Source organism: Manihot esculenta, chromosome 6 (genome assembly GCF_001659605.2).
Source record: "Manihot esculenta cultivar AM560-2 chromosome 6, M.esculenta_v8, whole genome shotgun sequence".
NCBI lineage: Eukaryota > Viridiplantae > Streptophyta > Magnoliopsida > Malpighiales > Euphorbiaceae > Manihot > Manihot esculenta.
In genome coordinates, this window is record NC_035166.2 from 23918889 (window position 1) to 24058057 (window position 139169).

The following is a 139169-nucleotide window of genomic DNA, read 5'->3' on the forward strand; positions in this document are numbered from 1 at the left end:
ACCATTCCCGCACCACTCACGTATGGGCCGGCGCTTCACTTCACAATTCCCCTGCAGCCATTCACGCACATGACCGGCCCAAGACTAGTGCACTTCACCATGGACCGCGTGTACGGCAATTTTCCCAAATAGTGCGCTTCTCTGCACTTATAAATAAAGCCTTCAGCGGCCGAAGAAAAGGGGAAGACAATTCTTCAATTCAGCAATTTCCGCAAGCCAGCTCTTTCGGTTCTTTTTTTTTTTCCTTTTTTATTTTATTTTTTTTATTTTATTTTTCTGTTTTTAAATTCAGTCAATAAGTGGCTGATTTCTTTCATCTCTATGAATATTGGTTGAAGTTTTAATTGTTTAATGGGTTGTGAGACTTGATCAAATATTATTTAATTTTTGGGAATTCAATATTCATGCAATTTCATATTTAATTCTCATATTATTTTGTTATTGAGATCTGCGTTGATTTTTTATTGCAAAATAATTATTTGGTAGTTTGAATAATTTAAATCCGTAATTGCTTGGGTTATTCTTACATGAGAACACTTGAGATAAAACCCAAAGAAATTGTATGATCTAGCGTTATCTCCATACGTTTGGGTAGTTAGGATTGGATCTCTCTATTTCTTAATGTAATTGACAATTGTTTTGATGTCTAAGGCCTAAGGACGTTTCTTGGCAATTTGTTAATTAGTAATTAATTAGAGGACGTTCCCTAATTGGTTTAATCATAAGGAGAGATAATGGTGGTGAGAAGCGTCTTCCATCCCCATAACTAATCTATTGAATCAACCCAAAAGAATAAAGTGTCTGTGATCAATCCCAACGATTAAAGTAGATCCAATACTTCAACTAGAGCTTTCTTATTATTTATTTCTCTTTTATTTTATTATTCGCTTATTTTAATTGCTTTTAGTAGTTTATTAATCAAATCAATCTCAAACCCCTCATTTTACTTTTACTGCAATTTATTTTTATTCCGCTTTCAGTTTATCTCATTTTTTGTTTATCTCATTGTTTCAGTTTATTTTATTAGTCTTGTTGAGAAAAATAAATAGGTAATCAATTCTATGTGGATTCGATCCTTTACCACTATCTGCAGTTGTAAATTGTTGATAACCAAGAAGGTTATTTTTTACCGGCTTCGACAACCGCGAGTCACCAGGAGATCTTGGGGATCCTGATCTTGAATCCGGGAGATCCTGGAGATCCCGGTCTTCTACCTCCAGGAGGTCTCTATGTCTCAAGGAGGTCTTCTGATGCCAGGAGATCTTGGGAATCCTGGTCTTGAATCCGGGAGATCTTGGGGATCCCGGTCTTCTACCTCCAGGAGGTCTCTATGTCTCAAGGAGGTCTTCTGATGCCAGGAGATCTTGGGGATCCTGGTCTTGAATCCGGGAGATCTTGGGGATCCCGGTCTTCTACCTCCAGGAGGTCTTTATGTTTCAAGGAGGTCTTCTGATGCCAGGAGATCTTGGGGATCCTAGTCTTGAATCCGGGAGATCTTGGAGATCCTGGTCTTGTATCTCCCTAAGGTCTCTGGGCGAGATTCAGGATTTTTCTGCAAAATAAAAGCTTGCACAGAGCGTATATAACGAGAATGCTCGTTGTTAATTCAATAATATTCATCAATAAATAATATGTCGCACATGTCACTTAGTTTCATATTTCAGATGAACGTAAATATTAGCTCTAACTAACAATATTCACTCATGCAATTCAAAAGTTCAATAAATAACATTTGCACGTGTAAATTTCTCAAAATTTTACTTTACAAAAGTAATATGTTTAAATATATAATCCCTTTCATTAGAATATTCATGCTACTCTTAACTAGCAACGAAAACTTTCCTGCTAAGCCAGTATGTTATTGGGCATATACTTGTGTACTCATGGAAATTTTATTCTAAGAGTTAAACTTTATAATTAGACATGAGATTCTAAGATATTTGCATTTAAAACAATAATAATAATTAGAAGGATTAAAGAGTCAAAATTCTAGGAAGGTTGTACTAAGTTCCTCACCTGGTAGTAATAAGCTGGTTGAAATTTCCACTCAGTCAGAGACCTTTCACTAGTTCCCAAAGCTGGACTGGAATTGCTATGGATCGTTTTCGAACTAGTCTCCAGCAATTCAGCAAATACCAAAAAACTGTCTGCTCACCCATGTCCTTTAGCACAAAGGGGACATGAACTCATGTCTGGTGGATGAACCATGACCGTGGGATCAGAGCGTGATTGATGGCTGATTCGTTCTTCGGAATTGTTCATGGCTGTAGAGGATCGTTCTCGGTTGGGATTTCCTAGCTGGGGTGGTCCCACGGTTGTTTGACAGACTTTCAATTATTTTTCCACCATGTAATAACAAGGTTGACATTTTAAAGTGGAGTTGTTCAGCAACAGTTTTTATCTCAACCATTCGATCTTCACTGATATCATCGGAAGAAGAGTGCACCATAACCACAGCTAATTTAATGTTCTTCGGACGAAGCACGACTTTAAGGTTTTCAAGGTCAGAGCAGAGCTGAAGCCACTGTGTGGGATCCCCAGAAACATGATTGGAAACAAATAGAGCGGCGACGACAGCGAGAACCCTAGTGCGGTGCTTGTGAAGCCAATCCCTCTTAAGAATCCCGGCGGTAGGACCTGAGGATGGATCGAGAGTGGAAGAGAGTTCTTATCAGCGGAGGACAAGAGGAGAGAGATCTTAGCGATGACAGGCAAGGCGAGGGTGTTGCTTGGGGGGCTGCTGAGAGAAGAGATGGGTGGTGATGAGGGAGTGGTGCTCCGGACATCGAATTCGAAGGACTTGCGCCATGGAGCGCTGGTGACGCCGGTCATCTCAAGATCGATGGCTATGAAATCGACAACACCGACATCGTTCATTTCCGCACCGACCTACATGGTCAGATTTCTACATGGTCGCGCCGACCTCACCTGCTGGAGCTCGACCAGACCAGAGACTTCCTCCTCAGGTCGGCGCGTCTTTGGCACCATCACGTTTGCCTGTTTGGTCCATTTCAATGTCGCGCCGACCTCACTTGTTGGAGCTTGACCAGACCAGCGACTTCCTCATCTCATCAGGTCGGCCTGTCTTCGGCAGCTTGAGCTCTTTCCACTCTTGCTATTCCAACCCACCGACCTCTCGGTGCTCCGATCTACGAATTCTGCCAAAGTCCTCAATCAAAATTTGTGCTCGGCAGAGTTTGAGTTTCTTGCTCAAAGCCTTCCATACTCCTCCTCTCTAACTTGTTACCTGGGACTTCACAGCAGATCTGCCCATCTAATCTCTACAATATATGTACTGTTGATCTCACAGTTTCCACAAATATATACATCATTGATTATTTTTTCTTTTTATAGAAAAGATTAAAATTCTATACTCATATATAAGTATTTCGATCTGAAGTTTCACTTCGTCAGATCTCAAAGAAAAAGTTAGTAGTAATTAAATTCAATAAATATTAAAATAAACTATCTAAAAGACTATCAAAATATTTTTGAACCAGCTGGATCTTTCTTTTCAGCTAGGTTATTCAGCTGGGTTATTGTAAATCTCCAGCTTTCTTTTCGCATAAACTTTCATACCTTTATGTGGATCTCAATGGGTGGATTTAGGAACTCTGGTGACGAAAAGATCTTCTTCGTTTCCCACAGACGGCGCCATTTGATAAATCTTTTTTCCTCTGGGCTCCTTGATGGGTCTGGTTTTCCTCTTGGTCCATCATATGGGTCCATCAAATGGGTCTCTCAATGTTCTATTTAACGAAGAGACTTGCAAAATAGGGAAAAATGGTTAGGGGTCTACCGGGGATGCCCCCGGTGGAGACCCTCCGACGTTTCAGTCAGATCTTATGAATTAGAGTAGTATCTTTAAGCAAGAGTTGTAGAGAGAAGGTAAAAAAAATGGAGTCTAGGAAGGAGAGAGAGGAAAAAGTGTGAGGGGGAGCATCCCTTTCTCTCTACCCGTGATGTATACCTCTCTGCCACAGTGCTAGCTGTCCTCTGTCACCCAGCTCCATACGTACGAATGTTGTCAGGCACTTGCTCCATGCGTAACGACCATTTAATTCTTCTCAATACGCGTGTAAGCAAGTCTGCGGGATATGTGGGCCGGACACCTCTTCTCATTGAACCCGGGCTCATGATGGACCCGACCTCATATTGGACCCAGTCTATCCCGCGCCTCCGGATCGGGGCTTGAGAGGCTGGATCGGTCTTGTTTAAGGAGGGCTCGATGGGCTTTGGCTATTGTTCTCCTCTTGGGCCCGTCCTCGCTCAGAGCAAAGGAAGCCCGGCGGTCATCACAATCCATTAATTTAAACTTTAACATCGAATTGATTTTTTTTTTTGTTTAAAATGGATCTCCTGAATAAAATTTATGTACCCGCCTCTGGTTCATACCTTGTGTAATAATAATATTTGATATGTTATCCTTTACTATTAAAGTAAAATTACTATTTAATTTTTATAGTATAAGAATATTTGTTAATTAATTTTTTATTTTAAAAAATATATTAAAATATTTTTAATATTATAAACAGTTTATTTATTAATTTTTTTTGTTAATTTTATCATTAAATATTTTATTATTTAATTATTATAATTTTAAAAAAATTTATTAATAAATTTATCTGATTTGAAAAAAATTTACTAATTGATATCTTAAAACTTTTTATAATATTTAACAATTAAAACTGATGAGAAAAGAAAAATTAATATATTTTAAAATATTAGTGATATTTTAATATATTTTTTAAAATTAAAAAATTAAATAATAAATTTTTTTATAATTGGATTAGATAATTTTTTTTAACTGTTACTTACATGAAATAGTCAAAATCATAATTATATATATATTTTTTTCATTTTCTGATTGAGTGGAAAAAATTGACAAGGATGTCTAGATCTATATTGGGAAGAAGTCAGCAGTAACGGTAGTGGTGATAGGTAAAGAAAGTGGGTTGACAGCAACATTCTTTCAAGTGGTTTGACAAGTTCAACACAATTGGGTTGCACCCGCAAATGGTTTCTCTAAAATTCTATCATCAATAATCAACCTTTGCTAACACACAATCACGCGCTTGCGAAGACGGTAAGTGCATTAAATTAAACGAGGGAGATTTAAAGTTCAATCTCAATCTTTCTCCTCTTATAAATAAATAAATAAAAAAAAAAGAAAAATTAAGTTATCATCTGAATGAATATTAAATTAATTGGACCTAAAATCTATGATGAACTGAAACTTTTAAATACAAAATAATTAAGTTACTGATTATGACAAATTACCAAGATTAAATAATAATTTATTATTTTTTTCTTAATACTATTAATGTGAAGAAGGAATATTCTTTACAAACAGGACAAAATGCATCCTCTCGATTGCCAAGCAAGTATGCATATAAATTTATGTATTTATTTTGAGCAAACTCTAGCTGTTCAATATTTTTCAAATGATTTTTTTTTGTTAAAAAGGAAAAATTTATTAAATAAAATTATGTTGTCTAGAAGCAATGGTTGTTGTCATGATGCCATCTTTGAATCTCTAAGTACCTGCACCTTACTTTTAAATTACCAATAAGTTAAGTGGTAGAAGATTTTAGAACTATAAATTTATATTCAGTCTTGGCATGCCCAAGTCAAGGCTGAAATCCTTGTTATCAATTCTTAGAAGTTGCGTCTAGATGCTCACGAAACAGTCAAATTGGGCATAATAAAGGGGAAAAAAAGAAAATTCCGAAGCCTTCTATAAATTTAACTATCATGGGCAAATAGATAATTAGTTTTAATTTTGAGTTACCAGAGATTTTAATTCGGTTTCATTTTCATATTAGATTGTGGTTGGTGTAATTTAAACAGGGTTTAAGCTTTTAAATTACGTAATTTTTGTTAATACGATATAAAAAGACTTTTTTAGACTAAAAAAAAAAATTAGAGATTGAAACTGTGGGCATCTTATATATTATTTAAATAATTTATTACGTGGTAAGCGATTCATGAAACTTTACCTTCAAGGTTGGGTTAGGCTAGGCATGGCATCCCATAAATGCCATTAACGTAAAATAAAAATGCTATATGTAAAATGTTTGTGATGTTGGCATAACGATATCCTAAATAAGGAAACCAGAAACAAAATCCAGATCATTGATTCCATCTCCCTCTCCCTGGAGACCCAAGCAACGTAACCTGAAAAACTATGAAGCATGCATCAAAATTAAACAGAAAACCTAACCTTCTCTTACACAAAACCACCCCATAATTCTTCCCCAATAATGGTCTCCCCCTCTCCAATTCCCTCTCAAACTCTCACAATCCCATATCCAGAGAGAGAGAGAGAGAGATAGAGAGACGGAGAGACATATTGCAGCAGAGATTTCATATTCAAGGTGATGATTCCATGTGCCCTGTTCTCTTTCACCTTCGATATAAAACAGGGGAGAACAGAGCAATACAGAGAGAAATTAGTTATAATTAGAGCCAATCCCATTTGATTTCAATGCAATTTTCATTCAAAATCCTCCAGAATATTTCATGGATTTTGTTGATTTTCCTCATTTTCTTCCTTCTTTCTTCCTCTGCTGCCCGTAGCTCTGAAATCCACCTTATCTGCGGTGCCCCAAAGGACGACCTCAGTTCTGCCGTTTCCACGTCTTTCGTTCCAAATTTTGTTAAAGTTATGGAATCTATCCAACAACAAGTGTCTAGTAGAAATTGGGGACATTCTGCTGTTATCCAGCCATTGCCTGAGGTCTATGCCTTAGCCCAGTGCCACAGTGATCTCTCTAGCCTTGATTGCAAACTCTGTTTTAGCCAAGGTAGAGTTAAGCTCCCCCGTTGCCTCCCTAACACCGCTGCTCGTATCTTTCTTGATGGATGCTTTCTTCGTTACGATAATTACAACTTCCTCCATGAATCCATCGACCCCACTTATGATAACGTGAACTGTAGCCATCCAACAGGTGCTTTGACAGATAGCTCTTTGCATACGGCTTTTAAGAAAAAGGTTGCAGAAGTGATCACAAATGTCACTGACAGAGCCCTCGAAAATGGAACTTTTGCCACTGTGGAGGGAAAAGGAGGAGGTATTCCAGTTTATGCATTGGCCCAGTGTTGGAATTCGCTTACTTATTGGGGTTGCAGAGCTTGCTTGCTGAAGGCAGGCTCACAATTGAAGCAATGTGCTCCTGGGTCACAGGGCCAGGCTCTTTTTACCGGTTGTTATATGAGATATTCTACTGAGAGATTCTTCAACACCAGCTCAGGAAGAGCAAGTAGATGTCGTAAGATTGGCTTTGACTTCTTTTTCTCTGTATTTCCCTTCAATATTTGCCTTTGGCTTTGTCTTGAAGCTTGATTCAGTGACTTATCCTCTGATTATATAGTTTCTAGCTTTGTGCTTATGAGATTCTTAGAAATGAGAGCTACTATTCCTTTTCTGCTAGGTTTCCTTGCAATAATTTTAACATGTTTTGCGATTTGTACAGGCACCAAAGCTGTTATAGCAATTGCTATGGCAGCGGCCGCGTTCATTGTGCTGGCTTCCTTTGGTGCTTTTATTGGGTATCAGAGAGTATCAAAAAGGAGAGAAGGTAAAATTCCAAGCAGAAAAGAATATCCTTTGTAGTCTCTCGATTTGATTTTTGTAATCATCCTTGCCTATGTCCTAACATGATGACTCTTGCTTTTTGAATAGAACAAAACAATATCAGGGGCCTTGCAACAAGGTCTAATCTGAACTTCAAGTATGAAGTCCTTGAGAAGTCGACCAATTTTTTCAGCGATGACATGAAATTAGGCCAAGGAGGAGCTGGTTCTGTATTTAAAGGAAGCCTACCTGATGGAAGAACGGTTGCAGTTAAGAGATTAGTCTACAATACACGGCAATGGGTTGATCAGTTCTTCAATGAAGTGAATTTGATCAGTGATATTCAGCACAAAAATCTTGTAAGACTTTTGGGTTGCAGTATTGAAGGTCCTGAGAGCCTTATTGTTTATGAATATGTACCCAACAGGAGCCTTGATCAAATTCTTTTCGGTAAGTTGCCTGCTTGATCTATTTATTGTCTTTAGCAGCAGCAGTATAGAATTGTTAGATTCATACTTTTGATTTTCTCATATTCATTCGCTGCAGTGAAGAATATCCTAAGCTGGCAACAGCGGTACAATATCATCCTTGGAACAGCAGAAGGGCTTGCATATCTCCATGGAGGTTCAGGAGTGAAAATTATTCACAGAGACATAAAAACTAGCAATATTCTCCTTGATGAGAAGCTTACTCCAAAGATTGCTGATTTTGGACTTGCTCGTTGCTTTGCTACCGAAAATACCCATATTAGCACCGGCATTGCAGGAACACTGTAAGAAAATCAATCCCATTTCAAGTTACTCGCTACTCTTACTTTCAGAATACAACTTTCTGATCTTCTAAACGCTGGTTTTTCTATTTTGGTTCTTTTTACAGGGGATATATGGCTCCTGAGTATCTCATTCGAGGGCAGTTAACAGAAAAAGCAGATGTTTATGGTTTTGGTGTTCTCGTCCTGGAGATTGCTACTGGCAAAAAGAACAGCATTTACTCTCAGGGATCCAATTCAATTTTGCACTCTGTAAGATTCTCATTCTCTCTCTCTCCTTGAAGAGTTGCTATTATTCACCATCTTAGGCCATATTTAAGATGGGTAATGAAAATAAGTAAAACCCAAAAGCAAAATCAATTGATAGCTTTCTTTGTTATGCATGGCATCAGGTATGGAAGCATTACAAGGCAAAAACACTTGCTCAAGCCATAGATCCTCGTCTGAGTGATAGAAATCCTGGGAAAGATGCAGAAAATGTGCTTCAAATAGGACTTCTATGTACACAAGCTTCTGCTTCACTGAGACCGTCCATGACTGAAGTAGTTCAGATGCTAACCGATAGCGAATTTGAAATCCCTTCACCAAAGCAACCTCCTTTCTTGAATGCTAGTGTGCTTAGTGCAGATGACTCTACAGAAAACTCCATGACAATAGTTTCACTTACAAGGACTTCTTCCATACCCTTAAATCTGCAGGAAATAACTAGATTGCCCTCAAATGGTAGCCAAGATTCATTCGTTACAGCTAGTGCTGGATGGGATTGTGCTTCAGTGGAGAATTCTGAGCCAAGATAGCATCAACTTCGAATCATTCTAAGCTTTGGAGAAAGGGATCATTGTTTCTTGCATATTCAACAAATGCAAGTCCAGAAACAGGCCTCTCTTTGCAGTGCCGGTGGTGGGTCGGAAAAGAACAGATCGAGCAAGAAGATGTGCGAGGGGAGAATGAGGTGTTGAAGCCATCGAAGTCGAAGTTGAAGGTTTCTTGCACATAAAATGGAAAGACAAGTTTGGTTCATCATGTAGAGATGTGTAACTGCTTATGATACTTGAATTTTCCCTGGAGGGGGGAGATTCACATAGGTTTTTCCCTTTTTATTTTTTTTCCCCTTAAAAAAACCCTCATGTACTTTTGGGTTAATTTTCCCATTAAACACGTCCATTGACATGTATATATCTTTATAAAAAAAAAATTTGGTCCATTGACAATCGAACTTCAAGTGGGCTCAGATAATGGTATTGTTAAAATTTTTGGCCCATCCTAATAATGATTCTCCGAGACCGTGATTTACATGGTTTGGATTGGGTGGTTTGAATAGAAATTTTGGAGTCGAACCGATACGGTAAATTTATATCTAAATCAAAATCACAGTATACAATTTAATATTTAACCAAGCTTTGCTCTTAAAATTTAATTTCGAGTCGATCAATGTTTAAATCATTAAAAATTTGAAATTTTTTTTTTTATTTATAAAAGTTACACGGCACCTCAAATACTTAGTGGTCTCTTTCTTATCTGTAAATGCCTTATTTGTGGTAGTTGGCCACTAAAATACATTAATCATAGCTAATTTAACTTGTTTGTTAATGATTGTGAATTTAGAATTTTCAATATTAGCAATACATGTTATTAGAAAGTGATGAAAAAAGGTTAATGAAGGCAGAGAAAAGTGATAATATATAATGGGTCTATATAGATTCCAACGTATGACTAACTAATTGTTCACAGAATTAGAATAAGGAGAGCCACCCTACGATATACATTCCATGTCACAAACAGTCCATTGAGGTGAGATGTTTCACATTTATTTTAGATGTGCATACGAATCTTTGTCCACTAAAGATTAAAACTATAATTTTTTAACATTAAAATTCCTACAAAATAATATTGAGATAAATTAGTATAAATTAGTGAAAAAATAAAAATCGAGACAATTTATTGTAATTCTTTTACATGTATTTATTTTGGAGTGTCACATGTTAATATCTTTTTACGAGAGTGTGATTAGTTGACCACTAACGAGTGCGGAATTTAATTGACTACTGGAAGTCTATGGAGTTGTCTTCCTACCTATAAGGAATGTGAGAATTATTGTAATAATGATGTCGATAATAATATATAATTATTATTTTGTTCCTAAAATAAGATAAGTAGTTTGTTTATGAATTTCTATATATTATTATTACAGTGATAACTTTTGTGAGACTTACAAGTATATATTACTTATTAATTTTGTTGTTTGCTTTTATAACCTCGATTACCATGATTGCTTGTTATTACTGATTTGTTAGATAATTCTTGAGGTTTACTTAATTTGAAAAGAAATAGATCAAATCTAGTGTTAAAATTTGAAACCGTGATACAATGGTTATTTGTACGTTAATATATAAAATCATACTAAATTTTTATTTTTTTTAAATGAAAATTTTTTAAATTAAAAATTTTAAATTCTTTTATTTCAAATAAAAAATTGTTTAGAAAGAATATCAATTAAATTAAAATTTTACAATTTTTTTTTATTTCAAAATAGACATCACACAGGTTAGGGAGAATAACATCTTAATCTCAGTCTTTGAGACTCTGACAACAGCGTTTCAACGACAATGTGTCTGCACATGACATAAACTCTCGTAGAAAAGCAGGAGACTATAACCGACAAGATACCTTCAATTTTCAATCTGTTGCACATATATACTGGCTATGTACTTTAAACTCTCTAAATTCTCAACAGTTGTGATTATCATTACAATAGCAAAGTGACAGCATAAAAAAAAATGAATAGAATTGTACAAACACACAGCCTTTTGCAAAACCATAGGAAAAAGGACTCAGAGAAAACAGCATTTATATTCTCAAGCCAATGTATTTCCTATGGGTTAATTATGTGTCCATTTTGAAAGGGAAAATGCAAGTTTTAGAAATTTGGTCATCTAGCGAAGGAACCTTTGCCATGGAGTTCACTTTCCAGTATTCACCATTCTTTCTCTTCTCGTCTCCGCAAACCCATTTCTCTTCCTCCCTTGTTTGTTCAGTTCCACCACCATCCAAGCTCTGTATCGTCACCCTTCTCCAGTTTCGCCACATTCTTACCATGATGTAAAGCATCGTCAAGCAAATTACAGTGGAAGAAAAGACAATGGCCGCTATAATACCCGCAACACCAGCGTTGGAAAGGCTCTTTTTCTCTTGATCCCCTGATCCCAAGCACGATGTTAATGGTGGGCCGCATAGCTTATTGTTACCTATGAAGGAACTAAGTGGGAATCCCGAAAAGGTGGAAGGAAGTTGGCCCCGGAGATCATTATATGACAGGTTTAGCATGTGGAGGCTGGTCAGCTTTGCAAGTGAAAAAGGTACTTCTCCTTGGAGGTGGTTGAAAGATAGGTTCAATCTCTCTAACTTCACTAGATTTCCAAGAGAAGATGGAATCTCACCGGAGAGAGAGTTCTTACTGAGATCCAAGATTACTTGCAACTCGGTCAGCCTTCCTAGCTCAGGTGGTATAGAACCCGTCAAGCAGTTCTCAGCAAGTCTCAGTTCAAAGAGCTTTTCGCATTCTTGAAGTTTTGAAGGAATGAAGCCTGAGAGGTTATTTCTGTGCAGATTTAGGACATTGAGAGAAGTGAGATTTCCAATCTCTTGAGGTATCTTGCCGGAGTAGTTGTTACTATGAAGAGAAAGCTTGAGTAGTTTTGAGCAATTCCCTAGCTGAGCAGGTATTTCTCCATGAAAGTTATTGGATGAGAAATCTAGCTCTCCAAGTTCTTCAAACCTCCCCAACCAGGAAGGCATGGTGCCTGTAAGTTGGTTGTTATTAAGTAGCAAGTGTTCGAGTTTCCTACAGTTCGAAAGTTGGGCTGCCACATCCCCTGTAAGATTGTTGAATGATAAATCTAAGAATCTAAGCTCAGTCAGCTCCACAAACTCATTAGGAATGTCGCCAATGAGATGATTCTGGGCAAGGCGGAGACGACTGAGATTTCTTGACATGGTTAGTCTAGGAGGAATAGGACCAGAGAAACTATTGTTGGTTAAGTCTAAGGCAGTCAGAGAATTTGAACCCAAAAGAGGAGAAATGCTTCCGCTAAACCTGTTGTGAGAAAAATTGATAATTTGCAAGTTTTTCAGAAGGAAAAGTGATGAAGGAAGAGGACCTTCAAAGGAGTTGTTGTAAAGAGTAACTTTATACAGTTCTGAAAGGAATCTGAAAGTTGGTGGCAAAGTTCCAGAGAGCTTATTATCTGCTAAGGCCAATATTTGAAGTTTTCTGCAGTAGCCCAAGCTTGGTGGGATTGGACCTGATAAATCATTCTGCCTCAGTTGAAGGATGATCAGATTCTTAAGCTTCCCAATGGTTGGGGGAATGGATCCTGTCAAGTGGTTCCCAAAGAAATCAATTTCTGTTATGCTGGTGCAGTTTGTTAACTCTACTGGGATTCTTCCTGACATCTGGTTATCGTAGAGATAGAGAGCACTCAACCTCTTTAACTTGCCAATCTCTAGTGGAGGTTTCCCTGTGATCATATTGTCAAACAGGTAAACATTCACCAATTTACTCATATTCCCAATTTCAGGAGGCAGCTTTCCACTAAAACTGTTAGTATTGAGCTTAAGATCTGTGAGGTTTTCAAGTTTATCTATGCTGGATGGCAGCTCTCCTTCGAAATTGTTATCAGAGAGGTCTAGTTGTTGCAAAGAGGAGCAGTTCAATAGCTCTAAGGGAAACTTGCCTGACAGATTGTTTTGATGTAGGAAAAGTTGCTGCAGATTCGAATTCTGGAGGCAGAAATTGCTTGGAATGCTACCCGTCAGAAAATTATTAGACAAGACCAAAGTTTCAAGATTCTTCAATTGGGCACTGAAAAGGCTAATGGGACCTGAGAGAGAGTTTACTGATAAGTCTAGCTTTTCAAGTTGAACCAAGTGATTGAGCTCCAATGGAATTTGGCCACTCAATTTATTTCCAAGCAGATTCAAGTACTTCAAGTTGGAGAGATGGCTTAACTTGACAGGGATTGCTCCAGAAAGGCTGTTATTGGCCAAATTCAATACTTGCAGTGATTTAAGGCTTCCCATTGAAGCAGGGATTTCTCCTTCAAGCCTGTTGCCTGATGCTGCAAAGTTTTGTAGCCTTTTGCAGCCACGAAGCTCGTCTGGTATGAGGCCACTGAGACTGTTCTTCTGCAAGTCAAGTGACACCAGATGCTTCAGCTTACCAATCTCAACTGGAATGCTTCCATTGAATAGACAAGAAGCAAGACCCAAAACTGTCAACTCAGTCAAGTTGCCAATACTTGGTGTAATTTCACCTGATAACTGGTTATCTCCTATTCTAAGGACTAGTAATTTCTTCAAAGAGAATATTTCTTCAGGAATCTTACCAGAGATAAAATTTGAATAAAGAAGCAGTATCTTCAAATTCTGAAGCTTTCCAAGCTCCGAAGGAATCGAGCCAGTGAGGAAATTTGAGGATAAATCAAGAGTTTCAAGCGAAGTAAGATGCCATAGCTCAGGCGAAACGGAACCTGATAGTCCCGAATTGGATAGATTCAAGCCCACAACATGGCTTTGCTCATGTGAACACGTAAGTCCATTCCAGTTACACATATGAGCTCCTGGAGACCAGCTATCAAGAACTCCTAAAGGATCAAGCAGTTCAGATTTTATTCTCAGAAGCCAAAAGGAGTCAGTTGAATTGTCTCCACCAGGAGCAGGAGAAGCAGCTAGAACAGCAAAAACCATAGCTGAAAACAGCATCAACAGAGAAACTTGAATGCTACCCATTTCAAGTTTCATCACAATGATGGGAGTATCAGATGCTCGTTTTGAAATATCTAGTATTGCCCCTTGGCCAGCTCAGTTCCATATCGAAAGAGAAAAATAAGAAGCAACGAGCAAGAGAAGCCCAAGTTGAACACAACTAGCAAGACAAGAAAGAAGAGATGAAATGGGAATTAAAGGAGGGAATTTGAACGAGACATAATAAATAAAAAAAGATTCAAACTGCTGGGATCATGAAAGTTTTGAAGTTTGTAGAGTGGGGTTGAAGAAACGTATGCTGATCATCATTTGGTATGGAAAAGTTGACAATAATGCATTAACAGCGTAATTAAGCTTTTGACTCGTGGTAGTCTCTTTTCACCTTTTCTCTAAGTTCTGCAAAAATGATTTTTTTTTCTGTAATTTTTAAAAAATTTTCTCTGAGTCAATCATGGAAAGCGAGTACCATGAATTACCTGTGAGATGGGAAAACGAATGCAGATAAGATAAAGTGATGGGTATGTTGAATAGTGAAATACCCACTTAACCACACGTGCCCAAATAGAATAATACTACAAAGCCAGGGTCTTTCTAGACATTTTACAGTCATAATATTGTTTTTCAGGAATCCACAAGAATTGTCCAAAAGATTAAGTAGAATTTGACTTTGTAGGAGATACAGTCACTCAAAATTCAGCAATAGTCAAATTAAAATAGGTCTAAACCCATTATCTTACCCAATATTACAGGATGCTTCCTGGATTCACAAGGGTCAGATAAAGATGATCCACTTAGATTAACAATTTCTTGATGTTGAAAAGCAATCAGAATAATTTGATCAGGCTTGCCTTGGAATAAATGGCTAGAAATGATTTGTCTTCAATGGGTTTATGATGATATTCTTGAATGTATCAGTAAAATAGTTTATTTTCTTAACCTTTTCCTCTCTGAACTTATGTGGGTGGTTGAATGCATGCATTGAATCTGAACGATTCCAAAATTTTCTACTAAATTATATTCTGTGTTGAAATTTTCGTGAAGAGTCCAGATATCAAATCTCTTCTCTCTCTACCTAATACCCAATTGAATACAGGAAGAAAACAGAAGAGCAAAACAACCCCATCAATTTTTACAGCAGAAAACCAAAGTAGTTGATGATATTCAAAACCACAAAAGAGTCAAGGCCATGTGCTTTGGGCGTTACGCAATTAAGAACTCCTCCATGGGTCCAGTTACGTCTGTATTTAACTAGAGAGAGAATTTCTAGAATACTATTAGAAGGATTCTTCTAAAAAAGAACCAAAACATGCAAGGACAAGGGAGTTCACTTAACATTTTGGCAGGAAATTAGCTTAGCTTCTAGTGGTTGCTCTCTAGCTTTCAACTTTGCTTAACCTTTGGGGACCTTTAGTAGAGACAACCGATATGAATGAAACATCCAATAGCATTTATCCCATCAATGTTTTCTAGGCATGGAAGCCAAGTACTTACCACCACCTTTTGCTTTTGCAAAGAAGCAAATATTGCCAAATGCCATAGCCACCTTTTCATTGGACCTCTCTCTCTTTCTACGCATGCAATGCATTGACATTTGACAGTGTAAAAGACATTCTCTTTTGTGCATATCTGACGTGCAATTTTTTACTATTATCTAACAACAAAAGTTAAATTGAAAAAAAAAAAAGAATGGAGACATTAGATTCCAATCAAAACTCATACGTTAAACAAATAGATCATTCTAAGAGAATTTCCAAGCTCCTACCCAATCAAAGCCTTCTTTAGGCTGATCTCTTTGTAGAAAGAATAAGGTGGTTATCAATGAAAAGGTGGGGTAGTTATGTTTAAAAATTAAAAGACAAAGATCAACCAATTGAGAGAAGGAATGTAAGACAACAAGGAGATACAACCAAAGAAAAAGATAAATTATTGAAGGAATGACACAACAAGAAAGATGATGTTACTAAATTTAATCTGAAAAAAAAAAGCCTCAATCAAGTCTGGTTATATAGAAACATCCATTCAAAAAATAAATAAACAATCAACCTTGAAGCAAGAATAATGTTCAATGCTACCATTTTAAGCAGAGAAATAGGCAAATAGCTCTAACCAAGAACTTGAAGGCAGGGTAGGTGCACCGACTTTGGTGGGTCATCTGATCAGTAGAACCCATGAGTTCTACTTATCGGAGAGGGAACTACTGACCCCTATTGGTGCACCTCTTTCACTTTTTGTGAGCCACTCATAGCCGAAGTACTACAACTGAATTCCAAATGCTAATAATGCCAGATGGTCCTCTCTTCATTATGCTTGTAGCAACAATGCTTGATTATGTTAATCTACCCAGTTAAGAGTAAGCCTCCATGCTTTCAAATTTTTGGATCCTTGATCGCTAGGCTTGTCACACTTAAAATAAGACATGGCTGATCAATTAACAGTTGCTAAGGTGCACCCATGAAGGAGTGCACCAATTTAACCAAGTAACTAAACCGTTTAGACCTATTATTCTGCCTATCTAGTCTCACCCAGCCTGTCCAATACAACTAAAAATTATTGTATTGAACAAAGTTTTCAAGCCAGGTCTGAGCCCAATCATCGCACCCTTGTCTAAGACCAAAGGAGTTAGGAGAGGCCCTAGGCCCATGAAGGAACAAATCAATATAATGTTCTTTTTAACCATAGCCAGCAATTTTAAGTATTTAATAACTCATGAAAACATCTAAAGCAACACACGATAAAAAGTGGACGAGAGACATATCTCAAGGAAGTCCACAAATTTGCATTTTAAATAACTAAAGAGCAACTAATCAACCAAGTAATTAGCCAGAAACTAGAAAGTTAAAAGAAACCAAAAACAAGGGCAACAAACACAAACATGATGAGGATCATAACATACTAGGAAAACCCTGAAAAGTATTCTAAACCCAAAACCGAGCAGAAGGTGAGATTCTCAGTAAAAAGCAGAAAAGAAGTAAAAATACTTGAAGGCACTTTAAAGCCTCCATTGGTAAACAAAAGCAGTAAAAAATATTGTAGAATATTCACTTAATGAATAGGAGCACAAATGATAACAGTAGCAAACTGCATAACATCCTAAAACTTCTGAAAGAATTCAGAAATATGAAGAATCAATAAAAGAAAAATATAGACTACAGCTGCCTATGGCTGCTAACAGAAGCCAAATGCCATCTAGCATTCTCATCGAAGGAACAGAACACTTAACAAAAATTAGCAGAAATCATAGTATTCAACAAATATACTTTTATACTTGGCATCTTCATTCAAGTAATCCCGCTGCAAGTCACAACCTTCTACTACGCTTTGGAAAAGGTAGATGCTCTGATGTCCACTCAGTTTCAAAATCTCACCAACCAAAACCATATTTAAAAGGACTTAAAACCTCTACATGAAAAGATTACCTGAACAAATTAGCAACTAGACGTCTCTACAACGATGGGGGTGTCAATTTTACCAATTCTTAAACTAATATTGAATATCACTCGGCAGTCCCGCCAGTGGATGGGTAAAACTTCATAAGGAAGCTTGAGAGTGACCAAATGCAGATGACACCAAGGAATTGAAGGACATTCAAAAGTGTACCCAAGGAGCTGCTTATTTCCAAATTGTGTGAGGTCATTTCAGCTCCTTTAACTGTGAATGATAGGGCTGTCACCAGTTGAGCTGCTCTATTCAGTTGGTGCAATCTATAAACCTGTTAATCACAAAGAACATCCCACATTTAGACCATCTATTAAATAAGAGAAAGTTAAATGATAATTCTTTTTTATGAAACTGCTCAAATTTATTGAGATGAAGCATGTTCATCATACAGAGCATAAGTATCTAAAACCAAGAAAATCAAAGGGCATAAAGATTTCTTTTTCTTCCATTCTCCTAATGCAAAACAGAGGAACTCCCAGAAAAAATGGTCTGAAAGACATAAGAGCAGTTAGCTCCTTACTTGAAAGATTATTGGAATGACAGGCCATGAAGGTGACTTCCGATATCTTGCATATTGCTCAAATGCAAACTGAACAACAATACCAACAAGGTAAGGAGCAAGGGTTGCAGAAGCAGCTGGGCCAGTCCATGGCCATACCAAGCCCATTGTCACCATAGGAATTATAAGACTGAGTACCAAGGCAGCAACAGAAGAAATTCGTTGTCCCATGGAGGCCAGTGTTGTGCCACCATTTTCAGCAGATTCCAGTTCCACTGGCCTCCTTAAGTGGTCTATGAGCAAAAGAAAAATTGCAACACCACAGTAGAAAAGAGCTTCTGTGAAGAACAGTATTAGGAAATCTGCAGATAGGGAACAATGAACTGTTTATAGCAAGGAAAATAAAATATCTGGCAATAAGAGCATAATAGAAAAGAAAAATTCAATCGAAGCAGCAAAGTAATAGATAAATGTGATACACAAGGACTTTAACAATATTACAGCCAACTATTCCTGAACCTGCCAAGGGTTATACTACCTATAGCCACTATTTCACATCTGATCTACACTGAACCAAAATTTAAACCGGTTCTTAAAACTTCCAAATATGTCTCAATAGACATAACCATTGGCCACATATGACCTTAAGGAAAATTTATTTCCTAGACTGCACTGGCTTGTTTGTGGGTCTTGGTTAGGTCAGGCTGGTTGGCTCCATAAGCCCATGAAAGACTTGGTCTTCAACTTTCATCCATTTCTTGTTAAATACTGTGCGTTTCTTTCTAATATTCCCTGTCCAATCACCACAATATTATACAAATTCCAACTTCATTAAATCATCTTTCAAATCCAATATTCTATTATTCAACATTCAATAATATTCAGATTCAGGCAGGCCATCTCCCAGAATAGAATTTCTGGTATCTTCAGATAAAATCCTTTGCCTCTCATCTTCCCTATTTGTTAGCATCCACTATGACTTCTCTTTTGCACTTAGCATCAAAATTTTATAGTAGCCACTCGTACACAACATAAACGCAATGACCATACCAAATATCACATAAATCTCCTTCAATTTAGTAAAATATAATAAATGAAAATTGAAAAACCAACCTCTTGCAAAAAAAAATTTGTATGTTTATGTTCTTCTGTGCATCATTCATTCTATTTACTCACTTGTTTAAAGCTTGTCATCTCTAAAATTTACAACTCACCAAAAGAAGAGATTATCATTAAAAAGAGAGCGATAATGTGAAAGATGGGAATTCACCTGTAAGCAAAGAGTCCTCAAATACTGTGGAAAGTATTCTCCGCAAATATAGTGAGGGGAAAATAAAAGAGGCTACAAGGACAGCGGGACCCACAAACCATAATAGCCTGCTCTTGTCCTTTTGCACATCAGATTTAATGACTACGCCTTCTGTCTTATAAGGTCTATTATAAAATGAAAGTAAACCTGGTTTTCCATCAGTTCCTGAAGAGTGATCAAGTGACCTGCTTATGGGAGAGAAAATTTCAGCAGTAGAATTATCATCTTCATCTTCTGGCTCCAATTCATCTGACTTGACCTCATTGTATTGTGTGTGGTCTTGAGGAGTTGCATAAAGCACATTTTGTCTTGCGAAATTTCCTCTCAATTTTACTGTGCCACCTATGAATTGGCAAAGGTTGACTACTCACAGTACCAGAAGAATACAATTAGAGGACATAATAAGAGCAGTGACAATAAGTTCAGAACTTTACATAGAACTCACAAAATCAAAAGTAGAATATCTCAGGTATAGAGTGATGTAGAACTATCTTAATATCTTAACAGGAGAAATCAAACCTGTCAATAAATGTATGAAGGCTCCACAAGTTTACCTTTACCATTTCTAAGCTTCTGAGAATTATGATGCAGTTCAACTTTTAATCTTTTCACCAAGCTGAGCTGGACAATGAAGTATAGCAGTGATAAATGTCAGAAAATTTTCAAAGAACTTTTCATATAGGGCATTCTGAGGTAATTATCATGTAATATAGCACAAATAGTGAATAAAATTCATTGAAAAATATTAATTCAAGCATCAATCGCTTTTAAGTGAAAACTTTCAAACAGAATAAAGCACCAATTTAGAAGCCAGATAATAGAATAATTCATGACAGCAAGTTAATTTACAAGTAAAAGTCCAGCAACAAACTATATATGAAAAAACAAAAAGGTGTAAACAAATTCATGACATAGAATCATACGACAAAAGCTTGTGAGAACATATAAGCAATTACTTTAAGAATTAATTAAAGGAAGGCTGAGTAGGTTTCTTCCTAATTTAATGAAATATCAAGAAGGTAACCAGCCAAATCGTGTTGACTTATAATGTGCACTAACATTCTGTGTTATCGTACCATCCATTAAAAGCAGTGAAAGTAAATGCAAACATATGGAACTACCGTGCTTCTAAATTTCAGATGACAAGACAAGGTATCAATTCCAAGATTTACAGTACCAAGGATCTTGAGGACATCAAATTACTTTTTGCTGCAACTTGCCTTCTGATGATCTAAATAATCTTTAATGGTAATAAAGAATAAAATATGCTCAAAACAAAGCCAAATAGAGAAAAGAATAACTAGCTTTCGATTGTGGCTTCATCTTGATATAAGTTGATTAGAGGAGAAATAGTTCTTTTGTTTTCAACAACTAGAAACAATTGATATGAAACTTCAATACAGAAGAATGACATCCTTCATAGTAGGAAAAGATTCAACAAATGAGTCCTCTATATTCTCCTTATACACATGCACACACAATCACCAACTATGAATCCTAGCATGCTCAAGCAAGAAAGAAAAAAACAAATTTTATGCAACAGGCAGTAATTAATAGTTGGCAAGTTCAAAATAGATAATTATGGTTCCTACAATAACCCATTCAAAATAGGAATAGCTACCCAAAAGCCTATACTAACAAGAGTGTTATATCAATTGCGAATTCTTTAAAATAAAAATGAGAACAGGCATACAGCAATTCCTCTAACTAACTCCAAAAACTTTGGATGACCTTGAGAACCAAACAAGCATCCCAAGACTCTAAAAATAATATGAGCCTTTTACAATACTTGCACACCTGGTGTCCTACACTTCCAGTTGTAACTTCACACTGATGAGTCAGCCCTACAATCAATCGTCTTTCATAAATTAAATAACCTGATCTTAGTTTGGGGACCTCACTATTAAACTAAACTATTTTGATGCCACAATGTCAACAAAATAGAAATCCATAATACATTATTGACCATGATAACCTAGAAACTGAAACATGTATATTTACATATTATCTTTAACGATCATTAGATGTTGCGTCTAACATCCAAACACATGCAAGCTTCGCCTAAAGAGAGAACATAAGGTACACACCTCATTCTCTTGCAGGTGTATAGGGTAATATTTCCCTAGGAACCCTTAATAGCTTCCTCATTGTTATTTAGTGTCACTTCTGAAATCAGTTTTTTTTTTTTTAAATTTCTCTTCATTCTAATTTTTCCTTCATATGAAGCCTATCATACCAACGTCGCCAAGACAAATCAACCAGTAAAATTTTAGCACTTCTATAGAAAATTCAATAAAATGTACATTGTTCAATCAAGTAATACATCTCATTAAGCAACAATTATTCGATGGACTGCAGTTAACAAATTGTGATCAATTTACAGCGAATAATTCATTTCTCTTGCTGTGACTATATAATCTAAAGAACAGCATAATGCCTTCTTTTTTTACTATTGATGAAACCACTTGGAAAAGCAAAGGTAAATGTACCGCCTACTAGAAAATCATAGCATCTCCGCTCGAGCCATGGATAGGCCACAGTTAAAGTTCTAGCCAACCATTAATGATGTCGCTAGAACCAAAAGTAGCCAATACACAAACAATAAAAATCGAATTCCACAGCCTTTGTTAAATGTTGTTAGCCACCAACAACATTTAACTTGTATACACCAATAACACATTTCAGCAATGCTAAAAAAAATCAAGAGAAAGAGTTGTAATAGACGAACAAAAGAATACCTGGGAGCTTTTCTTTGGTGTAAAAGAATAAAATGAAGTGGGAACGCAGGAAAATGAAGAAGAACCGACGTTAGCAGCCATGTAAATATATCTATCTGGTTGCGCAGCAGTCTATATAGCGGGGTTGACTATTTTAACGCAAACTCAATTGAATTTGAAGAGAATTTATAGCTACCCATATGAGGATTTTCTCAGGGGAAGGAAAAGAATGATGGGAAATTTGAGGAATCTGAGGATGCTTTGGAGTTTCTGAAGTAGGAGCAGCGAGGGAGCGAGAGACAAGTGTGGCTTGGTTTATATCATCTGGGCTTAAATAGAGCAGTGGAATTTAGACAATCCGAAGTCTTCTGTGGGCCTATCAATGCATTCCATATTTTACTGATGTTTTTTCCTTTTATTATTTTTCATAATTTGTGACTAATTTTTGGAAGCAATACAAGAGTCAAGAGAATGTAATAAAAATTGATCCACTGCTCAAATTTGCTGATTGAAACTTGAATTGAATCATTGGATGGGCCTTTGCACACGCACTAGCTTAGTCAATAAAGATAGCGCCGAACTCTTTCTGCTTTTGTTGTATAGGTGAAACTCACAATTGAGGCCCAAACAAATTCGTGCTGGACAACACATTTCTTTCACCAAACATTCTACTTGAACATCTTGTTAACTCAACGTTAGTAAACATTCTCAGAAAACAAACACGTTTTCCCATTTCTAGTCTTCAATTGTTCAAATAATCCAATATACAAGCAAACCCAAAATGAAAGTCACTGTTCATAGATTCTTAATAAACCAGATGACAGGGAGAAAATATCAATGAAAGCCAAATATAATATAGCTCAACAATGTTGATGCAATTCCATGGGTTTAATGGAACCTCAAAGATCACAATACAAAAAGAAACAAGATGATTGGAATCTTCCGCAGGAATGCCCTACAAAATAAGAGAAGTTTGAAAATGTACTTTTGTTGTGATCCTCCACTTGCTGAACGCATGAGAAGAATCCCAGTCTAAAATGGGGTTTGCCAGCTCTATTTCAAAAATCTCGAACTCCTCCAACATTTTCTTGTATAAACTAACCTGAACACTTTACCCTCACCTAAAACTTAAAAATCACCAATTTAAATCAGATTAGCCCTCTTCAAAAATCTGAGAGTCCTACAATAATAAGGCCATATAGATTCCACAAAATCAAGGTACTTATCCATGAACCACTCTTTCATCTTTTCCCTTGATAGCTCTTTGTAGTCAAGGTTCTTAATACTCGCAACAGGCTGGAACACACGAGCTTGTACAGCTTGTTTAAGCTTCCCCTGAGAAATATACACCGCATAGTAAGTAGGTAAATTCTTGATTAGCTTAACCGTCTGCTTAAAGCTGAAGACATAGAGAGCCCACAAAACTCGGAACATCTTGATGTAGAATGCAACAATTAGTGGCCCCAAAATCCACAGAGGAGTCAACTCCTTTGACACATCAACCCCATAAATGACATTCACTGCAAGGTACAGGGGGATGCTGCAAATACAGCAAAGTAATTAGAAGCAGCGAAAAATTCGTACGACATGATAACATAAGGGTAAAGCTGCTATCATCTAGAAGTAAATCTTGCACGCAGCAGTGAAGGGCAGTGTTCTCAGTTGGTTATTACAATCCAATGCCAGTTCTGGAAGAAATAAAATATTAACAACTCCATAATTCAAAGTGGTGGAGTACAGCAATATAAAATCGTCCAGCTATTTTTTGAAGCTGTATTATCCTTCAGCAGTGCAAGTGATTACTAAAATTAATTTCTCCATGAAACAAATTGTTGCATCGAATTACCAAATACAAATATTTAATAAATCGATGGAATTGGACAATTATCAAGGCATTCTTTCACCAATTTTTACTTTCATCTTTCCGTTTAAAACATAGAAAGTGTCAATGGAAATGCAAGTCATCCTGCAAGAAATGCAGAGAGAGAAGCAGATGAAGAATGCCTAGAAGAAATCATTATACTTACAAAATCAGTAAGGGTATCTTTATTGTTGCATCTAGTCCCAAGAAGTGAAAACAAACTGCCCTTAGAATCTCGTGTCCCTTGGTTTGAGCAATACTCTGAGTTTGCAGTAATTCTTCACTTGAAGGTGGTCCTTCTCCCAAAATTTCTTCTGTTACTTGACCTGGTGACTCTGTGCGCAACATGTTCAACCATTTCTTGAATAATTTATGAATAGCAGGAGATCCTGCAATTCCCCCATTTCCATCAGAGGTATAGGAAGCTGGAAAACTGTGAACCTTCGGAGATTCCATTATGGTCTCCCCACTTTCTTTTGGTAAATAAGAAAGTTTAACAGAATTATTGGCAATCCTGGATCCATTTGCTTGGTTTCCACATTCTTCATTTCGTGCACCGCCTTTAAAGGCCGAAATTTTCAAAAGTTTCACTTTGGGTCCATGAACAGAAGCCCCTACACTGTAGAAATAAATTAACCAATTTCTGTTTTCAACAATTTTTTAGGAGACAAAAAGGAATGAGTTGAAGGGCATGATCGCATCATCAGCAGGGTTTCATTGAGAGACAAGCACTAAGGTGTGTGTTTATGTGTTTTTAAAGAAACAAAGCTCCTTAACATATTATACACAATTTATATACCAGAATTATCCCTCACAAATTGAGGTCTGAATGCATTATTCTTCAGTAATTTCAAGAAAGTGACTGCAAAACTCTAAAACTAACCATTTGGATAGCCAAGAAACAAAAAACCGATAATGAATAAAATGATTTAGGGGCATTACCTTGAACAAAGATTATACTTTATTGGGAAATGCCGATCTGTTCTTCCAAACAAGTGGCGTGTTGCTACATGTTGCTTCAACTTGAACCCTCTGCTCCATAATGAAGGCCTCACTGGAAATGGTACATGAGAACTCTGAATTGTACACAAAAGCAATATCTCCAAAATTAGATACTAGTAATCTGAATCTGAGAAGCTATGGAATTATCTTCTATAACTTGAGAAGCCAACATAATTACAAAATATCGGGTGCTAAAGACGGGATTTTGCAAAACAGTGTGTTAATAACCTCCTTGGCTTTAACTCGTGTGCTGTGTAATCACATAGAAATTGGCTCACGTGACCATGGTTCAATAGTACACCTAAAATTAGCTACTGATCATAAACAGACAGAATACAAGACTGACTAATATGTTCTCATGTGTATTCCTTACATTGCAATATTTAGAATAAAAACGAGCACATGTCAAAAGTTAGAAAGAAAAAAATAAAGAAAACAAAAACAACAATAATAATGACCCCCCCAAAAAAAGCATTTCCTGTATTCCTCCATTATATTCATCTCAAGTACATAATTCAGTGGACTAAAACCTGCACACATCACACACAATGTATCAATTTCACCAAATTCACTTCAAAATTCAGAGACTCAACATGAAAAATAAACTATGAAGTTGACCAAATCGTCACCTTCTCCCCAAGAAACATTTTGCCAAAGTAATACATCAAGGCTCAAAGGTCAATGATTGGTTCAACTTCCATAACAAAATATAGACATGCATCAATTCCCTTAAAAACAATTTGAAAAAAAAAAACATATATAAACAAAAAGAGACTGAAGTAAACATGACTACACCCACTAATAAAATTTGTTTCATCACCAAGGGCTCTTGTACATGAAGAATCAATGAATTTAACATGGATGGTACAGTACAGTTTTGTTGCAAAGGCATTAGGCCCAAATGCGTGAAGGAAAATTAGCTTAAAGATTAAACTCTTATGGGTATTAACCTCCACACCATCTGCATTTCATCCAAGACCCAGATGCGCAGATAATTTGTAAGTTTAACATTTCTTAAATTACCTTCATTTGATGGGTCACTAACGCCATTTTCTTCGCTTTAGCACCCACTCATTTACTGAACAACACCTAATTCAAATAAAAGTTAGTATATTACAAAAATAAATAAAAATCAATCAGCAAGAAGGGGAAAAAAAGTATTTTGACTAAAAATAAAAACAAACGAGATAAATTATAAAACCAATTTCACCGCCAAAAAATATATATAAATTCCGAAGAATTCTGCTCACATAAATTCTTCAAAAGGACAGCTCAATAGCCTAAGTTGAGTTGCAACAAAAAGCTAATCGCAAAATTTACCTTTCTGTATCCACCGAATTAGGCCGAGCTTTTCTTTTTTTCCAGAAACAGATTTCCATTTTATGCCATAAAACACCATTAAATTCCTTTTAAGCAGATATTCTCTTATATACAAACATAAAAGCTTCAAGTTTCATACTCTTTTCCTTTCCGTCAATTTTTCTCAGAAACCAAAGGATAACCTAACCTAATTGCAAATTTAAATAAAGAAAAAACCCTAAATCTGCACTGACCTGACTACATGAATTCATGAACTCACCAAAGCACAATTTTCTTTGAGCTGTGGATGATAATATATGGCCACAGAGAGGAAGGAAAAATGAAAAGAGAAGGAAAAAACTTTATGCTTCTGGTTCTTCAAATTGAATTCAGATAAAATAGAATGGATAAAAAGATAAAGAGAAAATCTTTGGTAGGAGAATTAATTGGGGTTTTAGAAAGGGAACTTTGTTAGGCTTTGATGGCCCTTCTTTTATCAGTGGATAACAATTTCACTACAAAAGCTTCAGCCTTGAGGTAAAGACCAAGGACCGGCCCTTGGCTCCTCTTCTGATCTTCCCTTCTCTTTCCTTTTCTTTTTCTTTTTTTTGTTTTTCCTTTTTTACCCTCCTCTATTTAAATAATAAGAAAATTTACTTTCTAATTTAATAGCTGATTTTTTAATTTTAAAAAATAAATTAATACCTTAATGAATTTTTATAAAATATATTAATTAATTATTTATTAATTTAAACATTAAATATTTTAATTTATAATATGAGAAAAACCGTTAATTAATTTATAATTTTATAAAAGATATCTACTATAATTTATTTTATATTAAAGGTATTTTAATTTTTTAATATTTAATGAGATATTTTTTAAAATTTTAAAATTTTTTAATTTATTTATTAAGTTTAAATAATTAATTAATAAATTTTTATATACTATAAAGATTATATATAATTTTTTTAAATAAAGAAAATATATTTATTTTTTATTTAAATCATATGACTATTTTTTAATTTAATAATTATATTTTTTAAAATTAAAATTTTTACATTAATAAATTATTTAAAATTATTAAACATAAAAAAATAAGTTAAAAATACTATAAATAATAATTAAACTAATTATAATATTTATTATTATAAAATAAAATCATACATATATAAAAATAATTATATTTTAAATTTTTATTTTTATTTACTATATATTATATAATTAATAAATATTTTTATATTTATTTCATTAATACAATAAATTAATATATACCTTTATCAGTTATTACCGGTCACAATCAGAAAACCTATTTGTAAAAAGAAATTAGAGCTTGTCTTTTTTGTGCAAATTCTGACATCACCACAGCCCACTTGGTTCCTTCGCTCCTTGCTCGATTAGCGGCATACCGCCATCATTGTTGAAATCATATTTAAAAATTAAACCAAATAATCCTTCTTCGCCCATATTCGTATACGCTTATAGAGATGGATACACTAAAACAAGACCTCTCGAATTCACTTACCCAATACCCTCTAAAGTTGGAAAAAAAAAAAAAACTTAACAAAAAATAATATAATTGTTAAAAGAAATTAATTATACATGAAGATAATATTTATGGCTGTTTTACACTAACTATTAATTGCATTTTATTCTAATAAAATATATTAAAAAAATACATTTTAACCAACATAGAAAAGTTTTTATTGCACTTGAAAATTTTCCCATTCGACTCGTTGAATTTACCTTTAGGTATTAACTGATCGGGACAAAAAAAAGGCCGAGAATAAACAGGAGAACCAGGAAAGCTCCCATCTCTATTTCATTCTTTCCAGTGTTCCATGTTAAGAGATAAGGAATAAAGATCTAATACACCGTTCAAAACACATTGAGGGTTCCACAGCATGCATACTGTGACCACATTAAACCTATCAGATCAGTTACATTTAGAAGTAAAAAAAAAAAAAAGAGAAATCAACCACATCAACTAACTCTCATAATCTCAATATATCTTTTTGGCCTTGACACCATCTGTTTCCTCCAAGCCCTGCTCAATGCACATTCTATCAGTTGGGTTGATCAAATAATATTTACAATTGAAAAAGACTACCTAAACCAGAATACCTGATAGCGTAAGGGATCGAGCCAGAAATATCTATGGAAGTTGGTCTTAGGCATTACCAAAAGAAAACCCTCCGCATTTCACCTCAGTCATGACCGGCATCAACTTGAACATTGCGAGTTTGCCGTCCATAAAAGTTGCCTGCACCATGCCTCGAGTGACTCTGGCCCCTCTCTCTATACCCTGTACCAGAGAAGTCATGGGAAATATCTTTGGAAGGTTCCAAGTTGTTCGCTTTGTTACTGTTGTGGAGCCCAACTGGCTGGTACTCATAATGTGAATTATGTTTCTGTCCTTCCCGGGCTGCAGGTACGTTATGCTGCTTGCTATCTTTCACAGATCCACTCTTATCTCCACGAAATTCATGGTTTCTAATAAAACGGCTACTTTGATTTCCATTTTTGCGGAACCCTGAAGACATGTGTTTCTCATGCCGAACATCCATATTATGAGACGATGATTCAAAGGGGCTACCAGGACGTCCTCCCTGTGCAGTCATCTTCCTTTCCCTCTTAGGCTCTTGCCCAATAGTTGTAGATTCTTCCAAATTCTTTTTAGATGGCAACTGATCATGGTGAGACTGAGGCCTAACTGCAGCAGTATCCTTATCTGGGTGAGGTAAAAGTGGGTCTCCATGTCGAGTAGACTCCTTAATAACCCTACCACCTTCACTGCCTCCACTTGCACTGCTATTGGTCTGGCGTCCTTGTTGACTAGTGGCTGAAACCGACTGAGACTTAGGCTGCCAATGAGATGTGGATCGTTCCCCAGTCGAATTATTTTCTTTTGCAGCTAGAAGTGAATCTCTTTGATGCATCTCTGGAGCCACAGATTGAATGTGCATTTTATCAGCATCCCCCCTAGTTCTCTTCTCATCAGGATTGTGATTGTATCCAGTGCCCTTATGACCCTTGTGTGGTTGCCGCTTTACTCTGGCAGTCACACCCTGTTCTTTTAAAACAGGAACAGTAATGGCCGTGTCAGGATTTTCAGGCATGTCCCATCCATCACAAGCATTCCATCCATCAGAAACCCTAGGTTGCTCTTTCAGAGAACTTACATCAGCTATCTGGCACTGATGATCCTCAATAGCTTTTTGAAAACTTCTACTTTGATTTGAAGTAGCTGATTCGGGTGCACCCTGTTGGCGCCATGCTCCATGCACTTTTCCTGACTTGTTCTGCCTGACATCCCCATTCCTGGATTCCACAGAAGGACTAAATATCACAGTAGCTGTGCCAGAGATTTGGGAGCTTCCAATGCCCAAAGAACCAGACTTCGGTCTTTCAGCAGTTTCATCAGAAGTAATCTGATTACTTGAGGGAACAGCAGCTTGATGATGGCCGCCTTGTTGAGATAGTTCTTTGGCGCCTTGTTGAGATAGTTCTTTGGCTACATGCTTTGGAATGTATCTCTCCATTTCTGCTCTCTTGTTTCTTGGATTATTCTGCACCTGCTGAACATTCTTTGTGGACAGAACAGAATCAACTAAAATATACTGATTGGAGGCATCAGAAACCTCAGTTCTATGTTGTGATCGCACAGGAGCCCACACAACAGCATCACCGTTGTGGCTTTTCTCAGCTGATTTATTCCTCATCATCCTGCGAGGATGCTGAGATCTCCACTGGTTATTCACTCTGATGTGGGTTTCTTCATTTGCTAGTGATAAGTGCAGCTCTGAAGATTCATTTGCATCATTTGAATCAGTTGGGAAACGACCTGAGCTAGGATCCAACAAAGAGTTGGAACTCTTTGGCTCTGAAGTAGTAGCATCTTTTGCTACCACTGATGGTAAAGCTGCTGCAGACGATGCCTCCTCCACTTTTTGCTTGTTCTTCCCATTCTTGTTTTTCCTTCTATGATGTACTGAAGACTCAGCTGCAATGCTAGGCAAATTTGATTCACAGTTTGAATCAATCTCAACAGTAACATCCTGAGGACAGAGAGTAGCATTAGCTGCTATATCAGTATGGCCTTTTGATGCCTCAGTTCCAAAGGAAGAAACCAACTTCTCAATGGAATTTCTTTCCAAGGGGCTAATTTGCTTTTGTCTATAGCCTGTACGCTTCTGCTTAGCACTGCTGTCATGAACCTCTGAAGTACCACTGCAGCAAGTAGCATCAGCACTATTGCTATCTGGTTGGAATGGATTCAATTGCTCATGCACCACAACGGACTCATGGTTAACAACCTTTGATGTCGCAACAGGTATATTGATTGCAATACTGACAGATTTCTCAGCTGCATTCCTGTTAATTTCACTAGTCACAACCTTGGATCCCAGAGCTGATCTTGATCGTATAGATTTGCCAGAAACAACAGCAGTAGTGGCTTTCTCATGCATATTCTGGACAACACTACTAGGGAGGGTTTCCAACTTCTCTCGACTCTGTGCAACTGTATTTGTTTCAGAAACAAAAGAAGAACTTGGTGCTCCAGATTTGCTTGCAACTATGGTTTGTTGGGAAAGATTTAAGGATTCCTCTTGCCTATTCTGGATAGCACTAGCAGGAACATTTTCAAACTTCTGAGTTGCAACTTCCCCTGCTTGTGTACGCCTATTCAACTCTTCCAATTTTGCAAGAGCCTTGGCTCTCTGCTCCCTTGTCCTTTCTTCCTCTTCCTTCTCTCGCTGTTTAATTCGCTTGGCTAGCTCTCTCATCTTAGCACGCTGATCAGAAAACACAATTATCAGTTAATAATAGCAGATGCATACTATTAGAATACATTAAAGGATAAGTGGAGGAAAAAAGTGCCTGGCTATCGCTTGGTTCAGATGCAGGTGGCATTGATTCTCCATCATCCTTCAGTGAAGGATGCAATACAGAATTCTGAGGAGCCTCCACTGAACTATGGGCTTGCCCATGAACAGAAGAAATTTCATAATGTGCAGTTGACACTATACATCGTTGATCTGCAACTTGAGATTTTTTCCGCCAGCCATCAGCTTCTTGAGTACTAAATCTTCCTTTACCACGATGATCAGCTCTACTGTGCATGCCCTGAGTGGACCTCCTGCAGATCCACATATTAGTGTTTTTTGAACAATCAAGTAACAGATATGTTATCAATGAAAGCCTAGGAGGTACAAACTGACCTGGGGATGGTTGTTCCACTCACTATTGTTGATTCAAGGTTCCTATCTCCAGCAGAAAAGCAGTCTTCCTGTGGGGCAGAGTTGATAATTCTACCGACACTAGTCTTTTCATGAGATGGAGTGTCAATACCCGCCTCATTTGTAGAATGACCAGCAAAGGCATTACCAGCTTGCAATTTATTATTCTGCTCCTCCCTACTAGAGACAGGTTTAGTGTCATTTCGTCCATCAGAAGTCCGGGTCTTTGCATTTAGACCTTCTATTTTCTGAATCAGACTGGAATCTTTGGAATCTTTAGGAACTGCCAATTCTTGAGGAAAACTAGAAGGTGCAGGTTCAAATTTCTTAACTGATATGTCTTCAAATGCGTTCAATTTCCCCCCACTTTCAGGTGATTTCACTTTTGTGGGGACAACTTTTTGATTGTCAACAGCCCCAGAAAAAGCTTCTTCAGCAGGTGCGATTCTTCTTGCATCGAACTCATGATCCTTCTTGCTATCTGCCCTCCAGCCATTCTCCCCTGATGATGACTTACTTGTATGCTCCCCCTTCAGAGGATATGAGGCATTTGTTTTCATGGTGTCAACAGACTTCTGCTCTTCATCTTTACCCTCCCAGCCATCATGCTGCTTCAGAAGAACTTTATAAGGTCTTTTAACATCTTGAGGATGAGCAGGTTCCACTTGATCCAAAACCATTGCCTTGCTACTAGGTCCACATCCACTGGTTCTGCCATGAGAATTGCCAGGATCAGGAATACTTTGACCACAGTACCTGTTATATGTAGCAGGGCCCATTGCCATTCCCATAAATGGAACATCACGTTCATTGGGATTGCAGTAGGGCATGGGAGGACCATAATAGCCCTCATAAGGCCCTGGTCCTGGATAAAAACTAGGTCTGAGAGGAATGTTTGGGTGCATATAAGTATCATGCATATGAGGCCGGTACATATCCCCATTCTTTGGATGGGGGGCCCTGGGCCCAGCTCCAGGTGGAGGAACTGCTTGTGGATTGGCAAGAGCAGGAGGAGGAATCTGTGGATGGTAGTAAGGAAATGGTTCCATGGGAAAACCACCGGGGGCAACTGGGGACCGAAATGGTGGACATCCTGGAGGTCCTCTAACCCAAACCCCACCTGGTTGATTGTTAACAGGAGGACCACGCCACGCGTCATAATGCTGAGGAGGGATACTAGAATTAGGATATGGTTGGAAATCAGCATTCCACTTCTCGACATTGGCCCTGGCTCCATCTTCACCATACACATTTTCTCTCCTCCAGGGACTTTCAGCTCCACTCTTCACATTTTCATGTGCAGAGAGATCACCTTAAAAACCAAAACAACCATATAATATTAACCATCCATTAAGTGATCCAAAAAATCAAGTCCAAGAACACAAACCTGCAGAATCCTCAGTCCCTTCATTCCTGGATGCTACTCCAGCAGAAGATGAGCCTGGACGACTGTAAGAATCATGATCTGTAAAAAATAGCAAATTAAGGAAATTCAAAAGAAAAATCCATGAAGCATTTTATTAGAACATCCAATTAACAGACTTTTCATATACTTGACAGGTTGAGCAAAACAGAAATACGTCCAACTTAAACAAACATGAAAATATGAATGACACACTGTATGAGAGATACAGTTGAAAAGTTGCTATGAGAAAATCTTCATAGCTTTAAAATGTTGCATTGTATAACTAATATAAACAATAACAAACAGGGGAAATCAACAGATCAAGGATTCCCATCTCATTCCACCAGCGTGTTTCTTAATTTGATGTAGTAATTGACCTATGAAATACCATGACAAGACAAAAATTGCAAGTTTTCTACGTTCTGTGCAAAGCACAAACTAATAACTGCTCTACAAACATTATAACAATCACTGAAAGGCCCAAAGTCAAAGCACAAATCAGCGATAATTTAGAACAAAACCTTGTGAGTCCACTTCCCTTCCAGAATTGTCCTTTTCTGATCCAAGTGATGGAAAATCTCCGGAAGTCAGAGAAAACCCATCATTCTTAGAGGACGTTACTCCCTGCAAAAACAGACAAATATGCTCCATCAGGCAATTTAGAAAGAAACAAACCCACCAGAAAGACAAGCAGAAATATGATGGCATCTTATTTGGCAGCTGCTGGAAGCATCATACAAGTAAAATGCAAATTACATGTATAACTGCAGAACACATCAATTAAATAGCCGTAATTAATTCTTCACATCCCAGATATACCAAACATTGTGCAGCAGAGACGATCTTCCTCCTTATATTGCAATTTTCCAAAATATCATCTAAAATCACTCCTTTCCCCCCATCAGAACCAGTGGTGGTAAAGAGAGGTGGTAGACACACAAAAAGCTTCCATGTAATTATGAATTTTAACAACTGAATGGGTAGAAAGAAATCAATTTGAGTATTGTGATGAACTATTAACAACAGAAAGGAAAAGCTAATGGTATTGTAACGCACTTGAAAATTAAAGCATCTACTGTATGCATAAATATATATAATATAGCAGTGTATGTATAATACTATTATGAGTCCCTATTGCTCGTTATATTCTCTCTTTTTTAGAAATGTGTACTCTTCTTTTTTTGTTTGGTGCCTTTTTCCCACTTCTAATACATTAAAAACTACAAATTGAGTGTGAAAACTATCATGTATTATTATTGTGTTGAATGATTTTCTATTTTAGCAAACTAGTAATAATATTTCAATCACATTCTTTTTCACCTTGCTATTATTCCTAACCAATCAAATCAACTATTTTAAGAATTTGCACCCTGGTGCATCAGGCACCTTTCAGTTTTAACATTTGAATACTTTGTCTTCTACAGAAGACTGACAGATTTGGGAGATAAATTGCCTCCCATAAAAACAACTAGAATATCAAAGCAAGGATTTCAAAATGGACTCTACCGATCAACACTCCACGAAAGCAAGAAGAATATATTTGCAATAGTGTAACATATAAAAAACATGATGACAACAATTAAAGTGAAGGAGTTCATTTAAAGCAACCATTATCACCAAATGTTTATCTAAACAGTGTCCTTTAAGATTAAAAACATACCAACTTATCTGCTGCTCCCATTGCGTGCCACGCCACTGACTTATCCGACAAAGGTTCAGCAAACCGCGATAATTGTGAGCTACCAGGTCTTGTTTCTGCACTACGAGGACGCAAAGCTGCATGTGATGTCTGATTTGATGGCAGTGCTCCAGAAGATGATGATGGCCTAGAATTTGTACCCCATGCACTAACAATAGGTTCATGGGCTTTTTCACTACCCGCGGTTGATGGTCGAGTGCCACTTCCACCAGATGAAGGGCGACCACTAAGATGGCTTGGTGAACCAGTACCACCATCATTATTTAGAGATAGAGAGCAAGAACCCCATGCATTTGATGCAGAAGAAGATGATCTACTGCCCCAACTATGGGTACCCCTGTTGTGTGGGAAGCAATGAAGGAACAGTGCAAGAATAAAGCACATTAACAGGACCAAAATTTTATGAAGATTAAAAATCCACCAAAAAAAGGCATTCGAAAATCTAGTGTATGAGTTACTCACTTGGGAACAATTTCAACATTTGGGTCCAGACCATGATTTTCTAACCTTGAAATAATACAAATAGAACATGAAATTTGATTAGGCACAAACCAGGAGCCTTCTCATTAATAATTCTACTAAACCCTAATCCCCAAAGCATAATACCTTTGACTTGGTAAATTGATAGGTTTTGGAACAGCAACTTTCCCCAACACAGTCATGCCACTTCTTCTTCCAGGCGCCCATCTGCAACCAATCATCCTTAAGACAACAAAACCATAGATATGCAACAGCTACAACTCCATGTACTTTTTTTTATCTCCCTCGACTTTAATTTGAGACCAGTTCTATGTAGCTTGAAAGAAACAGTTAGCAAAGTTTTGGCAAGCAATTTTTTCTGGTATCCCAAGATTTAATATAATTAATAACACTGGAGAAAATTTACATATATTCATTAGATGCAATCAGCAGAGAAGGGAGAAATACAATCAATTACAATCAATCCTCTCCCCCACCCATCCTCCTCCACAAGAGAGAGTTATGCTCCACTTTCATTGTAAAACTAGGGCTACAGCTGCATGAACACTTACTTAAAATATTTTAGAGACTTAAAGTTCATTAAAAAATAAAAAGTGTACATATCTCATACCTTCTCTCCCCATTCAACATACTTGATGTCATAGTTCGCTTGTCATAGCAAGGTAATTAAAAAGAATTTGCAGAACCTGGAAAAATAAGAAACAAATCCACCAGTAAGATGCAATAAAAAGCACAAATAAGAGGAAGAGAAGAGTAAGATAGGAAATAACGTTCTACATGACATCATTTTTGCTGCTCTTACATTTCAACGAGAAAAAAGCAGAAAATAGGCACAACCAAGGTTACCAAAGTCTGGCATCTAATTCATACAGATCAAAGGAAAAACTTGGTCATATGTTAAATAACTGAACTGAGAATAGAAAAAGTAGGTCAAACAAGATTTATTTTATTCAATTTACAAGAGAGAGAGAGAGGAAAAAAGAGCTAAGCAACATTGGGCTTGACAGAAAATGCAAGAACTTATACAAACATGTGTGGCTTCTCAGGGTGTGTGCAGTTTGTGATTCTATATGTGCATCTGTATGTCCATACAGCCTTGTGTGCAGTCCATGCAACATTGATGGCCAACAAGTACCTAATTTTATATACATTATTTTCTAAGGTGAATGTAGCTATAAAACCAGGATATGTAAAAAACATGAACAAAGTTAAGTACATAAACTATTCCTTATACTCTCTCTCTACATGTGTATGTGTGTAAATATTATTTCCTAATCTGAATATTGCTATAAAACAAGGATATGAAAGAAACATAAACAAAATTAAGCACATAAACTATTTCTTTACCTCAAAAAAGAAAAGGACACAAACACATACATATAAACACGTTCCATTGCTATTAGCACACTTAGGCAAGAAAATCACTTCCACTTTCCCTCAAATAAAAATATACCAGTTTCTCTCGCCATTGGCCTTTACCATTTATAAAATCAAGCATACCAGTGAACTTACAACTAAGCGCCTTATTTCAGATAAGTTGCATTCTCTCCACCATATGTTACTTGTCTTGAGGAAACTACTGGCAACACCAACCTAGTTAAGAACCTAAGTATGGATATAAGACATTTATTGCATTCTCTAACCTTATGGCATATGCTACATGTCTTGAGGGAGGTACTGGCAACATAACCTACTTAAGGATCCAACTTAAACTCTCTGTATGCCAATCTTACGTTATGATAATCTACAACCAGCTCTCGGCCTTCATACTCCTAGTTCCTCAAACAAGTGACAACTATTATAGTAAATCTAATAACTTCTGAGCTTCATATTTTTAAAGCATTCCCCAACATTTTACTTGATCTAACCACCTTGGAAAAGGGAACCACTTTATCATATACTGTGTTGCACTGCTTATTCATTTATTTAGGCCATTTTAACTAAGACTCCCTTGTCAAATACCCAAAAAACCACAAGGATGGTCCACATTCCTGTTTATTGTCATTTCCTGATCCTTTTTGCCCAACTTGATCCAATAAAGACTTCCACTAACAAATTCCCAATAACCCCACCAAGGCAAATCCTGTCATTAACCTTTCCACCCTTTTTGTTTGTCAGTAGAAGGGGTTGCAAGAGGAGGTGTGGAGGCTCCTTCTTGGTGGTGTGTAAATAAATGCAACAAGTCGTCAGATCAAACTCCACATTCAACATTTTCTTCTTTGAAATGGTTTGTCTTAATTTCAAGTGATATTATGTTGCATCTTCCAACACGGAACATCTCAATCTCGCATGCAGAATGCTTACTCATAAACGTATCACTACAATATCCCAACTATTTAATCCATAAAACATGTCCAAATCTCGAATTCAACTTAACAAGAGTATGACATGCATAAAATCCAAACAGTTCATAAGCATTTGAAATTTGGGGCAACAACTGAGCACACCTCTCTCCTCTCTCTCTCATGTCCAAAATCTAGCCCCAAGTAACCAAAAAAATCAATCAAGAGAGACCAAAAGAGCATTTGAAACTTCCTGAGATATTGCTCTTCCAACAGGCAGTTTTAACTCCATCCTAATTTTCATAACTAAATATATGTATATATCCTTCCCACAAAATAAAATATCGCAGCTCTGGTATCATTTTCTCAAACCGCAATGTGTAACTAAGCATGATAAAAAACAATAAACGGATTAGTCACCATTCAAAATAAAGCACAAAAATTACACAAGCAAGTTCATATGTAAAGATCAAATTGTACTCTACACAAAATTGCCCAATCTCGCCCAAAAGAACAAGAACCGAATCAATCGCAATTATGTTATCAAAAAAGAAGAAAAACTAAAACAAACGCAGTGGCCGAGTAGCAGTTACGCAATATCCCAAAAATACTCTCTCCCTTTCCACTTGTTTCCCCACACTTTCTCGGCAAACAAACATAGCCATAAATTAACAAACAAGTTTATGAAAAAGTTGATGAAATTTTATAGGATTGCTTGCCTGAATAATTTATTTCCTTTTTTTTTTTTCAATTGGGGAGGGGAAGTGAATTTGGAAACCCTAGAGAGGAAAATGATTCGAAGAAAAGAGATGTCCTGTTGAAATTTTATAAAGAGCAAATGGATTGAGAGCTCTCACGGATTTAGAGAGATCGGAGAGAAGAGAGAGATCGTGCTGGTTATACGATTAAGCACGGCTCTTTAGATCGCCGAGAAATAAAGGAGGAGGAGAGGGAGCTGAACAGCAATGAGTTTCCTCTAACATTGAAATAGACTTCCGACCCCCAAAGTTTGAAGGAAAAATTTTAAGTAATAATAATAATAAATTATTTTCTATTACTTTTTTCTATTATATATTTTTATTGAAAGTTAAATAATATTTTTTACTTAATAATTAATATGTTTATGTTAATAATAAAATCATACAAAAAATTAATAATTACCACATTTATCATTAAACTAAGTCGATAATGGGCAGTAAATTATACAATATGTAACAAAATTTAAATGGTATTTTATTAAATATAATTATTATAATCTTTCAAATGAGTTGTTTAATTGATTTTTTAATTTATTCATTCAATGATTTTTATTTAAGAAAATTAACTACATTTAATTTTCATACCTCTCTTAAATAAATAAAAAATTATAGAAATTTCAGTTTTTATTTCTTTTCTCCCTCTCCGCTAAATTATTACCCAATGATGAGTAATGAAGAATATTAAATAGTAAATTTATACATGATTTTATAAAAATTCATTTTAATTTTTTTTAAAATAAATAATATAAAAATAAAGTGTATATTTAAAATATTTAATTAATTGAATTTTTTACTTTAAATAAAAAAATTATAAGAAAAAAATTAATTAAATTAAATTTTTACGTAATTTTTAATTTCAAATAGAGATTACATGATTTAATATAAAAATAATCAAAATCTAAAAAAATTTCTCAAATTTAACCCATAAACAATAGAATTCATATGTTTCATCAATTTTGTTACAGTTGAATCATACGGTGATTTAAAAAAAAAAAAATTGATTTTTAAACGAAAGAGAAATAAAGAAACGTTCTTCTCAAGTGCGGCGCAATGGTACGTGGATTGCCGTATTGGGGAGGTTGAGTGAAGGACAATTTAACAAGAAAGAACAAAATGGTTTAAGCGGTGCTAATTTGTACACGTTTTTTTTATTTTTTACTATCGAAAAATTATATTGAATGGAATTAAAGTTAAAAAATAATTATATAATATAAAAATTGAATTATATTAAATTAAATTTATTTAATTATTTAATTTTAATTTTTTATCAAAAATTATATTGAAATTAAACTAAAAAATCTATTTATATATATATTTAAATAGTTTATAATAATATTATAATTTTAATATATAATTTTAATAATATGTTTTATATATTATATAATTTTATTAAAATTACATACATATAATTATAATATTATTTAATTATCAAATATTTATTACCATTTTATTTAATCAATTTAATTAATTGATTATAATTTATTTTATTTAAATAAATTATAAAATTATATTATTAGAATATAAATTATTAAAATAATTATATATATACTTATAATTATTATTATTATATATATAATAACAATATAAAATATTATATTTTTTAATTATTAATTAATTATTAAATATTTATAATAGTATAATTTAATTAATTTAATCAGTTAATTAAAATTCGTCCTATTTAAATATATTATAATATATACTATTTAAATATTAATAGAATTATATTAATAAAATATAAATTATTAAAATAATTATATATAGATTAATATGTATGTATATATATACTAATAATTATTATTAGTAACTATATGTATATATATATATATATATATATATATAATTATTATATATTTTAATTATTAATTAATTATTAAAAATTTATAAAAATTTAATTTAATTAATTTAATTTGTTAATTATGCTTCATTCAATTTAAATAAATATTATACACTATTTTCATATTAATAGAATTTATATTAATAGAAAATAAATTATCAAAAACAATTATATATGTAATTGTTATTATTATCTCTGTATATATTATATTATATATAATTATTAATTAGATTATATAATAATAAAATATAATTAAATTAAAATAATTGTGACTATTTAAAAAAAAATACTATTAACTTAAACTATATAATTTTAAATACTATATAATTTTATCTTAAATTACAAAGTTTTAATATAAAAAAAATATATTTATAATATATCAAATAAATAATAAAAACTCATTTAATCAGACTTTATTTCTTGTGTAAATATTGTAATAAAATTTTTAAAAGTTTTATTAGAAAATTTATTTATTTATTTTTATTTTTTTAAGAATTTAAAATTTATAATATAAAGATTATATTGTATTTAATTATATATTTTTATATATTTTAAATAAAAATATTATATAATGTTATGAATTTTTAATATTATTTTGAAATAAGACTAATTAATTTAATATAAATAATATTAATATTATATTAAAAGTATTTAATTATTTTATTTAAATTTAAAGTTTATTATAGTAATGAAAAATTATATCAAAATTAAAATAAAAATAAAAATAGAATCCATACTAAAATTAAACTGAAATTGAAAATATATAAACACATACTGAAATCATATTAAAATTTAATTCTGATTGTAATTTCAAAAAATCAATTTTCAGTTCCAATTACAATTTCTACTAAGGATATTTTAAAATCAGAATCGCATATGATAGACTTGAGTGAGGTTTCATTCGGGATATGCTTCTTCGGCTGGGTTTTGCGCAACAATGGGTTGCTTTGCTGTTCTCTTGTATCTCCACTGTTCGTTATTGGATCCTGCATGATAGCAAGGAGTTAGGCCCTATTGTTCCTACAAGGGGATTGAGGCAAGGAGACCCCTTATCGCCGTACTTGTTTATTCTTTGTGCTGAGGGGCTTTCCCGTCTCCTGCAAAATTATATAAGCAGTGGAAGCCTTCATGGGTATAGGGTTTCTCGGGGTGGCCCGCAGATTTCTTACCTTTTTTTCGCAGATGATAGCTTGATCTTCTTCCGAGCAAGTGTTCAGGAGGCTTTGGAACTCAAGCGTATCCTTCGCATGTATGAAAATGCATCTGGACAGGTGATAAACCTTCAGAAATCATCTATCTCCTTTAGTAGGTACACTCCTGTGGCTCTTCGGGACTCTGTATGCTCAGTACTTCAAGTTGAGGAGAAACCAGATTTTGAAAATTATTTAGGACTTCCTTCTCATGTTGGGAATAATAAGAGGGAAGTGTTCAGTTTTGTTAAGGATAGATTGTGGAAAAGGCTGAATTCTTGAAAGCATCGGGCACTGTCTCAAGCAGGTAAGGAGGTTCTATTGAAAACAGTCCTCCAAGCTTTGCCAAACTATGTGATGAGCTTATTTTTACTTCCTCGGACTCTTTGTGATGAACTGCAACGCATGATGACTAGATATTGGTGGAGTAAGGGGGCAGATCAAAATCGGGGTATTCATTGGCTGGGTTGGCACAGAATGGCAAAGCACAAATCTGATGGCGGGCTAGGTTTCAAAATTCTTCATAAGTTTAACTTGGCCATGCTTGGGAAGTAGAGCTGGCACATTATCAACAGGCCTCAGTCCTTAGTGGCTCGTGTCCTTAAGGCCCGCTATTTTTCGACACAATCTTTCTTTGAAGCTCCTTTGGGAAGTAACCCTAGTTTTTTGTGGCGCAGCATATGGGAAACTCGGGGTCTGATTCGAGCTGGGGCTTACTGGAGGATTGGGAATGGTCAGTCAGTTTCAGTCTGGGGGCAACCCTGGTTGAGAGAGCTGCCTGAGTCCCTGGTTTCTACAACCCCTCCTTTGAACTATGCTAGAGTTGTTGTTTCAGATCTCATAATTGACCACAGATGGAACGAGAGTTTAATTGCACAGATGTTCAACGAAAGATATAGAAGTTGTATTTTGAACATCCCTCTTAGTCTTTCATCGTGTTCTGATACATGGTGCTGGAAATTCGAGTCCAAAGGTCACTATTCGGTTAAGAGTGCATATAGGTTACTGGTTGATGACTTTCAACATAGGGAAGGGAGCGAGATATGGAAAAGGTTCTGGAAAGCTAAAGTTCCCTCAAAAGTGCTCAATTTCTGCTGGCGGGCTCTAGTTAATGTTGTCCCTTGCCTCTCGTCACTTCAGTCCAAGAGAGTCCCAGTTGATCCTTCATGCCCGTTGTGTCATGTAGTCCCTGAGAATGTCTTGCATATTCTGATTCAGTGCCCTTTTGCCCGCAGCTGCTGGTTAAGCTCGCCGTTGGGTTGGCCTGCGCCTTCTGCATCTTCTTTAAATGAGTGGTTTTCTTTAGCCTTCTCTTCTGCTTCTGTGGAAAATGCCTCCCTTATGCTAATGATCTTATGGGCTTTGTGGCAAAATAGGAACAATGTTGTATGGAAGGGCCAGGGTCAGACTGCGAGTGGTGTGTTCTTCATGGCTCTGAATTTTTTGCAGCAATGGAAAGCAGCCCGGGTCGTGTCCTCAGTAAGCACCATTGTCGACCCGGCTCGCCCGATCTGGTCTCCTCCGCCGCACGGTTGGATCAAGGCGAACATTGACGCCTCTTTAAGCTTGCAACGAGGTTCGGTAGGTTTCGGTTGTGTAATCCGGAAGGATGATGGGAGTTTTGTGGCTGCTAGAGCAGGCTCTTTTTATAGTCAGATGGATGCAAAGTGTGCTGAAGCTATAGCATTCCGGGAAGCATTGAGCTGGATTAAAGAGTGTGGATGGAATCGAGTTCTTTTCGAATTGGATGCTCAGGTACTTATGATGTCAGTTAATTGTGTTTTGTTAGATGATTTATCGTCTTTTGGCCTTTTGGTTCAAGATTGTAAACTGCTTCTATCTAGTTATGAGGAAGCAAAGTGTGTTTTTTTCATAGATCTGCGAATGATGTCGCTCATGTTCTAGCAACATCGGCTCATTCTGAGTCAGGTCAAAGAGTTTGGATTGATATCCCTCCTACTCATATTGTTTCTTTATTCTCTTTGAATTAATGAAGTTTTGTTGTTATTTCAAAAAAAAAAAAAAACTCATTACTCTCAAGCAGCGGCAGGCAGGGCGTTGCCACTGAAGTTGCGAGGGCTAGGGCTAACTAAACTCATCATAAACCAAAGCAGTCTCTTTCAGCCCACCCCATCAATAATCAAATCAACGGCTACTCAAACTGTGATGCTGTTTGCTCTTTTGTTATGCCCTCAGCACCAACTCCACTTCCAAGACTAAACTACACTATAAATACACAGTGGCTTATTCAAATATTCAAGTCAGGTATTTAATTTGATCGCTGCAGTAAGTCTTTTGTTCATAATTTTTTTTTTTGTTACAAAGTTCTCAAGTCATTCAAAAATATTGACGAAAATTCAGAGCGATAAAATTTTATAAATTAAATTAATTTGTCCATCTTAATTTTTTTTTAAAAAAATTAATAATTTAATCTATTACCTATATAAACACTATTTAATTTATTATTATTATTTAAAATATAACTATCACTTATTAAACTCTTTTTTTCTAGTTTTATTTTTTTAAAAAAATTTTAATTTGTGACAAATATGTCAAGTGTGTTGTGGCAGATATATAGTTGTCTGAAGGGCCAATTTGTCCATACCCTTGGCCAAGTGTATCAAGCGATTGAACAACCTTTGCGCACGCACATTTAATGCCTCGAAAAGAGTTAAAAGGCTTGACCATCCCGTGGGAGTGCCCTTATTTCATCAAGTTTGTGACTAGTTTATTTGACCTATGCAAAGGCAGACTCCCTTTGATAATTAAGGTAAGTTGTTCCTATATTCAATTGCCTCATTTATAATATAAATCTTGAAGTGATCGATCTAATCGTTTTGGATATTAGTGAAATATGCAAAGGCAGGCTACCTTTGATAATTAAAGTCGTTTGTTCCTATGTTCAATTGCTTCATTTATAATATAAATCTTGATGTGTTCGACTGATCGTTCCGGATATTAGTGAAATATGAGAAGTTGGAGGCTCCGGACATTAGTGAAATCTGGAGAGTTGGAGGCTCGATCTTCATTTCACTATTTGGTCACATTGGATGGTTCAACTCACAAAATTTTTCATATCTCATATACACAGTATTACAATTCAACGGGTCTTATTTTTTATATATAATTATTATCTTATAAATATTTTAAAAATTAAAAAATATATTGCAAACTTGAAAATTAAAACTAAATTTTTGTGAATTAAAATAAAATGATTGCATTTTATTTATGAAAAAATATTATCTAAGTATTAAAATTTTTAAAAAATTCACTAATCATCTCCATATTTAAATGGCTAAAGCTAAATATCCTTATATTTAAAAAAATTAAAGTGTTCAGTAATTTTTTTAAAAAATTATTAATTAATTTATTTAGTTTTATCAAATAGACTAAATGATTTAATATGGTATGAATATTAAACTAAGTAGTAAAGTATAATTAAAATTATATGGACTTAATAATATAAATATTTAAAATAGGTTAATAAAATTTTTGATAAAATTATTAAAGAATTTAATTTTATAAAATAAAAAGATGTTTTAATTGTATAATTTTAAAATAGGAATAAATTAATAAATTTTTAAAAATTTAGAGATTTAATAATAATTTTTTTCTTATTTAATTAAAAGAATTATCAATAATTGATATATATATATATATAATTACTTCTAACAAATAAAAAATAATGTATAAAAATAATTTAAAAAATAGTGAATTTAAGAGAAGAAAAATCTGAGTAGAAGACTTTAAAGTTGAAAGTTTGAAGATTTAGGAGTGAATTTTATGAATTAAAATATAAAAAAGGAGAAAATATAGGTGAAGTGTTGCTGTGAAAATTTTTGGAAGGATTGAAGAGTTATTTATTTAATGTTCGAGGGAAAATCACCTAAAACCCCACATAATAGATTTTAAAATTTTCTGGTGGCGGCTCCACCACTGTAAATACACAAGCCTGAACTGAAATACAGGGGATAATATGTTTCAGGTCCTACATAGACAGGGAACTTAATTAACTGCAATTATAGATCTTTAACTGGCTTCTTCAGGCACATAAATACTTCAGTCAAACTGGCATACCCGGGGATTTACTGTATTCGCAAGCCTCAGTTGCATTCACATCTGCCAATACTTCATCGACACGCCCCAGGATATGGAATAGAGAATCATACTGAGAAGTGGAGCATGAAAATTTACTTTCTGTAGAAGTTGTGTTCGTTCATGTAGACCTGCTCAAGCGGACAGGGAATTTTTCAGCTTCTGAGACAGTTAGCAACATTTGCATACCCCGAGTATTTCCTCACAGCAACACAGACTGCTCCGAACATAGGGTTTCAGGTGACGACTGAAACGGCCCAGCTCCTGGGACTACGAAAGTTACAACACAACAGGAACTGTCATTGGAAAAATAGTCCAAGAGAGATTGGCACCTTGAGTGTACTGGAACAACCTGAGACGTGAACAACAGGATAACATTCAGAATATACAACCTGTCCACACTTTATGATTTAGTGGATCAAGAGAGCTTATGTCTTGTCTTGGCAGAAAAAGTATGCAACACATATATTTGTTCAGGAAAGTGAATAATTCATTCATTTAAACGGGAATCAAATATATTAGAAATAAATTTTAATTAACAGGGAGAAGTTTTCATTTGCAGTTTTTCTTCCCATTCGCCTCATTGAACTTATCTTTAGGGTATTAAAGGATCGGGAAAAAAAAGGGCCGAGATTAAACAGGAGAACCAGAAAAGCTCCCATCTCTATTTCATTCTTTCCGGTATCCCATGGTAAGAGCAAAGGAATAAAGATCGAATACACGGCTCAAAACACATCGAGGGTTCCACAGAATGCATACTGTGACCACATTAAACCTATCAGATCAGTTACATTTAGAAGAAAAGAAATAAAAAGAAATCAACCACATCAACTAACTCCCCCAATCTCAATATATCTTTTTTGGCCTTGACACCATCAGTTTCCTCCAAGCCCTGTTCAATGCACATTCCATCAGTTGGGTTGATCAAATTATATTTACAATTGAAAATGACTTCCTAAACCAGAATACCTGAAAGTGTAAAGGATCGAGCCAGAAATATCTGTGGAAGTTGGTCTTAGACATTACCAAAAGAAAACCCTCCAGATTTCACCTCAGTCATGACCAGCATCTACTTGAACATTACCAGTTTGCCGTCCATAAAAGTTGCCTGCATCACGCCTCGAGTGACCCTGGCCCCTCTCTCTATACCCTGTGCCAGAGGGTTCCAAGTTGTTTGCTTTGTTATTATTGTGGGGCCCAACTGGCTTGTACTCGTAATGTGAATTATGTTTCTGTCCTTCCCGGGCTGCAGGTACATTATGCTGCTTGCTATCTTTCCTAGATCCACTCTTATCTCCAGGAGATTTATGGTTTCTACTGAAACGGCTATATTGATTTCCATTTTTGTGGAACCCTGAAGACATGTATTTCTCATACCGAACATCCAAATTAGGAGACGATGATTCAAAGGGGCTACCAGGACGTCCTCTCTGTGCAGTCATCTTCCTTTCCCCCTTAGGCTCTTGCCCAATAGTTGGAGCTTCTTCCAAATTCTTTTTAGATGGCGACTGATCATGATAAGAGTTAGACTGAGGCCCAACTGCAGCAGTATCCCTATCTGGCTGAGGTAAGAGTGGCCCTCCATGCAGAGTAGACTCCTTAATAGCCCTACCATCATCACTGCCTTCATTCATGCTGCTATTTGTCTGGCGTCCACGATGACTAGCGGCTGAAATGGACTGAGATTTAGGCTGCCAATGAGCTGTGGATCGTTCCCCAGCTGAATTATTTTCTTTTGAAGCTAGAAGTGACTCTCTTTGATGCCTATCAGGAGCCACGGATTGAATGTACATTTTATCAGGATTATGATGGTATCCAGTGCCCTTATGACCCTTGTGTGGTTGCTGCTTTACTCTGGCAGTCACACCCTGATCTTTTAAACAAGGAATAGTACAGGCTGTATCAGAATTTTCAGGCATGTTCCATCCATCAGAAGCATTCCAATCATCAGAATCCCTTGGTTGCTCGTTTACAGAACTTACATCAGCTTTGTGGCACTGATCATCCTCGACTGAATTTTGAGAACTGCTTCTCGGATATGAAGTAGTTGATTCGGCTGCACCATGTTGGTGCCATGCTCCATGTCTTTTTCCTGACTTATTGTGCCTGACATCTCCATTCCTGGATGCCATGGCAGGACTAAACATCACAGTAGCCGTGCCAGAGATTAGGGAGCTTTCAACGCCCAAAGAACCAGATTTGTGTCTTTCAGCAGTTTCATCTGATGTAATCTGATTACATGAGAGAATAGCTGCTTGATGACTGCTACCTTGTTGAGATAGTTCTTTGGCTACATGCTTTGGAATGTATCTCTCCATTTCAGCTCTCTTGTTTCTTGGATTATTCTGCACCTGCTGAACATTCTTTATGGACAGAACAGACTCAACTAAACTATTCTGATTGGCTGTATCAGAAACCTCAGTTCTATGTTGTGATCGCACAGGAGCCCATACAACAGCATCACCACTGTGGCTTTTCTCAATTGATTTATTACCTTGTGGATTCTTCATCATCCTGCGAGGATGCTGAGATCTCCACTGGTTATTCACTCTGATGTTGGTTTCTTCATTTGTTAGCCATAAATGCGGCTCTGAAGATTGATTTGCATCCTTTGAATCAGTTGAGAAATGACCTGAGCTAGGATCCAACAAAGAGTTGGAACTCTTTGGCTCTGAAGTAGTAGCATCTTTTGCTACCACTAATGGTAAAGCTGCTGCAGGCAATGCCTCCTCCACACTCTGCTTGTTCTTCCCATTCTTGTTCTTCCTTCTATGATGAACTGAAGACTCAGCTGCCACCGTAGGTAAATTTGATTCACAGATTGAATCAATCTCATCAGCAACATCCTGAGGAGAGATAGTAGCATTAGCTGCTATATCAGCATGGCTTTTTGATGCCTCAGTTCCAGAGGAAGAGCCCAATTTCTCATTGGAATTTCTTTCCAAGGGGCTATTTTGCTTTTGTCTATAGCCTGTACGCTTCTGCTTAGCACTGCTGTCATGAACCTGTGGAGTACCACTGCAGTAAGTAGCATCAGCACCATTGCTATCTGGTTGGAATGGATTCAATTGCTCATGCACCACAATGGACTGATTGTTTACAACCTTTGGTGTCTCAACAGGCACATTGGTTGTAATACTGACAGATTTCTCTACTGCATTCATGTTAATTTCACTATTCACAACCATATTTAGGTTGGATCCCAGAGCCGATCTTGATGGAATTGACTTGCAAGAAACAACAGCAGTAGTGGCTTTCTCATGCCTATTCTGGACAACACTACTAGGAATGGTTTCCAACTTCTGTTTACTCTGTGCAACAGTCTTTGTTTTGGAACCAAATGAAGAACTTGGTGCTCCAGATTTGCTTGCATCCATGGTTGGTTGGGAAAGATTTAAGGATTCCTCTTGCCTATTCTGGATAGCACAGGCAGGAACATTTTCCAACTTCTGAGTTCCAACTTCCCCTGCTTGTGTACGCCTATTCAACTCTTCCAATTTTGCAAGAGCCTTGGCTCTCTGCTCCCTTGTCCTTTCTTCCTCTTCCTTCTCTCGCTGTTTAATTCGCTTGGCTAGCTCTCTCATCTTAGCACGCTGATAAGAAAACACAATATCAGTTAATAATAGCAGATACATACTATTAGAATACATTAAAAAAAAAGTGGAGGGAAAAGTGCCTGGCTGTCGCTTGGCTCAGATGCAGGAGGCATTGATTCTCCCTCATCCTTCAGTGAAGGATGCAAGACAGAATTCTGAGGAGCCTCCGCTGAACTATGGTCTTGCCCATGAACAGAAGAAATTTCATAATGTGCAGTTGACACTAGACATTGTGGATCTGCAACTTGAGATTTTTTCCGCCACACATCATCTTCTTGAGGACTAAATCTTCCTTTACTACGATGATCAGCTCTACTGTACATGCCATGAGTGCACCTTCTGCAGGTCTGCATATTAGCGTTTTTCCAACAATGGAGCAACAGATATGTTATCAATGAAAGCCTGTGAGGTACAAACTGACCTGGGGATTGTTGTTCCACTCACTATTGTTGATTCAAGGTTCCTATCTCCAGCAGAAAAGCAGTCTTCATGTGGGGCAGAGTTGATAATTCCACTGACACAAGTCTCTTCATGAGATAAAGAGTCAATACCCATCTCATTTGACTCAATACCCGTCTCATTTGTAAAATGACCAGCAACGGCATTACCAGCTTGCAATTTACTATTCTGCTCCTCCCTATTAGTGAAAGGTTTAGTATCTTGTCGTCCATTAGAAGCCCGGGTTTTTGCATTTAGACCTTCTATTTTCTGAATCAGACTGGAACCTTTAGGAGCTGCCAATTCTTGAGGAAAATTAGAAGGTGCATGTTCAAATTTCTTAACTGAACTGACATCAGATGTGTTCATTTTCAGCCCACTTTCAGATGATTTCACTTTCGTAGGGACAAATCTTTGATTGTCAACAGCCCCAGAAGAAGATTCTTCAGCAAATGCCATTCTTCTTGTGTCAAACTCATGATCCTTCTTGCTATCTGCCCTCCAGCCATTCTCCCCTGATGACGACTTCCTCGTATGCTCCCCCTTCAGAGGATATGATGCATTCGTTTTCATAGCGTCATCAAACTTCTGCTCTTCATCTTTACCCTCCCAACAATCTTGCTGCTTCAGAAGAACTTTGTATGGTTGTTGACTATCTTGAGGATGAACGGGTTCCACTTGATCCAAAATCATTGCCTTACTACTAGGCCCATATCCACTTGTTCTACCATGAGAATTGCCAGGATCAGGAATACTTTGACCATGGTACCTGTTATACGTAGCAGGGCCCATTGCCATTCCCATAAATGGAACGTCACGTTCATTGGGATTGCAGTAGGGAATGGGAGGACCATAGTAGCCCTCATAAGGCACTGGTCCAGGATAAAAACTAGGTCTGAGCGGCATGTTTGGGTGCATATAAGCATCATGCATATGAGGCCGGTACAGATCCCCATTTTTTGGGTGGGGCCCTCTGGGACCAGCTCCTGGTGGAGGAACTGCCTGTGGATTGGCAAGAGCAGGAGGAGGAATCTGTGGATGGTAGTAAGGAAATGGTTCCATGGGAAAGCCACCGGGGGCAACTGGGGACCGAAATGGTGGACATCCTGGAGGTCCTCTACCCCAAACCGCACCTGGATGATTGTTAACAGGAGGACCACGCCACACATCATAATGCTGAGGAGGGATACTAGAATTAGGATATGGTTGGAAATCAGCATTCCACTTCTCGACACTGGGCCTGGCTCCATCTTCACCATACACATTTTCTCTTCTCCAGGAACCTTCAGCTCCACTCTTCACATTTGCATGTGCAGAAACATCACCTTAAAAACCAAAACCACCATATAACAATTAAGTAACCATCAAGTAACCCATAAAAATCAAGTGCAAACACAAACCTGCGGAATCCTCAGTCCCTTCCTTCCTGGATGCTACTCCAGCAGAAGATGAGCCTGGACGACCAAAAGAATCATGATCTGTAATAAACAGTAAATAGGGAAATTCAAAGGAAAACTCCGTGAAACATCGTATTAGAACATCCAATTAACAGATTTTCATATAATTGACAGGTTGTGCATAACAGAAATATAACCAGCTTATACGAACACGAAAATATGAATGAGACGTTATGAAAGATACTGTTGAAAATACACTTGTTATAAGAAAATCTAAAAAGCTTTAAAATGTTGTATTGTACAACTAATATAAACAATAACAAACAGGGGAAATCAATAGATAAAGAATCTCACCCGCATTCCACCAGCATGTTTCTTAATGGTACTAAGAAAAACAAATAAAGGATCCTGAAAATACCAAAATTGATAAAAGAGATAATGCTTTTTCAACTCTCTTAAAATGGAATCTATTCCAAACAGCATAAAACTTGATGAGGTAATTAACCTATGAAATATTATGACAAGACAAAAATTGCAAACTTTTCTTTGTTCTGGGCAAAGCACAAACTAATAACTGCTCTACAAGCATTAAACTAATCACTGGAAGGCACAAAGTCAAAGCACAAATCAGCAGTATTGGTATAAAAACCTTGAGAGTCCAGATTCTTTCCAGAATTGTCCTTTTCTGATCCAAGGGATGGAAAATCTCCAGAAGTCAGGGAAAACCCATCATTCTTAGAGGATGTTACTCCCTGCATAAAACGGCCAAATATGCTCCATCAGTCAATTTAGAAAGAAACAAACCCACCAGACAGACAAGCAGAAATGTGATGGTATTTTATTTGGCAGCTGCTGGAAGCATCACTGATAGGGTCGCGGGGTAGGGCCGGGAGAATCCTAGAGAATTCTATAGGAATTTGTAACAGAAAAAAGAGGTGCTGAGAGCATGTGATGACAGCTGGAAAATTGGAAAAGATTACCATTAATTGAGGGAGAGAAAAAAGAGGAGGGTATGATACTATGATTTTAAATTGTATTTTCTTCCAGATATTTTTCTAGCTTGGGGTGTGCGAGAGAAAATTTGCATACTGCTGGGGTGTGAGAGAGAGAATTTGTATCTTCAATACACTTGTGTTCTTTGAGTTTATGAATTATAATTTCTCTCCTCCCTCCTACTGCAATTTTTTCTGCTCTGTTTAATTAGTTGCTGCTGTTTGGATTCCTTACCCTATCAATCACACAAGTAAAATGCAGATTACATGTATAACTCCAGGACACAACAAACAGATAGCTACAATTAATTCTTCACAACCCAGATACCAAAACTTGTGCAGCAAAGGAATTCTTCTGCCTTATATTGCAATTATCCAAAATATCATCTAAAACCACTTCTTTCCAACATCAAACCAGTGGTGGTAAAGAGAGATGGTGAGGACAGACAAAAAGCCTCCATGTAAACTATGGCTTTTAATATCTGAAGGGGTAGAAAAGAAATCAAATTGAGTATTGTGATGTGCTATTAATAACAGAAAGGAAAAGCTAATGGCACTGTAATGCACTTGAAAAGTAAAGCATCTACCATATCCATAAATATAGATAAGATAGCAGTGTATTTATAATGCTATTATGAGTCCCTATTGCTAGTTATATTCTCTTTTTGGAAATATGTACTCTTTCTTTTTGGCCTTTTCCCACCATTAATACATCAGCCACTGCAAATTGAGCATGAAAACTAGCACTTATTATTTTTGGGTTGAATGATTTTCTAGTTTAGTAAACTAGTAAAATATTTCAATCATATTCTTTTTGACCTTGCAATTATTTCTAACCAAACAAATCAACTATTTAAGCATTGGCACCCTGGTGCATCAGGCACCTTTCAGTTTTCACATTTGAATACTTTGGCTTCTTCTACAAATGACTGAGGTTTGTGATATAAATTGCCTCCGTAAAAATAACCACAGTACCAATGCAGGGATTTAAAAGTGGACTCTGCTGATCAACACTCCACGAAAGCAAGAAGAATATATTTGCAATAACGTAACATATCAAAAACTTGATGACAAGGATTAAAGTGAAGGAGTTCATTTAGAGCAAGCATTATCACCAACTTAAACAGTGTCCTTTAAGATTAAAAACATACCAACTTATCTGCTGTTCCCATTGCATGCCATGCCACTGAATTATCAGACAAATGTTCAGCAAACCGTGATAATTGTGAGCTACCAGGTCTTGTTTCTGCGCTACGAGGACGCAAAGCTGCATGTGATGTCTGATTTGATGGCAATGCTCCAGAAGATGATGATGGCCTAGAAGTTGTACCCCATGCACTAACAATAGGTTCACGGGCTTTTTCACTACTCGCAGTTGATGGTCGAGTGCTACTTCCACCAGAAGAAGGGCGGCCACTAAGATGGCTGGGTGAACCAGTACCACCATCATCATTTAGAGATAGAGAGCAAGAACCCCATGCATTTGATGCAGAAGAAGAAGATCTACTGCCCCAACTATGGGTACCCCTGTTGTATGGGAAGCAATGAAGGAAGAGAGCGATAAAAAAAAAAAAAAAAGAACATTAACAGAATCAAACGCAGTTTATGAAGATTAAAGATCCACCAAAAGGCATAAAAAATCCACAATAGTGGATAAGTTACTCACTTGGGAACAATTTCAACATTTGGGTCCACACCATGATTTTCTAACCTTGAAATAATACAAATAAAACATGTAATTTGATTAGGGATAAACCAGGAGCCTTCTCATTAATAATTCTACTAAACCTTAATCCCAAAACATAATACCTTTGGCTTGGTAAATTGATAGGTTTAGGAACAGCAACTTTCCCCAACACAGTCATGCCACTTCTTCTTCCAGATGCCCATCTGCAAAAATTCATCCTTAAGACAAGAAACCGTAGATATGCAACAGCTAAAGCTCCATGTACTTCTTTTTTTATCTCCCTTGACTTTAAATTGAGACTAGTTAAAAGTAACTTTAAAGTTACAATTAGCAAATTTTTGGCAAGCAATTTTTTCTGGTATCCAAGATTTAATATAATTAATGACACTGAAGAAAAATCACAAATATTCACTAGATGTAGAGAAGGAAGAAATACAATCAATTACAATCAATTCTGCCCCACACCCATCATCCTTCGCTAGAGAGGGTTATGCTCCACTGATATTTTAGGGGCTTAAAGTTCATTAAAAAATAAAAACGAGAACAAATCCCATACCTTCTCTCTCCATTCAACATACTTGATGTCATAATTCACTTGTCATAGCAAGGTCATTCAAAAGAATTTGCAGAACCTGAAAATAAGAAACAAATAAATCAGTAAGATGCAATAAAAAGAACGAGTAAAAGGAAGAGAAGCGTAGGATAGGAAAAAATGTTCTACATGGCAACAATTTTGCTGTTCTTACATTTCAACAAGAAAACAGCTGAAAAGCATGCACAACCAAGGTACCAAAGTTTGGCATCTAATTCATAAAGATCAAAGGAAAAACTTGGTCATATGTCAAATAACTGAACTGAGGATAGAAAAAATTTGGTCAAACGAGATTCATTTTATTCAAGTTACAAGGGGGAGAGAGAGAGAGAGAGAGAGAGAGAGAGAGAGGAAAAAAGAGCTGAGCAACATTGGGCTTGACAGAAAATGCAAGGATACATAGAAACATGTATGGCTTCTTAGGGTGTGTGTGCTTTGTGTTTCCATATGTGCATCTATGTGTCCATACACATGTTTGTGCAGCCCATGCAACATCGACAGCCAACAAGTACCAAATTTATATACATTTTTCTAAGGTGAACGTAGCTATAAAACCAGGATATGTAAAAAACATGTACATAAACTATTTATTATTCTCTCTCTCTATGTATATATATACATATATATATATGTATATATTATCCTAAGGTGAACGCAGCTATAAAACCAGGATCTGTAAAAAACATAAACAAAGTTAAACACATAAGCTATTTATTTGCCTCAAAAAAAAGGACACCAACACATACCCAAAAACACAATTTCCATTGCATTTAGTATATTATTAGGTAGGAATACCACTTCCACTTCCCCTAAAAATAAAATCAATCATACCACTGAACTTACAAGTGAGCACCTTAGTTTAGATATCAATTGCACTGTCTCCACCATATGTTACTTGTCTCGAGGAAACTACGGGCAACACAACCTAGTTAAGTACCCAAGTTTAGATATAAGATATATATTGCATTCTCTTACCATATGACCTATGCCACATTTCTTGGGGAAGGTACTGGCAACATAAACTAGTTAAGGACCCAACTTAAAATCACTGTATGCTAATCTTATGTTATGACAATCTATAACCTGCTCTAGGCCTTCATACTCCTAGTTCCTCAAACAAGTAAGAACTATTATAGTAGAGCCAATAACTTCTGAGCTTCATATTTTTAAAGCATTCTCCAACATTTTACTTGATCTAACCACCTTGGAAAAGGGAACCACTTTACCATATACTGTGTTGTACTGCTTATTCATTTCTTTAGGCCATTTTAACTAAAACCCCCTTGTCAATTACCCGAAAACCACAAGGATGGTCCACTTCCTGTTTATTGTCATTTCCTGATCCTTTTTGCCCAACTTGATCGAATAAAGACTTCCACTAACAAATTCCCAATAAACCCCACCAAGGCAAATCCTGTCATTAACCTTTCCACCCTTTTTGTTTGTCAGTAGAAAGGGTTGCAAGAGGAGATGTGGAGGCTCCTTCTCGGTGGTGTGTAAATAAACGCAACAAATCATCAAATCGAACTCCACATTCAACATTTTCTTCTTTGAAATAGTTTTTCTTAATTTCAAGTGATATTATGTTGCATCTTCCAATACAGAACATCTCAACCTCACATGCAGCAGGCTTACTTCATAAACATATACCTACAATATCTCAACTATAATCCATAAAACATGTCCGAGTCTCATATTCAACCTAACAAGAGCATGACATGCATAAACTCCAAACAGTTCTCACGCATTTGAAATTTGTTGCCAAAATCTAGCCACAAGCAACCAAAAAGTTCATCAAGAGAGACCTAAAGAGCATTAGAAACTCCCCTGAATATTGCTCTTCCAACAGACACTTTTAAGTCCAGCCCAATATTTTGATAACCAAAAATATATATATCCTTCCACAAAACAAAACATCGCAGCTACCGTATCATTTTTTCAAACCGCAATGTGTAACCATGCACAGCACGATAAAAAAATAATAAACGGATTAGCCATTATCCAATAGAAAGCACAAAAAATACACAAACTAGTTTATATGGCCCCCCTATAAGATCAAGTTGTGCTCTACACAAAATTCCCAATCTCGCCCAACAGAACAAGAAGCGAACCAATCGCAATTATGTTATCAAAAAGAAGAGAAAACTAAAACAAACGCAGTGGCTGAGTAGCAGTTACGCAATATCCCAAAAACACTTTCTCTCTCTCTCTCTCCACTTGTTTCCTCTCACTTTCTCGGCAAACAAACATAGCCATAAATTAATAAACAAGTTTAAGAAAAAAGCAGATGAAATTTTAAAGGATTACTTGCCTGAATAATTTTTTTCTTTTTTTCCGATTGGGGAGGGGAAGTGACTTTGGAAACCCTAGAGAGGAAAAAGATTTGAAGAAAAGAGACGTGCTGTTGAAAATAGATAAAGAGCAGATGGATTGAAAGCTCTCACGGGTTTAGACAGATCGGAGGGAAAAGAGAGATCCGTGCTGGTTAAAAGCTACAAATTTAGATCGCAGAGAAATGAAAAGAGAAGGAGAGAGCTGAAGAGCAAGGAGTTTCCTTCATTTGATATACACTACCGACCCCAAAATTTGAAGGAAATTTTGTAAATATAGTTCAAAAATTATTTCTATTATTTTTTTGGATTATATATTTATATTGAAAATTAATAATATTTTTTACTTAATAAATAATAATTAGTATGCTTATGTTAACAATAAAATTTACATAGAAAAAATAAGAATAATTATCACATTTATAATTAAGTCAAGTCCAGAAGGGTTGGACAAATTAAAACAGTATTATAATAAAATGTACATGATATTTTATTTATTATATTTGTTTAAAAAATATAATTATCATAGCCCATCATTAGTAGTTTGATTTATCTTTTTATATATATATAAAGTAGTGAAATTTGATTTATCTTTTCAAATTTTACATGATTTAATAAAACCGTTGATTTATTTTTTTTTATTTTCTGAAATCTAACTAAGTATTTTTTTTTGTACAATTTATTCACATACTTTCATTTAGTATGATTTATTTCATAATAAAATAATTTAAACATTTTATATTTTTTAAATGAAAATTTTGTAAATTAAAAAGAATTAAATTATTTTATTTAAACAAAAAATTGAAAAAAAAATTGAATATATAAATATATATTTATGCGAAATAAAAATTACAGAAACTTTGTTCTCAAGTACGGAGCAATGGTACGTGGGTTGCCGAATTGGAGAGATTGAGTGTTGAGTGAAGGATAATTTAACAAGAAAGAACAAATGGCTTAAGCAGCACTCATTACTCTCAAGCAGCGGCAGGCAGGGCATCGCCACTCAAGTTGCGAGGGCTAAGGCTAACTAACTCATCAGAAACCAAAGCAGTCTCTTTCAGCCCACCCCAACAGATCTATTTAAACAATCCTGATTTAATGAGAAAACCAAACTAAATGCTGAATTAAATTAATAATACTGTTCTTCATATTTGAACTGAATTACTGTTTTTAAACAGTAATTGTTATGCTATCAATACCAAGTCCACTTCCAACTCCAAGGCTAAAGTCCATTATAGATACACAAGCTGAACTGAAATACATGGGACAATATGTTTCAGGTCTTACATAGAAGTAGACTTCAATATATACATACAGACAGGGAACTTAATTAACTGCAAATATAGATCTTTAACTGGCTTCGTCAAGCACACAAATACATCAGTCAAACTGGCATACCCAGGGATTTAACAATGGCTTCAGTAAGTTGCTATGTTACTGTATTCGCAACCCCCAGTTGCATTCACATCTGCCCATACTTCATTGACACGCCCTATGAAATGGAATGGAGAATCATACTGAGCAATGGAGTATGAAAATTTACTTTCTGCAGCAGTTGTGTTGGTCCATGTAGACCTACTCAAGCTGACAGCAAGTGCTTCAGCTTCTGAGACAATGTTATCATCATTTGCATACCCCGAGAATTCCCTCACAGCAACACAATGACTGCTCCAACCATAAGGTGTCAGGTGCAGTTCAGGAATAGGGACTGGTGGGTCATCTTGGAATTCAACAGGCAAGTAAAATAGAACAGAGTAGGCTGATGACTGAAACGGCCCAGCTCCTGGAACTATGCTAGTTACAACAGGAACTGTCATTGGAATCCTAGTCCAATTGAGATTGGCACCTTGAGTGTACTGGAACAACCTGAGAGGTGAACAACAGGATAACATTCAGAATATATAACCTGTGCACACTATGAGAGAAAATGGATCAAGAAAGATCATGCCTTGTATTGACAGAAAGCGTATGCAAGATATATATTGTTCAGGAAAGTGAATAATTCATTTATTTAAACATGACAATTATAGTAAGCTGCTAGGGTTTGGGCTATAAAATTCATAAACAAGACAAAAAAAAAAAAAACAGATTCCATTTCTTTTCCTCATCAGCCAAACATCGGTTTAAATGTTTAATCTTCCATGACAATCAATTTTTAATAAACTCAAACTATTTTCCTTCGTCTAAAGCAATCGACCATCAAATTTAACAAGAGAGAGAGAGAGATTATGGGTTATAGGCGTTCACCTGTGATAACCATCCAAGGTTGCCTTTTGGAAAGAGATTTCAGTGACTGGGGCAGCCATCCATGTGGATTGAGTGTATAATCTGACCTCGAAATCTGATTCAGTGTGTACAATTTCGTATTGGGGTTTCTCGATTGCGGTGCCTTGCGCCACCAAATATAGCAAAATCAATATCGCAATCGAGAACCTGGGCATCTTCATCCTTACTCTGTCTGTGTTGTACTCCTGTTTCCCCAGAAACAACCAGTTGTTCCGTTGAAAGCATTCATCTATATAACGATGCATTGTATTGACGAATTTACCATTTCCCCCCGGTTTCGTTGATGTAGTGACCGCGGTCCGGTTCTGAGTCGCACTGATTCATTCCAGTGCCGAGGAATTGGATCGAAGCATCTGCCTGTTTATTAGAGTTTTAAGGTTTGCCCACCCAACCAGCATCATTTATTATTTTATTTAATAATATAATTCCACATTAAACAAAAGTTAATAGATTTCGGAGATATAGAGTATTATGATCATTGTAAATGTAAGTAAATTATGTCAGCATACTAATTTGTATGCTTCTCATAAAATTAGGATCAATTTAATGGTTAAAATTTCTTACATACTGATGACCGCTGGATTTCACTATTTCGTTATGAGGTCGGATTCATAATGATAATCCTGATCTAAAGGCTTTTAAACTCCCGAATGAATCGGATCCGGCCCGCTCATCCTAGAGATCGGACTTCATTTAGATCTCTCAATCAGGCCGGTCCAGACCTTTCGGCTCCAAAACTAGACTTTCTTTGTGCTCTGGTCCTACTCCCATCTTCCAGCTCAATCCGAAGGAGGAAAGGCAGCCTGCCCATCTGTCTGGTGGGTCCATCCGCATGCGTGTCAGAAGAGAATTAAATGGCCGCTACGCATGGAGCAAAGACCTGATACTCTCGTACGTCCGTATCAGTAGAGTAGAGACATGTGGCCTAATGGCGAAAAATTTGTTATACATCACTAGCAGATAAAAGAAATGGATAAAAAGGGAGGGGCATCCTCCTCTCAAATTAAATTTTTTTTTTCCAAACTTTCAGAACTCCTTGTAAAAATCATATTTTCTTAATCTCACTCATTACATAAAATAATTTAATTTTATTTAAAACATAATTAATCAATTTTAAGTCAATTCAAAATTGTTTTTTAAAAAATATATTCAAATTTAATTTCAATCCACACAGGTGCGACTGATTTAATTTTAGATTAAACCAGATCAATTCCAATTGCAAATCAACCCGCAGTTAAATTTATTCCCGGACATAAGCTAGCCCGGCCGGCCAGCTTTTCCAAAATGGTGGGCCCAGGCTCACGGACTTATTTCATATAAAAATTTTCATGACAAAGACAATCTACAAATTTTCAAAGTATAGAAAAATGAGTTATATTATGATTAAATTAAATGAAGAGACCATTAATTTACTAAAAATAAAATTAAGTGATTAAATAATTTAATTTTTAAAGTAAATAGACTAAATTATTATAATTAATAAAAGGAAAGACTAAATAATAATTTTTTATTTTAATAAATGTTAAGAGGATATTACAACGATGACGTGTTGTGGCTATTTTAGAAGATTGGATTGTGATATATGGTGTGAAAGCGATTAGGTGAGATCAGAAGCAATAATGGAGTTATTGATAATGTTCTATGCATTATTTATATGCAAAAGCAATAAGGAGCAAAGATATAATCCATATCGGGTAGGGTCGATTCTGATGCTGAAAAGATATATTAAATAAAATATATAGTTAAATTTAAAATTAAATTAAGATAATATATTTAGTTAAACCAGTTTATAAACTTAGTGTTTATAAGTATCAGAATCAAGAGCTGTCTCTCCTCTATCATCTTTTTACAAGATCAAATTAATATTAGAGCAGGTTTGATTAGTTACGACAAACACCCTCTTAAATGGTTTGGGTACAGATCATAGGCTCATATGGGCTTCCTCTCCTCTGATGCTGAAAAGAGAAAAACATGCAGCATATTTCCAGAAATTTTATGAATATTTGGGAGGCATCGGATATTTTTCCAAGCACACAGGAACTTCTTACATTATCTGTAAGAATTCAGATCTGAAAGCCTTTAATCAACATCCTCAAGTTTAACTGTGCATGACAAACACCTACGTTATACAATATGGCTAAATGGCAATGCAGATCTAAAAATGGTATAGTTCTAGCGAAATTGTAAGAAACAAACAGTTTCTTGAAAGCAATTATTCTCAGATCATAGTTATGTGCTACAAAAGTTCAAAACTTTTAGTGCCTTGTTCTTAGCTTTGTTCAGCAACCAAACAGAGCCAGAAGAGCGAAGCAAGAGTATAGCGTAAAGGAAAATTAGTTGCATACTGAGACTGTCCAGAGCCTAAACTGCGATTCTGAAGTGAGAAGTTGCTATTTCGAGAGGGAGTTTTCGTCAAATCGATGGAAGCAATTAATGGGCGGACTAGACTGTGGAAAATACGAAACGCTATTTCGTCAAGAAATTCAGGGCCTTTTGGAGTTTTGCATCGAGCTTGAAATTTCGAATGGTAACGCTGCTTTCGTGATTGTTTGCTTTCCGGGAAAATCTTTGGTAACAGAGAACAGCTTGGTGGGGGAGATGGAAAGCAATCGCCATTTTTGATACGGCCGGAGGTATTGGACTTTATGGCTAATATATGGAGCCCATCGTTTTAGTGGCCTGCTATGGGCCGGAGCATTGAGCTTCAAATCTCAAAAAGCTACTGGATCAACTGTAGCAGGCCAGAGCTTGTCACGTGGAATCCCCATGGATTATATAAATTCCTTTTGACTGCTCTTAATTTTCTAGAAAATCGCCTGTTACTCACTATATAAATTGACAAGTTACATAAGAGAATCTCTTAATAATCAGAATTCAATTCCTTGTCCTTCCCAATCTATTAGTGGATGTAAACTGTGTTTTGAATGCCAATTCAAGAACATTCTGTATTTAATTATTTATTCTTTGGCCCACAAATGTCTCATATTTATTGGAAGCCAAAATTTGCTGCCTGCCAATATCCTATAAATCCAACAGTTACAGTTGTTACCTTATTATTCTCCTTTTAATAAGTTTGATATGACATTTGTCCCAAAAATGTATTAGGTTTACAATTGTACGTGTGCGGTTACCCTTTTATTTTGATTTTAGTTTGATTTCATGAAGAATCATAATCAAACTAAAACAGCAAATAAGTTCTGAAGTTTTTATCAATTCAATAAGATTGTTTAGTTATCATTATAATTTATTTATTTGGTAATTTCCGCACAGGTTTGCAAGATCTTGTATTACAGAAGCTCCAAGAAAAGGGTTGCTTTAGGGTGGAGTCCAGCATCTTTGAGTGTCATTCCTATCTGATCAAAACCATAGACTCTTCTGGGGAAGGTTGATATCAATCTATAGTTGATAACGCCTGGTAACCCTAAAGAATCAATGTACTTGTAGATTGACTGGACCTTATCTGAGCTGAAGAAACTCTGTTCTCTTCTTTCACCATTTGGAAACCGTATCAAAATCTGAAAATTATTCAAGCATTTGAATCATAAAGATTGTCTATTTAACTAAAACAGAAAGCTTCCAAGGTTAATTGGAGTAATACCTTTGTTACTTGAGGATCCTTAGACTGAGTAGCAGTTTCTTTTAATAGAGTTTCTCTAACAGTGGAAGCTGCTCTACCTTTACCTTTGTATTGCTTCTGTGTTTCGTTCTGCCTAAGAGTCTGAATTGGTTTCCGAGCCTTTTGATCTTGAGGCAAGTTCTTGGCATTTTCCTTCTCCTAAAAAGAGAAAATTTTGTGGTTGGTTGTCAATTTGAAACCTCTATAAATCTGAATAACACAAAGAAAAATGCATGGCATGAGTAGACCTTGTCTATTTTCAGAGCTGCAAGATACGCTGCGTCTTGTTCTTCTCTAAGTTGACGATCTGCTCTTATTTTCTCTTCTTCCTTGGACCTTGCTCTAATCTTCTCCTCTTGGTTTGCTCTTGGAATTCCAAAGGCTGATCCTTGTTCCTCTACTGTTCTCTGCAGAATCTCCACCAACTCTGCTGGGGAAATTGGCCCTTCCATCTAAACACCATCGATTCAATCCACTCAACAAAGGCAATTATAATGTTACTGTGAAAAATATGTGATGGGGAAAAATAAACAGTACCTGTTGCAGCACTGCTAAGCTATTACCAGCAGCCGGAGCCACAACTGCACAGCACGGAAAGCTTGCAGGTCGCAAGGTTGCAGCCATCTGCAAACCTTCTCCTCTGTCTGCAAGTGCTCCCCAGCAAACAAAGTTTGCATCAAGATACTGCACCACTAATTCTGAACATAGAGTCTCCCTACAGAAAGAGGGAGTGAAGGGGTGGTGAGGCGAATGGAGATACAAGAACACAAACTTGTGCTCATCCTCTGCTATCTTTAACGCATCCATGAAATGGCAAGCATAGAAAAAAGGATGCCTGAAACCATATTGCTGCTCAAAAGTAGATTGAAATGTCCACTCTTCTGGTGCAATTGGGGGCTCACATGGAGGTTGCAGTTGAAGGTCTAATGGTAGATTATGATCTCTTCTCCCTGATCCTATTCCAACGCGACCTATACTATGACCCATTGCTCTTGAAAATCCTCCTACAATACTCCGAGGCAGACTCACCATCCGGCGTACAATCCCATTGAAAGAAGCCTCCCTGATTCTGGGGGATGACATTCCCCTTTATCTAAAGCTCCAAGAGTGCTGGCTGGAGATTAATCCTTGTGGGAACTTGAGGTCTTGACAAATGCTTGGGTCATTAATTAGTCTAACCGTAAAGAGATTATATTGTTATCAAAAGTTCAATGAGATAATCATATTCGTAATCCCCTTCTTCTTTCTTTAATCTTTAATGAAAGTAGCTTAAAGAACATGATGAAAGAATGTGAAGATGCCTTTCTCTCTCTCTCTCTTTCATTTCTACATAGCTCAAAGATGATTCCTTGCTTGGTTTATAATCTACCGTTGGTTCATGCTATTTTTGAACAAAAGTTCATAAATTGATGATAGAGACTTTATATATAGAGGATCAAATTCTTATTCTCTTCCCTTCTAACTTTTTATTATTCCAAAGTTAAGAAACTCTCCTTCTATTGATGTCTAGAGACACTCCTCAGATACCGTCAGCGAATGGACGATGGAGTATTCAAATGAAAATTCCACGTTTCTGCATTTTTGGTTTCTAAATTGTCTTAAATATAATGGTGAGTTTATGATAAAAGAACTAGCAAATTAAACTGATGAGAAACCATGTTTTACTCATCAGAAAAACAAGTTCTATCTGTCCTAGCTACAAAAGGGTCTAGAAAATCAATTACTACATTGGAGTGATGGATTTGCTTGGTCATGTCTTTTTCAGTTAATATTTGATGAATTTCAGCGTAGCTTGTTGCTTCTGAATTCTGATGGATTGTCGGTGCAGAGCTGGTTACATCGTCTCTGTCAGACAATTTAATTTGCTTTTGTTCCTTATTTTCTGGAAAGATAGTTCTCTTTTCATTTAATTAAATGAACTGAAATGATTTCCCATATCTAGTGGTCTAAATTTAATTGATTACAAGGGTAGGAAGTGGGAAGAAGTGGATCTCCTAAAGTTCAACAATTGCATTATAAATCATTACTAGTCTATGCCTCACATGCCTTTTTGTTGTTACTGAGACATTGCTTGTTAAATAGTGGGTTGGCTGAGTCCAAAAGCATTTAAGTTCGAATCTCAAGTCAAAACTAATTGTACAAACAAAAATACCATTGCGAAACTCTTAATTCTTCTAAGTATATAATTATTTTCTCGTTTAAAACTTACAATTCATGACCATTCTATGGATAGCTTGAAAGCTTTTATCATGGTGTAGCTTTTAGAAAGACATGATGTTTTGATATGCATGCTTTTCCTGCTATAAAGAAAAAAGATGGTGATGAAGAGTGCGGCATGTATAGTTTATATCATCCAAGTAAGATAACACCACATGGTCTCCATGACCCATCCGCTTCTTCAAAGTTCAACCATCTGAGAAGGCAGGCACCAACAAGCTGTGGTGGTTCTTTGATCAATTTTCTCCATTTAATCTATTTTTACTGTTGGGCAATTGGGCGAACAATCTTTTAGTACAATGTACCCTTGTGCAATGAAAACGACTACATAGATTGTGGCCACCATGTTTCAAAGAGTTGTTAATTCATTTTATTTTTTTAAAATAAAAATTAATTGATATGTTAAAAAAGTGTTGTACGAGAGTCTTAAATATTTTTGGTTGGGATATAAGGAAAAGGCATGCATGGTCGTTCTCATTTCTTAATCGTACGTGTCTGCATGTTTAATAAAATTTTTCTTTTTTTACTAATGACGTCAAATGCTAAATACTTATTTATCGATAAATAAAAAGAATCACGAAATATAATTTTGTTTTCTTCATAAAATTTATAGTAACAGTAGCAGTTCTGAGTTGTGAGGCATCTAAATCACCAGAAACGTTCATTTTCTTAGTCTTTCTCCCTTCAAAAATCAAAAGGCATGGCCATGGCAGCCTTGCTACAAAACAAAACCCAATTAAGTAAAAGCAGGCAGTAATTATCAAAGTCATTAAATGCAAGACAAATTTCAAGGCTAATGGCTAAACAAGATCTGTTATAGAATATTTGAAATTCCTATGCAAAGATAGTATAAGGTCTAATCAAATTGCCAGTTGTGTTTTCTTTTTATTTGTTTGGAGAAAGGTTGAGAGAGAGAGTGAGTGAGTGGGTGTTTCTGAAAAGAAGAGATAAAAAAAAATAAAGAACAGTGTAATTATTTGAAAGTGGGAAGCAATTTGCCCCACAGTCCTTTAAAGATAACCAGGCTAATAATGGCCCCATGGCTTGATGTACATTAGAGTGCATTCCTTGTCAAGCTCAACCACTGTCTAGCTAAAAGTTATCTTAGAATAACTTCCTTTAATTTATTTACCTTTCCCTTTAATTTTAGGCTCTAGAATTTATTAGTTAACTTCACATTACACTAATACTTTGTTTTTTAAATAAAAATTAAAAATTAAAAAAATAAATCTAAAATCTTTCTAATTTACTTAAATTCATTAATACTATTAGATTAAATTACTAATATTACATTAACGCGGTTATTTTTAATTTTAATTAATATTAGCGATATATTTAATAATTAATATATTTATTTTTAATTTTAATTTTAAAAATTAATTAAAATTATATTTAAATATAAAATTTAAATTAATTTATTTAAAATTTAAGCATTTAAATTAAAATAAAAGTAAAGGTTTTTTTGGTCAAGTGACCAGTATAAAATTTTCTATGAAAATGATGGATTCTCCGTTAAGAATGCCACATGACTCTATCAATAGGTGCAACAAAAATATTCACTGTTGGGCTTTTTTATTTACCAATATTTATGTTGTAATTTTTATTATTTATAACTATTGTTTAATGACTATATATATTAATCATTATGATTAAATAAATTACACAAGCAAAAAATTTCTGTAATTAATGATATAAATTCTTAATTTTTAATCAATATTTTATTTTTTAAATTAAAATTAAATAATAAAAAATAAATTATTTTATTTGTGTGAAGTTATTTTCCAGGAGTAATTAACAAATAAAAATGGTGAACTTAAAATAATAACCTTACTCAAACCGGCCACGCATGGCGGGGCTAATTTTATTATTTTCTATCTGTAGCAGCAATTTATATATAAAAAAAACCCAGAAATCCTCTTTCTTTTGCTTTCTTTAAAGTCCTAAAACATGGAAGTCATTTTCAATAGTAAATGCTCGACTCCACCGATTTGTCCCTGACGTATGGTGACTCAATTGCATGAGGCAGTCCAGGCAGGGGATTAAAGTGGATAGGTCCCAATGCATTGAATTTAGCTGAGTCTTTAATTACTGGTAATTAATTTAATTTCAGTTTCAGAGAAAATTAAAGAGCACATTGGCCTCAGAGATGAATTGTTGGTGGCTCGGGACATGTTGTTGGTAGCAGTTAGATGGAGGGACCAGTCCTCATGCATATGGAGATATGCTGCTAGGACCATTACTTGACATAATTATGTTGTCTTCTCACTTTTTTTTTAACACCCATTTTTGGGTTGATTTATAATTTTTTTTAGAAAAGATAATAAGTTTTTTCTCTATCTTAAATTTAGCCAATTTATAACAAATGTGATCATTAAGCTATTAGCCTTGACCACTTGATTAGAAAAGAAAAGGCAAGAGGCACATGGTTTGCTGATTTTGGTGAAATTAGTTGGTCTACCAGGAAATTATAATGACACCTTGATTATTATCAATAAATTTATCCTAAGTCAAAAGGAATTGAATTAATTATAAAGCATATAATTGGTTATGATGAGTTCTTTCCTTCTACATTAGCAATTAAGAAAATATTATTTAAATTTATCAATCGATAAAACAGAAAGAATTTAAGCACTTTGGTGTTTGTCATTCTCTCCGTCCTCAGAAGCAAAAACCAGAGAATAAATGATTGATGACTCACTGGCAGAGTTTAAATCAATCTCATATCCAACTATCCGCAGTGCTGAAGTTTGATATCTCTCTCTCTCTCCTTGCAAATATAGATTAAAAAAATAGAAAATTAATTATTTTTCCTTTTTTGACCACAACGTTAAAACTTTGAAAAGTACAACTCTACCCATCTAGCTCTATTTTAATATGCTTGTGCCTGAAGTTTCATGTGTCAGACCACAAAACCAAGACAACAGAATCTCTCTTAGAAGAGAAGATAAAGTGAGAGTTATTTATATTTTGAAATGGAGAGCTACTGAATAAACCAGCTGCGGTTTTTGCCGTGGATGGTGCTTCTGTTTTGTATGGATATGAAGGCAGATTCAATCCCGGGGACAAAACTTAGGAATGAATCATTTTGTATTCTTCACACAACAAGACAACTCCAGTGTATACAAACACAAACTGTTGTTGCAAAACGAACAACACAGAAACAACAGCAACATTCCACAGAAATGGCTGCTTTTACCACTTCTCAGACTCATAGCTATTACCCACTGATGCGTTTTTTTATTTCTTTCCTACTTGTTTTTGCTTCTTCTTTTGGTTCCGTCTTGTCTCTACAAGTCATGTCAGATTCCGGTAATGTGCTACCGGCAAACCAAACTTTCAGGCCAGGAAAAGAGATGTGGAAACTCAAAAGAGTTAATGCTTTTCTTAAGAAGATCAACAAGCCTGCAGTCAAGACAATTCAAGTGCTTCTAACTGTTCTTTTCTTTGTTTTAGTTGTTGGTTTAGTTTCTTTGTTCTGTTATAGGTTTTTGTGATCTGGGTTCTTCTTGTTTTGGTTGCAGAGCCCTGATGGTGACATAATAGATTGTGTTTTATCTCATCTTCAACCTGCATTCGACCATCCAGAGCTCAAAGGACAAAAACCATTGGTAATTTTCTGTTTGTTTCTGCTGAAAATGTTTCCAAGCATCTTTTTCCTTTCCATTTCATTTGTGATTTAGAGGACCTTAAATGTATGTATCACTACAGGATCCACCAGAGAGGCCAAGAGGCAACGAGACCACAGAGACAGAAACAAAGAACTATCAGGTGTGGACAGATTCAGGTGAGTCGTGCCCAGAAGGAAGTGTTCCAATCAGGAGAACCACAGAAAAGGACGTTCTCAGAGCAAGTTATATGAGAAGATTTGGAAGAAAATTAAGAAGGCATGTAAGAAGAGACTCAACAGGCAACGGTCATGAGGTTGGTATATTTGAAACAAAATATCGAAAGCGGTAGCACTTTAGTTTTCTCTACCTGTAACTCGATATGTAATTAATAAGAATTGTCAATCGAGTACTTACTTTCTCTTCTTCTTTTTTTGAATAGGAGATTTTGGCCATGACTTGAGGCATAAAAATCTATCATATGATTTCACTAGCTAGTTTCTTCCTATAACCCTACACCAAAAAGACTAGTTTTTATTAGAAAGGCAAATTTATCAGTTCAGTTCAGTGAGAGTTGGGTCAACGAGAAACAGGAGAAAATGAATAAATAAGAAAAAAGAGCAGGCTATAGGCAGACATAATTGCTAAAGGCCGTTTTAATTACAGAGTACTCTGCCATCTGTTACATTTGTGTATATGCTTACAGCAATGCCTAAGCATTTCACATCATTTCTTATACTACAGCATGCAGTCCTATTTGTCAATGGAGAACAATATTATGGAGCAAAGGCTAATATAAATGTGTGGGCTCCTCGTGTTACCGATCAATATGAGTTCAGCTTGTCACAAATTTGGGTCATCTCTGGTTCTTTTGGCAAAGATCTAAACACCATAGAAGCTGGTTGGCAGGCAAGATTCTCTTTTCTAGCTCTATTTCTTAACTTAAACAAAAGATGAGTATGAGCCATGATGAGATTGAGAGCTTAAGAACTTAATTTATTCATGTGCTTTAACAGGTTAGTCCTGAGTTATATGGAGACAACTATCCAAGATTTTTCACTTATTGGACAGTAAGTCCTGTTGTGTAGATCTGGTACTTTCATTTCAGCTGAAGACTGAAGAAATTGCTGATTTGTATTTGATTTGCAGACTGATGCATACCGAACTACTGGATGCTACAACTTATTATGTTCTGGGTTTGTCCAAACCAACAACAAGATTGCTATTGGTTCTGCAATATCTCCAAGGTCCTCTTACAATGGCAGACAATTTGATATTGGCCTAATGATTTGGAAGGTAAAGTTTCCTCCTTCGTTTTTTTCTGGGTCAATTTACTAGTAATTAGAAAACAATACAGTGCACTATAGTAACTAATTTAAATTAATTTTTAAGGTAGTTTTGACAGTTACTTGGGTAAGCTTCATATTTTGCTTCCTTTTATCAAAAGCTTGAAGAAAAAACATCACCATCCAGTCCCGTAACTAACATGTCTGAGTTGATTATGTTATAATAAAAATAATGCTATTCATAATTTTGACTAAAACGAGTATCTTGGCTTTTTCTTGGTTCTTTTCCGCAATTATCATATATAAAATGCAAGATTCTCCTCATTTTTCTAGTCAAAGGCTTCCTTGATGTTGTCAACTTCTCCAAGATGTATTCTTTACAAATTAAAGTAGGTTTAATAGTTTGACTCCAACTGGCTCTGGGGCATCCCTCTTAAAATGGTAAAAAATCATTTTCCTTTTCTTCTCTTTCACCACAAGAAAGGAAAAATACAGCGACCATTATTTTATTTTCGTCGGCAATCACATGTAGCGACGAAATGGCGCCGCAACAACGAGCGTCGCTAAATATGAGACACAGAACCTGAAGTAATCGGATTAATAATTTTTCCCCTAATAGTTCTAACGTGCTAATATATTCATGCAGGACCCAAAGCATGGAAACTGGTGGCTAGAATTTGGGTCAGGACTACTAGTAGGATACTGGCCAGCTTTCTTGTTCAGTCATTTAAGAAGCCATGCAAGCATGATACAATTTGGAGGAGAAATAGTGAATTTTAGATCCTCAGGGTACCACACGTCTACCCAAATGGGCAGTGGTCATTTTGCAGAAGAAGGATATGGAAAAGCATCCTATTTTAGGAATTTACAAGTTGTTGATTGGGACAATAATCTTCTGCCCCTAACAAATCTTCATCTCTTGGCTGATCATTCAAATTGCTACGATATAAGGCAAGGAAGAAGCAATGCCTGGGGGACTTACTTCTATTATGGAGGTCCTGGAAGAAATGTAAGGTGTCCATGAAGATATTAGTAATTTAGTATAGCATTGGAAGTAAAATATTAATTTTGTGAATTTTTTTGAAAGTTTTTTTATTTTTTTCCTTTCTAGGCCTTAGAATGGTTTGGGCTATTTTTGCATTTTTTTTACTAATATGCCCATAATTCGATTTTTTTTTCTCTTTTTCTTTTTGCCCTCTGACAGGGTAATCTTCTCTTTAACCCACTATCTGAGATTATGTAAATTTGGGGAAATACAGATTGCTAATAACAATGAATTGAGTGTCCGTTGTCTCTTTTTCTTTCTTATTTTAGAATCCCAAATGGCAAATTTTTATTTTTTTTGGTGTATGTCCAATGGCATCTACACATTGTTAGAGGAACTGACTCACCAACTCTGCAATTAGAAAACCCATACAACAGCTTAAATATTTTTCTTTGAAGAAATCCCCAACGCAAATTACTGATATATTTTATTGGAAGTATGCCCTTTATATATGGAATTGCATGTGGGAAGCCTCAAGTAATGGATTCCTTTCCACCCAAGTCTTGCTTTAAAATACAAATTAATAACAATAAAAACATCATAATTTTCTTTATTATAAAAACACTCCTGAAAAACCTTCTCTTTCTGGGCAAACCCTCCTCCTCCAACTACTGATAAAGAAATAGTTGATTTAGAGTTGAGGGTTCTCAGGTCTTTTGCTTTCTGGAGAAGAAATTGTGGAGCGCAGTTTGATTTAGAGATGTTGTGTCAGTATCTAGTTGAACTGGAAAGACACGAAAAAGATGCTTTAAACGTAAAAAGCAAGAAAGAAGCAACCCATTGGGGTAAAGCAAAAGAGTCTGTGGAGTATATGCAATATTATTTGTCTTCCATTACAAGACAAAAGGTGCTAGTTCAAATACAATAATGAGAAATGTCGATGTCCTGTCATCCTTTCCACGTTGAATGCTGTTAAAATAAGAAATCTTAATTAAAGCTTCGTTGTTCCTAGTGCCTGTTTGATAAATCTCACTGACCATTTTCTTCCAACCACCACTATGAATATATATATATATATACATCCCCAAACTTATTCTACGGCTACTTTTTATTTTATTGGCCGGATATATACATGGTGGTGCATATAAAAATTTTCCAATGCTGAAAATCACTTATGAGAGTCCAGTTCCAAACTTTGCCTTGTTCTGGCTATGAAATTAACCAGATAATTCACAGAGACAGTACATAATAGAAAATGAAGATGCAGAGAAATTCAAGTTTAGTTTTTCTATTTTCTTTTCAGTAAAATATAAATCTACAGAACGATGAGCTAGGCCTATAATTGCCTCCCATCTTAGTTACACCTGTACCTGAAGAAGACACATGAATCCCGATTGCTTTGCTAGCAAGTCTTCTGTCATTAGATTCTCATCTTGACATCTTAAATAATTGCCACTACTTTTGATCTATAATCTTGGCATTCAACCCCACAAAAGATGGGCATGCACCATATTTAAGTCTATGAGAAACAAGAAGCACTATGTTCCCCTAAAGGAGAAAAGTCTATCACCCAACACTATCCCTCAAATAGTGGCTAGCCGACTAGCCGTCCAATTCGGACAACAACTTCTTATCCTCGCAGCAGACGATACCAAGTTTTGCTACAACATAGTCTATACACTTACAGAATCTTCAGGAGCACAAATGGAGAAGCTGTGGCCCGAAATATCAACTACTAATTCTTCCTTTGGATCTTATTATTCCAATTCTGTTCAATTATCATTCCATAAGTTCTTTCCATTAATGCACCGTTTGAAGAAAATTTGGATTAAAATTAAATTCCAGTCACTTTGGGTAACTCCTGAGTGAGACTTGGACACTTGGTTTTCTCTGGGTTAACAGTAGAGATGGACATGTTAGCCAAGAATAAATTTGCTAGGAAGATATAAATATCAACAAAGTTCATGAACTGTAGAAAACAACTAACAATCAGTACGCGGCACAGGTAATTAATATCACTGCTACTAGGATATTAGCCCAGTAATCAAGTGCCTTTCTCATTAGCGTAGAAGAGCATCACCCCGCCAGTTTTAAAATCTGATTTAACTGGGAAGGGGCAGCTTTATGCACTGCATGATGAAAGATCAATTCACTGAATGTCCACTCCCCATTCTGAAAATCAGTATGGGGATTTCATTTGCACCTATATTTTCTTCAATCATCTTTGTGATTTCATTGGCTTGCCAGACACCTTCAAAGTCTGCTGACCACCCAAGCAAGGTGGGTATGCATTGAAACCATTGCGGTTTATCGATATTGTACCTTCCTGAAAACAAACAAAACAGATAAATAAATAAATAGCAAATGAGATTCAATGGCCAAGTTTCGTAAATGTCGCTTGCCTTCAGAAGGGCGGACACCATTAAGCTTAGGTTGTTTTACAAGTATTGAACGCTTTCATAATCAGAAGGTGATAGCATGCATGGGCGAGATCATATTTCTTCATGTGCATGAATAACAATGAGAGAGAAAAAAGAACGTAAAATACCAGACTTCATTTTGATACTGAATTTCACCAAGATAGCCTTCAAATTTATAAAGGTAATTAAAAGGTGACATTTATGAAATTGATCAATTTATTTTAAAAATTAATAATTATAAATTTATGTTCTTTTTCAAAAATTTGATAATATTTTAAAATGAAATTTAATATATTTTAGTTTTTTAGGTTTTTATTTATGTTATTTTTTTATGATCTATAATTGGTTTGGAAAAAAATAAAGAAATTACTTAAAACATCTATTATATTTTTATATTATTACAATAAAAGTTAAAATTAATTAATTGTTAAAATAAATTTATTTTAAATTTTTTAATTAAATTACTTATAAAGTTATATAAATTAAAATTCTTAATTTCTTTTTCTTAAATTCTTTGTATTGTTTTGATTTATTATAATTCAATTAAAATAAAATATACGTTACTTTCATATTATAAGACTGAAAAATTAAAATAATAATTTTAATATGTGATGTAACATTAATTTTTGAAGTAAATTAAAAAAAAACTTTTTTTTCATTTTAATTTGATTTGTATAAAAATAATTAAAAAATAAAAAGTACTTTCCATTGAAATAATAATTTTAATAATGATGTAAAATAAATTAAAAAAAATGAAATAACTTTTTTTTCCTTTTAAATTGATTTTGCTTAAAAATAAAAAATCAAATATTAAAAAAATGCAATTTTAACTCTATTTAAAATTTAAAAAAAAAATTAGAATGTATAATCTATCAATAATTTTATAACATATTATTTATAAATATATTATTCTCATAATTCCATAATAATGAATTTTTAGTGCAATTAAAATAGAAAAATAACCATATTAAAATGGAAAAAATAACCATATACAACATAAGTTGATGCAGAAAATTAAAAATTTAATAAATTTTTAATCCCATAAAAAATAGACGAAATAAGAGATTGATACCATGGTCTAATTTAATTAAATAATTAATTAACAGCCTAATTTAATTAAATAATTATTTGTCCTAAATGAAATTAAATTATTATAAATAAAGCATGTTTAATAAAAGCTTAGTCTTAATAAAAATACTTAAATTTGTTGTCAAATTAGGTCGTAGCCTATCAAAAAAAAAAAAACAGAAAACAAAAGAGCCGTAGCCGTTGTCGTCTGCACCGCATTATTTCTCTTCTCCTTAAATTCAAAATTGACTCATAATACTACGTGGCTAGTTTTGACTGGAAGCAAGACCAGATGGGTTAATTTCATTGGAATTCTCCTCGTGCGCATTCCATTTCCCAAACAAACTCGGATGTCCTACTTCGACCGTGGAGCAAATCCTTATCGGTGAAGGACTCGCCTCTCTGTTTTCTATTTAATGCCTTCGCTCCGATTCCCAACTTCTCCACGCACAGCTCTCTTTCTGTTTTCCATTAAAGCCTTCGCCTTTCTGTTTCATAATCCCAAGCACAACTCTCCACAAAGTATAATTCCTTTCATCAATGGCGTATTCAAGCTTTAGCCAGCCATCCTCTTCCTCTGGCCCGTACGATTCTTTTCACGCTTCTTTCTTTTTAGTTGATTCCTATTTGTGCTTGTATTTGATACGATGATCGTTGAGTGACGAACTTTTTTAGAGCTATTGCATGCGTTTTCAGGAGGCTTCCAATTTTCTTTCCTGTTCTAATGATTAAAACGTTAAATTTCACTGAAAATCGGAAAGTTGTTATGTTGGTTTGATGGGTTTCTGTGAATTTATTTTTGAAGAATATTATCAAATTTTGTTTTAAATTTCTCTTGATGTTGTGCACTTGCTTTAACTAAATGTTGAACAAATTATATATGAAATTATGCTGTTGTCTTTGGTGGTTCCTAATAAGTTACTGTGATGTTGCATATTAATAAACAACAGGAAAAGTGGTAAGAGGGATTATTCAACTGCAATGTCGGAGCGAAAGATGTCTCCCAACCGTCTTGTTGTTGATGAGGCCATTAATGATGACAATTCTATGGTCTCTATGCATCCAGCTACCATGAAAAAGCTTCAATTTTTTCGAGGAGACACTGTGCTAATTAAGGTAATTTTTATATGCCATCATGGTTGATATTGTAATTTTTTTTTCCTCAACTTGTTGAGAATTTTGAATCTCGATTTTTTCTTTTTCTTGATTCCCAGGGAAAAAAGAGAAGAGACACGGTTTGCATTGTTCTGGCTGATGAACAATGTGAAGAATCGAAAATCAGAATAAACAAAGTTGTCAGAGCCAATCTTAGATTACACATTGGAGACGTAGTGTCTGTTCATCAGTGTCCGGACGTGAAGTATGGGAAGCGGGTTCACATCCTTCCAATTGATGACACTATTGAGGGTGTCGCTGGCAATTTGTTTGATGCATATTTGAAAGGTAAGTTTTCTGTTTTTGCATATCTTTATATTTCTTCCATTCTGATCCCGTATTATTTTCCAATTTGATTATGTACTTCTATTTTATTTTATTATTTTTTGCTCATGACTCTTATTTGGATACCAGCATATTTCTTGGAAAGTTACCGGCCTGTAAGGAAGGGTGACCTTTTTCTAGTCAGGGGTGGTATGCGAAGTGTTGAATTCAAAGTGATTGAGACAGATCCTGGTGAATATTGTGTTGTTGCACCAGACACTGAAATCTTCTGTGAAGGAGAGCCTATCAAGCGTGAGGATGAAGAGAGATTGAATGAAGTGGGCTATGACGATGTTGGTGGTGTCAGGAAGCAAATGGCTCAAATTCGTGAACTTGTAGAACTTCCTCTTAGACACCCACAGCTTTTCAAATCAATTGGTGTGAAGCCTCCAAAAGGTATTTTACTATATGGGCCTCCTGGGTCTGGGAAAACTCTGATTGCAAGAGCTGTGGCAAATGAGACAGGTGCATTCTTCTTTTTAATTAATGGCCCTGAGATAATGTCAAAGTTGGCTGGTGAGAGTGAGGGCAACTTGAGAAAGGCATTTGAGGAAGCTGAAAAGAATGCTCCATCCATAATCTTTATAGATGAGATTGATTCTATTGCTCCAAAGAGGGAGAAGACTCATGGTGAGGTGGAGAGGCGTATAGTTTCACAACTTTTAACGTTAATGGATGGCCTTAAGAGCCGGGCCCATGTGATTGTTATGGGAGCAACTAATAGGCCCAACAGCATTGATCCAGCTTTGAGGAGATTTGGGAGATTCGATAGAGAGATTGACATTGGAGTGCCAGATGAAGTTGGGCGTTTGGAAGTCCTTAGAATCCACACAAAAAATATGAAACTTGCTGAAGATGTAAGTTGCTTAATGCTCATGACTGCACGGAGTAATCAAATCTTTTGGGAATAAAGTCAACTGATGTTCAACCTATATTTTGTTTTCAGGTTAATCTTGAACGAGTTGCAAAAGATACCCATGGTTATGTTGGTGCAGATCTTGCTGCTCTCTGCACTGAGGCTGCTCTTCAGTGTATTAGGGAGAAAATGGACGGCATTGACTTGGAGGATGATACTATTGATGTTGAGGTGTTAAATTCAATGGCTGTGACCAATGAACACTTCCAGACTGCTTTGGGATCTTCAAATCCATCAGCCTTAAGAGAAACAGTGAGTACATTTAGAACAATATATTCTGAGTTGAATTTCCTTTTGCTTTATAATTGTTTCTTATTTACCTTTTTGCCCACATAGCTAGAGAAGGAGGCATTTTAATTGTTACTTTTTGAGTGATTGGCAAAATTATATATCCTGAATTTTCTTGCTTTCTTACCCTGCTTCACTACTGTTTGATACTTCTCTTTAACGAAGAATAACAAACATATTTTTACGCTTGGTAGGTTGTAGAGGTTCCTAATGTTTCATGGGATGACATTGGTGGATTGGAAAATGTTAAAAAAGAGCTTCAAGAGGTTTGTCATTTAGTTCAATTTAATCTTTGCAATTATGAAAGTGCTGTATATTTGCTTCAGCCTTTCCCTTGCTTGTCGCATTATTTATTGGACTGCTGCTTATGTTAATAAGTTTGTGGTTTCTGCAGACTGTCCAATATCCTGTGGAACATCCTGACAAGTTTGAGAAATTTGGCATGTCACCTTCTAAAGGTGTTCTCTTTTATGGGCCACCTGGCTGTGGTAAAACTTTACTTGCAAAAGCAATCGCTAATGAATGCCAAGCCAACTTCATAAGCGTTAAAGGTCCAGAGCTGCTGACTATGTGGTTCGGAGAAAGTGAAGCAAATGTGCGAGAAATATTTGACAAAGCACGACAGTCTGCTCCGTGTGTACTTTTTTTTGACGAACTTGATTCCATTGCAACCCAGGTATTCATGATTTTAACCTTTAACAGCAGAGGTGGTTGTTGCAGTTGCCTTGCAACTTAAAATATCCTATCAGTCGTTTACATTAATTATCAATTTGTGTTGGCTTCTCCGTGCTTCCAGCGTGGCAGCTCTGTTGGTGATGCTGGGGGTGCTGCAGATAGAGTCTTGAACCAACTTCTGACAGAAATGGATGGCATGACAGCTAAGAAGACGGTCTTTATCATTGGCGCGACAAACAGACCTGATATCATTGATCCAGCATTGCTTAGGCCTGGTCGTTTGGACCAACTGATTTATATCCCTCTACCAGATGAAGCCTCCCGCTTTCAGATATTTAAAGCATGTTTACGCAAGTCACCTGTCTCTAGGAATGTTGACCTGGCGGCTCTGGCACGATACACTCATGGTTTCAGCGGCGCTGATATAACTGAAATTTGCCAGCGGGCTTGCAAATATGCTATTAGAGAAAATATTGAGAAGGTAATAGACTTTCCTTGGAAGTGTGCTGCTTTATTGCATGTGCTAAAGTTTAAACTTCTCCCGACTTGTATTGCACTTTCATTTAACGGTTTGAGGAATGATGACAGGATATTGAGAGGGACAAAAGAAACCAAGAGAACCCTGAGGCCATGGAAGAAGATGGTGTTGATGTTGTCTCCGAGATAAAGGCTGCTCATTTTGAGGAATCGATGAAATATGCCCGCCGAAGTGTTAGTGATGCAGACATCAGGAAGTACCAGCTCTTTGCTCAGACTCTACAGCAATCTCGTGGATTTGGGACTGAATTTAGGTTTTCAGACCGTACTGAGACTGCTGAAGCTGGAGGAGCTTCAGATCCGTTTGCTTCAGCAACCACTGCTGGGGATGATGATGATTTGTATAGCTAAACCAAAGTTTCTTCAGCAGCCACAGTAACGTACCAGATATTTAGCTGAAGAATTTCACTTGTTCTGTATATGCATTGAAAAAACTTATTTATAAAATTCAGTTTAATTTTTATAGATGATATTTAAAAAATGTCATGTAGCACGTTTTTCTTTTAAATCTAATTTACTTATTAATTGATATATATCAAATACTTTCAAAAATAAAATACAAAAAAAATCATAATCAACTTTTAAAATTAAATAAAATATTTTCATATATTTAAAAAGCATAAACTTATATCAATAATTTGAAATTTTATTTAATAATTATAAATAATCTGCACAACCTATGGTAATATGGCCAGTTAATGAACTAATGAAGTCGATTCATTTATTAAAAATAACTCTTAAGAATTAAGTTTTAAGTTATGATGATCTGAGATCCAGAAAATAGGGTTCTTAAGAATTAAGTTTTAAGTTGTGATGATCTGAGATCCAGAAAATAGGGTTTTATAATGGGTTCTGTAAAACTGGAAAAGCTTAGACCTAGAGGAGAATATTTTTCCTTTTATATGTTTCCTTTTGTCTGCTAGTGACGTGTTAACAGAACGTGTATTATTCGACCACCTGTTCCTGCTGCGTTGATATGGGCGTACGAGGGAATCAGATATCTGTCCCATGCATAACAGCCCCTGATTCTTCTCGAGTGCGCATGCGGATGGTCCCACAAGGCGAAGGGGCTGAACTCCTTCCTAGTTCTAGGCTGGGCCGGAGGATGAGGTTAAGACTGGGCCCGGAGAGGATTTGTCCATCGGGCCGGAAGAGCTAAGCCGGCCTACCCGGAGAGATTGGTGGGAGTTTGTTCTTCAAGGCTGGCGGACTGGCGGGTTGGGCATGGACCGTAAGGAAGAATTGAGGACCTCTAAGTACTGGGCTGATATCCTGGGCTTGGCCCCAGGTCGGGGTGGAGAAATCCAGCGGTCATCAATTGCCCCTTTACCTTCTCGTCAGCTATTGTCTGACTGATGAGGGGGTAAATACCGAGAGTCATCATGACTGCGCCGCCAAAGGGCAAAACTGTTCAAAACATCTTTTCGGCTCTTTATTATTTCACATTTCGAATTCTCTCTGTCTTCCCGGAAAGCTTGCTTCTCTTCTGCTCTCTACTCTCCTTTGCCTTCTTCTGCTTATCCATCTTTACTGTGTTTCAGGTACGCTTTCTTATTCCTCCATGGAAGGTCCTAAACTTCCCGAAGTTTTTTATCTTAAATCATGCATCACTCCTTCTTCCATAACTAAGTTCATTTCTCGGAGGTATTTAGATACTCCGCTTTATTTTATTCGAGCTCCCCTCCAGAATGAGAGGATAGTTCTTCCAAATCCTTCCCCTCCTGGTTTGATAGATCCCCAAAATGGTCATAGTATAGTCTTTTTCCTTAAGCAACGGGACCTCGGCCTGACTTTCCCGTTTACCCCTTTCTTCGTCAAGGTTTTTCGATACTTCGGGATATCCCCCCGGATGCTGTCTCCAAATTCCATTTTGTTCATGTGTTGCTTCGAATCTATCTGCTTGAGCTGGGGTTTTAATCCCACGGCATGTCTATTCGTTACTTTCTTCCGTCTTGTTAAGGCGATCCAAAATTTTTACTACTTTGCCCCCCGTGGAGGGCTATCTCTCCTCACGGACTACAAGGACTCAATAAAGGGCTGGGTAGAGAGTTTCCTTGTGGCAGAGTTGAAGAAAGAGACTAACTTGTCGTGGGGAGTGGGGCTCGACTGGGAGGATGTTCCCCTGGGCTGCAATGACCTGCCCCAACTGAGCCTTACCGAGCAGGTGGGATTCCTTTGACTGACTTCTGTCGACAAGAAGTATGACGTCGAGAAGTGTATGTTTGCATCTAACCTTAGGGATATCCGAGATGCGGGTATTGTGCTTGGTCTAGCAGTTCTTTTTCCTTTGTGACTGGTACTGGAAAGTATGCTAACCTTTTCTGGTTTTGTGTTTTTTGCAGCTTCTGACGCCAAGATGGATCAAATCAAGCCCCCGAAGAACTTACTTTTGTCTCGGGAGAGCATGAATGCCGCGTTGGATGCCCTCCAAGCTGGACGTCGCGTGTCTGAAGCCACTGAAGAGGTGGCTCAGGTTATTTCCTCAAGGACGGTTAGCCGTCCTCCTGCCAAAGCTTCCTCTCGAGCCCCTAAACCGAGCTCCCGTGGTACCAAATCTTCTCGGCCATCTAGTCGTGGCAGGTCGATCTCGGTCCCTGAACCTACTTTGGAGTCCAGGCCCAATCAAGCTTCTATAGAGGAGGTGAAGGAAGCTCCTCAAATCATTACGGAGCAGGCGGAAGATATTGAGCAAGTGAGGCTGGATCCAGTTCTTCCTCCTGCGGAGGTGCCAGGGGGGAGGTTTGAGTCCCCCATTGTTGAAGAGGAAGCTCCGGAGAAGAGGACGGAGGTTATTCTTGTGGAGGGAGATGTCCTGGAGGCCCCTATCGGGGATGCCCCTGCCCCTGTGGGGACTGGATCTAGATCTATTGACGGAGGCACCACAGTGAAGACCGGGGACAAGCGTCCAGCCCCTCCCGAAATATCTCCCCCAGCTCCTGCTCGGAAGAAGTCCAGGGCTTCCAAAGGATCAGCTCCAGCCCTCCCCCCTACTGGAAAGGAAAAAGATGTCCCCGTAGTACCTCTGCTGTCTGCTCCTGACAATGATATTCTGAACGCAGAAGACATCACCCACCAATCTCCGGCCAGTGTAGTCGCCGAAATCCTCAAAGAGCGGATGTTTGGTGGCATTATGGAAGCTTCAGATCCACGCCTGCTTGCCCTCACTGGTCTTCTAGCCAGTTCTACTAAGGAGCAAGCAGCGTTCCGATCTCGACCTCGGGAAGAGCTCGGGGATATGATTAGGGAGATGCTTCTGATGGTAAGTCGTCTTTCTGTTTCCCTTCTGGCTTTCTTTGTTTCTTTCTTCTGATGGTTGTCTTTTTGTACTAGGTGATGGGCCTCCTCATGGAGGTGGATGCTCGCGACCACTCTCTCCGGGAATCTGTGAATCGCCGGATTGAGGAGGCGCGTCTGGAGGAGAACTTGTCTGCCACCAGCGACGCTAGAGGCAATCTCACGGCCACTCGAGAGCACTCTGAATCCCTCCAGCTCGAGCTACATATAGCCTTGGAGGCTCTCAAGAGGGCTGATGTGAGGGCCTCTGAGGCGCAGGAACATGCTAAATCCCTGGAGGCAGAGTTGTCTCACACCCGAGGGGTCCTGAAGGAATCCGACGAGAGGGTAGCTGCAGCTGAGGAAGTTTTGAAGCAGTTGTCCTCCATGGTGGAGACCCTTCGTGAGAGGAACGAGGCTATAAGCCAAAAGGACGAGGTCCAGCGCCAGTATGAGGCCCTGAAGGCTGATTTCAAAGAAATTCAGGCTCACCTTGATAAGGTGAAGATTCAAAAAGAGGGGGCCCTGGCTCGAGTGGAAATCCTCGAGCAGGAGCTGAGCACGAGCTCTGAACGTATCAGAGACCTGGCTTCATCGGCGAAGGAGTTCAAACTTCATAATCAACAGCTCGGCTATGAAGTCAGGACTTTAGAACGTAAATGTTCAGCCCTGCTCGAGGAGACCAGGCATGCTGAGAACAAGATCCAGCTGGAGTGTGAGAGGCATCTGACGGAGTATCAGGAGTCGGATGAGCTAAAGAGGAAGATTGAGCAGGCCTGTGAAGCTCACCTCCAAGATTATAAGGATTCTCCTGAGCTGAAGGCAATTATAGCTGAGGCCTGTGAGTCACAACTTGCGGAGTATAAAGCCTCTGATGAGATGAAGACTGCTGTTTGGCAAAAAGGCTTCTGCATGTTTGCGACTGGCTTCAATCGGGGTTTAAGAGAAGCCAGGCTTGCTCCTGATATCCCTCTAGCAAAGCTCCGAGCTGCTGAGGTGGACTCTGATGGCAAAAATGTGCTATACGGGGAGGACGACTTTCCCTTGCCCAGAGGAACCTCTCGCATTGCAGCTGAATCTTCTTCAGAGGAATCCGAGCTGGATGGGGAAGGTGCTGACGTCCTCGGACCTGAGGAGGATGACTCCGGGCCTCAAGAAGGGGATGTAAAGCTAGGAGAGGAAGGTGCTAGGCCTTCAGGGCTGGAGATTGTGCCTCTTGTTGGCACTGAGGGGTCTGAGCTGGAGGATGTCAGACCTCCTTCAGATGTTAATGTAAATGTAAATACAGATAGTGTAGGTGACGATATTCCTAGAAATGTAAGTCCCTTAAGGACTGTTTTTCCTTCAACCTTAGCAGATAAATAGATTGTAATACATTTTTTCTTTAATGAAAATTTAATTTCCTCCACTTGAACTACTTCTTGTTTTTCGTTCATTCTTGAACTTATCTCTGCCTATAGATGAAATGCTTAAACTGCGTGCTTCGTAATTTTCTCTGAGGGATCCACTGTGATGTCTTTCCTTTTTGCCTTCAGGCCCATTAGGACTGAAATTCTGTCGTTTGACTGAACTTTTGACCTGTGGATTTATCTATTTCACTAACTGAAATTCTTATCCGCAAGCCCTTTCCGAGCTGGACTAACTGTACCCGTGAGCTCTTTTGAGGTGATGAGCGGGGACTGAAATTGAGGTTTTATCTGCTCGTGCTCTTAGGTTTTTCCTCGAGTTGCCCCTTTACCTCCTCAGTATTTATTACATGAGTGGTGAGGGGGTAAATCCTTAGACTTTGTAACTGTGCAGCTTCATTTTAGACAATTTTACCTTTCTTTCCGGTTATGAGCTTGGATATCTGGTCCCTCGTGAGGTGATCCTTTGTCAGTTGGTGTGGTCTGGGCTGTATGCGCCATCGGGATAGGGAGTTCATCCTAGCTGCCTTCTCAGCTTTTTCTTTTAGTTTTTTATGCCTGCGACTTGTATCGCGAGCTCAGGAGTCCGGAATTTTACTAAGTTTTTTTTTTTTTTTTTAGGCTTACAGCGTTGTTGGCCCTGATATGAGGCCTCTCCGAGCTTCTGGGAGGACCATCCCTGGATTGAAGAGGTCGGATTGTCTGTTTTGGACTTGATCATACTTCGATTCGATTCTTTTGTGTCTTAGTGGGTCAGGGCTTCCTACTGCCCCTAAGTGTTTGGTATGTTGTTTGCTCTCGAGCTTTTTACGGGCTCTTTGCTGCCCCTGGGTTTTACCAGTGTCAAGCTTACTTTCTTGAGGTGGACATGGTGCTTTGGTGCTTTGGGGCCTACGAGCCTTGCTTTAGGTCGCGCTGCTGTATGATACAAACGTTGAGGTGCCTTGGTTTAATTTCGTTATGTGCTTGTTACTTTGCAAGATCGGCCCTTTTTGTTAATCCGAGCTCTTTCGGGAGGTCGGATTTGAATTTTCTGTTTCAGCATCCTTTTGAGTTCAGCCTGGCACTTTGATGCCTTTGGCTGTTGTGTGAGATCAAAGTCTCTTTACTTTATGACTTGAGCTCCTTTTGGGAGGTCGGATTTTTAGCTTTGTACTTATAGTTCCATACACCAACCTTTTATATGAGGTCGGAACTTTTGTTTTTGCGTGTGGTCGCTGTGTACCTCTGTTTGCTATGAGCATGTGTTACCGGAATATCTCTGGGGACCCCGGTTTTTGTTGCTCCGGGAGATCTTTTTGAGATCCTCGCTGGCCGTTTTTGCTCCAGGAGATCTTACGAGATCCTGATTGTTTTTTGCTCTGGGAGGTCTTTTTGAGATCCTCATCGGCCGTTTTTGCTCCAGGAGGTCTTTTTGAGATCCTCGCCGGCCGTTTTTGCTCCAGGAGATCTTACGAGATCCTGGCCGTTTTTGCTCCGGGAGGTCTTTTTGAGATCCTCGTCGGCCGTTTTTGCTCCAGGAGATCTTACGAGATTCTGGCCGTTTTTGCTCCCGGAGGTCTTTTTGAGATCCTCGCCGGCCGTTTTTGCTCCAAGAGATCTTACTAGATTCTGGCCGTTTTTGTTCCGGGGAGATCTTTGTGATCCTACCGGCCTTCTATCTTTCAGGAGGTCTCTATGTTTCGAGGAGGTCTTTTTGGTATCTGTTCTTTTCTTTTCCTGAGAGAGTTAATACTCACGATAATAGAGTTAATCATTGCATTTATAAGATGGTGTTATTTCGTGATTTTATAGTACAAGAATTTCTTTTCACAAATATTCTAAGGAAAATACCTCTATAGCTTGTTCAACCTTTTGTTCCTCGAACGACCATGTTGATGGTCCCATTGGATCCGTCATTCACCTGCTCTGCTCCCGCTCTTCTGAGTGTCTGTCCTATTGGGTTTGGCTGAGGCCTTTGTTCTTCTGGTTTCTTTATGAAGTTCTTGAGGTGTCCCCTCTTTATTAGCCTTTCGATCTCAGCAATCAACTGGAAGCAGTTATTGGTGTCATGGCCGTTCGTACGGTGGTACTGATAATATTTGTCAGGATCTCGCTGGTTCGATTCCGTTTTCATAGGCTTGGGCCACTGGAGGAACTCCTTGTCTTGGATGGCCATGAGCACTTCGGCTTTAGAGGCATTGAGAGGGGTTGGTTTCTCTGGAACCCACGGGGGAGTGACCTTTGTTCTGAGACCCGAGGAGGGAGAGGTCTTTGGTCCCTGCGCTCCCAGGGTTGTCTATACGGTTCAGGTCTCTTGCCATGCTTTTTCTCGTGCCTCTCCGGCCTTCCCTCCTCCGGTGCTTTCCCCTTATCTGTCGCTCCCCTGGGGAACCTGCTTGTCTCCAAAGCATCGTCCTGCCTTATATATTTTTCGGCCCGTTTCATTAGCTCGGCCAGTGAGGTCGGAGGCTTCCTGCTCAATGAGCCAAAGAACTCTGCTGAGGTCGTCCCCTTCTGCATGGCTTCTACAGCCCTTCCTTCATCGAGCTTAGAGATTTGCAAGGCCTCCGTATTGAAACGGGCAACGTATTCCATGAGTGACTCGTCTTTCCTCTGTCTGACCGTTTCCAGATAACTCGTCTTCCTATCTGCGGGCACTCCAGCGATGAAGCGACTGATGAAGCGAGTGGCCAGATCTCCAAAGCTACTAATGCTTCCCGCCTCAAGGCTGTTGAACCACGCCCGTGCTGGCCCCGAGAGCATCGTAGGAAATACCTTGCACATCAGGGCGTCTGACAGAGTTTGCAGCTCCATGAAAGTCTTGTAGTTCAAGACATGCTCCCTAGGGTTCTCAGCCCCGTAGTATGCGGCCATAGGCGGCATTATAAACTTCTAGGGGACGGTCTCTTGCTGTACCCACTTCGAGAAGGGCGAAGAGGTGGGCAGGAGGGCCTGGTTCTAATCCTTCGTTCCTAACTCGGCCAAGAGTTGCTCTCTCATCTTTTGCAACTTCTGGTCTACACTCTCCCCTTCCCGCCTGGGCTTCCTTTCCTGGTGAGCCTCCTCTTCCCATGTCTCACTCCCCATTCTTCCGGTGGTTCCGGCGGAGTAGCTATTGACTTCATCATTCTCTATCAGCTCCTTCACCCTCCTTCCATGAACTCGAGCTGCCGGCTCTTCCTCTTCGCCGGCTCTCCTCCTCCCGTCTCCAATTTCTTGGCTGACAGTTCTGGGGTGGTTGAAGGTAGGCTGAGGTTCGTTGGTCTGGGGTTCTTCTACCACCGGTGACACGTTGGCGGGGGTGCTAAGGCCCCGTTGCTGCATTATCTGCCCCAACCAGTGGGCGGCGCTATGTAGTTGGAGGGCCATGGTTTGGAGGTCTTGGTTGGACAAGGTGGCGGCGGAAGCATTCCCCGCCAGGCTTGGCGAGGGGTTAAAAGGGATTGGTGTTTGGTTATTTAGTATTGTAGGACTAGAAAAGGAGAACTGCTGCCCCTCTTGGGCAGAGCTCAGGTCATTTGGAGTATTGACAAGATTGTTTTCGTTGTGGTTAGCCATTGTGGATCTCAGTGGGTATTTGTGAGAGTGGAACTCCGGCGATGAAAAGATCTCCTTCATTCCCACAGACGGCGCCAATTGATGATTTGAGATCCAGAAAATAGGGTTTTACAATGCGTTCTATAAAACTGGAAAAGCTTAGACCTAGAGGAGAATATTTCTCCTTTTATATATTTCCTTTTGTCTGCTAATGACGTGTTAACAGAACGTGTATCATTCGACTACCTGTCCCTGCTGCGTTGATACGGGCGTACGAGGGAATCAGATCTCTGTCCTATGCATAACGGCCCTTGATTCTCCCTGGGTGCGCATGCGGATGGTCCCACAAGGCGAAGGGGCTGAACTCCTTCCTAGTTCTGGGCTGGGCCAAAGGATGAGGTTAAGACTGGGCCCGGAGAGGATCTGTCCATCAGGCCGGAAGAGCTAAGCCAGCCTACCCGGAGAGATTGGTGGGAGTTTGTTCTTCAAGACTGGCGGATTGGCGGACTGGCGGGTTGGGCATGGACCATAAGGAAGATTTAAGGACCTCTAAGTACTGGGCTGATATCCTAGGTTTGGCCCCAGGCCGGAGTGGAGAAATCCAGCGGTGATCAAGTTGGATTTATTAAATAAACAAATAAAATTCATCCAACTCATGATACTATAGAACTGAATCTTAAACTGCTCATACTGCATGAGTGAAATTAGACGGCGGTAAAAAGAGTCTTGGTTGAATTTCTTAATTGAGATTGTAATTGATTTATTTCTTGATAAATGTATGTAAAAAGATTTAAAAAAAAAGAAGTTGGTTTTTATTTTATTTATTTTTTCTTTTTAATTTATTTTTTTATTTCTCGTTTTATATAAAGATTATATTCTAAAATCTCTTCTCTTCTTTTTATTTTATCCGCAGTCTCATTACCCTACAGACATTAAATTATTTAATATTTTTTTAGGCCTAAGAAATTAGTCCAATAACCAAATTATTAAATTAGAGGAGACAAAACGTTGGATAGAATTGAATCAAAAGAAATGTGAACAGAACTCTTGTTCATTTTAAGCCAAACGAATACGAGTAAAAGAAGAAGTGAGGTGAGAGTGACCCATGAAGAAGATGCATTATTTAAAGCCGTAGCCAGTAGGACTGTATGAGCAATAACTCTGGATTAATACGCATGTCCTTTGCAAGTGACAATTCAATTGCTGGTTAATTTTTCCAATTTGGAGTTTTGCTTTGTCTCCACATTTTTAAGGCCCAAGACAAGGCTCTACCACACGTTGGGGAGGGGCCCTTTACGCTTTTAGCTAAGGTACTTTCCTTCTGTTACTCTATTTACACGTGCATCACGTGATCATGGCTCATAAGGTTTAAAGTTTCGTCAATCAAGGCCATCCACTTATAGTGAGACTTGCAGTTAAACTTTAGCCTGCTACTCTCGCTCACTTATTGTTTCTGAATGTTGATGTTTGATAATTTTTATGGTGAACTGAAATCTATGTGGGTTCTACCCAAGATTATTGTTACTACTATTTCTTTTTATTTATCTTTTTAAATAGATTGAAAAGTTCTTTTCAGTGATTAGCAACAGACTTCGAGTGAAAGCAAGTCTGTAATTGCCCCATGCATTTATGGCAGTTAAAGAAAATGATGTTTGAGAGAATAATTGTAAATTGTATGATTTTTGAAGATTTACAAGTTCTGGAACAAGGGGTGGCACCCAGACAATACAGTATTGATCTGACGTTGAAAGAACAATTTGGATAATTATTATTGCTCGTTTTTGTGTGTCACAATTCTAATTTGTTATCTTTCTCTCCTTCACGTGGTGGGGAATATTTGATGCTAAGTGTTAACATGGAAACCCAAATCTCTCTTCACCATTGGACGACACATGCATTGTTAAAAAATGACTCCCGAGTGACCAAAACTTAGGCCCACCTCACTTTCTTGTCTTTCTCATTTTCCATTGCATCCTCAAAATGGTTTTACAATTAATTAATCTGCTGCTATATGTACTTCATTTTTCCAAAGCTAGGATCATCCAAGGCACCCAAATGGCCGGCTGGCTGGCTAATTAACGTGTTTATGTACCCTACCCTGGCCTATGCTCATCTCTTTGTACACAGGGAAATTGCTATTGATTTTGGGAAGAATAACTAGCCGAAGGAGATGAGTAAGCAAGTGAACAATGAGAAGAGCTTTGAAGCATCAACAGCTGAGCTGGAGTCACCGAGGACGATGAATACGACGGGGTTGTTTCTGTGGCCTTTGTGGATTTATTGGTGGTGGGCTTGTGGGCCTCGCTCCCTCCTGCAGGCTCGTGTCGAATTTCTCTTAATAATGCTGCCACATCTTTCATTGTCGGGCGATCATCTGCGCGATTACTCGTGCAAAGGAGAGAGATTCCCAGTGCTTGAAGCATTTCTTGTATTTGAGTATCCTGGTGACCTTGTAGTTTTTGATCAAGAATCTCCACTGGGTCCTTCTTACTCTTCAGATGTTCTCTTACCCATTGGATCACATGTTGGCCCTCAGGGAATGATGGATCCACCGGCTTTTTTCCTGTTATTATCTCCAAAAGCACTACTCCGAAGCTATAAACATCGCTCTTCTCTGTTATCTTCATCATGCAAGCATATTCTGCAAGTTTCAAATCACTTCTATAAGCAAGCAACATAGAAGATGGCAATTAAAGCTAATACCCATTTTAAACTCCTAATTGGCATGAAAATCCTGTCTTGGTTAAGTCTCCATCAATCTAGTCACCCCATTTGTCTCATCCCCTAGAGCACATTCAGATAGAAAGTGACTCCAATTTCACCCAGAACACTTCAGGTTCTGAAATGGGGATCTCACGCTAAACCAAACCCAATTAATTCATTAATTAGACAATGAAAATGAAAACTCACCCGGGGCCATGTAACCGTAGGACCCTGCAAATTGTGGGTTCGCTGAGAATGATCCCTGCTCGTCTTCAACCAGCCTTGCCAACCCGAAATCTGCTAAACATGCCTCGTATCGGTCCCCAAGTAAGATATTTTGCGCTTTTACATCCCGGTGCAAAATCGCCGGTACACAGTCGTGATGTAAATATGCTAATCCCTCCGCCACGCCTAACGCTATCTTGAACCTCGTCTCCCACTCTATTAATCCAACACTCCCTTCATGCAATAATTCTCCTACTGTGCCATTACTCAAGTAATCATAAAACAGTAGTTTTGTTTTCCGATTAGCTCCCCACCCCAGTAGTCGCACGATATTTCGGTGCCGAATTCTCGCTAACGTTGCAATCTCGGATGAAAATGATGCTGCCGCGATTTTCTCCGATGACTTGAATCTTTTAACGGCTACTGTTGTACCGGACGGGAGGGTCACCTTATAAACGACTCCTGATCGCCCGCGTCCTACGACGTTTCCGGCACTCAAGGATCGTGCAACGTCTTCAATTGACAAGTCGAGTTTCTGGTATACAGTCACCTCCCACGGTGGGCCCATCTCAATGTCAGTGTCGCCGTCCATATTGCAATCATGGGACCCGTGACGTCTTCTTTTGCCCCCAATAATAATATAGAGCGCCGCCAGAAGGAGTGCACATGCGGTGCACAGTAGCACCACCATAGCCACACGCGCCGCCGTCGCGTGTTTGGTGCGCTTGCCATTGGCATTGGAGCACTGATTCCCGGAGAAGCATAACTCGGGGTTGCCGGAAAGGACGCTTAGCGGGAGTTTCGAGAAGAATGGTGTGTCCGGTATGCGCCCCGATAAATTATTGTGCGAGACATTGAGGACGACGAGATTTTGCAGGTTCGCGAGATACCTCAAATCGCCAGAGAGCTGGTTGTAAGAGAGATCCAGTATCCCAAGCTTGTCTAGCTCTGTGAACTCTTCCGGAATCTCACCAGTAAGTTGATTACAGCTCAAATTCAATGTGATTTCCAGCGATGGAATCTTTGCAACGCTCGACGGAATATTCCCTGATAGCCGGTTGCTGCTCAGGTCCAATAACTGTAGCTTGGAGCAGGAACCAAGTTGATTCGGAATTGATCCTGAGAACCGATTCTCTGCTAGAACGAGTTTGGTGAGCGAACGCAGCGAACCGAGGCTTGGACTTAAGGTGCCCTCGATCAAGTTATCAGAAAAATCAACTAATTGCAGTGAAACAAGTTGGCTTAAGCTTTGTGGCAAGTTACCAGAAATAGAATTGGAATGCAGATCCAAGAACGTGAGATTCTGACAACCGGAGAATTCCTCTGGTATAACTCCTGTGAGATGATTAGATCCGAGATCCAAAAAGTTCAAGTTCCTCAAGTTTCCAATCTCCGGTGGAATTGATCCAGTGAGCTTATTGTTGTTGGCCCGAAATCGAATGAGAGAAGAGCAATTCCCTATCTCGGGCGGAATCTCGCCGGAGAGATTGTTGGAGAGGAGCAACAGTTTGTTGAGTTGCTTGAGCTGAAATATTCCCTTGGGAATGGGGCCCATGAGGCCGTTTTGAGACAAATCGATAGCCTCCAAATTGTGACAGTTAGAAATGGAAGTTGGTATATTGCCTTCAAGTTTGTTCTGCCACAGGAACAGCAGTGTTAGATTTGATAAGTTGCCCAATTCAGGAGGAATTGCACCGGTGATTTGATTATTGTCGAGCTCTATGTGAGTGATCTTCTGGCAGTTTCCCAGTTGACTAGGGATTTCACCGGAGATTTGATTGACACTTAGTTGAAGTTCTTGGAGCTGAGTTAAATTGCCAAATGACTGGGGTATAGCTCCGGTGAGCGAATTCATTGATATGTCGATGACCAGCATTTGATTGCAGTTTCCCAGCTCTGGAGGAATAATGCCAACAAGGTTGTTCTGCCAAAGCAATAGATTTTTCAGATTTGGGAGATTGCCTAATGTGTTAGGAATGGCCCCGGTGAGAGAGTTCTCGTAAAGATAGATGTTTTCCAGTTGGGTGCAGTAGCCTAGCTCTGGAGGGATTTGGCCAGAAAGGAGGGAAGTGTAGATGGCAATTGTTTGGAGTTTCTTTAAGAATCCCAGACTTGGGGGAAGAAAACCTGATATGCTTGTCTCTGCAAGGCCTAGCAGGACCAAGTTGCTGCAGTTGCCAATTTCTTGAGGCAATGGACCTTCAAGATTCTTGTTGCCACCTGCTCTAATAACTTGAAGATTCTTTAACTTGCCTATGGTGTATGATAGGCCACCACTAAGTTGATTGTCATAGAGAATAAGCCATTTCAAGCTTGTCAGATTTCCGATTTCGATTGGAATTGAGCCTTCAAGTTCATTGGAGTTGAGATATAGTTCTTCCAGCTCGAGCAAGTTACAGAGCTCACTTGGGATTTCACCTGTCAAAGCATTGTCGCTCAAGTCCAAGCTTGTCAACTGGGAAAGAGCACCAATCTCTTTGGGGATGGGACCGGTAAGGTTGGTTCCAGATAAGATGAGCTTTTTCAAAGAAAACAGCGAGGTGAAATTGGAAGGAACATTTCCAAACAAATCTACATACCTCAATTCCAATGCCACCACTTGATTGTTAAAATTGCAAGTAATTCCAAACCATCTGCAGGGAGTTTCATCGCTAGCCTCCCAATCACTCAAGACCTCAGGCAATCCGTTGAAGCTTCTCTTCCATGACAGAAGAGTTTCCCCTTGTTGATTAACGGCGAAAGTTGTAGAAGGAAAAGGGACTAGAAGGACAAAAGAGAGGATAGAGAAGGAGAAGAAGATCCATGGATTTACAGGCATTACAGCTATGCTACGAACTCCAATGAGAAGAACAGAAAGAAAGTTTGAGCCTAGGGAGTGACGATGGGAGAAACCAAATCATGTCTTGTGGGCTATGTGTTTTATTTATTTGTTTTTCTCAATTTTGTATAAAATAGAGATGCATTGTATAAACAAATCGAAAGGAACCCATAATCTCCGGATCCAAGAAACAGCTAGGCCATGATGTTTGAGCAGAGAGTAATGGAATTTTAGATGGGGTGTTTTAGGCATTTGTTTATGGTGAAGAGGCGAGGGGGAAGGAGGAAGATAACTATATTTTAATTTAAATGGGTGGGTGAGCGAGTGACTGTGTCTGTACTTTTTTAGTATAAGCTTTTTATCTTATTATGTGGCCTTGTGCGAAATTATCTTTCATTTTCCAATTTTTTTTCAAAACAAGACAGATGGATGAAATTGGAGCATTATGTATAGATATTAATTGCCAGTTGCACCATATTTGTCCAGTAGGAGTTGAGTTGAGTTGAGTTGAGTTTAGGGGTCTGATTCAGCTTTATCTAGCGAGCATCACTACAAATAAATTTACTTTATGATTTGATGGATTTTTCATGTGTTTATGATTCACTTTAAAATTTTTATCGAAATAATACATCGTATTGTTGTATTTTTAATAAAAATTTAAAATATTGTAACACAAATAATATAAATTTAATTATAAATTTTAAAATAAATTAAGATTTAGAGTGAAAAATCCATAAAAATAAAAAGTATTTTTTTTTATTTTTACTAAAACTAATAATATTAGAGTTATTTTGATAACTATAAATTTTTTAATACAAATCCTAATAAAAATGAACTATAAAAAATAATTGTGTATATTTCAGGGTTCTATATTACAATTTTGGGTTTACATACTTGGCTTAAAAATGCAAAAGAAAATCTTTACCCAGATGGGAAATGTGATGACATGAAAATGATGGACAAGCTAAGCTTCCATGAATTGGTTAGAGCAATTGCTTGAGGTAGCAAGCATGATCTGGTAGCTAGTACCAATAAGTTATTCACTGTTAAAATTATTTGGAAAAATTTATAATTTTCTTTTCCATTTTAGAAACTTTGAATTCTCACAAATTTAAATGCAATTCAAAGTAAATATAAACGGCTACTTGCTTATTAAAATTACTTATGTCCAAATCCTAACTTTTAAATTAAAGCTGCATAAAATGGTGCAAGAGAATAAAAAGCTGGATACAAAAGAGGCAGCCACAGTCTGATGCAGGTTAAATTAATTACATATCTACGCAGTAGATTTGGATCTTTTATATATAAAGATTTAGATCTAAACCAGAGTAAGAAAATTATGGAAATAAACAAAAAACTGATTAATATAATTAATGATCAGATCTATGACATGGGTCATTTAATATATTAATAATTAAACGAGAGGTCTCTTTTTTATGATATATTTCAAAATAAATATAGAGGAAATTTTATGAGAGCCTGAAACCACAAAATCAGAAGCCCTTTTCACAAAGAAATCTGGGAAAAAAATTTGAATCTCGTGTTGAGCGAGAGAAAAGGCAGAGATCTAGTGAACATATCATTTGATTTAGGGTTGAGTTTGACAATCAATAAATTGGGAAGCCTCGTGACCATGTTGAGGGAAGACATTATTTTAATGAAATCATCTTACAAGTCTGTCTATTAGGAATCTAAGCATGCTTTTGCACATGATAGAAAAAGAGAGAGAGAGAGAGGGAGATTTGTTTAATTAAGAGCCCAGACAGTTCCTTTAATTTGTCAATGGCAGAATAAAAGAAGAGGAAGAAGAAACGCACATAACCCATTAAAAAGTAGGCAAGCCCCTACACAAGCTTCATGGACATCTCTTTTTCCCATCTATATCATCATCATTACTTGTAATGCTAGTAAGAAAAAATGATTATGCAGGAATGAAATCAAAATTTGCAATTTCAGAATACCAAAAACTTTAGTTTCAATTTATATATGAATTCAGATAAATTCATCTTTTGTAGTTTAAAGTCTTGAGATATTAATTATGCCCAGTGTTGGTCTCTTTCCTCTTCATATTTGAGAAGGAAAATGAAAATGTGAGAATATTCATAGACCCAATGAGTGAGGAATGTACAAGAAATTACACAAGTTAAAAGGGTCATGTATCTACTTAATTAATTTCTTTGAAATTGTTGTATATCTACTTATTGCATGATCATCAGGTGATGTCACCTTTTTATCTAATAAACCTATTGAAATGACCTCAAACCCACTTCAGCTTTGCACCCAACTATGCATTTCTGGCCATAAGCCATATGTCCAAGCAGTTGAGCAGTTTACAAATGCTTACCAAAAACCCTTCATTTCCTTTCTCTTTCATTACAAATGACTATATTTCTAATGCACATCTTCTAGAGCATTTCTTTGCTTTTCTTTCCATGTTAATAAGCAATAGATATTATTACATAATTAATTTGAAAAATTGAGAGGATGGGCAATCAAGTGAGTGATAAAAGGTTAATTCCATCAATTTATACCTAGTGTCAATGTCCAAGGACAATAAATATTGGTAATTAAACATTAATTAATGGTGATGATTAGGAGATAATCAAACATTTCAGCACATATGCTTACCTCCACATCACATCGGAACTTCAGATTTGATTTGAGCAATAATTCTTGTCCAACATTCTTTAAATTATTTCATTCTATTTGTATTGATATATACTGGTGGGGTGGGGTGGGATTCAAAGACAAGTGAGATATTATTTTTCATAAATAAATATAAGAATGAAATTATTGGTTTGCATGTTAAAAAAATCATAACAAATTGTCCCCAAAAAAAAGTTAAATTATTTAAGGGATATATGCATAAACTTTTTTACCATAATTGCATAAATTATAATTAGCTAGGTCAAAATCAACAATATTGAATATGGTTTAGTTTAATTATGTCCCAATTATTTGGCATTCGTGTTGATTATATTAAATTTTCTTATTATATATGCTTGATTTTCTTTCTAATTAAATATTATTATCTATGTATATGCATGATCTATAGTTTCTGATTTAATTATTTTTAGAATAATATTTTTTTTTCCTAGTTCATTCCCTTTGTACGTGGAATTGTCATGTAGAGCTCATTAAGATGCAATTGGATGGTAGCATGTAATTAAGTATAATCATTTAATTACTTTCATTGATGGGTACTAAGCATTGTGTATGAAATGTGTTCTTTTTATAGCTGGAAGAAGTTGATCTCCTTTTCACCTTTAATTGAAGGATTTTTTTTTTTCTGATGATTATATTTTATTTTTTAATGGATCGATTTAATGGGCGAATAAAATATTAATAATTTTATTTAAATATCAAATTAATATTATTTTGGAATGTTCTTCCATTATTTTGATGCTGTTTGGGCTAATTTAACTTTCCCTCTTTCGGCTCTAAAGATCTCTCCTATATTAATTTTTATATATGTGCTTTTTTTAGACTTTTTTTTTGTTGTTCAATCTAACATAACAAGTAACTTTTGTAAAAGAGCCAGTGTGCTGTGCTGTGCAGGCTTTTTGCGGGAAAAAAAAAAATTCTACTGCCGGAGAAATTAAGTAATTTTTAAGAAAATTTATTTACTATTTTTTTAAAAAAATTATTTTTTATATTTTGAGTATTTTATTAACACTACTATATATAATTTTATTAATATCTTTTATTTTTTAATATTACAATAAATTATAAAAAAAATGTGATTTTCTTAAAATTATCTTACATGAAAATGTTTGTTGTAAGAAATGTATTATAGAAAATACTTTTTCCTTGAGAATATTATATATAAATTACTTTTCTGCAAATAAATAAAATCTAAATCATAAATCAAATTAATAATTACATCAAACAATAATTAACCTTAATTGTATAATTTAATGCAATTTTAAAATTTAATTACTTTTTTTTTTTCTTCCAAATTGCAATAAATTACACCAAGACCATGTGCAATTCAACAAGTAATCCTGGTAGTCGAAAATGAATATAATAGGCTTGCAAGTCCCTTCAAATGAGCCCAACTCAGAACAAAAGAGCTCAGTCTTAACTCAACCCACGGCCTGGACCCTACTTGGGTCCGTGGGAGGCTCGTTCTGTTGCATATTTGCTTTAATAACATTATTTTTGAATTACAGCTACTTTTCAAAAATATTTTTAAATATATTAATTATAATTTCTTTTGAAAATAAAACTTTAACATCAAGATTAGAAAATTATCCCAGTCGTTGTTTCCTAGTTACTTAAAAACTCCGTTTAAACGCTCCTGATTCCAAGGGGAAAAAAGAAAATGGCGGGCTCAAGCTAAAATTTTCATTCAAATCCAAATTCTCTGTCACTGCACTTTTCCTCTATCTCTCCTTCTGGTCTGTCCCTCTCCTTCCCTTTCACTCTCTCTCTCTCTTATATAAACAATCAGGCGCATCCACACATTCAAGTCCAGAGTAGAGAGGGGGAATCATTACGGACGAAAATGGAGTCTTTGCGACTGATCTGCGACAGAGAGATCCCCCTTGCACTGCAAAAAGTCCACTCCTTTGCGGCGTCGTTTTCTCATTCTCTGGATTCGACCACTTCTACAGTAGAAGAAACCCTCCAATATCAAGGTCAGTATGACCAATTCCGTCTCACTTTAATTTAGGGTTTTCGATTCAGTACATTCTACATTGTGTGAGATTTGGATATTTGCGAGTGGCTTTGACATAAGGGATCTTACGAGCTATGAAGCATTTCTGATCAATGCTGTGTAGTTTATTTTTAGTTGAAATTCATATCTTCTCTTGTCTTTTGGCAGGGAAATTAGGGAAGATGAAATCTAGCTTACGGGAAGCTGAGGATGACTTTGTTAAAGTGCTATCAGGTGTGTATCTGCTCTGTGCAATTGGAATTTGAAAACTCGTCTTGATATTCAGCGAGTTAGACTGCCATTCCCTAATTTCTACAATTTTATGCATGATTTTTGGACTTATCATCTCAAACACATTTGCATTACTCCTGTTGTTGGTTAGGTATAGTGAACTGAATTGGCACATGTCTAGACTTGCACAAGCATTACAATTTAGGCATCTCTCTTATCTCCAATTAGAGAAGCCATGTCTCAATCAGTGCTCCTGGGGGAATTAACTTTGTGCAAACGCAACCTAATATCAACTGCTTTCTGGTCTCTTCAAACAATTTCATTGCAGTTTTAGGTGTTAGTATCTTTCTCCAATTTGCCAAAACATACGAGGCTTTCTATCAGCTTAGGATTTTTAATTTTGTTGTTTTTTGCTTCGGAAGCACTTCCACCTTATTGTACTCTATGTGTTCTTTGCGTAACATGCTTCCAAACCTGATGTCAGTTTGCTTTTAATATGGATGCGTGACTGTGTACTTCATAAGTGTGCTGTTTTTATTTCTTTTCTTTCACAGTGAAGACACGTAAGGAGGCTAAGCAGTTGGCCATAAGGGACTCCATTTCTGCTACAAGAGCTAGAATAGAAGAACTTAAAAGAACCTTGCAGGTTCAGAAGGCTAGAAGGGATGAGTATGCAGCAATTATGTCTCAACAATCTTTCGGTAATATCTTTTATTCTATCACTTGATCATTACTTGTTTGTATTCAGACCTTATTGCTATTTTATTTTTAAAGAAACCTGAATAGTTTATTTTTCATTGACTGTTTTATCCTCAACCAGCTTAAATAAGAGGAGAGAATTGTTAGCATAGGTTATCTCATGAAACTAAAGCTTGGTGAATCTGAATCATGAATAAAGATTTAGACTGGGGCTTATATTGTTAGATGAGTTTGGATAGTAAAGTATCTGACATATTGAGATTTCTTGGGAGGTGTTATCAAATTGTTTGTACTTGTTATGGCACTGGGGAAACTCATGCATGCATCTATTATCGGTGCAGCCATGGTACAATAGAATACTTTATAGTTCCATTATGAGATATGGACCCAGTTTATCCATAGAACCTATGTTTTTTGGCCTGACTATTGGTTAGTTTCTGAAGTATGACTTGTTTACGCCATTATAGTTTATACAAATATGATGGGCAGGGAGAGAAATTCTGATAAAGTTTGTCGATTTTGAACCATGGCATGCCTTAGCATCCTACAGTTGTCCTCAATGTAGAAAACAATTTTCTAAAAGAAATTGCACTCTCAAGTCATGAAATGCTGTAACATCTCTTGTGTTTCTTTCTTTACCAGTTCTTTTCCAAAAGCATACTTGGATTTGATTTGATGCCCTAACCCTTTCAATTGTAACATAGATAATAAAATTACTTCTAATTCTTTGTTTCTTCCTTTTTCGTATTGTGGTATCATTTATGGTTTTGGCAACATATGAAGAAAAGGGAAATCGAGATATTGAACATAAAGGAGTAATTCAAGAGGCGATATTATGGTATAATAGGGTTCTTGGTTTCCATATTGAAGGAGGAAGAGGTAATCATAGTCATTTCATTGTGATAGATTTATTTCCCTCTTTCTTTATGCATTCTTTACCTATAAATTTTTGGTGCCATTAGGGGTGAAATTTACATTCAACTACATCAACATGAGCAATCCATATGAGGAGTACAGTTTCACCATTCGCCATGAAGAGGATACGTATTCTTGTGAGCATTGCCTACTTGTTGGTTATATGTCATTGTTGAATATATTATTGTTGTGTCTATTTGAGTTTCATTTTTTTTTTCTTCTCTGATTTTCAGTGTTGGCTTGTAAACCCCACTTGAATGACACCAAAGATTTGATTCGTGAGTTGAATAGAACCAATGGTTTATTCAAATTTGTCAGAATAATGAGAGAGAAGTTTCAAGAAGTTACATCACTTGGTAGAGTTTTTACCTTGCGTCCTATATATCTTGGTTCTTTTTGGGAATCCTTTTCCTCAATTTTTCATAGATCTAACCAAACCTGAATGGTGTGTTATGTACTGGTTTCCTCCTGGGCAAACCATGAACATGTAGTGAAGTTTGATGAAGGCTTCTACTTGTGTCTTTTCCAAAAGCAATTCAGTATTCACATTAGAAATTGTATTGTTCTTGACACAGGAAGAAATTTTCCTCAATCCCCAACTCTTCATCAAGAGTCTGCAGCAGTATCTATGTCTGCTCCAGTTACATCAGTTTCAACAGACACAAGTGACTCTTCTTTGAAAGAAAATGAGTATCCACATGAAGTAAACAGACAGTCAAAGAAAGTTAATCTTGGAAGAGGGACTAAACCATCAATTTTATCACCTGCATCAGTTCGCCGATCCCCTCGTTTTGTTAAGGTATTATCATTTTGATTCCATGAGAACCTGCATTCATTTTTGAAGAAACATGTTTTCTTGCAGAACGCACTTGGAACAGTTTTAAAGGAGAAACAGAGGACAAAGTTGCCTAAGATGTCCATTTCTTTTCTCCAACTGAATTATATAAAATTATCAACTACACCATGAATAGAAAATTTGGTCTGTGTGAAGGACAGGTTGAATATTGAAAGCTATAAATTGAAGAAAATAGTAGATAGGATTGTGATTATGTGGAAGTCAGCGTTCTACTTGCATGCGGAGTTGTTTGCTAATACCACATTAAATTTCAACCTGTTGAAATCACCAAGAAAGTCCATCGGGGCTGTAAATAAAAGATACGGATGTTATATGTTTCTTCAATACCCTTATCAGTTATTACACATATGAAGGCGTCCTCACTTCTCACTACTTTTCATGCTCAGAAAAGCAATCCAGCAGATAATACAAGTGTTTATCATTTACCTTTAGTTCTTTGATTTGTGGATTACAGAAGATAAATTGTACATTTTTTTTGCCTAATAAAAACATTGAATATATGACAGCGCAAGGAATGAAGATAAAGTGAAGCTGGTAGACGTAACATCAAGTTTGGCATGTATTGTGTGTGTTCTTGACTTGCTCAACTAGTCATAGTTTCTGACTCATTTGCTTGACACTGGACATGTGTTGCATGGGCATGATGTATGTAAGCAACTTTGATTGGAAGAGAATGGCTGAAGCTCTACAACCCAATCTTTATCATCCATTAGACAGGTGTCTCCTGAGTGCCGCTAGGAGTGTATTTATATATTTTTTTTCCTGTAACAATGAATTTATGACAGATGGAATGTAAAGAGCTCATCACAATAGTGTTAGATTTTGCAACACTAGATGCTTTAATGGCCCATGCACTGATCTCATCTATTGATTTCAATTTTTTTTTCTACAACAATATTCAGTGCTGTGCAAATATTACTTTTATTCAGGAAAAGGAGTGCATAGCATAGTTTCTTCAAAGGCTTGCCTAATATTTTGTCTAATGGCTACCTTCTTCCTCCTCTTTTTTTTTTTCCTTTCTCCTTTTAACATGCTCTGAGAAAGTCATCAATAGGTTAAGGGCTAGGCTTCTGGGGCATCACTCGCTTTTGATATGTGTATGCAAAATTTCTCTTGTAAATTATTAGGACATTTGCTTCAAATGAAATTCACCTGTGAAGTTATTTTTTTCTCTTTTTAGTTGTAGTGACTCGCTATCATGAACAATTTTGTACCAAGTTTCATAATTTTCGTATGTTCCGTCTATTTTATGTATTCTATGATTCAATTTTTTTTTTTCATAATTAACAATAAAAATTTGATATACTTTATTCACTTTTCTATAATCACAAAAGTATTGTTACTGTAATAATTCATTTCATTAAGAAATTGTTTTGGAAGTTTCTTATGTAGGTTGTCTTATTTCAGAAGATAAAGCTCGATTGCATGAGCTTCCTAACGGGTCCATCTCTTTAATGAAGAGTTCTGTGAATCCATGTCTTCATTCTACCTACTTTTTATTTGTAAGACTCAACCATTTGAGTCCGTTAGTCTCTCATCATTTCTCTGTAATGTACTACTATTTTTTCGTTCTGTCATTTCAAGTAAATATTTTTCTAAAAAAAAAAAAGCGATAATAAGCATTTTATAAAAAAAAAATACTATTAAAATAATTCAACTAATTCTGACTACTATTGCATATAGTGACAAGAATATTTTGCTTTTGACTTTTGTTCAAAGTAAAACAAAAAAGACTAATCTAAAAGTGACAGGCCATGCCCATGTTTCCTTTTTCTTTCCTCCCTTTTTGGGCATTATTTGAAGATTACTATTTTTATTATTGATTTATCGTTCAATCCATTTGATTAGTTTGATCGTATGCTTAATAATATGACACCGCCATGATGTCATAATTTAATTATATATTTTTGTCTATTATTTCTTCATCTTCTACCATTATTTTTTTATAAAAGGTAGAATTAGTATGATTTATAAAGACAAAATTTCCATTTTTTATTATTAAATCTAATTTTTAGTAATATTTTTAAAAACCCCTTTATTTTCCATGTAAATAAAAGTTATCATTAATCACCTAACCTTGTAATTAATTTGCCATATACAAATCTAACGCACGTGTATATATATATATACAATATGGCTCCTAAAATCTACAGTGCTAAAATATGCATATCAAGCTAGTGGTTGCTGGTAGAGGCTTCTGTAGATGAGTGGTGTGGTCTGCCTCAAGAGTTCGTGTGCCTCAGATTCATCACAGGCCAGAGCTGAGCAGCTGCTCTCATTACAGTCTGCAAAGTATTTGCCACTGACACCTTCTGTCTGCGGACTCAATGCAACATAACATGTGGTTGATGCACCCTGCACCATTGGAACCCTCTTTCATCTACTCACTCAGACAAAACTCCACCTTCTCTCTTTTCAAAGTGTATGTGTGCATGTGAATCTTCTGGGCATGGAAACTCGCAATGGTAATTATGGACAAACCTGAGATGTTGATTTTAGTAACTTGGATGCAATGAAGTACAGGGAATCTGCGGACAAGATTCTTTCACTTTTTAAATTTCAGTCTTTGACTAATTGCAAATACATGTATAAATACAAAATAATTTAAAGGCTCAGTTTATTTATAAATTCAAAACATAATATACACGATGAGATTTGTATATAAATAAATGAAATTTGCATATTTTCGTATTAAATCCGTTATAAATCAAGTCTAGACAAACTATAAATACCTGTGATAAAACTCTTGTGAGCTCTAATTATTCCTGTTTTGACAATGCCTGGATGCACTGCATTGATTGTCACTCTTGCATTCCTTGCCTGCAAAGCTTGGATTTATGAGAGACTTAAAGAAAAAGTTGTGTTCAGCATTATCAATATAGAAATGTTCTCTGGGAAGAAAAAAAAAATTATGGACAGAATTGAATCCTTGACCCTCAACCCAACCTAAGCGTCGTTTTGAATCACTCATCATCCAAGAAATTTCTTCTTATAAATCAGAAATTGTTGGAAGCCAAGAAAAGAAAATATGAGAAAATAATTTATGGTGTAAAAAGGAAACAAGAAAAGGGATAGATGATGACTTTCACCTTCAACTGTCTAGCCATTTCCTTGGCATGTAATATATTTGCCAATTTTGATTGAGCATATGCACGTGTGCCATTGTAACTGCAGAAAATATATAATTAAAAATAATTAATTATATCAAATTCTCTTTTCTTTCCCACACCATTAATTCATTCTATAATTATGTTTATTTTTTTTCCTACAAAGTGTTAATAAAGACAAACGATTGGTTGGTCAAATTGATCATTATTTATCTCTTAAAATAGAAATATAATATCAGTAGTAACTTAATAAAAATGGGTAAAAAGAAAATAGTAAGAAGCTTACTTCTTTGGGTTTGGGTTTATCATTTGATTGAAGCAAAAAGAATCTCTCTTTACCCAACTATGAATTACAGAAGAAAGATTTATTATTCTCCCTTGGATGCCTATCTCCGCTGCTGTTTCTATCATTTTCTCTAATACCAATTCTGTCAACAAAAAATGTCCTGCAAAACCTTCCAAGTATGAATCTTTTTCACACCCACTTAGGGTTTTGTTTTTCCCTTATTCCTGATTTCTTTCCATTTTTTTTTTTGTAAAAATATGGTTTAGGAAAGAAGAAATTCAGAAAAAGAAAGTCAGAAGCTACATAAAGTTTACCTAAGCAGTTTGTAGCAAATGTCATCTCAATTTTGTCTTCAGAGAATTCCAAATTCTGAGAAAATACCCCAGCATTATTTCTGCAAAATGATTCCACAATCAGAATTCAATTAACTTTGCATTATCAACTTAATTAGAGAAGAACTTAAAAGAAGGGAAGGTATATACTCACATGAGAATATTAAGAGGTAATCCTAAAGCAAGAAAATCAGAAGAAAATTTCTTGACAGAAGCAAAGCAACTTAAATCAGTCTCAAATATTATTATCTCTGCTTTTGGAGTCTCCTTTTGTATAACCTTCTTTACTTCAGCTGCCTTTTTCAAGTCTCTTGCAGGAATCACTACTCTTACACCTCTCTTAGCCAATACTCTTGCTGTTTCAACTCCAATTCCTGAGGTTGCCCCTTCAAATCCAACAACACACTTAACTTTTCATTTCTTACTGTAAAACAACATATTTACTTTTTGCAACTTATCATGACAGTTCTCAGGGAGATGATGGAAGAGGAACTAACCAGTGATGATAGCAGTTAAATGGAGAGGAAATAAGCAGGCACAATCTTCAGTCACTTGCTCAGCTGTTGACTTTGAGCCATAACCACTTGGGCCTGCAATGCCTGCCAAGTACCTCACTGTTTCTTTCATGAGCAGGCTGCTACTGCTGCTTGCTTACAATTAATCTTGGGCGCCGAGAGAAGCACTTCAAGGAACCCAGGAATTTTTATATGGTACGTGATCACAGCCTTATTTTAAGTGGGTGGGCCATGACCAATTTCCTCTAATATATGTCAGACACTAGTACATAGACTAGCAGATAATATAAGCTTAGTGATTGCAAAAATGCCCCATTATTTTCTGTCTTTCTTTTTTTCTTCCCTTTTCTTTTCTCATAATGATTGTCAAGTATAGTGATTCTAGAAATGCACCATTAATTGGTTATTTATTTATTTTTCTTCTTTTTTAATTATTACTTTCTGTCTCTTATTGAGTGACTTTCATTTCTCTGAGGCTTATAAAGGATTGCTATTTCCGAGCAAATTTTACTTTCGTTTTCATTTGCTTGAAGGAAAGATACATAGGAGATGACAGAATGGCAATTTAGTTGAGATGGGTGACATCTTTTGATGATTATTTTCCTTCTCCTTTATTGTTATTATTATTTTTAGCTTAGTTAATTTCAAATTAAGGGACAAAACGTTGATTCATGCAAGAAGAGTATGATCAGAAACTGATAGTATTACAAGTTATGTTTACTATTGTTGTCCTACGTACAATGATATTACGTTAATAAGTGAATGGTTTCAGTCTAGCTAAGCCTGCAGGCAGATACGCGAATGCTCTGCTTGGGAAAATTGATTTTGATGTATTCACACGTGTGTGCACGAAAATATGTGATAATTACAGGCAAAATTAAAGTGTGTCCTTCACTTCACGCTTCTTCTTTTTGGTCTCCATAGCCAAAAATTTCAATCCTCCACTTTGAGAAAAATGATACTAAAAGAGAGCACTGAGGACGACTCCTCAACAATGGGTCACGGGCTACTGCCCGGCTATATGCATTAGGGACCCATTGGTTCCCCAACTTACACACACTCTTATCTCATCAATTCCACTCTTCTTTTTAAGACAATATATTCCAGTAATTACATACCAATAATATCTAGCAAATAAAAAATAATGGTTTTTTATCCAATTGTTATCAGAGCTGATTAACTCACAAAAGCTTAGTTTATTTATTTGTAAATTTTTTTATAAATACCAATGATAATTGATAAATACTGAAATTATTATTATTTTTAAATCCATACCAACAACAGATTTTAGGTTTAAATATCTTAAAATTAAGATATAAGATCATATAGGATAACTAACTTGAGATTATCTGTATATGTAAGTATTTTGCTGTCATTGTGCCTTTTTGCGTCCTCCCTAAACTAGAGATAAATATTCATTATTATCAACCATTTAGCCTCACGTGCCATTCTCCATTCGATGGACGACATGTGGCAGCAGAAAATGGATCCGACTATCTAGGAGCCAATCACGGTAGGTGTGGGACATAGCCCTATCTGGTGATTGCCCTTTGTTATTATATGCCCATAATCATAGATTATTAACTTAATTCATAGATGTTAACATGAAGATAATGATGATCATCATCTTCCTAACTAAAAAATTATAATAGATTCCACATTAAAATCCTCAAATAAATTAATTAAATTATGATCAACCGATCCGCTCCTTAGAATCCAATGCGGGAAGACATGGTGCCACCGCAAATTAAAAAAATATATTCCCTATTCGTTATATCTTTAACGAATTTATCATAGTTATATTCACATAAAATTTATTATAACTAATTTCACCTTTTTTTTAATACCTAATAATAAAATTATAGTTCTATGACATTTTGTACAAAAAAAAGGTTGGATTAAACTATGGAATAATAGATAAATTATGATTAATTTATTATCTTATTTAAATAAAAAATTTATATCTAAAAATTTTTATTGTTTAATTAAGATAGCTCAAACTATAGTCCATGTATTATTCTAGTTGTACATAATTATTATTCCATCAATCTCAGAATTATAATTCTATAATTATTTTCACATGATTAAAAAAATATAATTAAATATCATCTATTTATCTTATTCCTCGGGGGAAGAAATTGAGAGACCCTGAAATCGAGTAATTTAATTCATGCCGAGCCCACAATGAGGTCGTTGGAGAATGTTCTGTTACATCCTCTTTGGGCTCTCAACAATCAGCTTTGAAACCTGCCACAATCTTTCTTCCCCCAACCCACCCTAAAAAATCAATATAACTGAAACGGGCAAAAAGTTAAAAGTTAAAAGTTAAAAGTAATATATTAAATAATAAAATTAATTTTTTTTAATGTATTATAATTATACCTAAAATAATTAAATTAAATTTACATAAATTAACAGTACATTATAATATTGTTCATAAAATTATATTTAAATAATAAAATAATTTTTAAATACATATTTTTATTATAATAAAATTATTTTTTATTATATTTGATGATCTGAGATCCAGAGAAATAGAGTTTTTACAATGAACTCTGTAAAACTAGAAAAAGTTTAAACATAGAGAAGGGTATTTCTCCTTTTATATGTTTCCTTTTATCTGTTAGTGACGTGCCAACAGAATGAGTATCATTAGACCACTTGTCCCTGCTACGCTGATACGGACGTACGAGGGAATCAGATCTCTATCCCATGCGTAACGGCCTCTGATTCTCTCTATGCGCGTGTAGGCGGGTCTACGAGGCGGATGAATGAATCCTTCTTCGGGTTCCAGGCTGGGCCGGAGGATAGGAACAAAACTGGGCCCAAATGGGATCGGCCCGAAGTGCAGTGAAGACGAGACCGGCCTGATGGAGAAAGCCCAATGAAGCCCGGTTGTGAGGCTGAACGGACTGGACCCAATTCGTGTGAATGACTTAAGAATTTCTAAGTAATGGACTATTTTCATGGGTCTGACCTAGCCTGGGATGAGGTGAGCCAAGAGATCAATGTTCATTCACTATTTATACTTTTATATAATACCATACATGTTAATAGAAATTTAAAATATAAAAAAATAAAATTTTATAATTTACATATATATATATTTTATTTTATTTAAAATATTATTAATAAAAGATAAAATTTTTTAAATATAAAAAATAGATTATTTATATGTGATGTTTTATATAATATAAATTTATTTATAATAAATAATTATTCAATATAATATATTTAATATTATATATAATAAATATAAAATATATTTAATTTTAATATAAAATTTAAATTAAAATAAATTAAAAAAATTTAATTTTATCAAAATTTAAATTATTAAATATAAATGCAATACCACACTCAAACTAGAAATTATGTACTAATTTCATTTTAAAGAAAGGAAAAATAATAATTTTTAATCCCTTAAATTGAAATTTCTTACCAATTTAAAATAAAAAATTGTGGATGCTTAAGTGGTAGATATATTATTGATATCATAGAAAAAATTATATAAAAATAGTAAAAATAAATTTTATATTTACTTCAAATAATCGAGTAACATAAATGAATGAAGTTTCTTTTATTTTCTATTTTTATATATTTATTTACGATTATCAAATGTAAAAATTTAAATTTTTTTATTTTTTTACGATTATAATATGGGTTTTTTTTTTAAATTTTGGATGATAAAGTTATTTTTTAATTTTATTATAACTAGCAAAGCATTTAAATTAATTTTGAACTAAAGCTGGATTACGAAAGTGGACTATTTTTTAATAATTCATAATTCTATCCTAAAAATTTAGTTGATTGTAAATAGTGTGAATTATGGTGTAGTTGTTGTGTAAGGATATGAGTTATAGTGTGATTGTGGCCTGATTTAGAAATTTAAGTTCTAAGGGGAGTTTTGAATGAGCTCTCATTTTGCACCCATAATCAAACATAAACGTTAGGGTTTATTTCCTCCATTTCCATGGCCTCTCACAACCATCTCGACGATGTAAGCTCTTCTTCATTCTCTCATTATCCTGTTAGGTTCTTTTTAGTATTTCGATTCGCTGAATGTAATTTCTGCAATCGCATATTAGGATGATGAGTTTGGAAGTGATTTTCCTGGCAGCCACAATACTATGCATTCAGGTTTTGTTTCACTCTCTCTCTCGCTACCGTTTTTTAACTTAGGATTCATAAATTTGCTTATCTAGTGAACGTGTGTGTACGTCTATCACGGAATTAAGGTAATAAGAGAAGCTTTGGAGACCTTGAGGACGATGAGGATGATATTTTTAGCTCAAAGAAGGTAAGAGCATATACAAACAAGAGTTTTTCCACTTTGATGAAGCTTGTGCATGTTGAACTTGAATGCTCTAATGAACTTATGCTCCTTCACTGCTTTATCAGGACAATTTATGTATGAGCTGTGGAATTCCAGTGAATTGTATAGAACTAATATTGATGTAATGCGTGTAACCATGGTAGGAATTTCACTGTGTGATCCAAGGTCATGTTGTGTTTTATAGTTCCTTAATGCTAGTGTTTGTAGACATCGAGCGACTCTTTCAGTCATGAAATCGAAATTTTGACTGCTCGAAACTTGAAAGTATCAAAGAATTGCTGAGTTTTGAGAGTGAAATCTTGCTGGCTTTTATTGCAGGGTAATTCAAAAGTAGAAGAAACTGCTATGATTTTATCTCTTCGTGAGAGGTACAATACGTTTTAGAAATTTACTTGTATCTTAAGGCAAAGAAGAATAATTTTATTCTGTTTCTAGTTTATATTTGAATATCTTTTAGTCTTATGCCTTAAATTGTCTTTTGCAGTCTCGACAATTGTAAAAATGCACTCACAACGTGCCAAGTATGTATCATCTATCTCTTTACTTCCTTGTGCAATGTATAAACTTCCTTATTATTCATGGACTTCCTATTGTTTATGCGGCACGCAGTCGGTTCTCTCTTAATGGTAAAAACTAAAAATAAATTGAAAATTGCTGCGTCACAATATCAGGAAGACATTTTGAAACATTGTCCCAGTGGTTTATGCATAGGGACATCTAATTTGTCGACTCTGAGAGAATTATATTTTCTTATCCTTTTTAAGATATAGTTTAAGAATAATGATGTCAGTTACATGATTGAAAATAAAACCTTTTACAATGTAGGTCATCCTTGTAATTTTTTACCCAGTAGCATTTTCACAATATTGAATATGGTAATGTTGATTTCAGACTGAAGCTTGAAGCTGCAAAATCTGAAATTCAGAAGTGGCGTTCAGCATTTGAGAATGAGTCTTTCATACCTACTGGGGCTTCTGGTTAGTTTTAAGTGATATGGGCATCTAGTGGTTAGTTTTAAGTGATATTCATTTTGCATTATTGCAAACCATACAACTTTTGGAGAATTTTTGACATTTGTGATTATTATATTTCTGTTTATTGTCCAGAAAAATTGATTTGTGTTGGTATTTGTAGAGCCTGAACTAGTGATCAATTATCTTCAAACCCTGAAATCATCTGAGGAGTCTTTGAGAGAACAGGTTTGATCATAAACAGAGTGTTCTATTTCTACATGGGAAATTCTTGTCAATCTTTCAGGATTTAATTTATTTTTTTTGTTCTTATTGGCAGGTAGAAAAAGCAAATAAAAAAAGAAGCTGCCTTCATTGTTTAATTTATGTTTTTTGTTCTTATTGTCAGCTAGAAAAAGCAAAGAAAAAAGAAGCTTCCTTCATTGTGACATTTGCAAAACGGGAGCAAGAGATAGCAGAGTTAAAGGTGACATGTTGTGTAGTTGTGACATTTCATATTAATATATTTTCTTAGGAGGCAAATCTATCAGAAATATTGTTGGGCAAGATCCAAAAATTGTTGAAATGTGAAGAACACAAAGTGTACATGCAATGAGACCATCAATTTCTCAATTATCTCATAAGAAATCGCATCACAATTACCCTTAACATTTACACGTAGATTTGAACTTTCATTGAGGAAGTCAAACTTGAATGCATTGCCCAATTATTTTCCTTTTTTTTTGTTGGAAGTGACAGCTTCAATCACATTATGTGGAAATGTTTTCCTTCTATGTTCTTTTCTTTCTTGTTGGAAATTCTTATGGTTTCTGTAGTGAAAACAATATGCTCTTTGCTCAAAAGCATACCTAAAGTAAAAGACAGGAATAAGACTGGTTTGAGGATGTATTAGCCTCTCTAGATATGGATTTATTATGTATGGCTGCAGGGCAACCTTTAAAGCCATCTTGCATATTGTTTATACCCTTTAGAGAAGATATACTAGAGCTTCTTTATTGACTTTGTTTTTTCACTAAACTGTCTGGTTTCATGCATATCTAATCCAAAACCACTTCTGGCTGTGCAGTCTGCAGTTCGGGATTTGAAAGCACAGCTCAAGCCACCATCAATGCAGGTATTGACAAATGTTAGAACTTTTCATTTCAAAAGTTCTTTTTTTGACCTTTCCAATAGAATTAATAAGTGGAGAAAAAGGATCAATGTAACTGATCTTTTATAAATCCAGGTCTTTATTTATACAATTTATACTTACTCAAACTCCGCATCACTTATTTTCTAATACCTTATTAAGATCCAAACTTAAATATATGGTAGCTCGTACATCAGGCATCTGCAATTCTGTATGAATATTCGGTAGATCCTCTCAATAGTTTCTTCCTTTCACTCTGCATCCCTAGTTATTCCTGTATGTTAGTATCAGTTTAAATTTGAACAATTTCCATTGTTTCTATCAATAAGATCACATTCTTAATGCATATATTTTCAGAAATCATTCAACTACTGTTGCTGTCATGGATTTTTTTTGGGGGAGTTGAGTATTTGTGCTCTTATCTGATTTAGCAAATTTCTGATATCAATTATTTTAGAATTAATATATCGTGCTTCAAATATCAAATTGCAGTTTTTAATTGCTTTTCCTTACAGTGGTTCCTAATGTATTGTTTTAAATTTTGGTTGTTGTGACAGGCAAGGAGGTTACTACTGGATCCAGCAATCCATGAGGAATTTACACATTTAAAGGTCTCTGCTTAAACTTCCCAATTGCAGTTAAATTGTGCTAAGCTTATGCTTTGCATGTATATAGTGGCAACTTATTCTGGTGGGATCTATTGTGCATCAACTTTCCTTTTTTTTTTTCCTCTCTCTCTCTCCTGATTTCTCCTTCTTTTCTACTTTTCTGTTTGATCTTCTCTATTTCCTTCCCATCTCACTTTCGTTTCTTCTTTCTATCTCTCTGCTGTCCTATTCTATTTCTAAACAGTGTGTTTTTTTTTATGGTATTTCTGAAAATCCAAAATTTTGTTCAAAAAGAAAATAAAAGAATATAATTTAGTGGAGAATAGGCTAAAAACTGACCTAAAAATTCGAGTCCAAATCCATATAAAAGTTTTTGGACATATTCGTGATTGTGTATTGGTTAATACTTCAGAGGCCAATGGGTTTTATCTTTTCCCTGTATGGTCCAACCTTGTGATATTGTTAATCACTAGCTGAATTTCTTTACAAACTATTTCTTAATGGTTTTTTCTAATGCAATGATAGAGTTTGGTTGAGGAGAAGGACAAAAAGGTAAAGGAACTGCAGGATAATATTGCTGCTGTCAATTTTACTCCGCAAAGCAAGATGGGGAAGATGCTTATGGCAAAATGCAGGACCCTGCAAGAGGAAAATGAGGAGATTGGAAATCAAGCTGCTGAAGGAAAGGTATTGCTACTGCATTGGCTCTTTCAGCTCGTATTTTAGGTTTGCATGTTTTGTATTGTCTCTGTAAAAGTTCTTCCCCTTCTAGTGTTCACTTTTCCTTGTTCCTATGAGAAAAATGATAAGCTATGTCCCAGGGTTGGTGGCTTGGGCAGCCTGGATATGGATGGTAAAATGTTTCAGCAATCTCATTTGAAATATTTCTGAATACGATTGATAAATTCATATTATTCTTGAATGAGTTAAAAGAGTTATATAGAATAAACCCACTTGTATAAACGTGTGGGCAAGCATGGAAAAAATAAACTAGATGCCATCTATCATATGAAGGCAGTTACGTAGTTCTGTCGAAGTACTTCTCTTCCCCTTTTTTTTTTTTTGGGGGGGGGGGGGGTTTGGGGGGTGAGGTGAGGGTTTTTTCTTCCTGGATATATGTTAAATTGTATTCATTAATCATGTTGTTCATTAATGTGCAGATACATGAGTTAGCAATGAAACTTGCTTTGCAGAAATCTCACAATGCAGAACTCAGGAGTCAATTTGAAAGTTAGTTGTGCACTCGCATTTGCACTGTTATATTCTATCATGCTTTCTCTTACCTTTTTGGGCTTAGGGCTCTGGATACTGAAAGGTTGGGCATAGTGAGATGTTACTCTAGTTATATATTCTTGTGATTTTTGTAATCATTGGATTTCTCTTTCCAACTTTTCTCTCTTGCTTTTCTTTTTAGATGGTTCCTCCTTTTCTCATTGATTATATTTCCTGACAAACTTTATACATTGTTGGGCATGACAGTTGATTCCCCCATATCCTTTTGATGTTGGCTAAATGGCATCAAGAGGAACTTAGATATCTGGTTTGGTGAGTCAGTTTCCATAAGGGTTGAAAGTACATTTTACTGTTTCTCTTCTGTCTTGCTCTTTCTCTCCCAAAACGTTTCTGTAAAATATATACACAAATCCTTTTTGGATTATAACTGGAACCCCCCTTTTTCTGTATCCTTCTCACATCAATAACTCGCTTTTGTGTTTATTGGATAAATCCACTTTGGCTAGGGTACTGTTCTCCTGGATTTTCTTTTATGTGTTATTTAGCCATTATTTTATATCATGAATTTATGTCATTGGTCTCACTGCATTATGGTTCTTGTTTGCTTTTTGTACAGGACTTTACACACACATTGAGGGCCTGACTAATGACGTGGAGAAATCAAATTGAAATGGTTGTTTCATCTTCCTTTATCATTTTGCTACTAGTCAAAATAGTTTCTTTTGTTTTTTGTGGGCTTCTTTGGGGTCGCGAGTCTTTGTAGAGTGCAGTTTATTCACCAAGCCTTATTACAATAAATTTCATTCCTTTGGATATTATGAGTGAAATAGTGATGCAGTTGTTTGCTACTTCAGGTACTTATATTGCAAGAGGAGGTTGAAGAAAAGGATCACGAACTTAACAGGTTAAAGCTTGAACTCCAGCAGAAAGGCATTGAGAGCAAAACTGATTCAGCTCCGAAAAAGATAGACGATGCTGAAATTATGAAACCTAAACAGGAAACTGACATAGACTAACAATAGGGTCACTAGCTTTCCGTATCATGTTTGTATTTTGTATATTAAATATACCCTTTCCCATCTCTCTCTCTCTCTCTCTCTCTCTCTCTCTCCCTTCTATATATAAATTTTATTCTGAAGGCCGCAAATAAAGCCATATCTAAGGTAACAAGTCCACTCAAGTTAAAAACCCAAATCCAAAGGTAAAAAGCAAAGATGAGATTGAGCAATTAATCTGCAAGGGAGATTAAAGCTAGTTGCACAAGGGAGGAGAAAAAGAAAATTCTCCGAGAGCTCCTTATTTTTACGTGTTTCAAAGCCCCCAATCACCAGTATTTGAATGGAGAGCCATACATCCAACGTTGTCTGTACCTTAGAAACTTCAACAGTGTCGTTGCCAAATCGGAAATCAAACTGTAAGCCTTTGCCAATATCACTGGAGTCCCGATCCTAAGAATTAGAGAGGAAAAAAAGGGGGAAAAACTAAATCATATATTAATTGTTTGAGCGTCTCTTGTTCTAGAGCAGATGGAAAATCAAGAATCACAATTCCACAAGACATGAACCACCAGAATTTTAAATTATAGTTACAGAACCACCACTGTCAAAAAGGAAAGGCCTTGATGCTCAGTAGAAGGAAAGAAAACAGCTTTAAGGTAGAAACCGGGCAGTAGCGTGGAAGTAGAAGTTTCATTCCACACAAATGAAGAATCGTCTCTCTCCTTCTCTATCGCTTCAAACCTCTTTTTATTAAAGTTATTATTATATTTATATCATAAAATCAAAATATGGACAACTTCACTTTTACATGCTACAATTAATTAGAAACATCCACATTTTATTAATTCTGATATTTGTCATTTATAAAACTTTAAACAAGTTAATTTTTAAAGTGAATTTTAATTAATGATATCAGAGTGTTATCAATTAGTATTGATTTTTTATAAATTATAATTAAATATTTGATCGGAAAATGTGTTAATAGTGTGTGATTTTCCTTTTTTATTTTTATTTTTATTTTGTAGTTGTTAAAAAGAATCAATTAGTTATTATTAAAACAAAAGAAATTACAAACAATTAATTTGCTATTTCTTTTAATTCATCTTACAATATTAACAACAAGAAGCACTAGAAGATTCAGCGGTAATTGGTCGCAAAACGTTATGCCCCCTGACTCATCCCTTTGTCCCTTCCTTTATTGAGGATTGAGGTGGCATCTGCGGTGAGCTTAGGTGGTGTTCTTTTTTTGTCCCTCACATACAAGGAAAACTAAATAAGGTTCCCATTGTAGAAGGTTCCCGTTCATCGATATACTCGGGAACCTTCTACAACCGTCCTTATATTATAATGCGGTGTATCAATTTAATAAAACACTAGAACCTTCTTTTATTTTCTTATATATATACTTTATAAATTTCTACATTAATTCATTCTATTAATTAATTCCCTCACCATTTATTTTTCATTTTACTTGAAATTAATTGGTTCACATGCTCTTATGTAGAATCTTACATTTTTTAAAAATAAATTATATATTTATATGAGTGAAGATATTAATATATATATAATACTTTATAATTTGGAAATTTTATTAATTCCTATTTATCAACTGATCATTAGACCAACACATGGCATTTTGTTCCTTAAAGCACGTGAAAACTTAAAAGCAAATTGCATATAAAACCTCCATAATTTGGTCTAAGACTTTCTAATTAACTTCATGTACTATAACCGTAATACGATTTTAAGAAATTTTTATACGACACTCAATTAGATTAATAAATAAATTAAAATTATGCTAAATCTCACATTTAATCATAATATATATAAGAAAATTTTCAATAATCTCAAACTTAATCTCTATATATACGCCTCTGCTCTGCTTTCACGCACTCATCACATTAACCAAATCACACACACAAACAAAACAGCTTCCCTCATTCCCTCCTCTTCTCCCCCTACAAAACCTCTCCATTTAAGCTTCCATGGCTCCAAGCTTAACCAAGAGTGCCCTTGAGGTTATGGGGGTTCTGGATGGTCATCAGCAATCATCCTCTATAATTCTTGACGTATCAACTTTTCTTGCTAATGGCCATCCCATTCTTACTCAAGTCCCTACAAGCATTATTGCCACGCCATCACCATTTTGCTCCACAAACAAGTCCAAGGATATGGAAGGTTGCTTTGTGGGTTTCGACGCAGACTTGCCGAAAAGCCACCACGTCATGCCCATTGGCAAGCTCAAGGGCATAAGATTCATGAGCATATTCAGGTTCAAAGTCTGGTGGACCACTCACTGTTGATGGGAGCGGGTATTAAGCGGAAACAACCCAGATCCGAAACACATATCAAGGGAAACTAAAAACATAAATATTAACTGACCTCTTGAAGCGCAGAATCGCTCACCGGTCTTTGTTCCTAAGATCTTGGAGTCACCCACGATCTTCTGCAGTAACCCTAGCTATCTCTCTAGAAAGTTTTTCTGAGTGGGCAGAAAAGAATAACGCAAGCGTCTTTTCAATTTAGGGTTTTTCTTATTTATATTCTTCAAAACGTATTTTCCATAGGAAAATAACATTTAATATAAATAAATAAATAATAAATTATTTTATTAAAATAATTATCAATTACTTAAATAAAATAATCCATTTATTATTTAAATAAAAATCCTATTATTCCAAACAACTAGGGTACTACAGGGACCGCAGGAATAAAATAAATTAGGCCACTAATTACAATAAGAACCTATGTAGGACCAACATATTCTTATTATAATTAATCAAGAATTATACCACTAAAAATTCATGATTGAACTCCTTATTTATTTTACAATTCCACAACATAATAATATTATGTTCTCCATGTTAAGATTACTGATGCTGTTATTTAAATAACTCACTGACAATTTATTTAAATAACAATACAACTTTAAGATTGTCGCTCAACTTATTTCATGTGTCGGATTCAAAATCCACCTGCAGGGTTTACACAATGAAACCTTATAAGCATACTTAAAGTGCATCATCAATCTCTAAATCGAGACATGGATTCCATCATTAATTAATATTTCACAAACACAAATTATCTTTGCCCAATCCACCGAGAATATTATTCCAATAATGAAACTCACCCTTTAATGAATCAAAGCACAAGATAACAAATGCTTGCTCATATTAAATTAAATCAAGATTAAGAACATAAACTATATTTCTAATGTCCTAGAGAATATGTTTAATAGCCAGTATAAACATCCATTCTCTATTTGGTCCAATTAGATACATACAAAATGTACTAATCACAATTATTGATCATATGCTGAAAACCAATTTATTTAATGCAAAAATCTAATTAAATACATAGATATAATTGTCAATAGAAAAACATAAAAACTATACTATTACATTTACATGGTTAATAGTATATCTCTATCATCACTGGATCGGCAACAGCGGGAAAGACGTGGAGCATGAGACCCAGATGATGATATTGGACAAAAATGACTCAGGCCGCCCCTACGTTCTTCTGCTTCCACTCATTGAAGGTCCCTTTAGGGCTTCTCTTCAACCCGGGGCCGATGACTACGTGGACATCTGTGTTGAGAGTGGGTCCACCAAAGTCTGTGAGTCCAGTTTCAGGAGTTGCCTATACATGCACGTCGGCGACGATCCTTATAGCCTAGTGAAGGAGGCGATGAAGGTGATAGGGGTCCATTTGGGCACCTTTAAGCTCCTAGAAGAGAAAACCCCACCAGGTATAGTCGACAAATTTGGCTGGTGCACTTGGGGTGCATTTTATCTTAACGTACACCCAAAAGGTGTATGGGAAGGAGTGAAGGGCCTAGTGGAGGGTGGATGCCCTCCAGGGATGGTCCTTATAGATGATGGGTGGCAATCTATATGCCATGACGATGAACCCATCACCGAAGAAGGCATGAACAGAACGGCAGCCGGAGAACAAATGCCATGTAGATTAATAAAATTCGAAGAGAACTATAAATTCAGGGACTATGGAAGTCCGAAGAGAGCCTCTAAGAAGGGTATGGGAGCCTTTATCAAAGACCTTAAAGAAGAGTTTGAGAGCGTAGAGGATGTGTACGTATGGCATGCTCTTTGTGGATATTGGGGTGGGATTAGGCCTAATATGCAAGGAATGCCGGAAGCTAGGGTGGTTACTCCGAGATTGTCACAGGGCTTGCGAATGACGATGGAAGATCTTGCGGTGGATAAGATCGTGAAAAGTGGAGTAGGATTGGTACCACCAAACCTGGCCCACCAATTGTACGAGGGACTTCACTCGCATCTTCAGTCTGTGGGAGTTGATGGCGTCAAGGTTGATGTCATTCATGTAAGTTCTGGAAACCTCCATCTTATTATTATTATTTTTTTAAATGGTCTCTCACGAGCATAGCGACCCGCAGTAAAGAAATCATCTTAATGGTCGATATGTATTTTTAATTTTATATTTTATTTAATAACTTCTGAATTTAAAACTCGCAGTTCTAGATACGGCTATAGTGAAAGCTAAAAGTCAATTGGGCAAACAAAAAGAAAAATCTAAAAGTCAATTAATTTTTATTCAATAATTTTAAATTACAAAAGGTACTAGTAAAATAGAACTATTACTATAAAATTTCAATTTTATTTTTATAAAAATAGAGTATAATTAATAAAATTTAAAATATAACAAACAATATTTATAATTAATTTTTATTTTTTTAATAAATTATCTATAATATAATTAATTTGTGTTTAATTATTATAATATTTATAAATTTAAATATTAAATAAATTATATAATTTTAGTTTAACTATTCAATAAATAAATATTAATTAGTATAGAAATATAAATAGAGAAAATTATTTTTTAGTCCCTGAAGTTTAACGTAATTAATATTTCTGTCTCTTTATTTTGACGACCCAACATTTAAGTCTCTCTCTTTTTCTTCCGTCCAAATTTATAGTTTTTATGTCCAAAATAGTCGTTTGGGACACGTGAATTGACAAAATTGACCCTCACTAAAAGTTTTACTATTTTAAAATCACGAAACCCAAACCCAATGCCTCTTCACTGTAGATTCTTCTTTTTCATCATACTATTTCTCCAAACTCTCCATCTCCAAATCACTACTCTTACTTCTTAAGTCAGCCTCCTCACTATAACTCTTACCCCTTTTGTAATAAATCTCTCTCTATTTTTGCAAGAGCTCACTCTCTCATCTCTCTATTACTCTCCAAGAAAAGAACATGTAACTCTCAAATAATGCTTTAGAAATTCTAAGACTTAGAATCCCACCTTATGAATGGTGGTGATGGTGGTAATGGTGCTGATCGGGGAAGTAGTGGAAGATTTGGAAAGAGAAGTTAACGATGGACTTTTGCTGTTTGCTTGTTTGCTTGCTGCAAATATTTTAGAGGAAAAAGGGAGAAAGATATGAGAGAAGAAAGATGAAAAAGAGAAAAAAAAGAAAAGAAAATCAACAATACCAAAAGGAAACAGAGAAGATATGAGGGAGAATAAAGATGGAAAAGAGAGAAAAAAAAAAGGAAATAGAGAAATTATGAAAGATAAGAAAGGTAGAGGGTTTCACGTTGAGAGGGTTTTAACAAGTTCATTAAGGTATTTTTGAAAAAAAATTTCACCTTTCATATTTGACTCTTTGACCAAACGGCTATTTTGAATAGAAGAATTATGAATTTAGACAGAATAAAAAGTGAGTAACTTAAGTGTTGGTTCGCTAAAATAGAGGGATAAAAGTGTTAATTACGTTAAATTTTAGAAACTAAAAAGTAATTTTTCCATATAAATATATAACCAACCATTTTTTTTCTAACAAATCATGTAATATTTTGATACAAATATTTCAGATAATTTATTTGCATAAAAAAATCTTAAATATTATATTTCATTCGTACTTAGAAATTTCAAAGATGTTTTATTAAAATCAATATGCTAATTGATTTATTGAAAGAACAATAAATATATAAGATAATTATTTAACTATATTAATTAGATAATAGAATATTTATATTAAAAGATCGTGAATAATTGTGAAATGGTCTAAAATTAAGCAAGAGGACGTGAAATGTATTTGTAAACTACTTCTCCGTTTACTTATGAAAAATATTTTTTTTTAAAAAAAATGTTTTATAAAAAATATTTTATTGATTTATTTTATATTATTTAATTTTAATTTAAAAATAAAATATATTTAAATATAAATTTCTGTGAAAAATGAGTTTCTCTTAAAAATAAAATCATTTTTTATTAAAATAGTTTAATTTTTTTAATCAGACAAATATTTTTTATTAACTAAATTTCAAATGCTTCAAATCAGAAAATATAGAAAATGTTTTCTGAAAAATATTTTTTAAATATAGAAAATATTTTCTGAAAAATATTTTTTTAAATAAATGGAGCCTAAAATATAAATATTTTAAATTAAAGTTGAATAGAAGAAGATAGGGGTGAGGAAAATATATTTCTTTTAAGAGGACATTGGGACTTGGGAGTAGTTTGTCAATTTTAGTAGCTTTTTTTTTTTTTAATCCTTGCCATACATATCGATCATGCCATTCTGTGAGAACCAACTCTCTTTTTCGTCTTTCAACAGAAAAAAAATCTGATTTCCGTCATTCTATTAGTTACAAATCCTGCCCTTCTGTTTGGATAATAGGAAAAAGGATCAAAAAATGAAATTAATAGACAAATATTGGGACCAGGAGGCAGGATTAATGGACCTCGCTCAACCTTCTAGTGTCCTTTCATTTTTAACAGTAACATTATTATCTTCTTTAGTTGCATTTTCTTAATTACTCATAGCTCTGAAATCCCACTTTGATATTAGAGTTTTAATAGAGAAATTAATGTGTTGATGCAGTTGTTAGAAATGCTGTCAGAGGAATTTGGTGGTAGAGTTGAGCTTCCTAAAGCTTATTACAAAGCACTAACTGCTTCTGTGAGGAAACATTTCAAAGGAAATGGCGTATTTGCTAGCATGGAGCACTGCAATGACTTTATGTTCCTTGGAACTGAAGCCATAGCCCTTGGGCGAGTTGGTATATTTTATGTCTTTCAAGTTCATTGAAACAATTTTCTTTAAAGAAAAGAAAGCGAGAAAAAGTGAAAAGATTAATTTGATTAATGACCATGCAGGGGATGATTTTTGGTGCACTGATCCCTCAGGAGATCCAAAAGGGACGTATTGGCTTCAAGGGTGTCATATGGTGAACTGTGCCTACAATAGCTTGTGGATGGGAAATTTCATACTCCCAGATTGGGACATGTTCCAAACAACTCACCCTTGTGCCGAATTCCATGCTGCATCAAGGGCTATATCTGGAGGACCAGTTTATGTGAGCGATTCTGTCGGCAACCACAACTTCAAGTTGCTTAAGAGGCTTGTCTTGCCTGATGGCTCTATTTTGCGCTGCCAGTCTTATGCACTTCCTACCAGAGACTGCCTGTTTGAAGACCCATTGCATGATGGCAAAACCATGCTCAAGATTTGGAACCTTAACAAAGTAAGACATCTACTGATAAAGAAATAGAGAACCTCCCAAATTTTCTGCACATTTCCTTACAGTAACTTCTTTTTATTTATTTGTTTGTAACAGTATACTGGAGTGCTGGGACTCTTCAACTGTCAAGGAGGAGGTTGGTGTCCTGTGTCCCGGAGAAACAAAAGTGCCGATCAATTTTCACGCTCTGTGACCTGCCTAGCAAGTCCTAAAGATATTGAATGGATCCATGGAAAGAACCCAATATCTATCGAAGGAGTGAGAGCGTTTGCGATCTATATTCTCCAGGAAAAGAAACTGAAGCTTCTCAAGTCTTTGGAGAGCATAGAGATTTCACTTGAACCATATAATTATGAGCTGCTTATAGTTTCTCCTGTGACAATGTTACCCAGAAGACTAGTCCAGTTTGCTCCCATTGGACTCGTGAACATGCTTAATTCTGGTGGTGCGATCCAGTCTCTGGCCGTTGATGACAAAAATTTGGTGAGAGTTGGGGTTAAGGGAAGAGGAGAAATGCGGGTGTTTGCAACAGAGAAGCCAATGGCTTGCAAAATAGATGGGGTAGATGTTGAGTTTAGCTATGATGATCAAATGGTGATAATTCAAGTTCCATGGCCTAAATCTTCAAGATTGTCTGTAATCGAGTACTCATTTTAGAGTTTTTTTTTTTTTTTTTAAACTCATTTTACATTGCTTTTTGTCATTTGGATTTCCAACTGTTAATAATTTCCTTTCGTTTGCAAAGGAAGATATATTTAAAATAAAAATTGATAAAATCACAATATTTTTTTTTTATTTTTCTTTAAAATTATGAGTTTGGATATTCTAATATTATAACATTGAATAAAAAATAATAAAAGCCTCAAATTTCACATACAATGCATTTTTTAAGTAACGTTTAGGTTAAGTTTTACATACAATTGATAAGGGATAGGTATTTAAATATTTTGATGAATTTGTTTGATATTTTTATTAGTTTCGAAATAAAATAAAATAAAATTTATTTCCCACTTTCCATTTTCCTTCCATCTAAAGCTTTCCAAGCAAAGGGCTGATGTCCATGGCATTCGTTTATCACGTGACAACACTGGAACTCTTTTTTAAAATCATGAGATTTTGAATTTAAATATTTGTTTGAGTTAAATAAAAATAAATGAACTAAACATTCTTTTTTTCTATACTGTTAATTTTTTTTCTTGTTTTTATATTTTCCAAAATTAACTATTATTTACAAATTATTCAGTTAAAAAATGCATATATAGTGTAAAATTATTTCAAATATTAATTAATTTATTTTAATATTAAATATCTATATTCTATTTAATCAAGACTAAAATAAGTATATTAATTTGCAGGTGGACTGAATCATGATTTTATCAAAATTCACTATTTAATCATATATAAAAAAAATTTAATTTTAAATATATATATATATTTTTTTAAATAAAAATAAAAAATTAGAGATTTAAAAAAATAAAATATAATATCTTTTAGATTTACGTAAATATCCTTATCGCCAGATTTATGAGTGCATATTTATTTACTCTATTTAATATCTTTAATTTTAATTAATTATTTATTTTTTTTATAATTTTTAATATTCATAATTTAACGCATATGATCAATGTTAAATAAATCAATGATATTTTATTTGTAGAAAAATATTAAAGAGTTTAAAATTTCAAAATATCATATAGTTTAATTGAGTGATTTCTAATTAGATAATTTATCCTCCTTAAAGATAAAAACTGATATCACAAACAAAACATTGAGATGAAAATCCATTGACAAAAAGGAAAAACGAAAGGATAAAATCCCAGATTAAGGGCTGCGGAGCAATTGAGCTAAACGGTAGCTTGGGACTTAAAACTCCCGATAATTCTGTGTCGGGACAATTCTCGTACTTGTGATTTACCGAGTTCGGAATCCAATACTGAAAAACAGATGAATTCCTCCAAGTACATGGATAAGCAAATCACCGACCTCTCCAAAACCCCTATTCGCACTTTCTTAGACGACGAAGATGATGATGAAGAAGAAGAAGATCATCTAGATCAGGGCTTCGACTTCTACCCCATTCGCTCCGTACATTCCCATGCTAAGATTCCCGATGGGATCCACCTCAGTGTATCATTCCCTCTTCAGTTCCCTCCCTCTCTTATTCTCTAGCTTTGATTTTTGTTCTTTTTCACCTCTGTTGTTTTTGTCCAGGAAATGGTGGAAATTGCAAGAAACTGAGACTGGTTTTTGAAAATTTTACATTTAAAAATGCACATAACAAGACACCCTTTAATTTCTTGAATTTCCATCACTGGGTATTCAATGAAGATCCAAACTTTATGGTGTGTTGTTTAGAGCGTTAATTTTTATTTACTAGATAGTTGGATTTATCTTGCTTCCAGTTGATTTTGGTTTTGGGCATGATATTGTAGTGTTTCTTTTTATTTAGCCGGATTTCAATCAAGTTTCCATGTTGTGAAGTTGATCTTAATTATTAGCGAATCTCCAATATCTTTTGTTGGACTACTGTTATTAGAACGAAATTGGTCCATTAGTTTGGATACCAATAATCTGCTGTATATATATATTCAAGAAGTATACTGTATGTTTTAGGTGTTTGAATAGTTGTTTAGGTGTTGCTTGGATGATAACTTACAGGGTTGGAGTTCGGACCAACATTCTACAAAATTCTCTGGTGAAAAAGCTGGGAGTTTCAGCAATGCAGAATTGATTTCCAGGATAGATCAAAAGTTGAAGGAACATGCTGATGTTTTGCTACACTCAGTGGAGTGTCTCAGTGCACGACTATCTCAAATGGAAAGTAGAACGCGGCAAGTAGAAAACAACTTTGATGATTTAAAGGAATCAATTGAATTTAATCATGGAAGAACTGACAGAAAGCTAAAGGAGCTAGAGAACATTCTAATTGAGGTATGGTTTTGAATTTTTTACAATTTAATGGTTTGTTTTGGCCTTTATCCCCAATTTGTTGTTGGAATATGTATGGGCCACTGTGATATTAGTATGTTGAATGAGGTACAAAACAACAACTTGTTGATGTTGGACATATTCCTTGTGTTTGTGTGCTAAGTTAGCCTTGGAAAGAAATGGGGATTTTGGGTATGGAATTAGAGAAAAAAGAACCTAAATTTTAGATTGAATTGGGATTAGACTCTTGGCTAGATAGTGATTCAGGGTATGTTGGCTGGAAGCGCTGAACCAGGTTGCAGTTTTTTCTGTCAGTAGTAAAGTTATACTTCCTCCCTTCTCTGGGGGATACTCAGTTAAAATGAAAAGACTGGATGTGTGGAAGGGTTAAAGTGTTTTGATGTATACTCGTGGTGCCTATTTGAGGTCAGCTTGGTTGCTGTCTGTGCTCATTGAACAACAATACCATTTTAAGTATGTTTAGTGCTACAGAAAGGTGTTTAGCGAAAGTTCTAAAAGTATAAATGTTTATTGACATAATTAAATTTATTAAATTCATCATGAAGCCTACACTTAACTCACTAAGAGAAGCTTAATACTGACAATTATGTGCAGCACATCTATTGCATGGCTAGATAAAATATTCTTGATTTGAAAAGATTCAGTTAGAAAAATAACCCCATAGCAAGAGAAGATGACATTTTGGTCAAGGGGAGCCTGCCAAGGATCAGTTAGAAAAATAAGCACTCGTCACTCATGCCGCTTGTAGTCATGTAGGCTTCAATTCATAGCTGATATAACTTGCCTAGATTTTTATGGTGTGCTGTGTCAAGGACCTTTGTTAATCCTCTACCTTTTGTTGGAAGAACTTAGTTATAACTTGCTTGGAATTTGTACGTTCTTCACAATTAGTAGGAGGTCATGTACTTTTTATTTTCTTAAATTTAATTATTATGAGTTTGCCTTGTGAGAGAGAATAGAAAAATGGTTGCTAGACCATGTAATGCAACTTTTGGTCCCAGATATAATTGAGGTAGTAGAGCAAAAGGGTAGAATGGTTTAGGTGTTATATGAAATTAATGGATCAGTTCACCCAATCCAAGGATAAGAGTTTGGATGTAATTGTTGCACTTTGAGTACCATTTACACCTCATGTGGAACAGTTTGTTTGAGTATCAGAATTTGAGTGCAACCTGTTGTGAAAAAGGTGGAACTGCAATGAGAAAAATAGGGTGGGGGGGAATAAAAAAAATTTCAACTCAGGCAGGATTTTGTATAATAGATACCTTTACCGGGTAGTCTTTAAACACTAGTCACCCTTTTCCAAATAATATATGTTTCAAGTGTGTTAGGTTTTAAACTGTTGCAATCTGCATCTGGGACTCTATGAATCCTACACAAACTTGCCATCCTCTGGTTTGGGAAGGCAATATTTCGAACGGATAAACAACCAACAATTTGTGGTCTTTGTGAAGATTGAGTGCCGGGCCTCACCTGCCCAATTTTCCTTCAAAATTCCCATTTGAATGAGTGATATCTTGAAAAAAGAAAAAAAAAAAAAAAAAGAGAAAGAGAAAGTTCACAATTTTTGTTGAGGCAATTGGGTTAGGCAGTCAACTATTTGATGCCTGTCTGTGCTTGTTAACAGTGATCAAGTAAATGATAAATGCAATTTGCAAATTTCTTGCAGGTCCATGGTGGGATAAAAGATTTGAGGGATAAACAAGAGATAGCAGAGACTCAACTGCAGCTGGCAAAGCTTCGTGTGTCCAAGGATGACGCACAGTTGGAAAAGCAGAACAATGATGTTCAATCTAGTTTGGGAACAGAAGCGTTGTCATCAGTCTCTCAGCAATCCAACCAACAACTTCCAGTCCCAGTTGCTTGTCCACAACAAGTTCTTTCTTTGTCTTCTAATATTAAAAATTTACCTGCTGAGCATCTTCCTCTAACAAAACCTGCAGCTACAGCACCAAAGTATCTCACACCTTCAGCATCTCAACTTCCGACAATTACAGCAACTGCACCACAACTTCCCTCGCAATTGCTTACAAATTTTGTCCCTTCTGTTCCACAGCAAGAATCTCATTACACACTTCCAGTTTGCTCTCCAGGAACCATTCATCAAAAATATGTATTACCAACTCAGCAATCACAGCCACCTTATATTCATCAGCCTTGTCTACCACCATCTCATCTTCCCCCAAATTCACACTTCCCTCAGTTGCCCCATGTGCAGTCGCCTTTCTCCGCGGTGAATCCTCAAGTCCAAAGCCACCATCCTGAAGTTTCTTTTGTGCCATCTCAAGGCATTCACAAATCCTCTCAACCACATGACTGGCCTCTCCCTCCCCAGTTGCTTAATGTTGGTTCTACTGATCTACCCTCAAACTTGCGTTATTCAGAGCGTACTTCTGCAAATACACCACCAGGGGGGTACACTAATATTGTGGACTTTTATCATTATGGTGCTCCTACCCACAGTGGCTCCGCTATGAAACCGGTTCAACCATCACCATCTCCTCCTGCTAGCACTGGTGAAACTAATTTCAGTAAATTGCCAACTGCCCGCATATTACCACGTGCTATTCCAACTGCATCTAGTGTGGACAGTGAATCAAGCTCTGGTGAGGGTGGAAACAGGGCGACTGTTGATAATGTTGTTGACAAGGTTGTTGCTATGGGATTTCGAAGAGACTTGGTGAGAGCAACAGTGAAAAAATTGACAGAGAATGGGCAATCAGTGGACCTGAATACGGTGCTGGATAAGTTGATGAACAGTGGGTAATTGCAGAGTCTTGGATTATGCGTTGGGGTATTATGTTACCTTGACATGCTTTATTTTTATATGTTTTGTATAGAATAGTGAACTTGTAATTTACAAATCCACATCCCTAATTGAGAGGTTTTACACCATTTCATGTTGGTTGCTTTGTAAATTAGATGTTGTAGCCGGCCTGATTTGTTCTTTTGTTTGTGAATGAAAATACTGGTTACGTTGCCTATGGAAATCATCTTTTTTCTTTTTCCTACGAACCCTTTTGGTACCAGTATGCTTACTTCCATGCCTTCCTACGGCATATGAGTTTCATCCGAATGTCAACGTGTCATCTTTTGGAATTCGTTACATTGGGAATGACAATGTTCAAGCTGTAGGGTGTTTTTCAGGGGACTCGTGCTCTGCCACAGGCTCAGGGGGTCGCTTGTTCCTCACGAAACAGGATGTAATAATGCATGAGGGAAGAAAATGGGAAAGAAATGTATGATTATATGTGGAAAACTTCCCGAGGAATGATGAGAGAATGAGTTACAGGGCAATTCTTGTTTGCACTAGGTCTATGTGGGATGTATGTGGACGTTATGAAACTTTAGATGACTCCCACTACTATTTATACTACGAATATGTACACCAGCGCAGACATGTTCCCATTTCCACATAATCACTTCAGGTGCATATGATCTGAAAGCCCATGTCTCATTATTGCCAGATGGATCCAAAAGGTGGTTAGGAATCTTGGGCTCGATCATTGTAGGACTTGAGGGGGGGGCCTTTCTTGGCCTCATTTAATTCTTTCGGATTATGGGCCTCCCATAACAAGGCAACAGTTCTCCAGTTGAACTTCTTGATGAATTGAAAAAAAAAAAAAAATCCAAAAACATAGATTGTGAGGTTTAGCATGAGAAATCCTGTCGGTCCAAGCTACTGTTGGTTTGCCAATGCCCCTATCGATCTTCCACACAAAACAAATCTCTTTTATAGAATTGGCAAGAGGCAGTAGCAATAGGTGAGCTTGCTAGTTTCAATTGACAAACGGTTTCCCATTCAATGACACATCGTGATTGGCCAGATTCCCACTTCAGAATTTAGGACCATCTTCTTAATTGATGCAGCTTCAAGAGACGGTAGAATTCCTAGATGGAGATGGAGGACCACTGTTTTTTTCCTAGGCTGCGTTTGTTCTCAATTATGTGGAAGGGATTACCATCACTGGGCCCTCAACAACTTAAATTCTGGTCCCAATGGCTTCAATGCTACCTCTATCCTTCCTTTTTAATTCCTAGTTCTGATTTTGTGGACCCTTTAAATATTAGTAAAAAAGCTATGTTTTTATTAGAAAGAATTCAATTTTACTAGAAAATAATATACAATTTTTAATTTAGTGCACATTAGGTGACTTAATAACATTATTCTAAACACAAAATTATTTATTTTTGAAGAAGTTGGACACATGTGAATGTATTAAAGTAATTAGACTAATGTTGGAAGACATTCTAATTAAGTTAATTAATGATAAATATATTCTTGCAAGTTTAGAACAAAGCAATAATAATCTATAAATGATGACATGTAATATATATAAAAAAAAGGAGAATATGACACTTTACTGATTCGTTATATCATTTGTCCAAAACGTTGTCGTGTGATTTTTTATTTTTTATTTTTTATTTTTTATTTTATTTAAATATAATTTTTTTCAGTTAAATACTGTTATTAATAATTATTAATAACATCATATATTTTTTTGTATTTTAGAGAATAAGATCTCTAAGAGATCTGCGATGTGTGAGGCAGCCATTAAAAATTTTTTTTCTATTTGATTAAAAATAAATTAATGTCAAGCTCCTTCAAAATTAGGATAATTAATGAAAAAAAAAAATTTCTCTTCTTATACAAAAGGCAATTAAACTAGTAAATCTGTCATCATATATTAGCACCATACTTTACTTTTTTTTCTTCTTTCATTCTTTTTTAATCCACATTAAGAAATACCAGCGTAGTTGTCTTAATATTTGAAGTTTCATTTTCGCTTCAAAGCTTAAGAACATAGTGAATATAGATCTTCCGTTCTTGCTTTTGCTTCTTACTTTTAACTTTCGAGTGATTCTTTTATAATATTCTGCAAACTTCTGGAAATATTTTACTGTTTTCCACTTAATTTCGACAGTTTTCTTTCGCTAAATATCACTGATTTTCATCGGTTCCTGTGAGTTTTTAAATTCCTTTCAAAGTCTCGTACCCATTCTTCAGTACCCTTCCAAATCTTCTCCGTCCAAATTGCACATGTTATGGGTCGACGCACAATTCATACATTTTCCCAAAAGCTTTTATAGTTCTTCAGTACTCTTCCAAATCTTCTCCATTCAAATTGCACATGTTATGGTCGAGGCACTATTCATACATTTTCCCAAAAGCTTTTATAGTTGTCTTCTAGACTTTGGGCTTAACTCCTTCCTTCTGATTTTGTACTGCTCACGTCTATCCAAATTTTGAAAATAGCTATAAACTCTCTTTATTTGCTGCTTTCTTCAAAAAACTCTGTTCCTGTTCCTGTGGCACTGCTTTCCAACCTTTCTTGAGAAGAAAAATGACCATATTAAGAAACGTCTTCACAGTGAAGAACTTGCTGGTGATTTCTCCGGAAATAAATATAAGCTTCATATTGAGACCGTTGTACGAAAATATTGACATAAAGAGAGAACACATGATTGTTGCCGATTCCTTCAGTGAGACAGTGTCTATGCAGAAGGTCTATCTATCTCTATTCTCTTCTTTCTCTTTCTCAGCTACTGTATTTAAAAATTAATTAATTATTAATTTAATTTCTTAATATGAGAGATTCTTAATGGAATCTGTTCTTGCAGTTTAAAAATTGCAATAATTAAATTATTAAATATAAAACTTTATTATGAAGATGCAAGCATATCAATTATGTAATCAATATGAGATTAATTTACCTGCTAGTGCTGATTAATCTGCGGAGCTGACTTTGAAGAGAATATAAAAATGTGAGAACAAATCTAGGTTACTAAAACGATGCCGTCTTGTGTGTTAATGCGACCATACAATAATTTTCGAGTCCCCATCATCTCTGCAATAATTTTTCAAAAAAGTAAATCTCACGAGTACGTCAACATCAAATTATTTTAATTTCAACACTACATCACTCAAAATTTATTCATACTTAATATATAAAAAATATAAGAACTAGAAGTGGAGAAAATCTAATGATACCCTAAATTTTAATTCGTTTCAAGAATGCAAATAGGTAATTAAGTTGAGAAAATAACCTTGAGTGCATAGAATTGAAGATGCAGCTTTACACAGCATGCCTTCAACTTCTAAGAAGGCAATCACTTGTTTTCCAAAAGCCACACCTCGTGTACTAGTTAAATCTAATCCTAACTATATTTTTAACACTGAAATTTTGAGTGATTTTCAATGGAAGGTTGCTAGAGTATTTATAAGAGATCTATATGATATTATTGAGGTGAGAAATTAAATAGAAATATTTTAAATATTATTTTATTTAAGATATAATAATAAACATTCACGTGAATGGTTAACTATAGTGGTTGATGTCAGGAGAAGACTATTCACGTGAAGTTGGTTTTGAATATCGATAAAAATTAATATATTTTAAATTACGAGAAATATATTTTACGTGAAGTTGTTTTGAGTGCGGATAGAAATAATAAAATATTTTATATTAAAAGAAAAATGATTCAATAGAATTTATTTTTAATACTGATAAAAATAATAAAATAATTTAAATTACAATAAATACAATTCACGTGAAGTTATTTTTAAATAGTTTGATCCAAACAGTCACATAATTAACATATCTAAATTAAATTTATAGTAAAATAATTTTATTATGCATTATACCACTCATAACTTATTTATACTTAATAAATAAAAAATAAAAAAACAAAAGAAGGAGAAAATCTATTCATAAGCTAAATTTTGATTCATTTGAAGAATGCGAATGGGCAATTAAGTTGAGTAAGTAATCTTTAAGTGTATAGAATTGAAGATACAATTTTATAAATATGCCTTCAACTTCTCAGAAATTTCTTTACGGGGTGAGTCCAACTCAAATGAGTAGAATCTGAGTGAACAACGAGTTCAGAAAACAAATAGAGATGACGATGGCCCAATAAAATAGATCTTACATTGAAATTTAAATATATAATAAGATGATTGTGAATACGGCGTGAGAGATTTCTGAGAACAGCTATATTCATTACTTGCACTGGGTTTACCTCAGAGCTGAGGATTGAAGTTGGAGGATTAGGGTTTATTACAATGTTAAGCTTTAGAAAAGATGCTGTTCTGATAGCACCGCAGTTAATACTAGACATTATCGCGAAAATAGAATGGATCCTTTAGGTGCTTAATAAACGGAGCTGAGACCTTTTTTTTTTTAACGGAAAAGAGATTTATAATGGATGAAAAAACTAATTTGTTAACGGTTTAATTATGTAAGGATGTTTTAATACATTTTTGAAAATTGAAGGATTGACTTATTTATAATTATAAAATCTAGAGATTAAATTGTAAATTTTTCATAAAAAATATAATTTATATTTATGTGAACAGAAGGCATTTAAAAAAAAAAAAAAGAAGAAAATTAATGTCATCATCTCAAACTAATTTTAAAATATGTTAATCATACTCTCAATATTTTATCATTTCTCACTTAGACTAATTGAATTGAAGAAAACTTTTACCATGTTTTTCTTTTTATTTGAAATTAAGAGTTTTTGTAAAATTTTAATTTAATTAATATTTTTATTAATTTTTATTTATAACAAATGAAATTAATTTTTGAATTTAAAAAATTAAAATTATGCGTGATTTTATAGAAATTTATTTAAATTATTTTTTAAAAATACAAGTTATTGCAAATGAATTCTATGAGTTGTTTTAATTTGATCCTCATAAAATAATTTAAGCACAAAAAGATTCGACTTTCCCAATCATGTAGCACCTTTTTCATTTAATAAATTTATTGCATTACAAAACTTTTTTTTTTTTTTTGCTATTTATATGAATTCTAAGGATTCTCATATATATTTATATTATAGGCAATAATTTGATTATGAAAAATTATATAAGCATTTTCAATATTAAATTAAAGTGGGTTAGCTAATGTAATTTTACTATAATTATTTTTTTTGTTTTTGTGGATCAATAAATTTAAATAATAAAAATAAAATGTAAAATATAAAATTACACCATAATTTTATATAATTAAAAATTAAAAAATTTAATAACCTCCACAAGGCCATGTAACTAATCTTATTATATTAATCTTCAGTCTTCACCACTATAAAATTCCTGCTGTAATTGGGCTGGAATAAACTTAGTCATCTTCCAACAAATACCCCAGTAAACTCTGGGCTGCTTCCCCCAAGTGACGCTTCCCACTCCATTGAGGCGGTCAAGATCTGGGAGAGTGTCTGCACAACTTCTCGCATCTCTGGTCGATTTAATGGATCTTCACTCAAACATCTCCTACATGTTTCTGCCATCTGCAAAAGATGGGATGCCAACTTGTTCGCATAAGAACGAATAATTATGGACTGATTCACCAAAAACCAGTACTAACCTCACAGACTGCTTCCATGGGGTAGCTTCCTCGTAGATTACCATCTATATTAGCTTCCAAAGCAGTCTCAATGTCTTCTTTCTTGAATATTGTCAATATCTGATTACATTTCAATCCAAAAAAAAAAAAAAAAAGAGGTCAATAAACTTATTGATTAACGTCTAAAAGATGGTCTGCTGGATGCTGGAGAACAGAAGCTCAATTGTTGGCTTACAATTGTGACCAGTGCCCTCATCTTGTTTGGTTCCCTGGTATCACGTATGAGAGCACGCTGACCAGTGATGAGCTCTGCTAGAACCACTCCGAATGCAAAGACATCGGTTTTACAAGTCATTTGTAGCTCACGCACAGATCTACTAACACAGCACCACATGATAATTCTACAACTCACTATATAAAAATATAGTAGTCTATTTTATAAGTTCAACACTTACTCAGGAGCAATGTAACCTGGTGTTCCAACTAAGCGCGTTGCTATGAACTCTTCTTCATTTGATCGTTCTACCAACTTTGCCAGCCCAAAATCTGACACCTAGTACATGATGCTAGGAATAGTTTAAGTAAAAAATGAATGTAAATTCAGAGTCTGTGGACATTAAACAGTTCAAATAGTAAAATACCTTTGCCCTTAGCCCCTGATCAAGCAGAATGTTGCTTGTTTTTATGTCCCGGTGCACATACTGTGATTTCGTGTGATCATGAATATATTCAATTCCTTTTGCAGCATCGACTGCTATTTGTGCTCTTGCAGTCCATGAAAGTGGGGTGTGACCTGACAGCTGCTAAATTTAGAACTATGTAGAAATAATTTGTTATCTCTGTCTTGTGTGATTTTTCAATTCATATCAATTTCACATTCCTAATGAACGTCTGCAGATTAATCATGTGAAAAAATTTTAAGGTAAGACAGAGTCAAGCCTCCTTAATACTGCTTATGATGCTGTCTTAAACAGTTCTTGAATTTGCCTTAGTGCAATATTGAAAGCAGTCACATCATTACCTTTTAGCAGAGGGTCATGAAGGTGATCACTGAGAGACCCATTCTGAATATACTCATAGAGTAGATAAAGATGATGATCCCCACTTGCATATCCCAGCAGCTCCACCTAAGGCATAACTCATAAGGTTCTACATTTATACATTCATTTATTTTCAGAGCCTGCATGTCTCTTCAGGTATAATTTCTTACCACATTAATATGATGTATCTTGCACAACACTTTGAGCTCTGCATAGAATTCCTTCGATCTGCTAGACTTCATTTTCTTTACTGCAACTTCCTGTTGTCAGATTTGGCATCTGAGTTTTTGTTCTTGATTCAACTGAATATAGGCAGCTTGGTAAACTAATAAACATGTACTGAAAATGACAAGTTATCGTACCCTTTCTTTCAAAAAACCAAGATACACGCTCCCATATCCACCCTCTCCAATTTTCATGCTCATATCGAAGTTTCTTGTGGCCTTTTCAATCTCATCCACACTATATACGACTGGCCTTTCAGATTCAAAGGTGACACCTGCACCAAGCAATTTTTTGCTTCCATTCATGAATGTAGTTGTTTGATGTATGGTTCACAAGTCATGATTCTTTTTTCTTCATTTTAGGGGATTGTTTTGGATGCGGAAAAACTAAACATGCCCCAAATTGGTCGTCTTTTATGCATGCAGAATATTTTGATTTCAGAAAATTTTAATATATAAAAACTTTCAAGTAATTTAGGACAGACAATAATGTTTTACCTTCAATGTCATTTTTCCGAAACTGGCTCTTTAAGGAAATTCTTGAAGGACTTTGGCATTTGTTGACAGATTTTAGGTGATCTCCATTTTTCTGGTTTCTGATTCTCTTGATCAGGAATAGAATGAACGTGCATACTGAACATAATATGACAGCCGACAATACGGCAAGGATAATTGTCAAATGGGCTCTTTTTCCTGGCTTGACAAGGAAAATTAATTAATGGGTCAGTTTGCTTCTGCTATAGAAAAACATCCATCATCAGCTAAATGCAAATTCAATATTAATGCTGCCTAACAATAACTTAACACGCTGTCATTCAGAAACGATTCTCTCTCAAGAGAAATAAGGCCTTAGGTTCAAAACTTAGACAATGGTAGAACAGTTGCAAAAGCCGGGGAAGTGATGACTATGCTGCACACACTGTTCCAAGCAAAATTATAATCAACTTCATTTAAAAAATTTGCCACTACTAAAACTAATTACTAATTATTTTACGATTAGTGTTGCATGTAACTAAGAATATTTACTCTAAATAGAGAAAATGGCGAACCTCGCTTCTGTGCTTGAACTCCATTCTTCTCCTTGGGAATGAATAGCACCCATCCCACATCTATGTAACCAGGATTTCGAGTGAGTCTTTCATTTAAACCCTGGATTCCACTTAAGTTTGCTGAAAGGAGTTCTGCAATTCCTGACAGTGTATCATTCTCTTGAACTGTGTATGTCACTATCTCTTGAGACTGCACTTGAATGCATCCGCATAAAAGGTGAATACTGATCCTATCTCCAGCAACAAATAACTCCTCTTCATTCGCAACTTTCCAAGCTTGGCCGCTATAGAGCACCCTGGTGATGTTCATGAATGTGTCACCTGCCTGTACTCCATAAGAGGTGTCGTAGAAATACCCTCGGGTGCCGTTTACATCTTTGCAAGTGCAAGGAGCAGATACAAGATAGTCCTGTTTGAGGCCATGGCTGATGGGTTGAATGTCGGATGCGTTCACTGAGTAGAAAGAGGCTATTTGATCTATGGTAAGCCCTTCAGAGATGTGATATAGATAGGAATTGCATGTATAAATTTGTTGAGAGCAACTAAGAGGGTACATAAGGCTTGCCTTAGACACAACATTGAAGGAGATAACATTAGTAAAAAAAGTAGCTAAGAGGAGGAAGAAGAGGAGGTGGTGATTTTGTGAAGCCATCTTCATGACAGAAAATCAATGAGATGGGATGAAGAACATAAAATTTTTAAGTTCTGATATCAAATGAGCACAAAATGATAGATACTGATTTATCATGTTTTTCATTGTAATATTTTCCATTACCAAATGCTAATAAATTAAAGTTGTAGATTGATCTTCAAGCTTTTGCTTGTTTTCTGCTAATAAGGTCGAATGTTGACCTTGTCTTATACTTGATGCTTTATATGCTAAGAAAGAGTCAGATGTCTTCTGATGTCAGGAAAAGAAACATATGCATATTCATTTCTAAGCTCACCCAAATTAGATGATGATAAACTATCAATATGCTAATATTTTAGTAAGTCGGTAAGCTAAGATTTGGCAGCAGCAACTTAGTGTCATGATTGATAAGCCAAGGAATCAATTTTCAACATTACATTACAAGCAGTCATGCCATGATTGCTCACGCATACTCCTCACCCATGTGGCTTATTTGTTCAATTCTTCTATTATATATATGAGTAGAAATTGTACTCTCCAATTCTATCTGCTTTGTCTTTACCCTCAATTTGCAAGATCTCAATGTATTTGGAGCTTCACTAATGGACTGTATGCATAACCCCTCCCATAATTAATAAATATTGATGAATTCGTTTTTCTTTATTGTGTAAGCATTTTTTGTATTGGTCTATTTGGAGGGAAATGGAAGAATCAATTATTTCATCTTATGCAAGGATGAAGCTAAAAAGTTTTAGCTTTCAGCAACAATGGCAGCATTCTCAGGCTGATCGTTTGGTTCGGCAAGTTATGAGAATGGTCCCACAGAAGCATGATATATCCACATCGGTTGAACAGTTTAATCTCTTCTCCTTTTTCAAAACAGCAATTTTTGCAGTACCCTAATAACCATGCAGAAAATTGACATTTTATCGTTACTGAAAAAGAAGTTATCAGAGCAGCAAACTTGTTGCTTCAGGTACCCAAGTTTAGGGCTCAGCCATTGGTAACCACCAGTATTTTCAGTAGCAACCGATTGTATGGGACGGGCCAAATCCTTGTAATGAAATAAAAACTGTCATCAACTATGCAAAATGCATATTTTTGGATGCTCTTAGCGCATATTGTAAGTTTTACTTGACAAACTTCACTTGTTTAAGCTCGAGAATCTAGCGTCTGCCTCCACGATTGATCTTTTGACTTTCTATGATGGTATGGTAAGGAAACGGCAACGGTGAGCCCTTACGTTGGGCCTTAGAGCCCAAAAGCCATCACATTTCTTTCACTCGTCCCTCCAACCGCTGAATCTCTTTTGACCTATAATCTTCGCCTAAATAAGCCCATAATATTGGCCAATCCAATTTATCGGGCAGTGGCTACCTCCACTTTATTTTGTTTTACATATATTACTTTAACAATATTTATTTTTTCATTAAACTTTTAGAATCTTTATTCAATTTTTATATTTATTTAATAATTTTGTTTTGATATTTTCATATTTTAATCCATCAAATTTTTATACTTGTTCATATTATTTTTCTCTCATTTTTTTTAAAAATAGAAACTTCTAAAATTTACAGACACATACACTAATCCCATTTTCATTTTCCTTTTTTTTTTTTTTTCAGACCATTCACCAGACACGCATTGGCAAAGCTAAGGGGCAAGACATTAATTTTCCATCGTTGTCAAATTTGACTTACTAGATTATTCGTTATTTATTGATTTTTTTTTATACAACTGGGACACGAAATAAACCTACATTTTTGTTCATCGTAAGTCGATTCGGATTATCCCTGTTGAACATAAAAGAAAAATAAAATTCTAATCAAACCAATTAGGTAACTGAAAATAAAATTTATTTGATCAACAAACAGAGATAACCCAAACCCGGCAACAAAAAGATTGAACATAAACCGTAATATGTTTCCTAGTCTTTTGTACAAAGACTGTCTTATTACATAAGATGTATTACATGTAATATCCATCAAACTCACAACTAATACCAAATATTTACCAAACGACAACACAACACTCAACATAATATTATACCCATTGCCTTGAATAATTATGTCCTGCCTCCCTCAGTACCCCTTGTGCCTTCTTGGGCCCTGCTCTGGACAGCTTGCCCCGTCTCTCTAGCCTTTTGGCCCATTTGGCCAGCCGTCTCCTGCATGCGCTTCTTCGCCTGTTCCATCTGCTGCGGCAGTTTCCCCCTCATCTCCCGAAGATAGTTTGCCATCCACGACAAGGAAGAAAGTGCTGTGATCCCAAAAGCTCCAGACGCCAAGAACCCCACCACCGCTAAGCCAATGACCAAGGCTGCTGGGACCAGAACCGGGCTGCAAATCACGAAAACTGGGGTGGTAACCGCTAGCCCAATGAGTGTTCCGGTGAGAGTGATACCTGCTAGGAAGAGAAGGGTGCCACTGAGAGGTAACAGGGTGACCACCGCTATAATCTGCGATGTTGTAGGGCCACCACCCTTTTCAGGTAGAACGCCTTTGAAGCCTTCGAGGCCAGGCCTTTGTTGTTGGTGTTGAGGATCAGCCATGGAAGATTTTGTTATTTAATATGTATTGCAAGGTTTATGGGAAAGCAGAGAAATGAGAGAATTAAGTTTGTAAGAGAATTGCAGTGAGAAGGGAGTGGTGAAGGAGGAGGTGGAGGTTTGAATTTAAGGAGATGGAGAGATGGACACGTGGAATGAGAAGGCACGTGTAGTATAGATGGGGGTAGAGAGTTGCATGAGGAATGTGTCCTTATAGGTACGTGTTTGAGGATTTGCTTTGGCTTTCTTCCCTCTAGATTGTTCATTTTCGGTGTTGCCGCTGGCGAAGAGTAAGTCAAATTAACCCTTTCTTTGTCTTTCTTCTGATAATTTTATTTTTATTGCCAATGTGCAAAAAATATATTTTTCTTTAATGTACCGTTTAGTTTTTGAGATGGATGATGGAGCTCGGTCTTGAAATTTCAAATTCAATATTATGTCTCTTTACTAATCAAATTAAACCCTCATTCGGAATGTTTTAACATGATATTAACAAAAAAAACAGTTTGAAAAAATTATTTTATATTTTATATAAATTTACTTTTTTATTTTTATTTTAATTTAATTTTTTTAATTTTAATTTAATTGATTTAAATTTTATATTTTATGCAATTTTAATTTATTTATAAAATTTTAAATTTAATATTTTATTTGACAGTTTGATAGTTTAGATCACATATTACTTGTATTATTATTATTATTATTATTTAATTGATCAATTGCTTGAAAAAATTTAATATTTGTGTTATTTTATATTTTAATATAAATATTTAAATTTTAAATGAATAGGTATCATATTTATATTTAAATATAATTTTAATTAATTTTTACAATAAAAATTAAATATAAACAATTTAATAGTTAAATATATAATTTTATTTTATGATAATAATTATAAAAATTTTATAATAAATATATTATTTAATTTAAAATAATAGTATTTAAATAATTTAAAATAATATATCTATTATAAAATTTTTATAATAATTAATGCAAAATAAAATCTATCTATGAAACAGTCGGCTATACATTTAACCATCATATTATTATTATTTTAGAATTAAATATATAATTTAATTATAGTTAAATATAAATTAATATTACTTTTATATATAAAATTAATTTATATTTAAAAAATAATCAAATATTATATGTGACATTCTATCGAAAAAATTAATTAAAATTACATTCAAATATAAATATTAAGTCAATTTATTCAAAATTTAAACATTTAAATTAAAATATAAATAATATAGACATTAAGTTTTTTTTAGTCAATTAGTCATTAATTCATATAAATAATAATAATAATATATATCATATATCATCTAAATTATCAAATTTATAAATTGATTAAAATTATATTAAAATATTGAGTTAATTAAATTAAAATTAAAAAAAATTAGATTAAAATGTAAATAAATAGAAAATTGAGTCTTTTTGAATTACTTGGCCAATATTTTAATATTATAACTAGATTATATTGACTATAAATTTCAATAAATATTGATGAATTTATCTGATTTATTATCCATTTAATCAAATTATTCTTCCAGAAAAAGAATTGTTTTTATATTTTCTGTTGTTTGAAAAAAAAAAAGGAGAGAAGGAAAAGTATTTCGAGCTATTCCATTAGTAAGTATGAGCAGTGATTGATTCTACGTATTCCGAGTATGAGATTTGATGACCGCTGGATTTCTTCATCCCGGATCAGGGGCTTGACCACAACCAAAGGCCCATAACGTAAAGGCCCATAACGTAGAGGCTCACGCACTTGATATGCACAACAAGCCTGGCTCATTCAACCTTCAAGGCCGGACTCAACCAAGCTTCTTCACTCAGATCGGCCCAGTCTGCGACCAGCAGGCCCTCTCCTCTCAGGCTCAGCGTCCGGCCCGACTTTTGGCCCAGCCCAGTATCCAGAGCCATACTAAGACAGCATAGCAGATCCGCTCGAGCGTACGCACGAGGAGAATCAGAGGCCGTTACGCATGGAGCAGGCTACTGATACCCCCGTACGCCCGAATCTGTATGTCAGAGACGCGTGTCCCAATCATGGAGAGGCCTCTACACGTCACCAGCAAGCATAGCGAAATGGATAAAAGGGGAACCCCTTCCCCAGAAAGTTTAAGTTTATTTTTCAATACCAAAACCCTTGTAAAACCCTATTCTATTGGATATCAGATCATCAATTGGCGCCGTCTGTGGGAAACGAAGGAGATCTTTTCATCACCGGAGTTTTCACTTTCAAAACCCACTGAGATCCACGATGGCAAACCACCAAGAAAGTAACCTTAACATTCCAAATGACCTGAGCTCTGCCCAAGATGGGCAGCAGTTCTCCTTTTCTAGTCCTACAACATTGAATAACCAAACGCCTATCCCTCTTAATCCCTCGCCAAGCTTGGCAGGGAATA

The 139169-nt window shown here is 35.7% G+C and overlaps 17 protein-coding genes and 2 pseudogenes across 28 annotated transcripts; 8 read left to right on the forward strand and 11 right to left on the reverse strand.

Annotated features, from left to right (window-relative positions):
* Positions 1-2145: 2145 nt before the first annotated feature.
* LOC122723935 lies at positions 2146-2329 on the forward strand (annotated as a pseudogene).
* A 3692-nt stretch (positions 2330-6021) lies between these two features.
* Positions 6022-9549, forward strand: LOC110616877 (cysteine-rich receptor-like protein kinase 1). The gene is made up of 6 exons (XM_021759384.2): positions 6022-7271; positions 7476-7580; positions 7685-8026; positions 8123-8348; positions 8453-8597; positions 8738-9549. Exons 1-6 carry the CDS (start codon positions 6488-6490, stop codon positions 9140-9142), a joined length of 2007 nt encoding a protein of 668 aa, XP_021615076.1. The 5' UTR covers positions 6022-6487; the 3' UTR covers positions 9143-9549.
* Positions 9550-11054: 1505 nt separating this feature from the next.
* Positions 11055-16978, reverse strand: LOC110616956 (LRR receptor-like serine/threonine-protein kinase GSO1). The gene has a single exon (XM_021759498.2). The coding sequence runs from the start codon at positions 14142-14144 to the stop codon at positions 11229-11231; it is 2916 nt and encodes a 971-aa protein (XP_021615190.1). The 5' UTR covers positions 14145-16978; the 3' UTR covers positions 11055-11228.
* Positions 16979-17124: 146 nt separating this feature from the next.
* On the reverse strand, positions 17125-22644 carry LOC110617173. Of its 2 annotated transcripts, none has more exons than XM_021759790.2 (5): positions 22093-22644; positions 19909-19975; positions 19316-19696; positions 18067-18407; positions 17125-17817 (listed from the first exon to the last, which is right to left on the reverse strand). In XM_021759790.2, the coding sequence occupies exons 1-5, from the start codon at positions 22171-22173 to the stop codon at positions 17602-17604; spliced, it is 1086 nt and encodes a 361-aa protein (XP_021615482.1). In that variant the 5' UTR covers positions 22174-22644; the 3' UTR covers positions 17125-17601. The 2 variants fall into 2 exon arrangements, with proteins under 2 accessions (XP_021615482.1, XP_021615481.1); XM_021759789.2 differs by having other exon boundaries at positions 19316-19717.
* Positions 22645-22903: 259 nt separating this feature from the next.
* LOC110617174 lies at positions 22904-26818 on the reverse strand. Of its 5 annotated transcripts, none has more exons than XM_021759791.2 (5): positions 26488-26818; positions 25958-26023; positions 24875-25008; positions 24099-24551; positions 22904-23611 (listed from the first exon to the last, which is right to left on the reverse strand). In XM_021759791.2, the coding sequence occupies exons 2-5, from the start codon at positions 25982-25984 to the stop codon at positions 23215-23217; spliced, it is 1011 nt and encodes a 336-aa protein (XP_021615483.1). In that variant the 5' UTR covers positions 25985-26023; positions 26488-26818; the 3' UTR covers positions 22904-23214. The 5 variants fall into 5 exon arrangements, with proteins under 5 accessions (XP_021615483.1, XP_021615486.1, XP_021615484.1 ...); XM_021759794.2 differs by having other exon boundaries at positions 25958-26012; positions 26514-26809; XM_021759792.2 differs by having other exon boundaries at positions 26514-26809.
* Positions 26819-28020: 1202 nt separating this feature from the next.
* On the reverse strand, positions 28021-38345 carry LOC110617276 (protein MODIFIER OF SNC1 1). Of its 5 annotated transcripts, none has more exons than XM_021759957.2 (11): positions 38197-38345; positions 35668-35743; positions 35184-35264; positions 35040-35084; positions 34539-34914; positions 33400-33502; positions 32861-32938; positions 31456-32785; positions 31115-31373; positions 28358-31029; positions 28021-28280 (listed from the first exon to the last, which is right to left on the reverse strand). In XM_021759957.2, the coding sequence occupies exons 2-10, from the start codon at positions 35697-35699 to the stop codon at positions 28441-28443; spliced, it is 4893 nt and encodes a 1630-aa protein (XP_021615649.1). In that variant the 5' UTR covers positions 35700-35743; positions 38197-38345; the 3' UTR covers positions 28021-28280; positions 28358-28440. The 5 variants fall into 5 exon arrangements, with proteins under 5 accessions (XP_021615649.1, XP_021615647.1, XP_021615650.1 ...); XM_021759955.2 differs by having other exon boundaries at positions 38059-38345; XM_021759958.2 differs by lacking the exon at positions 38197-38345 and adding an exon at positions 35464-35592 and having other exon boundaries at positions 35668-35719.
* A 6612-nt stretch (positions 38346-44957) lies between these two features.
* LOC110617277 (protein MODIFIER OF SNC1 1) lies at positions 44958-56509 on the reverse strand. 2 transcript variants are annotated; one of them, XM_043957852.1, is made up of 11 exons: positions 56230-56509; positions 53883-53958; positions 53449-53529; positions 53306-53350; positions 52791-53166; positions 51297-51399; positions 50651-50728; positions 49234-50575; positions 48893-49151; positions 46186-48809; positions 44958-45568 (listed from the first exon to the last, which is right to left on the reverse strand). In XM_043957852.1, the coding sequence occupies exons 2-10, from the start codon at positions 53912-53914 to the stop codon at positions 46269-46271; spliced, it is 4857 nt and encodes a 1618-aa protein (XP_043813787.1). In that variant the 5' UTR covers positions 53915-53958; positions 56230-56509; the 3' UTR covers positions 44958-45568; positions 46186-46268. The 2 variants fall into 2 exon arrangements, with proteins under 2 accessions (XP_043813787.1, XP_021615652.1); XM_021759960.2 differs by lacking the exon at positions 44958-45568 and adding an exon at positions 45850-46108 and having other exon boundaries at positions 56230-56508.
* A 947-nt stretch (positions 56510-57456) lies between these two features.
* LOC110616734 (heme-binding protein 2) lies at positions 57457-58794 on the reverse strand. The gene is made up of 2 exons (XM_021759211.2): positions 58496-58794; positions 57457-58114 (listed from the first exon to the last, which is right to left on the reverse strand). The coding sequence occupies exons 1-2, from the start codon at positions 58777-58779 to the stop codon at positions 57667-57669; spliced, it is 732 nt and encodes a 243-aa protein (XP_021614903.1). The 5' UTR covers positions 58780-58794; the 3' UTR covers positions 57457-57666.
* A 2926-nt stretch (positions 58795-61720) lies between these two features.
* Positions 61721-63545, reverse strand: LOC110616943 (plant UBX domain-containing protein 10). Its single transcript, XM_021759477.2, has 4 exons — positions 62688-63545; positions 62399-62602; positions 62133-62309; positions 61721-62049 (listed from the first exon to the last, which is right to left on the reverse strand). The coding sequence occupies exons 1-4, from the start codon at positions 63231-63233 to the stop codon at positions 61822-61824; spliced, it is 1155 nt and encodes a 384-aa protein (XP_021615169.1). The 5' UTR covers positions 63234-63545; the 3' UTR covers positions 61721-61821.
* Positions 63546-67214: 3669 nt separating this feature from the next.
* Positions 67215-70553, forward strand: LOC110616791. 2 transcript variants are annotated; one of them, XM_021759285.2, is made up of 7 exons: positions 67224-67789; positions 67889-67975; positions 68076-68288; positions 68717-68881; positions 68989-69042; positions 69122-69268; positions 69905-70553. In XM_021759285.2, the coding sequence occupies exons 1-7, from the start codon at positions 67382-67384 to the stop codon at positions 70280-70282; spliced, it is 1452 nt and encodes a 483-aa protein (XP_021614977.1). In that variant the 5' UTR covers positions 67224-67381; the 3' UTR covers positions 70283-70553. The 2 variants fall into 2 exon arrangements, with proteins under 2 accessions (XP_021614978.1, XP_021614977.1); XM_021759286.2 differs by lacking the exon at positions 68989-69042 and having other exon boundaries at positions 67215-67789.
* Positions 70554-74064: 3511 nt separating this feature from the next.
* On the forward strand, positions 74065-78089 carry LOC110616858 (cell division cycle protein 48 homolog). Its single transcript, XM_021759361.2, has 9 exons — positions 74065-74315; positions 74682-74847; positions 74946-75174; positions 75301-76067; positions 76157-76378; positions 76609-76680; positions 76809-77090; positions 77211-77570; positions 77678-78089. Exons 1-9 carry the CDS (start codon positions 74272-74274, stop codon positions 77975-77977), a joined length of 2442 nt encoding a protein of 813 aa, XP_021615053.1. The 5' UTR covers positions 74065-74271; the 3' UTR covers positions 77978-78089.
* A 9654-nt stretch (positions 78090-87743) lies between these two features.
* LOC110617287 (leucine-rich repeat receptor-like serine/threonine-protein kinase RGI4) lies at positions 87744-91884 on the reverse strand. The gene is made up of 2 exons (XM_021759984.2): positions 88735-91884; positions 87744-88465 (listed from the first exon to the last, which is right to left on the reverse strand). Exons 1-2 carry the CDS (start codon positions 91568-91570, stop codon positions 87960-87962), a joined length of 3342 nt encoding a protein of 1113 aa, XP_021615676.1. The 5' UTR covers positions 91571-91884; the 3' UTR covers positions 87744-87959.
* A 3944-nt stretch (positions 91885-95828) lies between these two features.
* Positions 95829-99820, forward strand: LOC110616520 (kinetochore protein SPC25 homolog). The gene is made up of 8 exons (XM_021758911.2): positions 95829-96210; positions 96399-96464; positions 97016-97162; positions 97944-98039; positions 98123-98212; positions 98309-98431; positions 98651-98874; positions 99438-99820. Exons 1-8 carry the CDS (start codon positions 96078-96080, stop codon positions 99447-99449), a joined length of 891 nt encoding a protein of 296 aa, XP_021614603.1. The 5' UTR covers positions 95829-96077; the 3' UTR covers positions 99450-99820.
* Positions 99821-100984: 1164 nt separating this feature from the next.
* LOC110616519 (short-chain dehydrogenase TIC 32 B, chloroplastic) lies at positions 100985-103539 on the reverse strand. Its single transcript, XM_021758910.2, has 8 exons — positions 103154-103539; positions 102811-103042; positions 102639-102718; positions 102325-102484; positions 102021-102099; positions 101664-101751; positions 101413-101459; positions 100985-101286 (listed from the first exon to the last, which is right to left on the reverse strand). Exons 1-8 carry the CDS (start codon positions 103281-103283, stop codon positions 101101-101103), a joined length of 1002 nt encoding a protein of 333 aa, XP_021614602.1. The 5' UTR covers positions 103284-103539; the 3' UTR covers positions 100985-101100.
* A 3478-nt stretch (positions 103540-107017) lies between these two features.
* LOC110616580 lies at positions 107018-112524 on the forward strand (annotated as a pseudogene).
* Positions 112525-114333: 1809 nt separating this feature from the next.
* On the forward strand, positions 114334-120716 carry LOC110617113 (galactinol--sucrose galactosyltransferase). Its single transcript, XM_021759723.2, has 5 exons — positions 114334-114741; positions 115862-116787; positions 119321-119498; positions 119596-119963; positions 120057-120716. The coding sequence occupies exons 1-5, from the start codon at positions 114429-114431 to the stop codon at positions 120615-120617; spliced, it is 2346 nt and encodes a 781-aa protein (XP_021615415.1). The 5' UTR covers positions 114334-114428; the 3' UTR covers positions 120618-120716.
* Positions 120717-121727: 1011 nt separating this feature from the next.
* LOC110617451 (proline-rich receptor-like protein kinase PERK10) lies at positions 121728-125899 on the forward strand. The gene is made up of 3 exons (XM_021760218.2): positions 121728-122087; positions 122619-122891; positions 124579-125899. Exons 1-3 carry the CDS (start codon positions 121905-121907, stop codon positions 125674-125676), a joined length of 1554 nt encoding a protein of 517 aa, XP_021615910.1. The 5' UTR covers positions 121728-121904; the 3' UTR covers positions 125677-125899.
* Positions 125900-130913: 5014 nt separating this feature from the next.
* On the reverse strand, positions 130914-134400 carry LOC110618312 (lysM domain receptor-like kinase 3). The gene is made up of 10 exons (XM_021761469.2): positions 133574-134400; positions 133023-133217; positions 132663-132799; positions 132471-132560; positions 132282-132387; positions 131902-132053; positions 131716-131813; positions 131496-131634; positions 131282-131380; positions 130914-131204 (listed from the first exon to the last, which is right to left on the reverse strand). Exons 1-10 carry the CDS (start codon positions 134229-134231, stop codon positions 131040-131042), a joined length of 1839 nt encoding a protein of 612 aa, XP_021617161.1. The 5' UTR covers positions 134232-134400; the 3' UTR covers positions 130914-131039.
* A 1693-nt stretch (positions 134401-136093) lies between these two features.
* Positions 136094-136833, reverse strand: LOC110616487 (oleosin H2). The gene has a single exon (XM_021758860.2). It carries the CDS (start codon positions 136753-136755, stop codon positions 136270-136272), a length of 486 nt encoding a protein of 161 aa, XP_021614552.1. The 5' UTR covers positions 136756-136833; the 3' UTR covers positions 136094-136269.
* Positions 136834-139169: the final 2336 nt, after the last annotated feature.

Excerpts from the sequence above, each read along its gene's own strand:
- LOC110616877 (XM_021759384.2), top strand. The coding sequence starts at position 6,488 with ATGCAATTTTCATTCAAAATCCTCCAGAATATTTCATGGATTTTGTTG. Across the intron at positions 7,272-7,475 it reads AGGAAGAGCAAGTAGATGTC|GCACCAAAGCTGTTATAGCA; the intron begins GTAAGATTGGCT and ends CGATTTGTACAG. Across the intron at positions 8,598-8,737 it reads CCAATTCAATTTTGCACTCT|GTATGGAAGCATTACAAGGC; the intron begins GTAAGATTCTCA and ends GCATGGCATCAG.
- LOC110616956 (XM_021759498.2), bottom strand. The coding sequence starts at position 14,144 with ATGAAACTTGAAATGGGTAGCATTCAAGTTTCTCTGTTGATGCTGTTT.
- LOC110617173 (XM_021759789.2), bottom strand. The coding sequence starts at position 22,173 with ATGGCTGCTAACGTCGGTTCTTCTTCATTTTCCTGCGTTCCCACTTCA. Across the intron at positions 19,718-19,908 it reads GAAGCTTAGAAATGGTAAAG|TCAACCTTTGCCAATTCATA; the intron begins GTAAACTTGTGG and ends TACTGTGAGTAG. Across the intron at positions 18,408-19,315 it reads TGAGGACTCTTTGCTTACAG|ATTTCCTAATACTGTTCTTC; the intron begins GTGAATTCCCAT and ends CCCTATCTGCAG.
- LOC110617174 (XM_021759791.2), bottom strand. The coding sequence starts at position 25,984 with ATGGCGTTAGTGACCCATCAAATGAAG. Across the intron at positions 24,552-24,874 it reads AAGTATAATCTTTGTTCAAG|TGTAGGGGCTTCTGTTCATG; the intron begins GTAATGCCCCTA and ends TTATTTCTACAG. Across the intron at positions 23,612-24,098 it reads AAGATACCCTTACTGATTTT|CATCCCCCTGTACCTTGCAG; the intron begins GTAAGTATAATG and ends CTGTATTTGCAG.
- LOC110617276 (XM_021759957.2), bottom strand. The coding sequence starts at position 35,699 with ATGACATCAAGTATGTTGAATGGGGAGAGAAG. Across the intron at positions 35,085-35,183 it reads ATCAATTTACCAAGTCAAAG|GTTAGAAAATCATGGTCTGG; the intron begins GTATTATGCTTT and ends TATTATTTCAAG. Across the intron at positions 34,915-35,039 it reads AATGTTGAAATTGTTCCCAA|GGGTACCCATAGTTGGGGCA; the intron begins GTGAGTAACTCA and ends CCCACACAACAG.
- LOC110617277 (XM_043957852.1), bottom strand. The coding sequence starts at position 53,914 with ATGACATCAAGTATGTTGAATGGAGAGAGAAG. Across the intron at positions 50,576-50,650 it reads AGGGACTGAGGATTCCGCAG|GTGATGTTTCTGCACATGCA; the intron begins GTTTGTGTTTGC and ends TTGGTTTTTAAG. Across the intron at positions 48,810-48,892 it reads CTGAGCCAAGCGACAGCCAG|CGTGCTAAGATGAGAGAGCT; the intron begins GCACTTTTCCCT and ends TTTTCTTATCAG.
- LOC110616734 (XM_021759211.2), bottom strand. The coding sequence starts at position 58,779 with ATGCATCGTTATATAGATGAATGCTTTCAACGGAACAACTGGTTGTTT. Across the intron at positions 58,115-58,495 it reads ACCTTGGATGGTTATCACAG|GTTGTTCCAGTACACTCAAG; the intron begins GTGAACGCCTAT and ends TTCACCTCTCAG.
- LOC110616943 (XM_021759477.2), bottom strand. The coding sequence starts at position 63,233 with ATGTCATCCCCCAGAATCAGGGAGGCTTCTTTCAATGGGATTGTACGC. Across the intron at positions 62,603-62,687 it reads GCTTAGCAGTGCTGCAACAG|ATGGAAGGGCCAATTTCCCC; the intron begins GTACTGTTTATT and ends GATGGTGTTTAG. Across the intron at positions 62,310-62,398 it reads CAGCTCTGAAAATAGACAAG|GAGAAGGAAAATGCCAAGAA; the intron begins GTCTACTCATGC and ends TTCTCTTTTTAG.
- LOC110616791 (XM_021759285.2), top strand. The coding sequence starts at position 67,382 with ATGGTGCTTCTGTTTTGTATGGATATGAAGGCAGATTCAATCCCGGGG. Across the intron at positions 67,790-67,888 it reads CTGCAGTCAAGACAATTCAA|AGCCCTGATGGTGACATAAT; the intron begins GTGCTTCTAACT and ends TTTTGGTTGCAG. Across the intron at positions 69,043-69,121 it reads GATTTTTCACTTATTGGACA|ACTGATGCATACCGAACTAC; the intron begins GTAAGTCCTGTT and ends TTTGATTTGCAG.
- LOC110616858 (XM_021759361.2), top strand. The coding sequence starts at position 74,272 with ATGGCGTATTCAAGCTTTAGCCAGCCATCCTCTTCCTCTGGCCC. Across the intron at positions 74,848-74,945 it reads GAGACACTGTGCTAATTAAG|GGAAAAAAGAGAAGAGACAC; the intron begins GTAATTTTTATA and ends CTTGATTCCCAG. Across the intron at positions 76,068-76,156 it reads ATATGAAACTTGCTGAAGAT|GTTAATCTTGAACGAGTTGC; the intron begins GTAAGTTGCTTA and ends TTTTGTTTTCAG.
- LOC110617287 (XM_021759984.2), bottom strand. The coding sequence starts at position 91,570 with ATGCCTGTAAATCCATGGATCTTCTTCTCCTTCTCTATCCTCTCTTTT. Across the intron at positions 88,466-88,734 it reads CTACGGTTACATGGCCCCGG|AATATGCTTGCATGATGAAG; the intron begins GTGAGTTTTCAT and ends TGAAACTTGCAG.
- LOC110616520 (XM_021758911.2), top strand. The coding sequence starts at position 96,078 with ATGGAGTCTTTGCGACTGATCTGCGACAGAGAGATCCCCCTTGCACTG. Across the intron at positions 98,213-98,308 it reads TGAAGAGGATACGTATTCTT|TGTTGGCTTGTAAACCCCAC; the intron begins GTGAGCATTGCC and ends TCTGATTTTCAG. Across the intron at positions 98,432-98,650 it reads TCAAGAAGTTACATCACTTG|GAAGAAATTTTCCTCAATCC; the intron begins GTAGAGTTTTTA and ends TTCTTGACACAG.
- LOC110616519 (XM_021758910.2), bottom strand. The coding sequence starts at position 103,283 with ATGAAAGAAACAGTGAGGTACTTGGCAGGCATTGCAGGCCCAAGTGGT. Across the intron at positions 102,485-102,638 it reads ATTTGCTACAAACTGCTTAG|GACATTTTTTGTTGACAGAA; the intron begins GTAAACTTTATG and ends AAGGTTTTGCAG. Across the intron at positions 101,287-101,412 it reads TACTAAAATCAACATCTCAG|GGTGCATCAACCACATGTTA; the intron begins GTTTGTCCATAA and ends CCAATGGTGCAG.
- LOC110617113 (XM_021759723.2), top strand. The coding sequence starts at position 114,429 with ATGGCTCCAAGCTTAACCAAGAGTGCCCTTGAGGTTATGGGGGTTCTG. Across the intron at positions 119,499-119,595 it reads CATAGCCCTTGGGCGAGTTG|GGGATGATTTTTGGTGCACT; the intron begins GTATATTTTATG and ends ATGACCATGCAG. Across the intron at positions 119,964-120,056 it reads AGATTTGGAACCTTAACAAA|TATACTGGAGTGCTGGGACT; the intron begins GTAAGACATCTA and ends TGTTTGTAACAG.
- LOC110617451 (XM_021760218.2), top strand. The coding sequence starts at position 121,905 with ATGAATTCCTCCAAGTACATGGATAAGCAAATCACCGACCTCTCCAAA. Across the intron at positions 122,088-122,618 it reads CCGATGGGATCCACCTCAGT|GGTTGGAGTTCGGACCAACA; the intron begins GTATCATTCCCT and ends GATAACTTACAG. Across the intron at positions 122,892-124,578 it reads TAGAGAACATTCTAATTGAG|GTCCATGGTGGGATAAAAGA; the intron begins GTATGGTTTTGA and ends AATTTCTTGCAG.
- LOC110618312 (XM_021761469.2), bottom strand. The coding sequence starts at position 134,231 with ATGAAGATGGCTTCACAAAATCACCACCTCCTCTTCTTCCTCCTCTTA. Across the intron at positions 132,800-133,022 it reads TCGGAAAAATGACATTGAAG|GTGTCACCTTTGAATCTGAA; the intron begins GTAAAACATTAT and ends TGCTTGGTGCAG. Across the intron at positions 131,635-131,715 it reads CCAGGTTACATTGCTCCTGA|ATCTGTGCGTGAGCTACAAA; the intron begins GTAAGTGTTGAA and ends CTGTGTTAGTAG.
- LOC110616487 (XM_021758860.2), bottom strand. The coding sequence starts at position 136,755 with ATGGCTGATCCTCAACACCAACAACAAAGGCCTGGCCTCGAAGGCTTC.